General features: G+C 43.0%; 1 protein-coding gene across 1 annotated transcript; it reads right to left on the minus strand.

The window, feature by feature from the left end:
• Positions 1 to 37,011: 37,011 nt before the first annotated feature.
• On the minus strand, positions 37,012 to 86,255 carry LOC138365571 (formin-2-like). Its single transcript, XM_069326045.1, has 3 exons — positions 85,276 to 86,255; positions 84,018 to 84,891; positions 37,012 to 37,155 (listed from the first exon to the last, which is right to left on the minus strand). Exons 1-3 carry the CDS (start codon positions 86,253 to 86,255, stop codon positions 37,012 to 37,014), a joined length of 1,998 nt encoding a protein of 665 aa, XP_069182146.1.
• Positions 86,256 to 144,179: the final 57,924 nt, after the last annotated feature.

Consider the following 144,179-nt stretch of genomic DNA (forward strand, 5'->3'; position numbering starts at 1 on the left):
AGAGAAGGGAGAGGAGGAGGTGGTGTAGCTTTGCTACTAAGAGAAGGTTGGAGTTTCGAAGAGATAGTAATTCAAAACTGTGAAGGTTTCAGTGACTACATATCAGTCATACATATCATATATAATCCCCCACCGAATGTCAGAAGACCCAGACAGGAATATGATAGAAACAACTTGGCCACCATCAATATAATAGAGAGAGCTGCTTCTGTGGCCAGCAGGAACGGATCCAGCCTACTAATCATGGGAGACTTCAATCATGGAAAGATAGATTGGGGGAACAGAGACCCACATGGAGGCCCAGACACATGGAGAGCTAAGCTGCTGGATTTGGCAACAAGAAACTTTCTAAGTCAACACGTCAGGGGACCGACAAGAACGAGAGGAGGGGATGAACCAGCCTTGCTTGATCTGATATTTACCCTAAATGAGTCGGATATAAGGGAAGTTAAGTTGGAAGCCCCCTTGGGAATGAGTGATCATAGTGTATTGAGCTTTGAGTACCTGGTTGAGCTAGGAATTGTCACCCCCAAAAAAGAACTGGGAAACAAAGGGCTGGCGTACCGAAAGGGAAACTATGAGGAGATGAATAAATTCCTATGGGATATACATTGGGACACAGAACTCGGAACCAAGTCTGTACAAGACATGATGGACTATGTCACACAAAAATGTCAGGAGGCTGTAAGTAGGTTTGTCCCAGCCCAACAAGAAAAAACAGAGAAGCAAAGGAAGAATCCGTGGTTTAATAGGGAATGTATGAAAGCAAAGGAGCTGAACAAAAGGGCATGGAGGAACTTCCGTAATAAAAGAACACCAGAAAGTAGAGAGAGATACCAGAGAACCAGGAACGAGTATGTTAGTGTGAGAAGAGCAGCTGAGAAAAGGTATGAAAATGATATAGCTAATAAAGCCAAGACCGAACCAAAGCTACTACACAGTCACATCAGGAGGAAGACAACAGTGAAGGAACAGGTGATGAAACTTAGATTTGGCGAGGACAGGTACACAGAGAATGACAAAGAGGTGTGTGAAGAACTCAACAAAAGGTTCCAGGAGGTCTTTACAATAGAACAGGGAGAAGTCACGGTGCTAGGAGAGGTGGCAGCAAACCAGGTGACCTTGGAAAGGTTCGAAATTACAAGAGATGAGGTGAAGAAGCACCTATTGGAGCTGGATGTGAGAAAAGCTATTGGGCCGGATGGAATCTCACCATGGGTATTGAAAGAGTGTGCAGGAGCACTTAGCTTGCCACTCTCCATAGTGTATAGTAGGTCACTGGAAACGGGAGACCTACCAGAAGTATGGAAGACTGCTAATGTAGTACCAATATTTGAAAAGGGTGACAGACAAGAGGCACTGAACTACAGGCCAGTGTCCTTAACTTGTATACCATGCGAGGTGATGGAGAAGATTGTGAGAAAAAACCTAGTAACACATCTGGAGAGAAGAGACTTCGTGACAACCCATCAACATGGGTTCAGGGAGGGTAAATCTTGCCTTACAGGCTTGATAGAATTCTATGATCAGGTGACAAAGATTAAGCAAGAAAGAGAAGGATGGGCGGACTGCATTTTTTTGGACTGTCGGAAAGCCTTTGACACAGTACCCCATAAAAGGTTGATGCATAGGCTGGAGAAACAGGCAGGAGTAACTAGTAGGGCGCTCCAGTGGATAAGGGAGTACCTAAGCAATAGGAAGCAGAGAGTTATAGTGAGGGGTGAGACCTCAGAATGGCGGGAAGTCACCAGTGGAGTCCCACAGGGCTCTGTGCTTGGACCTATCCTGTTTCTGATATACGTAAATGATCTCCCAGAGGGTATAGACTCATTCCTCTCAATGTTTGCTGACGACGCCAAAATTATGAGAAGGATTAAGACAGAGGAAGACAGCTTGAGGCTTCAAGATGACCTGGACAAGCTGCAGGAATGGTCGAACAAATGGATGTTAGAGTTTAACCCAAGCAAATGTAATGTAATGAAGATAGGAGTAGGAAGCAGGAGACCAGATACAAGGTATCACTTGGGAGATGAAATACTTCAAGAGTCAGAGAGAGAGAAAGACCTGGGGGTTGATATCACGCAGGACCTGTCCCTTGAAGCTCATATCAAGAGGATAACATGAGCAGCATATGCCAGGTTGGCTAACGTAAGAACGGCCTTTAGAAACTTGTGTAAGGAATCTTTCAGAACATCATATACCACATATGTCAGACCAATCCTGGAGTATGCGGCTCCAGCATGGAGTCCATATCTAGTCAAGCATAAGACTAAACTGGAAAAGGTTCAAAGGTTTGCCACCAGACTAGTACCCGAGCTGAGAGGTATGAGCTACGAGGAGAGACTACGGGAATTAAACCTCACTTCGTTGGAAGACAGAAGAGTTAGGGGGGACATGATTACCACAGTCAAGATTCTCAAGGGAATCGACAGGGAGTAGTGAAATATGTGACTAGAACCGCGCGCGCCATCTGCCCAGGTGGCACTCGTGAGTGCTACCTGGGCAGATGGCGCGCAGGCGTCTAGTCACAAAGGGTTTTGGGGGATTTTCTCTGAAGTTTGGCGCGTGTGAGCGTCCGGTGTTAGGGTATGTGGTCAGGAAAGAGGGGAGGTCATGTTGTTGGGTGCCAGATGGCGCGCAGGTGTCTAGTCACAAAGGGTTTGGGGGGAATTTCCTGGAAGTTTGGCGCGTGTCGGAGGTATGTGGTGAGCAGGTGGTGCGCGCGGTTCTAGTCCTCGGGGGTTTGGGTATGTGGTCAGGAAAGATGGGAGTTCATGTTGTTCGGGGTGTAGGAGAGTATGTGGGCTATGTGGTATAGTAAGAAACACAAGGAAAAGCGTTAAATATGTATGTGTGTTTGTCATAGACTTAATCCTGTGTGGCGATAATAGTTTTGATGATCGTAAGTAAGTAGAGGCTGAGTGTAGATGAGAGGAGTCCCAACATAGTCTGTTATGTTGTTTGGGGTGGGGGAGGGGTAGGGGGGAGAGAGTGGAGAGGAGAACCCCCATACCTGAGAGGAAAGCCTGGACGTCCATTAGCTCCCCCCTACAGGAAGCCGTAAGTGTTGAGGGGTAAGAGAGAGAGAGAGAGAGAGAGAGCACCCTCTTGCGGAAGTGGGCCATTGCCTTAAAGGCTTTTCGATGCCTTCAGAGTTGAGTGGAGATGTTCATCCCACCGCGGCTCCCCATACACTGCGATTCCAGTAAGGAGGGGAGCGAGGATCACATTCCGCCAGCAGGAGCCCTCACCGGCAGACCCTCACCTGCCAACCATCAATCACTCCCACCCCTCATCCCCCCCGCTCCCCATACCATCAACCATTGTTCTATGCAAACCCTTTTAGTATTATTTCTGTTAATATGTGTAACTATATCGTAACGTGATCAGCATGGTGAGAGCAATAAACTAGGGAAAAGTAAACACATTATATATAAATTTATTTCTTTATTAAACACTTAAGCGATTTACAACGATAATAATAATAATAATAATAAGACTTCTTGCTGGTTTAGCTAGCAGACAGATTGGGAAAGGCTTTCATTCAGTCAATCGAACCTCCCCACCACGCTAGTCAACCAGTCAATCTGTAGAAAGGGTTTAGGTAGTAGACAGACCGATTGGGAGTCATTCATCCACTCCAACGAACCTTCCCGGCACGCTAGTCAATCAGTCAATCTGTAGAAAGGGGAAAAGGTTATAAGTTTTGTTGTTGTTGTTGTCAATGTTGTAAACATAAATACAGACATTATTATGTTCATCATTCAATCCTAACATAAAGTATTACTCACCGCACTATCATCCTAGCCAACTTCGGCACACAGCGTTTCACACTCAGCATCACTACCGTTTAAGCAGAATGTTTGCTTACACACAGGCATTTTCATCTGAGCATAATTGAATTTCAACACTTTTTCATCATTCTTGCGAAATTGACCATATTTAAATGCTACATCAAAGTGAAGCAGGGCTGCCTCTAAGCCTAGTCTGCAAAAATGATATGCAAAATAAACGGTGTAATTCCCACAGAAGTAACTATTCAAGGATTGAATCCTTTTCTTCATAATATATAGGGTATAGTCTTGGAAGTAAGACATAAACTCTTCGAAATATCTTGAATAAGATCCTATTGCAGGATTGGCATAGCTGTCTAGTATAACTATCTCGCTTCTACCTTCATCCTTATTTACATAGAATGTAATCCAATGCCCCATTTTATTACGAGAACCAGACTCCAGAGTGTTGATTATGAACAACGCGGGTCTTTTTTTATGTATTTTTGTCAGTATTTTCCCTACGTCATCAGCTAGGAAACATCCTAGATAGCCTACCTTATCACCTAAATTACTTCTGATAGCCTCATTTATTTCCAAACAATTCATATTAGTATTTTATCCTCGCGTATCGCAAATAACGCGACGATCCGCGTTAATGCTGATCACACCTGTTGTAGACCCGTAAACTAGAATGACTTTATTTCTAGCCACACCGCGTTTAAATTCCAAAGCGATCCACAGATCCACAGAATAGCACCCAATATTGACAATATTAGTGCTATTCTGTGATATTAATACTTTACTAAGCTCGCAGTTTTCCAAATAAAGCGGGTTGCGATTATATGCACCAGACACCGCCTCCATATCAAGGATGATCATATATAAATGTTCTGGTATAACAGTCCCCCACGGCTGGTCCATTGTTATCGAGCGCTGACCTGTGCGCAATATATACGTTTTGTATAAAGTTTTATTAAAAGTATACGTAATAGGAGAGTTGTTCTGCACCATGGCTTTATTAACAGCTACTAATCCTTCAGGGTATGGCAATACCCGATCCACCCATAGACGTGTAGACTTGATATTGTATTTAAAATTAGTGTGTTCATTATCGCTGAGTATAAGCCACTTATCAGGTTGAAGTTCGAGCCGCACCCTGATGTCCACATTATCCAAAACGTATTCACTAACTGATGTGACATCCAGCATTAGTTTAAAACAAGTATTCACGCCACTCGTTTTTATATCAGTCATCCGTTGCTTCTCACCAAACGAGGCGTTAGTGAAATAACCAGCTTCAATTTTACCAGGATCGACGTGGTTAAAAAACTGTGACAGTTTATCATAGCGGTTAGCCTTACACCCAGAAATCGTAGATAATAACTTTACGTATGACCAGAATGAGAATAATGAGCTGGTTTCAACTATTGTTTCGTTTAAATACACAATAGCGGATTTGAATAGAGTTTGCGATAATCCATTCACCAACGAAACGTTTTTAGCGTCTCCTAAAGGCGTTATTCCATCTTCTTCAGTTAGATCAATAGACAACTCCAAAGCTATAGATGATAAATCCACCAGTTGACCATTCACTCCCTTGATGATGAATTCCAGATAAGTGTCTGTAAACTTATTATTGACCCCAGAATTCACAGGTAATACATCCACCGTTTGTCTGCTGGCAATTGTTGATTCTACCAATCAAGGGGAAAATACTTTAGGAAAGGCTTCACTAACAGCGGCGGTATAGTGTTCTAATGGCACCTGGAGGCCCAGAGCGTTATATCCGGCCATGTTCGCGCTTTAGACAACACCAACCGAGTGAGAAGAAGTTATGACAACACATCATTATATTTCGCTTTAGTAAAACGTTTGATGTTTACTAATTTTTTTGTTTGTTTATTCTTTTTCTGCACTCTTCCGCCTATCATTTGCTTCCCTACTCCTTTCAATGTTTCAATTCCGCGTTTCTTAAGAGATTGTTTGAAAGTTTGTTTGTCATTATTAATATTGTCTAGTACGTTCTGCCCCAAGCTAAGCGCAGCCGGGGCCAGAGTCCTCATGATAAAGGGCGCTGCTCGACGCGCTATCCCGCTTAAAAAGGAAAATATTCCTCCTCCTCGCGTATAACGTCTACTGCTGTTGAAAATCCGTATATCATCAGTCCCACCACCTCTAGGAGGGGTTAACAGAATGTATAATTCCTCAACAGAGGGGGGAATAAAGTGGACACGCATTTCTCCGCTTGTTTGAGACGAATGAGGAGTGGCGGGAAAGCGTTGGTGTTATATACCTCCTGCAACGGGGCGTACATGCAAGACTGCTATGGTGCACCCACGTTCATCAAAATGTATTGGGTTACCATCTTGATCCCTAATAGTGATGCTGATGCTGTCTATCATGTTAGTGTTAAGACGCACATATAGTTTTTTATTGTTGCTGTTATCACTTCCATTTAGGGAGATTACATCCAAAATATTTACAGACTGGTTTCCATATCTAGTAGAAGAGATTCTATCGCAATAAACACACAGAATATCAACTCCTCCTCTAGGCATTGGCGGGAATAGACATGTGTTAACTACACTCGAGGCATACTGACGTTTTGCGAATATGTCATATTCTATTTCTGGAACTATGCCCAACACTTTCCCAAAAGCGGTTCCAAATGATAATGTAACTCTACTGATGTTTTTATGCCCCATTGCAGAGCTAATATTCTCATCACTAATCACAGTAGTGAACTTGTTTCGATTGGAGGAAGAATCATATTTAATAAAATGCGTTCCATATTTAGCTGAAAATTGTTTTAATGACTTTCCTAAAAAACTCAGTTTAGCATTACTTGAAAATATGGCATCTATTTCTGTATTAATCGTGGTATTAATTTCTTTTATAGTTCCGGCTAAAACATCAGATGATAATAAATGCTTTGAATGCATGTATTTCCCCTCGCTCACTTTCTCATACGTAATGCCTACACGTATATATGCCTCAGGATTATCACGCTTAATAACGTAATGGGAAGTGGGGAGGAGTAATTTTTGTAGACACATTTCATAACTCCTCCTGGGATCTAATTCTAGCTGGTTAAACAATCGATTTTGGAAAGATGTGGGGATGTTATTGGGGAATAAATGCGTATCTGATACGCTAGTGGCGTATATCACGTGAGTGTCCATCGCTCTGTCTCCTTAGACTGCTTTTTGCCTAGTAAGGCCAGCTACACATTACACGCACATTTATATACACTCACCTGTTAATATACGATCCAGCTAGCATTCCTTTTACTGTGAGGATCAATCTTGGCAGTTGCCTTTCTCTTAACAGATGGAGGCTCATACACTTGACTGCTTGCCGTAGTATTACGGAATAAATCTCGTGATGTAGATGTTAGTGTGAAAAACGGTTGAGCAATGGGGAGTTTATCCGGTAAAAAAACAGATTTAAGCACAGTCATTTTATGTATAATGTCATTAATTATATGTATGCCAGATACTGGAGCCAATACATTTCCATTCAGATCCCAACGAACGATTCCAGTAGCATCATAATGGTTTAGCAAGGATCTTGCATATTCATGATCTCGCACTTTCAACTTCAAATCTATTAAATGTTTTATGGAAGGGTTGGTATGCAACTGAGGAGGAGGTGGTGGTTTGACAGTAAGATGACGAGCAACAGCTTTCACAGTGGGGTAAGCAGTGCTGTGTGCAGCTTTCCGGTTGTCCACTATTTTACGCGGTACGAGATAAAAGGCTTTCATTTTACTTACTTACTGAACAACCGTGTAATTAAACTAGCTGCAATTGGTAAAATATTGGATAAAATACTGCCTCCTCGTTTGCTGGTTAATATCCGTTTCTTAGTTGACACAGAAGGTTTCTTAAAGGCTAGTGACCGAATAAGCAATTTATATTTTTTCAACTTTTTAACGACCTTGTCAGGCACGGGCAATTTTTTTTTTTAAAAGTTATTAAAAATTTCTGATAAACAATTTATATGTGGTTTCTTCAATTTTTCAATCAACTGCTTTCTCGAGGAATACTGAAGTTTAGATAATAGTTGGATCAATTCCTTGTATTTATAAACTAAGGGCTTCTTCATTATAAATGTAATATCTCAGCAGCATCAATCCATTGATCGAATGATCGATCATAACCTGCGTACCTAACTTTATACTGGAGTTTGCCAGAGACTCTGCGTTGTCCCAATACCTTCTCAATATTAAAGGTTTGAGGCAAATGTGTTGGTGTTAATTCTTGTTTATAGAAGCCACCATCAATTTCTTCCCCATTCAGATCTTTTAGAAAGTATAAAGGGATGTGTTGTCTCCGATCAATACGTGTAACTGTAAAGATCTCTCTGGTGTTCTGCTGCGTAAACCCTTTCTTAAACTTGGAAATGCGATCAGATAGAGTGATGCGTACTGTATCACCAACACTCAATCGAGGAATGACAGTTCTCTTTGATTTGCTTGGGCTTTTATACATTAAATCAAATTGTTTGGCGTGTTCGCTGGGCGAGGATAGAGCGTGCACCTCCGTAGGTGTCTTCCCCTTCAATCCTCTGTGTGGGGTTAAATTATATGTTTTCACAATATCTGGTAGAGCCTGCATGTATTTTAAAGTGCGTATGAACCGCTCAGCGATTGAAGCTTTAGTCTCCTGAGAAAATACACTATATAACTGTACTTTCCTTGCTGCCAGCATTTTTTTCATAGTGGCGTTATAAAATTCTCCACCTCGATCAGAATTAATTTTGCGTACTCCCTGAGAATGCGGTGAATCTAGAATTAAAGCTAGAGCTTTACGGGTACTTTTCCCATCCTTGGCGCGTAGGGGTACTACTTGGGCATACCTGGAGAAAATATCTACACATACGAGAAAATATTTCACTCCGTCATTATGTTTGTCCAATAAACTCATCTCGGCCAAGTCTATAGCTTGAAATAGTCGTGGTTTAGGGCTTAACACCCGACGCCGAGGGAATTTATGTGGTTGTAAATAATGCAACGTATAGGAGTCAGAGCTTTTCAGATAGTCCTTTACATCGGCAAGAGTTATACTAGAGTTAATTAATTTGGCGGCCTTATACAATCTCTGTACCCCTCCAAGCCCCCCGCTAGATGAGAGGTCGTTATATACTCGTTCCAGTACATCTTTCTTGCTCACCATTGGTAAACTATCTCATAGGGTGGTTCGTGAACAATATTACCGCGTAATGTTATCGTAGATGGAGTGTTCGAGCCCAGATCTACTAGCAAATAGCCGTAGGGTTGGCTAATAACTTGCTTATATAACTCTACAAATTTCTTTGAATCCACTTTCCCAAATATTTGTCGTCTGAGTGTTTCAATTTGTGACAGGTCTCGTGATTTAACCAATATGAAATGAGAAGCATTTAAACTAATATTCCTCGAATATTTACCAGGAAAAAATATATTTTGAGTAATCAATATGACGTAAACCATGAAATGTCGGCCCCTAGTAAACATGTCTGATACGATTTTTGAATTCGCAGACTCTGTAAAAAGGTCATCATAGATTACTAAGATATGCGAGTCATTATCTACTCGCTCTTCCACAGGATCAATAATGGTTGAATGCTCGATCAGCTTCCCTTTAATTTGTGGATCTGATCGTAATTCAGAGTAACCTCCTCCGCATATAATTATTGAGGAGAACTTGTGTTGATACTTCCTTACAAGTTTACTGCACAAGTAGGATTTTCCGCTGTTTGAATAACCAGCAATAATAACACGAGATGGTTCTCTGAAAATATCTAGATGTTCCGCATGGATTATATCATAGGAACTGTCCATGATTAATGCTTCGTTAAGACTGCTAAAAACTAAGGAACTGAGGTGGTATTTATACAAACATAGTCATTTACAGGTGTTTATTCACATATTTTATGTACAGCACCAACATTTTTAAAACTAAACATAGTTCTTACAGTTCACAAACAATAATATTAAACATCATATTGTTTAAAACTAATCATAGTTCTTACAGTTCACAAACAATAATATTAAAAATCCTATTCATTTAGTATAAAAAGTTCTAGTCATATGGGGCACCCATCTTAATACTACCTAACAATTGTACAACATAAAATCTAGCGAGGGTTGAATAGTTTGTGAGCTGTAGCATCGCGTTTGCTCCAGGGACGGAATATTGGGTAGAGTCTCTGTGTTTGCTCTACTTCCTCCTCCTCCTTAAACACTTCTTCCATCTCCTCCTCCTCTCTCACTTCTACATCCATCTCATCATCATTGTTATTGGGAATATCAGGATGACCATACGCTAGGGACTGTGTGGGGCTTAAAATGTAGCGTTTATCGTCAAATGCTGACAATCCTCTGCAGGTACTGCGACATGTACAAATCTTTCCTTGCACGTTGCGTATAGATCTCGACACATACCTGATTGAAGTGTTTGTTTCAAGAGTGTGTTGAAATGAGTCATGTGAGAGTTTCTCTTGTAGATGATATGGTACGCCCTTACACTTGCAAGTGTGCTCCCTATCATGAGTGGTGAACGAATATGTTTTAGGTCTGAGAGCAATTAACTGGTTAATAATCTTAGAGCCTATTTCAGACTTGAGCAATCCTAGTTCTCCTTCTCGCGCTTTAGAGTAAGATGGATGTGTGTCATTAAAATTACTAAAATCCATACAGTCGAAGAGAGGAGACTTATTCAACTCTTCAAACACATCCTGACAGTCCAGTTTAATGATGAAAGAGTCTGTGTCTGTATATAACAGACTCGCTTTATCCCCATACGCGGGTTTGACAACATCATACCAGAACTCATAGAGTCGCCTCTTAGCAATTTGAAGTATGTGATAACCCAGATACGTAGGAGTGTTGACTAGGAGAGACTTCTGCTTGATAGTACATATCACACGATCCTTACTTAACAAAAGACTCCGCTTGAAGAACGGGTTTCGAGCATGTTTCAGGAAATGACTACGATCTGTGACCAAATAGTGTTTGTTCCCATATTTAGATACATCTGTGAGACTCTTTCCATATATAGAGTTTGATACGAGTTTGAAAGCTTTTTTTTTATCGCGCATTTGGTACTGGCACGTTCACGAACATTGGTTTCAATGAAGTTTTTAAGGTAACTCTCCTGCTCGAATTCGTAGATGTCATGAACTTTAGCTACTTCTAATCCAATGCGCATGAGCAACTGTAACAAGTCCAGACTAACGAGGTAGTCTTTCTGAGGAAGATGAGAAGCGATTAATTTAGTGTTGTTTTTAGGCAGACCGCGACTTTCTTCTCTAAGAATATTCTTACTGTAGCGTGAAATGTGTTCCTCGGTAATGCAAGTATGGGAAAGAACGAGTGGCAGTTCATCTGTATACCTAGCTATCTCCGGTTGGACCTGCAGTGTATCACACAACACCCAATATCCCTTGGACCCGTCACATGGGATATTCTCCAAACCTTGCTCTAGCAGTACGTCACGCTCATCGTGTGTCAGTTTCCGAATCCCACCACGAGGGAGCAGTTCAGTCATACACGCCCCGTAAAGACTATTAAAATCTAAGTAAATGATGTAGCTACTATCTTCTCCTAGATCTAAGCCTGTGTGCCTGTTCTCCACATTCGTGTACTGTCTCGTCACACTGGTGAACCCACCTCGGAGATTCCGACGAAGTAAATCATATAACAATGGGTCTGACACAACATCAAGTTCAACTTTCGATTTAAGCAAGAACGCATCCCAAGCAAATGAGGGTAAAGAAATGTAGTGTGATATGTCTAATTTGTAGAGAGCAAGCATGGTATCTCGCCAGACTGTGAACACATCAGCTAGCAAACCTGTGTCCACTTTGAGGTAAAGGAGCAGATACTCCCCTATGTTGCGACATTTAGCCAAATCAAAAATTTCTAAGGCTTGTTTATAATCTGTTTCTGACAACTCTTCGTCTTTTAGTGTATTGTAAAACTTATCGCGAGAAGGAAGGTGTGGTTCATCTAACACAGACATAGAGGATAAATAATCATAGCACAATGATTGTTTACCCTTCAACAGTTTTGGGATGGCCGCTTTATTTACCCCTTTTAACATAGCCAAAGTGAATGTGGTAGGTTTCCCACTATCGATATGATCCTTGGCTATTCTTCCAAGCGAGCCGTTGAGAAGGGCTAAACTATCCAAAAATCTTAAGTTGTTCACATCAACTTTCATAAATTTAAATCCATCCTTAGCTAATATATCTATTTCACTCCCTGGTCTATCTCTCATCTCGTTTAGGATTACTCCTAAATCATAGGAAGCGTTGTGTGAAAATGAGTATAGGAACTTGTATGAATTTATACATTGCAAATTACATCTATCACAGTAAGCTGCTTGATAATTGTGGAATCTTACTGTGTGGTCGTGATGACGGACTTTGATTACATCTTCTCCGTTAAAAGTTTCATCACAGAGTTCACAGGCTGTTTTTGTCTCAAATAGTGCCTGTTGTTGCTGAGACATGTGAAGTTCATAGGATGCTAACCCCTTCTTGATTCTAGCCCATGACGCTTCTAGCGTGGTTACAAAGTGATTGACCGCATCTTTACCCAAATAAGTATCTTTCTCAACAATATTCAGCCGTCTGTCAATGATAATGTACGCATACGCCACTGCGTTGTGACGTGTTTCTATCATTCCCTTAGGGTTCGAGCGGTCTAACATGCACTCAAAGTCATAAAAGCACATGTGACTAGGACCATATCCCCGTCCATAGTTATGGAAAGTGATCTTCCTCTCTGGTGGGTAGAATTTGAGAGTCTTATGTACTTTGCATGTACTTTCATGACTCTGCATGCTATCTGCTGGGAGTGATATCAAACAACAATGACAGAAGCTGTGATGACTTGGGATTAGATCTCCATGTCCTCGCATATTACGTACATATTGGTTAAAATCCTTAATTAATACTAAGTGTTGAGCTTCCAACATCAGCAATGGTATGACATCTGTATACCCCTCTCTTCCCTTCCTAGCTAGTGTAATGTAGTGTCGTTGTCGCCGTCTGGCATTTTCATCTCTTTCTAGTGAATAGATGAATATACTGACTTTATTCATTTTCTCTACCTTGGGAATATCCTCGAATGTTACTGCAGAATTGACATCAGCTGGCCAATTAATGTGTCTGAGACACCAACTAGCATTCACAGAACTAGCGCAAATATTATCTAGGTGCATCCCCTTAGCTAAACATTTATAAGCTGCAACACACTGCATAAGGCAAATATCAGCCTCTCCCTCTGGATTGAAAACCAATTTTTTTCCACGCTAGCCTTCAGGATAGTCTACATGCGAGCCTAATCTTATCGGGTGTTCAATCTGACCACAGTTGATGTAAAACCCGGTGAGCCGCTCAACCAAGACATTGGACCCCTCCCTCTCTTCCAGGTACTGATATATTTTCCCCGTCAATTCGTCCGCCCAAAAATCGATAAGAGTTTCTACTTCCTCAAGAGTAATTCTTCGCCCCTCACCTCGTATGGGAAAGCCATCGTTATTTATAGGATCCAATAGATTATCCTCCCCGTCTTGTTGTACATTTAAATTCCGCACAATTAGAGTGATGTCTGGGTAAATTAGGAGGAATGGGTGTTGTGGAGAGAAAAGGGCGCGTATCTCATTAATGAAGAAATCACGGCATGTTCTCGGATAGAGACCTGGGGAGGTGTTAACATGTTCTGGTATGGAGAATGAAAGCCGAACATAACTGCCATTATAGTTATCAATTCGATCCAGTAGTTGAGGTTGAATTTCTAGGGCAGGTGGAGGAGAGGGAGAGAGAGGTGGAGGGGGTGATGGGAGAGGGCTGGGAGGGGTGGGGGGTGGTGATAGCCCCCCTCCAAAATGAATGGGCGAAACTGCACGGTCAGCTATTACGCCAGACGGTGCTAACAAGTCAGAATTGACAGACGCTGGCGAGTCAAAGTCACGCTCTGCTGAGCTGTCGTCTGAGTCACTGTCTGGGATGCTGATGTTAATGGTACTGTTCTCACCACTGCCACTGCTGCTGCTGCTGCTGCTGCTGCTGCTGTCGCTGCTGTTGTTGCTGCTGTTGCTGCTGCTGCTGTCGTAGCTGTCGCTGATTGATTGGGGTATGGGGCTGGGGGAGGAACGGGGGGTTGAGTGAGCGCGTGAACGAGCCCTCCCCTCCCTGTGAGTTGAGGGGTGAGAGCCGGATGTGGGTAATGTCCGCTCTGCTGTGTCACTCTCACAGCCGCTTCTCTCAGCGCTGCTGGATGCCAAATCTATGCGCAGCGGTGTGTCGTCTGTAAAAAAAAGAAAAACATATTATCTCTAGAAAGAATGAAAGCATATATATATATATATATATATATATATATATATATATATATATATATATATATATATATATATATATATATATATATATATATATTATTAAATATGACCGAAAAAGTAAGATTAATAATTCTAACACGAATTTTCTCAATCTTTCGTACATTACGCTTCACTGTTGGAGGTAAATCAAAAATCACTTCTCCAAAATTCATTTTTATTTCTAGTCTGACGCGACACGGGCGCGTTTCGTAAAACTTATTACATTTTCAAAGACTTCACAAATACACAACTGATTACAACTTACGTCTCTCTGATATTATATCTACATTTGAGTGATGTGGGAAAAACCTGCTGGGATTGATATAAGAGGAGACTACCAGGGACTTGTACTGAACTAAATTAAAAATTTACTGTCTGCAAATTAATTCAACTAAAATCTCTAGCTAGGGTTGTAAATCCTAATTCCTCTTTTCCTAATGACAGACTGTGGGCTGTAAGGGACAGGTGGGGTGAATGACTTAGTTGATAGAAGTTCCAATCCACCTGTAGACAGGGATCTCACATCAGCTTGTATTTTATACAAGGATAAGATTTGATAAATTCAGTTGTATGACTGAACACTGGCTCTGTTTAAATCAGGGATTTAAACATACATAGTCTAACCTAGTACCATAACTTAACAGCCAATATGTTCTTATACTATAAACAACAAATTAAATTGTAAAAGTATAATAAATGACCTTAAATGTAGTCTTAATACTATTAAGTAACTACTAGAAATTATATTCAATTAAATGAACTTATATGATAACTTATAAATAACTAAGCAAGCAATTGATAACTTAATTTATATATTCAAATATATATGCAGACATATTCAGTTTATACAGTTAGCTTGACTGAATCTTTTCCAACTATGGACACTTGTGAGGTTTTTACTTATTGAGGCTGAATTCTTTTCTGACAGAATGGACACTCATGAGGTTCAGTGCTTGGATAAGATTCACAGCTACACTACAATTTTAATAAACTTACTGAAATGTGAGGCTTAGCCTCGCTTTTTAACCAACAGACAGATTTATAGGATATTAAAGTTACACAAGCATACAATTGGCCAATCATACACCAAATAACCTTCAATATACTTCTCTGCCAGTCGGGGTGCCTGTCTGACAAGTTTGCCAGACTGATTGACTCTCTTGTCGAGTTTAGGCACGATATTTTGCTACAGCGTTGCTGTATGATGATCTGGTAGCGTTGCTACGTGATTGTCCCTGCTGTTGCAGAAGAATGAGTTGATAAAGATAAAGAATGAAGGTGGAGGAAACCGTGTCACCGTGATCTCCACTATACACTCTTATTTTATGTAATGTTCCAGGATTTTCCTTGTAGATATTGTCCAGGTACTCCCCCAGTTCTAGAGAGTATTCACTGGCGATAAAAAATATTAGATAAGGAGTCCTTGAGCTGGTAATGTTCGCTAAGGATCAGTCACTTGTTCACTCATTTGTAAACAAACGCGGAGTGCCGCTGGGCTTGTTGGTGGGCGCTTCACTCCCCCCATCGCCCTGCCATGCTCTCTGAGCACGGTAGCCTTCAATGAATATTGATTGATTATTTTTACAGTCTAGACTTATGATTAAGATAAGATGTGATTATAATATAATTAGATATAAGATTTAAAGATTATAAGTAGTATTTGAAAGTACCACTGAATCTTATTAAGGATTCGATTTTTAATCCTACCGGATGTTGAATCAATGTTCCAATAGTTTTTTAATTAACAAATCCTTCTAGAAGCTTCTGGATCCTTGAGAAATCATGTACAAAGTCACGTAGGCATCAAAAGGGCCCCTGTTGCGTACGTGTTCATGATGCCATTGTCATCCAGGATCAAGCTATATAATGAATCTATAATGATTCTAATATGATTTTGATACGATTTAGATATGATTTTGATATGATTTAGATATGATATAGAAATTATACATTTCTTAGATGATTATTAGATATGGTGGGTAAAAATTTCCCACATCTTCCAGAGGGAGAGAACTGGCACAGAGTCCAATACTTAGGACAATAGTAACCATATGTATTTATTTACTCTCCATTGTATTGATAATACAAGTGCAAATTTTGCTTGCACTTTTCTGCTGCTGTCCGTTGTGGACGATTGTGTCTGTTAGGAGTCTGTGGGTCTTGTGGAGTTAGAGTGTCTTGAGGTCTCTCAGGATCTAACTGCAGCTGGCTCACTGATTCCATGTGGATGAGTTTGTCCAATGTCTTCAGGGAAGTTGTTCCTTTAGACAGGATTTTGACTATTCTCAAAATCCCCTGACTATCTGGATGGACTGAGACAACTTTACCTAATGGCCAGTCAGCCCTAGGGCCATCACTGTCTACCAAGACAATATCGCCAGGTTGGAGATTAGCTATATTATGTGGGACATTGGCCCCATAGTGATGTTCTCGTAGAGATGTAAGATATTCTTTTGTCCAAACATCATTCCATTTTTGGATTATGCTGGACAGATGCTTATACCCCTGAACCAACTCGCTCTGACCCACATATGAGGGATCTCTGATCTCATCATCCACTAGAGATGGTACTGGAGTCAGAAGTCTTCCATACATTAGGTGGGCAGGACTTAATGGCTCATGTTGAGTAGGATCCTCAGACAAGTAAGTCAACGGCCGGTTATTCACCCTTGATTCTATTTCCGTGATTACTGTCTGGAGCTCTTGAAGATTGATTTTCTGACGGTGTAGAGATTTTCTCAAGGATCTTTTTACAGTTCCTATTAACCGTTCATAAAATCCTCCGTGCCATGGAGCTCTCGGAGGGATAAATTTCCATCTGCAATGACGCTGTTCCAGTGTGGAAGTAACTGCAGGATGGGAACAGATTTCCCGTAGACATGCTTCTCCAGCTACCAAGTTTGCTCCGTTATCTGAAATCATCAGCTTAGGGCATGATCGGCGTGCTGCGAATCTGCGGAAAGCTTGAATAAATGATTGAGCAGTCATATCGGGTGTTACCTCTAGATGTACTGCCCTAGGTGGTAGCACAGGTGAACAGACAGATGTATGCCTTGATAGGTTGCTTATCTGCAGTCCCTGTTAGATATATTGCTCCTGTATAATCTACTCCTGTCGTTTCGAAAGGTTGTAGATGGACCACTCGTTCCTTTGGTAGGGGTGGTGGCCCTGGATAAGAGCAAGTTCTTGCATCGTACCTTCGGCATATCATGCAATTCTTCAAGATTGATTTGACTGACTGTCTTCCCTGAGGAATCCAGTACTGCTGTCTGATTTGTGTGAGTGTGTCTAACACTCCTCCATGTTTGATGATTTGTTGATGTGTATGCAACACAATCAACCTTGTGATCCAATGATTTTTTGGTAAAAGCCATGGATGCACGGTATCTAGATTAATATCTGCGTGTTTAAGTCTCCCTCCACAACGCAGAATGTTGTGATTTTCTTGGTCTATCCACAGACCGAGATTGTGTTTTAACTTATGCGGAAGATTTTCATAGTTATTCCCATAAGTTTCTCTCTGGGCTTGTCTTACCCAATAGATAAGTGCATCTGGAAAAGTGTATTTTATACCTTTTTTCCTGAGATATTGAAACACGTTCTGTGTTACATTGATTAATTTGATGAGCGAGGAGTAACGAGTACAATCCAAGACTGATATTTGAGCTTGCTGCCTGGTGGTAGTTATGGTTTGTGTCGTAATGACGTGTGGCTTTTGTTCAGGCCAACTACCATTCACTAACCATCGAGGCCCTTGAAACCAAATATCTGCCTTTGCAAACTGTTTAAATGTCATACCTCTTGAAAAGAGATCAGCTGGATTATCCTTTGTTGGTACATGCAACAATTGAAAGCCTGCGGAAATTTCTTTAATTTCCGAGACGCGATTTTTTACATATGGAGTTGGACAGTTGTCGTTTCGTACCCATTGTAAGACAGCTTCATTGTCAGACCATATGATGACATCTTTGATGTTCATGGTAGACAAGACTTGTTTGATATGCACAGCTAAGCGTGTTCCAGTTAGCAGTGCTGTTAGTTCCATCTGAGGCAAAGTCCTCTTTTTTAATGGAGCGACTCTGGCCTTAGAGGTGATAAGATATGATTGATTAGAAGTCACTAAGTAAGCACAAGCTCCAAAAGCTTTGGCTGACGAGTCTGCGAATACATGTAGTGATACTTCTTCATTTTCCTCGACTATGTGTCTCGGAAAGATTATCTTTTCAACTAAAGTTTGTTCTTGAGCCACTTCCATCCAAGCTTTTTGTAACTGGATTGGTAGTGGATCATCCCAACCAACCTTAGCTTTCCATGCTTGTTGCACCAATAAACGCCACTTGATAGTCAAAGGATTTAGTAGACCAAGTGGGTCGAATACTTTGCTAACTTGTGAAAGCAAATCCCTTTTTGTAGTGATGTTGTAATTTACTGGCACGGATTTGATCCATATTGTGTCCGAGATTAAATCCCAATCCATACCTAACACCTTTTGTGATTCTGGTACGTGATATTCAGGGTAATCTCTTGCTATTTGATTATTCAATGTTGCATTATTAGAGGCCCAAGATTGTAGTGGCATGTTTGCACCTTGTAGCTCCTTGTTAGCCTCTTGATATAATTGTAACAGTTCAGTAGTACTGTTAACTGTCCCTTGAAAATTATCTACATATAGATTTTGACTGATTTCAGTCTTACAGGGACTTGATGATTTCTTCAGATGAGTATCTAGAGTTGCTTGCAATAGAAATGGACTGCTTGTCGCGCCAAAAAGAACTGATGAGAATCTGAAAGTCACTACAGGACTATTGACATCTTCTGGGTTCTCTACCCATAGAAACTTAGTGAAGTCTCTATCTTCTTCCTGTAAGCCAACTCTTAGAAAGGCCTTACTTATATCTGCTGAATACGCATATTTGTTAAGTCTAAACTTCAACAGTATGTCATACAATTTCTGAGTTAGACTTGGACCTGTTTGCAAACAATCATTTAGACTGGTTCCTTGGGGTCCAGATTTAGAGCTACAATTAAAAACTATCCGTAAAGGAGTCGTTTTTGATTCTCTCATTACAGCCATGTGTGGTAAAAAATGGCCTGTTTGCTTATTGTCATGTTTCACGACTTCGATGAATTTATTCTTTAATTGTTGAGCAATAATCTCATGATAGAGTTTTAAATGCTCAGGCCTTTTTCTTAGCTTTGCTAGTTGAGATTCAAATTGACTGTAAGCCATGTGATAATTGGTAGGTAAGGTTTTATGGTTGATTTTCCATGGTAGCCTTACCCAGTACTGTCCATCATGGTACTGTACAGTTTCTAAGTATTGATTGTATGCACAGACATCATCAGGACTTGGTTGTTCAGGAATTATTCCTATGGCATCATGTTCCCACAATTGAGGTACAGATTCCAATCCATCATCAATCATGTGGGGGATTTTAAGTGGTGACTGTTCTTTGCCTAGTCATGCCACTATTACAGTTTCTGTATGATGTGATTTTTCAGGAGTTGAAGGTTCAAGATCTAGTATAGGTCCTGTCATCAATATGCCTCCTGCTGATTTGAGTATATTCATACCCATAGATTCTTCTGATCCCAGAATGAATCGATGATAGTAGTCAGCTCCAATCAGGATTCCGATATCCCCTATGTAGTCAGAATCAAGTAGAGGATCTGCTAATTGGATTCCTTTTTCTTTTAGGAATTCAATTGTGGCTGTCAGACCAGTCACTTCCATTTCAGTAGGAATTTTATCAACTACTATGGCTTCTACTGTCCTTTGGGATGTACCTAGACAGACATTGAGTTTTACTACTGGAAAGGTTCTACGACCAGAATTAGTAAAAAACCCTGATATAGATGTAGATACTTGCTTTGAAGATTTAAGTTGTAAATCTTCTGCCATCTTTTTACTGATAAAGGTTTTCTGTGACCCTTGATCAAAAAAGCCTCTAGTTGCAATACAAATTCCTTGATTGCATAATTCTAGCTGTGCAGTAGGCAATATGGCTGTTGTAACAATTTCTGTATCTAAGTCGTTGACATTGCTCATTACTGTACAGAATTGTACGGCTGTTGTGGTATTATCATCTTTGGGCTTTGCCTGAGATGCAGGTTGATTATTGGAAGTCTGTGATCTGGATTGAGTGTTAATATCACTACAGAGTGCTGTGTGATGTACACTTTTATGACAATATTGGCAGTTTTGCAATGGAGTGTTACACTCACTTGTATCGTGCTTCCGTAGACAACGGATGCACCTGTTGAGAGATTTCAGTCGATCGATTCGACTGGCACGGCCTACATAAACTGTGCATTGATAAATGGTATGTGCTTCTTGACAGAATAAACATTTTGGGGCACTTGTAGCTCCTTTTGTCTTATCTGTCTTAGGAGCTTGGTTTCCTACAGTTCTGTTAACTGTGGGGGATATAGCATAAGAGCCAACATTATTCTGTTTCCACTTTGCAGAAGAGGAGTTTTGTGGTCTTGATTTTTGACTGCCATTCTGGACATTTTTGCTTTTGTCCGTGGATTCACCTTTGGGGATTTTTTCTTGAGATCTAAGTTTTCCTCGGCTTCGTAATCTTTGTACGTAAGCTCGAAGTCCATCAATGATTTGGCTTTGTGATAAGATGTTGGTGTTATAATGAGTGCATAGGCTGTCTATGACCTCATTTGGAAGTTTCCTTTGAATGATTAACTTTATAAGCCACTCTGCATCACCTACAGGTACTTTTGTACTGAGGGCTTTGATGATTGATTCTATAGACAATCGAAATGATTGTAGTGACTCATAACTTTTATTTGGAGAGGGTAAATCCAATAATTTGTATGAGAGACGTGCAATTGCAGTCTCCTTATCACTATCAATCATCATCTGTTAATGACAAATTAGCAATGACCTGCCTTGCCTCTCCCCGTAACTGGCCTTGCAAATATTGAAACTTTGTCGCCTTTTTGAGAGAGGGCTTGGAGTTTATTATAGAATCAAAGTGTCTCCAGAAGGTATCCCAATCGTCTTCATCCTTGCCCTCAAAATATGGTAATTGTACCTTTGGGAGCTCTGCGGCTATATGTGTGATAGTTGCATTGCTCTGTTGAGTGGATGAGCTCACATTGGATTGGGTTCCTGCTTGAGATATTTGTTTGATTAAAGGATCAAGTTGATCTTGGATTTTATCTTCATACATTGTCATTTCAACGACAATTTCCTGAAGTTCCCTTCGGGTTAAATCTGCATTAGCCATTTCTGTTAGATAAATCTCTGCATGGCGTTTGATTTGTTCATACTTATCCACAGCTGCTTTTACTCTGGTATTCAGAATTATTAAATCAGGAGATGGTTGTCTAGCCAACTTTTGACATTTGTCAATCAGTTGAGTTAGGTGATTTTGCAGACCATTAAGTGTCCTCCTATTTCCTGTTTCAGCTGCTGGTGGAATACTGTTAGCCATTTTGACCTTTTCCGAGTTTTGGAGATTCCGAGATTTTTCTCTTTTTTCTGATAAATATGTATGATGTTAATGTATTTTGATAAATGAGCTTTCCTGTCTACTTAGGTAATGATTCCAAAGATCGTCCTTCATTTCCTCCCTGGAATCTGGTTGTAGCAGGTGTTCATTATCAAAAGTACTGTAATAATTTGATTTGTGACCCGAATGCACGAATGCACCAAGTTGGTAAATCCTGTAATAATTTTTTAAAAATAGTAAATGGCACTATTTTTGCAAAGTTATTACAAAATCTGTTACCATAATAATTGTTAGATAAAATACAGTAGAATGTCTACTGGTTTTACCTGGAATAGGGTATGATATAGTTGATTATGGTTAGATTGTAAGGAATGCTCTTACAGTGATGATAACACTTTTTTAAAGAATATTATGTAATGAGCAGCTCTGAAAATCAGTAGCTTAGAGATAATGCTAGATAATACACTTAAATATATATATAATGTTACCACAAGTGAGGTAGGTAATGGTATTTTATGATTAAGATGTAATTGTGTCTTTGACACTGATATACTTAAGTACTGTGGTTTCTTAACTCAAAACAATATTAGTATGCTATGAATACTATGAATGCTTACTAGTTAATGGATATGGTGGCTTAAGCCACTGCAAACTATTTGTTTACTTAGATATATAGCTATGATAAATATTGGCTGATAGCTAGGTTAGGCTAGAATATGTAAGAATTATTCCAATGCAAAATCAAGAAGTTTCTTATGTATTTGGCATTGAAATATTCGGTAAACGAATGATCATAAATATCTAGGTATAAAGGACCATTATTATCTAGGTTCGAAGGACCATTAATGTGGGAAAAACCTGCTGGGATTGATATAAGAGGAGACTACCAGGGACTTGTACTGAACTAAATTAAAAATTTACTGTCTGCAAATTAATTCAACTAAAATCTCTAGCTAGGGTTGTAAATCCTAATTCCTCTTTTCCTAATGACAGACTGTGGGCTGTAAGGGACAGGTGGGGTGAATGACTTAGTTGATAGAAGTTCCAATCCACCTGTAGACAGGGATCTCACATCAGCTTGTATTTTATACAAGGATAAGATTTGATAAATTCAGTTGTATGACTGAACACTGGCTCTGTTTAAATCAGGGATTTAAACATACATAGTCTAACCTAGTACCATAACTTAACAGCCAATATGTTCTTATACTATAAACAACAAATTAAATTGTAAAAGTATAATAAATGACCTTAAATGTAGTCTTAATACTATTAAGTAACTACTAGAAATTATATTCAATTAAATGAACTTATATGATAACTTATAAATAACTAAGCAAGCAATTGATAACTTAATTTATATATTCAAATATATATGCAGACATATTCAGTTTATACAGTTAGCTTGACTGAATCTTTTCCAACTATGGACACTTGTGAGGTTTTTACTTATTGAGGCTGAATTCTTTTCTGACAGAATGGACACTCATGAGGTTCAGTGCTTGGATAAGATTCACAGCTACACTACAATTTTAATAAACTTACTGAAATGTGAGGCTTAGCCTCGCTTTTTAACCAACTGCAGTGTGGAAACCTCCGCCCTTTTCTAACTAACCTTTTCTAATTAACTACCGTGAGAAAATCTAATCATTTCGTGGTGTTTGGCCGCTCAAAAGTCTCTGAAAGTCTTGTCAAAATGACAAGTCTATGAAATACGATTAAAAAAACAAAGGAAACGTCTGCTGGAAAATTTATATCTAAGTCTATGGGAATTTTTCTTGACAATGAATGGGAATTTCACGCTTAATCTCCCCCACAAAATTATAAAAGGCACCACCATATTCATACTGTCTTGCCTATGTACAGAGATTGTTGGGGCTGCCATTCCCAAAGTGAGCGTGGAAAGACATAGATAACATTCGTCTCATTCAAAACATTTACTTTGGATTTGGAAGAGTTCTTCATGAAAAAAGTTTGCTGAATTCAGTAACATCTACACGAAACGCTGCCATTATATAAAAATTCATGAAAATGTTAAAAAGAAATAATAATATTAATTAAATTAAAAATAAGTGCAATTTAAATAATGATAATAATTAAATTTATAGTAATAATAATTAAATTAATAGTAATAATAATAATTAAAAATATTCAAACTAATTAAAATTAAATAGAAATCATAATATGTAAAACACAATTAATACATATGTAAGCAAATAACATACAACATTACCCAAGATATTTATATAATACTGGTTTTGTTTGTTACCACAGATCGCTACTGCTCCACCAAGGGTACAAACACCTCCTATGGTTACTTGATTGAGTGTAATTGTACCCACGGTGAAGGGTATAAGCTGCACTTAACCAAACAGAATACAAGTAAGTCTGTCTGTCACGGTAGACGGTCTAAGCTGCACCTAACCAAACAGAATACAAGTAAGTCTGTCACGGTAGACGGTTCAAGCTGCATTTAACCAAACAGAATACAAGTAAGTCTGTCTGTCACGGTAGAGGGTCCAAGCTGCACTTACAAACAATACATTAAAAAAATATTGTAAATTAATGTATGTTTAGTACATTTATATAGTTGGTTAGTTTCCATATGTTTACAGTGAACTATTTATCTTAAAGAAAGTGTTAAAAATATAACATGAAAGACTGACAATGAGAATACAGTTTAAAGGATTAATTTAAACTAATCATTCAATGGCTTTATACCATAAAAAATTACACCCTCGGCAGTCTCCATGTATATGATTCTAGGGCAAACCCGGATCAAAATCACTCCCAACATGCAACATAGATCTGACTTCCATAGAACTCAACATTCCTGGCAGTAAAGCGTCTCTTTGTCACAGCAGTTCCTTCAAAATTACAATTATCCAGCTGTGGGTCACTGCTTTCTCTGCTGACAAGTTGTTTTATACTATGCTGTATACCTGCTGCACCATGATATATATGTATCACTCATACCTTAAATTGTATTACCTGACAACTAAGTTTGTTCTTCTGGGATAGTTGGAGTGGCCAGTGATTATAATAAATAAAAAGAAATTGATTGCGTTTCCAATAAAAATGTAATATAAAGGAATTGATTGAGTTTGCTGGATGAGCGATTCCCTTCAGACAAAAGGATACCATTCGTTTGTGAACTATTTCTTCATGTGTGGGTATGGACATAAGGCCCGATATGAGGTTGCAATAAGGGCCTGGATGAACACCCAAGATTTGTCTTGAACATTTTCTCCATTCGCAATTAAAGTTACGAAAATCAACACTTTGAAGATGGCATAGATCACAGTCATGCGGGCATAGTTCACAGTCATGCGGGTATAGATCACAGTCATGCGGCATAGATCACAGTCATGCGGGCATAGATCACAGTCATGCAGTCATAGATTCACAGACATACGGGCATAGATCACAGTCATGCGGCATAGATCACAGTCATGCGGCATAGATCACAGTCATGCGGAGAATCACAGTCATGCGGGCACAGATCACAGTCAGGCGGGCATAGATCACAGTCATGCGGGCATAGATCACAGTCATGCGGGCATAGATCACAGTCATGCGGGCATAGATCACAGTCATGCGGGCATAGTTCAGTCATGCGGGCATAGTTCAAAGTCATGCGGGCATAGATCAGTCATACGGGCATATTTCAGTCATGCGGGCATAGTTCAAAGTCATGCGGGCATAGTTCAGTCATGCGGGAATAGATCACAGTCATGCGGGCATAGATCACAGTCATGCGGGCATAGTTCAGTCATGCGGGCATAGTTCAAAGTCATGCAGGCATAGTTTAGTCATGCGGGCATAGTTCAGTCGTGCGGGCATAGATCACAGTCATGCGGGCATAGTTCAGTCATGCGGGCATAGATCACAGTCATGCGGGCATAGTTCAGTCAAGCGGGCATAGTTCAAAGTCACGCGGGCATAGTTCAGTCATCCGGGCATAGATCACAGTCATGCGGGCATAGTTCAGTCAAGCGGGCATAGTTCATAGTCATGCGGGCATAGTTCAGTCATGCGGGCATAGTTCAAAGTCATGCGGGCATAGTTTATAGTCATGCGGGCATAGTTCAGTCATGCGGGCATAGATCACAGTCATGCGGACATAGATCACAGTCATGCGGGCATCGATCACAGTCATGCGGCATAGATCACAGTCATGCGGCATAGATCACAGCCATGCGGACATAGATCACAGTCATGCGGGCATAGATCACAGTCATGTGGCATAGATCACAGTCAGGTGGCATAGATCACAGTTATGCGGACATAGATCACAGTCATGCGGGCATAGATCACAGTCATGCGGGCATAGATCACAGTCATGCGGGCATAGATCACAGTCATGCGGGCATAGATCACAGTCATGCGGGCATAGTTCAGTCATGCGGGCATAGTTCAAAGTCATGCGGGCATAGGTCAGTCATGCGGGCATAGATCACAGTCATGCGGGCATAGTTAATTCAAGCGGGCATAGATCACAGTCATGCGGGCATAGTTAATTCAAGCGGGCATAGATCATAGTCATGCGGGCATAGTTCAGTCATGTGGGCATAGTTCAAAGTCATGCGGGCATAGTTCATAGTCATGCGGGCATAGTTCAGTCATGCGGGCATAGATCACAGTCATGCGGACATAGATCACAGTCATGCGGGCATAGATCACAGTCATGCGGCATAGATCACAGTCATACGGGCATAGATCACAGTCATGCGGCATAGATCACAGTCATGCGGCATAGATCACAGTCATGCGGCATAGATCACAGTCATGCGGCATAGATCACAGTCATGCGGACATAGATCACAGTCATGCGGACATAGATCACAGTCATGCGGGCATAGATCACAGTCATGCGGCATAGATCACAGTCATACGGGCATAGATCACAGTCATGCGACATAGATCACAGTCATGCGGCATAGATCACAGTCATGCGGCATAGATCACAGTCATGCGGCATAGATCAAAGTCATGCGGCATAGATCACAGTCATGCGGGCATAGATCACAGTCATGCGGGCATATATCACAGTCATGCGGGCATAGATCACAGTCATACGGGCATAGATCACAGTCATGCGGCATAGATCACAGTCATGCGGGCATAGATCACAGTCATGTGGGCATAGATCACAGTCTTGCGGGCATAGATCACAGTCATGCGGGCATAGATCACAGTCATGCGGGCATAGATCACAGTCATGCGGGCATAGTTCAGTCATGCGGGCATAGTTCAAAGTCATGCAGGCATAGATCAGTCATGCGGGCATATTTCAGTCATGCGGGCATATTTCAGTCATGCGGGCATAGTTCAAAGTCATGCGGGCATAGTTCAGTCATGCGGGCATAGATCACAGTCATGCGGGCATAGATCACAGTCATGCGGGCATAGTTCAGTCATGCGGGCATAGTTAAAAGTCATGCGGGCATAGTTCAGTCATGCAGGCATAGTTCAGTCATGCGGGCATAGATCACAGTCATGCGGGCATAGTTCAGTCAAGCGGGCATAGTTCAAAGTCATGCGGGCATTGTTCAGTCATGCGGGAATAGATCACAGTCATGCGGGCATAGTTCAGTCAAGTGGGCATAGTTCATAGTCATGCGGGCATAGTTCAGTCATGCGGGCATAGATCACAGTCATGCGGCATAGATCACAGTCATGCGGCATAGGTCACAGTCATGCAGCATAGTTAACAGTCATGCGTACATAGATCACAGTTATGCGGACATAGATCACAGTCATGCAGCATAGATCACGGTCATGCGGCATAGATCACAGTCATGCGGACATAGATCACAGTCATGCGGGCATAGATCACAGTCATGCGGCATAGATCACAGTCATGCGGGCATAGTTCAGTCATGCGGGCATAGTTCAAAGTCATGCGGGCATAGTTCAGTCATGCAGGCATAGTTCAGTCATGCGGGCATAGATCACAGTCATGCGGGCATAGTTCAGTCAAGCGGGCATAGTTCAAAGTCATGCGGGCATAGTTCAGTCATGCGGGAATAGATCACAGTCATGCAGGCATAGTTCAGTCAAGTGGGCATAGTTCATAGTCATGCGGGCATAGTTCAGTCATGCGAGCATAGAGCACAGTCATGCGGGCATAGTTCAGTCATGCGGGCATAGTTCAAAGTCATGCGGGCATAGTTCATAGTCATGCGGGCATAGATCACAGTTATGCGGACATAGATCACAGTCATGCGGGCATAGATCACAGTCATGCGGCATAGATCACAGTCATGCGGCATAGGTCACAGTCATGCGGCATAGTTCACAGTCATGCGTACATAGATCACAACCATGCGGGCATAGATCACAGTCATGCAGCATAGATCACGGTCATGCAGCATAGATCACGGTCATGCGGCATAGATCACAGTCATGCGGGCATAGATCACAGTCATGCGGCATAGATCACAGTCATGTGGCGTAGATCACAGTCATGCGGGCATAGATCACAGTCATGCGGGCATAGATCACAGTCATACGGGCATAGATCACAGTCATGCGGCATAGATCACAGTCATGCGGGCATAGATCACAGTCATGCGGTCTCAAACATTGACTGTTAATTTCGACAGTGTTTCAAGTTGATCGAATTCACTCATAATGACATAATGACATTCTTAATTTTAGGTCTTTAATAGCATCAGAAAAATTAACGTGGACCCTTTGAGGAGAGGATATGACCCATATGCTTTTCCAAAAACTTTTCAGTAATCTCTCTACATAGTAACTTTAATTTCGGATCAATATAAAACGGATCGTGTGAGTTAATGGGAACTATAGCACATTTGTCTGGATTGGAAGTAAGGTTGTATTCTGCATTATATCTCTCATATATTCCTATCAAGATCTTCAAAGAATCTTATGTGGGTGTGAGCAGAACTAGATCATCAGCGTAGCAGAAAACATTGGCCTTAGTTGTACCTCTGCGTCAGCCAGCTCGACGGGATTTTAACTCCTTCAACAATGGATGAAGATAGAGAGCAAATAGTATAAGACTGAAAACTGTACCTTGTTTGACTCCATTTTAGTGAGAAATCTTCAGAGTGGACATTACTCCTTTTCACAGCGACATTGCATGAATAAGAAAAATATAGAAATCTAGCAATGACAAGACATACTTTTCTGTTAAGCAGTTCTTTAAAAAAGTGTAATGTGTTCAGATTTGTCAAAAGCTTTGGAAGCATCATGGAACAAAGAGAGAACAGAGCTACTGAGTAAGTTGTAGTACTGAATAGTTTCGTTCCAGGACACAATTCACTATTGTACCTGGTTAAGGGTCCAAGCTGCACTATACCGCTCACTATATGTCATCTGTCCTCCAAGGGCAATATTCAATACTGTCCTGTAAGCCCCTGACGCCATACCCAAGTCTATATTACCATTTGAGATGTGTCCAAGATGCACTACACTACCCAGTGTTGAATTAAGTCTAGTATGTCACCCGTGGAGAATGGTACAGACTGTACAATTAGACAGGTAAGTTTCATCTGTCACCCGAGCGGAAGTACACGTCTCTGTCACCCGTTGTGACAAGTCTTAGCAGTAATGAATCGCTTAGTTTGCAAGTCTCTTCTGTGACTCGTATATATGACTTCCAGCTGCACTATACCACCCAGAACTAAATCAAATATATAAGCAACTAGGTTTCTGTCACCAGTGTAAACTCCGTTCAAACTGCACTATACCGTCCAGTAAACAAATACATGTATATAACTCATATTTGAGTCCAAGCTGAACTATAACAAACAGTTTTCAATTCTCTGTCATCCATGGAGAAGGGAACAGGTCACACTATACTCACTAGTTCCCCATTACGACTGGAAGCTAGAGGCTCATGAAGCACGGTACCTCTCAGTGCTCAGCATGTCTCAACCCCTTGTGCCTGAGGGCGCCAAACACTGTTATATATCTGCCTCTGTTATCTGATTGTAGAAAGATAGTAGGCTGTAGAAAGGTCTCACTGTAATTTATGATATAAAAAAAATCAAAGGTTCTTAAAATGTTGATTTTCTAAACCAAATTTTAGCCCTTTTAGCTATACACAGATAACAGTTTTTATAGTCTTTTATGTGTGTTTGTGTGTACTCACCTAGTTGTGTTTGCGGGGGTTGAGCTCTGGCTCTTTGGTCCCGCCTCTCAACCGTCAATCAACTGATGTACAGATTCCTAAGCCTACTGGGCTCTATCATATCTACATTTGAAACTGTGTATGGCGTCAGCCTCCACCACATCACTGCCTAATGCATTCCTCTTGTTAACTACTCTGACACTAAAAAAGTTTTTTCTGAAGTCCCTGAAGCTCATTTGGGTACTCAGTCTCCACCTATGTCCCCTTGTTCGCGTACCACCCGTGTTAACAAGTTTATCCTTATCTACTCTGTCAATTCCTCTGAGAATTTGGTAGGTAGAGTTCATGTCTCCCCCTTACTCTTCTGACTTCAAGTGTCGTGAGGTGCATCTCACGCAGCCTTTCCTCGTAACTCATGTCTCTTAGTTCTGGGATGTTACGAACTCATCACTACCAGTCCGAATGTGCCCTGGTAGTTCCTGCCCCATCTAGGAGTCTGCACTCGAACTCCCCCTGGAATTGGACGCTACTTACACAACGCCATCTAATGGGGGTTGGTGTGATAGTGACGAATGGCTCCAGTTTCTTGCCCTGGCTAGCGAGTGTGGTCAACGTGAATGACGTCTAGTGAGGAGGCGGCTTTAAGGTACTGGACCTAGATTCAGGAAGCTCTGTGTATTTCTTCGTAAGTGGGTTTGCTACGAAGGTTCCTAAGTGCGCCCTAAGAAGATGCTTAGGTGCGATTCAATAAGGTCCACTTAGGAAGAAATTTGTTGGTTCTCCTGCGTGCCGATAGAGGTCACTATTGTGTTTCGTTTAGCCAATCAGAGAGCAGCAACATTCTTCATATTGAAGATTTAGCGCTGGCTTATCGGAGCTCTACTGCCTCCTATTTACGTCGATTTTTTGTATAAAATTAGTATATTTCGAAGCAAAACAATGTTTTTTCAACTTCTACAGGCAACACCGACATTGTAGTAAACAAATATGTTACATTTGTTGTTTACCTACGTAATTCTAAGAGATACTGTGTAGCTGTCCTTGTTGCTCGGAAGATGCGCTGACAATTATTGTATATATTTACTGAATTTACCCAAGGGCCACTAACTATCTAGTGGCCTCGAAGAGGACAGAAAGCCAGTGGCTTGTTAAAGGGCCCGCCAATTGTCTTAATGATATTTTTTAGCTGGAATTTGGCATTTACGGCTTCAGCGGGTAGGCGGTTCCATGGGTTTATAGCCCTCTTGGTGGAAAAAAACATCTGTTTTCAGTCCTACTTGAGAGAACATACTCTCCAACACTATATCAGTGATTGCCCTGTTATCAGTGACTTCATACCAAATGGTATGAGGTATTTTGAGCTCTGTAATTGCTTCATACACTCAGGAATATTGGAAGATATTCTTGTGCTGCACCCAGATTTTGCCAGTAGAGACTAATAGATCAGCATTAAGAATTTTGTTCTCTCCTAATTCCATGTATGACTGGCCATCCTGTGAGGTGAGGATGTTGGATGAGCTTGTAGCTGGTTTTTGATCTACACTGTGTGGTCCTTTATACAGAATAGGGAAGCAGCACATTGCTGTGTATACCTAAACATGTTTAAAAATACATTGTTTGAGAGGAGTCTTGTAGAAACTGGTAAGAGTAATTATAATATAATGTTTCCATGATTCAGCGCTTACCTCTTGTGAAAATCGCGAAGAGTTGTTTAGTCAGAGTTGATTTGTTTTTTGTATTGGGGCTGGTATTTTCTAAATTGATTCCATGTACAGTACTGTATGTCTAACCATCCTGTGAGGTGGGAGTATTAGATAAACTTATAGCTAGTTTTTTATCTACACTGTGTAATATTCCATATAGAATAGGGTAGCAGCACATTGCTGTGTATACCTAATCTTCCTAATAAAAAAATCAGTAATAAAGATTTTAAATTATAGTTTGTATTATTACAAATACAGTACTGTATTATCCTTATTAAATCATGTTGACCATGGATCATTAAGATCTCATGTTGATATGTAATAGTCATATTTCTTTTGAACTGCTAATCCATGCTAATCATTCATTAAATTGTGCATTGTGTCTCAATTTTTCACTTCCTTGGATATACTGTACAGTACAAAAAGATAGGATAAAAATAAACCAGTAATATTTCTTTCATTATATTTTTCATTTAAATAACTGCATCAATATTTTTACAGCTGACAGGATTTGTTTTACCATACAGGTGCATTATTTGTTAAAAAAAATTTGGTTTATTGTTACACACAATGGTGCTACATAGCCTTCCCAGCTTGGTGCCTTCCTTTAATACTTACTGATTAAAAAATAAATAATAAATACATTTTATTCAGGAAAAGTACATACAGTTGATTTACAAACATAATGTTGGATTTATAGAAAGAGCTAGTACATACAATACCTAAAGCCACTAATACTCATAGCATTTCGGGCAAGGTGTGGGGGAAAATAACACACACTAAAACTTAATAGTAATCGGGATTAGGTATAAATTGTGTTGAAAGAAGGAATAAAAAATACAAAAAGGGGGGTTAACATAGCATAAATCAGCAATTGCACATGTTGGTGAACAGCGTTGTTTAAAAAATAGCAAGACATGGGTTGACATTTAGGAGGTAAGTTAGGTTACATGGAGTTAATTAGGCAGTACTTGGTTTACCTCTTAAACTGGTTGGGAGAGGTACAGCCTTTGACATGATTCGGGAGGTCATTCCACATTCTGGGTCCCTTGATTTGTAGAGCACTTCTAGTTTGGTTACACACAGCCAAATTGTGTAACAGGAAGAGGTCTTGGACACAAATTTGTTCCATGCTAAATGTAGAGGAATCAGCTGAGTATTCCTCAAATAAAATAAGTTGCCTCAGCTTATAAGGTAAATAAAATAAGCATTTCTCAAATAAGTAGCTGCCTCACCTCACTGCCTTACTGCTACATAGCCTTCCCGCCATGGTGCCTTCTTTTGATAATTACTTGTTCCACACCCAAATTGTAAAACAGGAAGAGGTCTTGGACCCTTACTTCCCTCTCTCTTTTTTAATAGTCTATATAGTCATAATTATAGCTTTAAGTATTCAATGAATAAAGTTTTTGACATTTTTACCCTTCTTCTTACCTAACATCATTTGTGCAGCATATTTTTATTTTATGTCTCACCCAGATTTAATTTCAAAATAAAAACTAAATAAATTAGAAATGGGTATGTATAGCTAAGGTACACCCTTACTACTAGGTGAACAAGGCCATTTGGTGATAGTAAATGATCCCATCAGGCAGGGCTCATCACCTTCTCTCATATTTCATGTTTACGAGTGTTTATTTACTTAATAACTACGGGTATAATATCTTGCTATTATAAAACTAATTCTACTATCATCAAACACATATTTATTTCAAGTTTCAAGCAGAGAATGCATATATAAGTAACACTAAGGACTCCTCTTCACTAGATTCACCAGCTATAATATTTTGGTCATGTTCCAATATCATAAATCGATCCCAGTGTTATGTAGTAGAGAAAAAATGACTTACATCCAGTTTACGTAAAGCTACGAGTGGTCGAAACCACACTTAACTCCCGGAATAAACTTACGAAGGTTTTTCCACTTAGCGTAGCTACCTGAATACGGACGTAGCCGCCACGAAGGCGCTAAGAAGGAAAACGTTCTTAGCTAAGAGGAAAAACCTTCGTAAGTACCTACCTGAATCCGGTCCCAGATCGGTGTGGAAACATTGGGATTGACGGATTCTGCATTGTGTGTGCGTTTTGAGTGTCCTGTGTCCTGTTCGAAAGCGACACTTGTACATAAGTATAGTAATATTCTATTTTTATATATCTATTTACTAGCACGTACCCAGCCACGCACTGTTGTGGCTCACCAATGCATGTGCGTTGCTGAGGCACAGCAACCTTCCCTGTCACCCAGTCCTCCCCACCATTCCCCCCACACCCATCTCCTCGGCCTCCCAACCCTTCCCCATTCCACCATCCCCTCGGCCTCCCAACCATTCCCCACTCCACCATCCCCTCTTCCTTTCCACCATGCCCCACACCCCTGTCCCTTTGTCCTCTCCACCATTCTCCATTCCCCCATCCCCTCATCCACACCATCCCAAACTCCCCCGTCCCCTCGTCCTTCCCCGCCATTACCCCCTCCCTTGTGCCCTCGTCCTCCCCACCATCTCTCACTTCCGTCCCCTCATCATCCCCACCATTCCCCACTCCCTCGTCCGATGCCTTCCCAAATGGTCTGATGTTCCCATCAGAAAACGAGGAACATCAAGTGATCTGAAGTTCCCATCACTGAAATATTAGAAAAACAGTTAAAAAATGAAATGAAATTATGAAAACAATCTATACTCACGAAATGAACAGTATAGTAAACAGCACAGCTCAATTCCAATGCAATTAACTCAAAATAATTAAATCAAAATGAAAATATATCAAAATTTAGGAAAATTCAATTTATCAATGCAATCACAAACATTGAAATGTAATTGTAACTTATTTAGTATAGCATGTTTGTTGCCCTTACATGCAACAGGTGGCGCTGTTTTTCAAGAAAAAGCATAGATTTACCTGTCACAGGTGTGGTATCTATACTTATGCTTACGAAATAAACGGTATGGTAAGCAACACAGCTAATTCCAACACAATGTCACACAAAAGAACTAAATAAAAACTAAAATAAATCGAAACCTATGAAAATCAAATTTACATATACAATCGGAAACATTGAAATGGAATTCATGACATATTTAGTATTGTGTATATGTTGATATTATGTGCAACAGATGGAGCTGTTTTTCAACAACGCATGTTTTTACCTGTCACAGGTGTGACATCTATATAGTAGGCCTATAAAAAGACGCGCCTATTCGAATGCAACTTTATGTCAAAATTTCAAAGCAATCGGCACTCACCTAGTTGTGTATGCAGAGGTTAAACTCTGGCTCTTTGGTCCCGCCTCTCAACTGTCAATCAACAGATTGCTGAGCCTATTGGGCTCTATCATATCTACATTTGAAACTGTGTATGGAGTCAGCCTCCACCACATCACTACTTAATGCGTTCCATTTATTAACTACTCTGACACTGAAAAAATTCTTTCTAACGTCTCTGTGGCTCATTTGGGTACTAAGTTTCCACTGTGTCCCCTTTTTCGTGTTACACCCACGCTAAAGAGTTTGTCTTTGTCCACCCTGTCAATTCCCCTGAGAATTTTGTAGGTGGTTATCATGTCTTCCCTTACTCTTCTGTTTTCCATGGTTGTGAGTTTCAGCTCCCTTAGCTTTTCCTCGTAACTCATTCCTCTCAGTTCTGGGACGAGTCTGGTGGCATACCGCTGAATCTTCTCTAACTTCGTCTTGTGTTTAACTAGGTATGGACTCCAGGCTGGAGCTGCATACTCCAGGATTGGTCTTACATAAGTGGTATACAGGGTCCTGAACGATTCCTTACACAAGTTTCTAAAGGCAGTTCTTATATTGGCCAGTCTTGCATATGCAGCTGATGATATCCTTTTGATGTGGCCCTCTTGGGACAGGTTCGGTGTGATATCGACCCCCAGATCTTTCTCTCTATTTGACTCTTGTTGGATTTCACCTCCCAGATGGTACCTTGTGTTCAGCCTTCTGCTCCCTTCGCCTAATTTCATTACTTTACACTTTCCTGAGTTGAACTTTAGCAGCCATTTTCTAAACCATTCCTCTAGTTTGTCCAGGTCGTCCTGTAGTCTCTGTCTATCTTCATCTGTTTTGATTCTTCTCATAATTTTTGCATCGTCAGCAAACATTGAGAGAAATGAGTCTATACCCTCTGGAAGGTCGTCTACATATACTAGAAACAGGATGGGTCCGAGTACAGAGCCCTGTGGGACTCCACTGGTGATATCTCGCCACTCTGATGCCTCCCACACACCGTTACTCGCTGTTTCCTATTGCTTAGATACTCCCTTATCCACTGGCGCACCTTACCTTTTACTCCTGCCTGCTGCTCCAACTTTTGTAACAGCCTTTTGTGAGGTACTGTGTCAAAGGCTTTCTGACAGTCCAAGAAAATGCAGTCTGCCCACCCTTCTCTTTCCTGCCAGATTTGTGTTGCTTGGTCATAGAATTCTATTAGGCCTGTGAGGCACGATTTACCGTCTCTGAACTCATGCTGGTGGTGTGTTACAAAGCTCTTTTCCTCCAGATGCTCTACGAGCCTTTTCCTCACAATCATCTCCATCACCTTGCATGGTATACAAGTTAGGGAAACTGGCCTGTAATTCAGTGCCTCTTGCCTGTCACCCTTTTTGTAAATTGAGACTACATTAGCTGTCTTCCAGCTTTCCAGAAGGTCTCCCGTTTCCAGTGACCTGTTATACACCACAGAGAGTGACACACTTAGTGCTTCTGCACCTTCTTTTAGAATCCATGGTGAGATTCTGTCAGGCCCAACAGCCTTTGATACATTCAACTCCAACAGATTCCTTTTGACCTCATCACTGGTGAGGTAAATTTTCTCCAAGGTTGTTCGGTTTGCCTTCTCGTTTAGTGCAGGGACCTTTCCTTATTCTATTGTGAAGACCTCCTGGAATCTCTTGTTGAGTTCTTCACACACCTCTTTATCGTTCTCTGTGTATCTGTTCTCCCCTTTTCTCAGTTTCATCACTTGTTCCTTCACTGCGGTTTTCCTCCTGATGTGACTGTGGAGCAGTTTTGGTTGGGTCTTAGCTTTACTCGCAATGTCATTTTCATACTGCCTCTCTGCTGCTCTCCTCACTCTGATGTACTCATTTCTGGCCCTCTGGTATTTCTCCCTGCTCTCTGGTGTTCTGTTGTTCCTGTTGTTTCGCCATGTTCTTTTACTCAATTGCTTAGCTGTTGCACATTCCTGGTTGAACCACGGATTCTTTTGTTGCTTTTAATTTTTCACTTTTTGGACTGGGATAAACCTGTCTGCAGCCTCCTGACACTTCTGAGTGGCATAATCCATCATATCCTGTACAGTTTTTTCTCTGAGTTCTGTTTCCCATGGTATTCCCATTAGGAAGTTCCTCATCTCGTCATATTTTTCTGAAGAACTTTCGGAGATTACAGCGCGTGTTGCTCTTATGTCCAACAGATTGCGCTGTTTTTTCAAACAAAGCATGTTTTTTCCTGTCACAAGTGAGGCATGTATGTGGTAGATATATAAAAAAGTACTTGACTTATAAAATGACTTGACTTGAACATAAAAAGACTTATGTCCCAAACTCAACAAGGTTGAGTTTGGAACATACTATCGGATTTTAGAGAATATACCGACCGTTTTTGAGACTTTCTTGGTTATGTGTTGTATGTAGGTGCTGAAGTTGAGTCTCTTGTCTATGTATAGGCCAAGGAACTTTCCATCATTTTTACTGCTGATGGTAACATTGTCTATCTGAAGTTAAATTGCATTTGTTGATTTACTTCCAAATAAGATGTAGTAGGACTTTTCTATGTTTAGTGTGAGTTTGTTGGTTGATATCCATAAGTGAACTTTTTTTTAGTTCGTTTTTTACAACATTATTTAGTGTGTGTGTGGGTTGGGGTCTGAGTAGGTGAAGGTAGTATCGTCAGCAAATAAAATAGGAGTAAGAATGTTAAAGACATTAGGCAGATCATTGATGTATATAAGAAATAGGAGAGGTCCTAAGATGCTGCCCTGTGGCACCCCTACGGCTAATGGTAGAGTGGGAGAGGTTATATCATTGATGGCTACATATTTTTGTCTGTCACTAAGATAGGATCAGATATAGTTTAGGGCATGGCCTCGGATTTCATAATTGCGGAGTTTAAGTAAGAAGTAGTTATGGTTAACAGTATCAAAGGCCTTTCTCAGGTCAATGAAGATTCCAAACGGAAACTGATTTTTGTCAAGGGCTGAGTAGATTAAGTCAAGCAGACTAATAATTGCATCATTGATACTCTTTTGGGAGCGGAAGCCAAACTGACAGGGACTCAGTATGTTAAATTTTACGAGATAGGGGTAGAGCTGTTTGCAAATAATTTTTTCAAATATTTTTATAATATAGGTAGATTTGATATTGGTCTGCAATTGTTTATATCTGCCGGATTGTCTTCTTTATGAAATGGCGTTACTCCTGCTTTTTTGAGGATATCAGGTTAGGTATGACACTCGCGAGATTTGTTGAACATCAAAGCTATGTGTGGCGCAAGGGCATGGGAGACACTTTTGTATACAATAGATGGTATTTCACTAATGTTCCCAGCTTTGGTGTTTAGTGAGTGAATGAAGGACTCATCATCATTTACGTGTATTAGAAATATAATTGGTCCCAGCACAGATCGTTAAGGTACTCCACTCGTTACTGTTCGCCAGTCCGACTTCTCGCCCCTTGCCATTACTCTCTGGTTCCTTCATGTTAGGTAGTTCCTTACCTATATTAGGGCCTTTTCGCTGACTCCCGCCTGTCGCTCAAGTTTGAATAGCAGTGTCATGTGCAGTTCTGTCTCATAGGCTTTTGGCAGTATGCAGTCTGCTCATTCTTCTCTGTCCAGCCTTATCCTCGATATTTCATCATTGAATTCCAAAAGGTTTGTAAGGCATTATTTCCTTTTCCAGAACCCATGTTGATGTAACAAACCTCATGTTCTCTAGGTGAGCAACAAGTCTTAGCCTAATTATTCTTTCAAGTATTTTGCAGGGAATGCTTGTCAGTGATACAGGTCTATAGTTAAGTGCCTCCTTCCTATCCCCTTTCTTGAAAATCGGTACATCGTTTGCCTTCTTGCAGCAACTGGGCAATTCTCCCGACATAGGTGACTCATTAAAGATCCGAGCCAGAGGCCCGCTTAGGGCCTCCGCTACCTCTTTTAGTATCCACGGTGATACTTTGTCTGGACTAAGTGCTTTAGTTGCATCTAGTGTTGTCAACTGTTTCATTACTTTCCCTGCTGTCACCTCTATATCTCATAGTCTTTCATCATGGGTACTCTCTTCTAACAATGGGAACTGAGCTGGCTTGGTTGTGAAAACTCCATGGAAACTGGCATTCAGTGCCTTGCAGATTTCCTTGTCACTTTCTGTATTTGCCCCTTCTGTTTTCCTTAGTCTTGTCACTGGGTCGTTCACTGAAATTTTTCTTCTTATATGGCTGCGTAGTAATTTAGGTTGCTTTATCACTTTGATCACAATATCTTTCCCATAATTTATTTCCGATGTTCTTCTTATGTTAATGTAATCGTTCCTAGCTCTGTTACATCTAATCCTGTTGTCCTCTGTCCTTTGTCTTCTGCATTTCCTCCACTCCCTCCTGCTTCTATTTTTTGCTTCCTTACTCTGTTTATTAAACCATGAGTTATTATATTCCCTCCTACTTTTTTTTCCTTTACTGTTGGTTTAAATCTCTCTTCGGCCTCCTTGCATTTCTACTTGACAAGGTTCATCATATCATGTACTGGTTGTCCTCTAATTTCTTCCTCCTCCTCCTGTGTGTGTCTCTCAAACACATGTGCATGCATTTGAGAAATTACCTAAGAGTAGTTACAGGATGAGAGTTATGATCGTGGTGAGTGTGAGTGCTCACTTATTTGTGCCTGCAGGTTCGAGCTCGAGCTCTTGGACCCTCTTTTCTAGCCGTTGGTTGTCTAATGCAATGACTCCTGGCATATTTCCCTATCATACCTTCTTTTAAAGTTATGAATTGAGTTCATAAATGTCTTTCAATTTACTCACTAACTTATGCTAAAATAAATCTTTCTAGCATCTCTATGACACATCTGAGTCTCACAATTCCATCAGTGCCCTCTTGTCCTATAGTTATTTATAGTAAACATTTCCTCTGTTTCCACGTTGTCAATAGTAGTGTGGATGACAACGTACAGGGGATTTTTTTTGGGGGGGAGGGGGGGGGGGGAGGGGGGGGGGGGAAATCCCCTGTGTGAGTCAAGGTTTTCAGGTTCCAAAATCCTCTGTGTGAGTCAGGGTTTTCTGGGGGAAAAAATCCTCTGTGTGAGTCAAGGTTTTCAGGTTCCAAAATCCTCTGTGTGAGTCAAGGTTTTCAGGTTCCAAAATCCTCTGTGTGAGTCAGGGTTTTCTGCGGGAAAAAATCCTCTGTGTGAGTCAAGGTTTTCAGGTTTCAAAATCCTCTGTGTGAGTCAGGGTTTTCAGGTTCCAAAATCCTCTGTGTGAGTCAGGATTTTTCAGGTTCCAATATCCCGCGTGTGAGCCAGGGTTTTTCAGGTAAATTTTGTCAGTCACAGATTTTAGAAGTTGTTAAAAGTTCTTATGATGAAAATAATTTCCGAGACTTTAGAAGTTTGTTAAGAGTTCTTATGGGAGAAATTCAAATTCGTGTTTATGAGCCAGGGTTTTCAGGTAAATTTTGTCAGTCACAGATTTTAGAAGTTGTTAAAGTTCTTATAAGGAAAATAATATCATACGAGTTTGTTAAGATTTCTTATGATGAAAATAATGTCATACGAGTTTGTTAAGAGTTCTTGGGATGAAAATAATGTCTTATGAGTTTTGTTAAGAGTTCATATGGGATTCTTACTTAGAAACTAGTATATTGCTATATATCTGAATCATTTCACTGCCTTCCCCTCCCCCCTGCATCTCCTGCTCGTACATCACACCCCTCCCGCCCCCTTACCTCGCAATCTCTCGCCGCACCTGTGTTTACTTTTAACCGTCTGCCAGACGCCGCATGCAGGTCATCTCTTAATCTTATCTTATCTTATCTTCTCCATAATATCTGGACCGTCCCTCTCTCTCTCTCTCTCTCTCTCTCTCTCATCCTATTTCCTTACAACTATTTTCAGAGTTTCAAATAATCATAGAAATTTATTTATATGTTTATGACCGAATTTGTGAAAAGACCATTTTCAGAGAATATTGTCTTAGATGTTTTGTTAAGGAAAACAGACAACTTAGCCATAACATTTAGTTTTATATCCATTTACGGCTATTTCACCTGTAAAGACCAAAATTGAACAGAGCCCAGTTATAGACAGAATTTCGTCAGAGTCCATTTTATACCTAAAAATGAACAGAGTCCACTTTGTGAGCAAAATTAGTCAGAGACAGTTTTAAGCTCAAATCTCATCAGAGTCCAATTATCAACAGAAATTAGTCAGAGTCCAGTTTTAAGCTCAAATTTCATCAAGGTCCAATTATCAACAGGAATTCGTCAGAGTCCAGTTTTCTAGCAAAATTAGTCAGAAACAGTTTTAAGCTCAAATTTCATCAGAGTCCAATTATCAACAGAAATTCGTCAGAGTCCAATTAACGACAGAAATTTGACAGAGTCCATTTTCTACCCAATTTTCATCAGAGTCCAGTTCATGATCGAAATTAGAGTCCAATTGAAGACCCAAATTTGACAGAGACCACATTTTCGCTACTAGCAGTCCAATCCCCCTGAAATTTTAAACAGTCATATTTCAGTCGTAGTAAATAAGATCAAGTCAGTTACTAAGCTCCAGCTCTTGTCCCCCACCCTAATCCACCCTCAAGTCTTTGTTAATATCCTATCAATTCCCCACAAATTTTTACCCTCTGTATTTCAGGCACCGTAAATAAGATCAAAACAGTTAACGAGCTCCAGCTCTCGTCCCCACCTTAGTTCTCTCTCATATCTTTGTAAATAACCCATCAATTTCCCTGAAATTTTTACCCTCTGTATTTCAGACATAGTAAATATGATGTAAACAATTATAAAACTCTAGTTCTTGTCCTCTGTCCAAGTTCACTCCTGTAAATTCATTACTATCAGTCCAAATCCCCCTGAGATTTAAACACCCAACCACATTTTCAGACATAGTAAATAAAAACCAGTTCAGTTATCAAGTTTCAACTCTTGTTTCCCCAGCTTAGTTCATTTGTACAAGTTCTTTATTATCCAACTAAATCACCTGAGATTTAAGATCACCTTACATCTAACGTAGTAAAATTAATCTGGACATTAGCCAAGCTCCATTTCCTCTGTCTTAGATCATCGAACATAAATATATCCGATCAAGTCCCTCTCCAGCCTAACTCTTTATCAGAGTAGTCACATAACCCCAACCTGTGTAATTATCTTTCATCCCCAACGTATCCAAACCTTCAATAATCATCATACTGTATTTGCATATTTTCTCTATATTCAGCTGTGTTCTTCACATTTTTGTCCATGTTTTCTGTGTTCGCTCCATGTTCTACAAATGTTCACTGCATGCTCAGTTCAAATTTTTTCTACCATTTTCCCTGTATGTTCACTATGTTCTTTGTCATGTTTTCATGTACATCATATGTTCTCTGTATAACTTTTATACTCAATATTCATGTTCTCAATGTTCTTAGCTTGTTCTTCACATGTTCAGTGTTCATTCTTTGTATTCCCTACGTTCCTTATCATGTCTTCATATTCTGTATAAGTTCATATTCCCTTCATGTTCACTCTATTCATCAACTTTTTCTTACATGTTTTCTGTGTTCACTGTGTTCATTCCCTTACTTAACCTTAATTTTTTATGTTCTTTGTTTCTTTAAACCAATTTGTTTCTTCCATTCACTAACTAGTTCTTTGTCAAATAATATTATACTGCAATACTGTTCCCTCAACAATTTTAGTCACCCAGTTTTTATTTGCAAAACTATGTCAAAGTAATTCTCATAGTCAACTTAATAGATCTACATCCCTGTTCTTAAACAAATCTACACTTTATTCAGTTCCAAATTTACAAAGACAAACCTTTCTTGTAACTTCTTAACTAAAAAAATATTTCGCCAATCAACTAAAACATAGTCACTTTCGTCATTTCTCAACTAAACTTATTATCCAATCAACCAAAAATAGTCAGGATTAATCTCATTCAACACCGTTCTTAACTAAAACAACCTTTCTCTTAGCTAAAAATCGTCAAAGGAATCTTACCATCACTGTTCTTAACTAAAATAACCTTTCTCTTAGCAAAAATAGTCAAAGGAAACGTTTCCAATACTGTTCATAACTAACTTTATTCCATCGTCAAGTAATTGAAATAGTCTTGTTCATCATTTCGTAACAGCCATTATGTTTTCGTCAATTAAGAAAAAATAACCAAAGATATCTTTCATCGCTGTTCTTAACTGACATTATACTTTGTGGAGCACAAAAATAGTCTCCTTCATCGTATTTTGTCTTTTTCGTTAACTAAAAGTATTAATCAGTCAACTAAAAAATAGTTACTTCATCATGTTTCCCTGTCATTTCTTAACTGAAATATCACTTCTCTCATCTGAAATAGTCATGTGTAGCCTCTTTCCAACACTGTTCTTAACTAAAGTAACCTTTCACTTCGCTAAAATATTCATATGTAACTTTTTTCAGCACTTTCGTAAAAAATTATATGTCGTTAAGTAAGAAATATAGTCAAAGGTGCTCTTCGAGACAACAAAGACACTCTCAGTGTCACCAAAGTTACTCTTCGAGAAATCAAAGACACTCTTGAGACATCAAGGACTTACTCAAAGACAACAAAGTTGCACTCAAAGACATCCTTTGAGACATCAAAGACATCCTTTGAGACATCAAAGACATCCTTTAAGACTTCAAGGGGAACTCCTCGAGATATCAAAAGACACTCTCAAACACTCAAAAATTTACTCGCATCCTCAAAGTTATTCTCAGAGTCATCAAAAAGTTAATCTCAGTCATCAAAATGTTATTCTCTAAGTAACCTTTCGTTCATAAGAGAAACTTTCCAAGACATCTTCGTTCCTTAAAGTTAATCTCAGAGGCATAAAAGTTCTTTTCAGAGCTATCAAATTATTCCCGATGTCATCAAAAAGGTATTTTCACGTACTCAAAGTTAATCTCGGCCATCAAAGATGTTCTGTAAGATATCTTCATGACATTAAAGTTACTCTTCATTACATCAAAGACGCATTCAAATACTACTCAGGTTCTCAGAAGTCATTCTCAAAGTCATCAAAGTTGTTCTGTAGGATATCTTCAAGACATCAAAGTTACTCTTCAATACATCAAAGACCCATTCAAAATACTACTCAGGTTCTCAGAAGTCATTCTCAAAGTCATCAAAGTTGTTCTGTAAGATATCTTCGAGACATCAAAGTTAATCTTCAATACATCAAAGACGCATTCAAAATACTACTCATGTTCTCAGAAGTCATTCTCAAAGTCACCAAAGGTATTCCAAGAGACGTTAAAATTAATCTCAGTCATCAAACTTGTTCTCAAAGTCATCAAAGATAATCTTAGAGTCGTCAAAGGTATTCTCAGAGAAACATTCCAAAACATCTTTGTTCATCAAACTTGTTCTCAAAGTCAACAAAGTTACTCCAAGAGACATCAAAGTTAATCTAAGACATCATCTTTTCATCAAAGTTATTTTTAGAGACATCTAAAGTTAATCTTGCTCATCAAAGTTGTTCTCTAAGACATAAAAGTTATTCTCAGAGTCATCAAAGTTGTTCTCTAAGACATCTATGTTGTTCTCTAAGACATCAAAGATGTTCTCTAAATCATAAAAGTTAATCTCTAAGTCACCTTCGTTCATTAGAGAAACTTTCCAATCCATCTTCGTTGATCAAAGTTATTCTCAGAGTCATCAAAGTTATCTCTAATTCGCCTTCGTTCTCCAAAAAGTTGTTCTCTAAGACGCCTTCGTTCATCAAAGAAACTCTCCTTCTTCCATCATGTTATTCTTTAAGAGATCTTCAGTCATAAAATTTCTCTCCAAAATGTAACTAGTTCGGCTTTTCATACTAAACCTGCACTTCTGTTAAAATATATTTTCTTAGTCAATTTTCCCTAAAACTATTCTCTGAACTACACTGTTCAAACCTACGTAACCTATCCTCTCCACCCAATGTTACTTAGTTAACGTAACGTTCCTAAACCTAACTTTACCTAACCTAACCTATCCTGCTTAACCTAACTTACCTACATTTACCTAACTTAACCTGCTTAACCTAACTTTACCTAAGCTAACCTAATCTAACCTAACCTTACCTATCTTACCTAAATTACCTAACCTAACCTAACCTCACCTGCTTTATCTAACTTACCTTACCTTACCTATCTTACCTAACTTACCTACATTTACCTAACTTAACCTGCTTAACCTAACTTTACCTAACCTAACCTAACCTTACTTACCTTACCTAACTTAACCTGTGTAACCTAACCTGCATAACCTAACTTTACCTATCCTAACTTAACTTACCTTACCTTACCTATCTTACCGAACTTACCTGACTTAACCTAACTTATCCTGCTTAACCTAACTTATCCTGCTTAACCTAACTTACCTACATTACCTAACTTAACCTGCTTAACGTAACTTTACCTATCCTAACTTAACTTACCTTACATTACCTATCTTACCTAACTTAACCTGCAGAACCTAACTTTACCAATCCTAACTTAACTTACCTTACCTATCTTACCTGACTTAACCTAACTTATCCTGCTTAACCTAACTTACCTACATTACCTAACTTAACCTAACTTTACCTATCCTAACTTAACTTACCTTACATTACCTATCTTACCTAACTTAACCTGCAGAACCTAACTTTACCTATCCTAACTTAACTTACCTTACCTTACCTATCTTACATGACTGACCTAACTTAACCTAACTTATCCTGCTTAACCTAACTTACCTAACCTAACCTAACTTAACCTGCTTAACCTAACTTACCTTACCTTACCTATCTTACCTAACTTAATCTTACATTCCCAAACTGATGTATCCTTACTTATCTAGTCCAACCAGACATGATCTAACTTACATAATTATTCCTGCTTGTCTTTTGTGTTTCGTCAATCATTGTCTCATATTCATTTACTAATTTCAAGGGTTAATTTCTCAAATGGACATTTTTGCATTTCAAGTGTTATTTGTTTAAGATTGGGTGTTTAACCATTTCAAAGGATTTTCGTTATATATGGGAATTTAGTCGTTTCAAGGGCTAATTTCTCAAATGGTCATTTTTGCAGATCAAGGGTTATTTGTTAAAGTTCACCAAGTTGCTCATAAGTTGTATTTATTATGTTTGTTATCATTTATTCTTATTCCCCAACCCCTTAACCTAACCTCTTGTAATCTTAGTGTATTTAGTAGGTTCTATCATATGTTCTTATTCCCCAACCATTTAACTTAACCTTTCAGATGTAGTTTATTGTGTTTTTGACGTATTTGTTAATATATTATCCTTTTCCTAACCTTTCAGATGTAGTTTTGTTTCTCCTTTTTGTATATTTTTACCCAAACCCACCATCCCACTTAACCTTCTTTCCTTCTTTTACTTTGTTTTCACATATAAGTTCATTCTTTATCTTAGTAATAATAAAATTACAATAGTAAAGAATCAGATCTACTAAGACTTGAAATTGAGAAAAACAAGAGAGCAAGTGAGTGAGAGCATGAAAAGAGGAGAAAAGAGTAAGAGAGAGGGGGGAGGAAGAGCATGGGAGCACTAAGATTTTAATTTGAGAAAAATAAAAATTAAGTGAATGAGAGTGAGGGTGAGAGAATGGGAGCATTAAGACTTGAATTTGAGAAACAAGAGAGCATTTGAGCAAATGAGTGAGAGAGGGGAGGAAGAGAGAGAATAAGGGAGAGAGATAGAAAAGGGGGTTAGAAGGAGTAGGAGAAACAAAGTAAATGAAGGAAAGAAGGTTAAGTGGGATGGTGGGTTTGGGTAAAAATATACAAAAAGGAGAACACCCAATCTTAAACAAATAACACTTGAAATGCAAAAATGTCCATTTGAGAAATTAACCCTTGAAATGAGTAAATGAATATGAGACAAAGATTGACGAAACACAAAAGACAAGCAGGAATAATTATATAAGTTAGATCATGTCTGGTTGGACTAGATAAGTTAGGATACATCAGTTTGGGAATGTAAGATTAAGTTAAGTAAGTTAGGTAAGATAGGTAAGGTAAGGTAAGTTAGGTTAATTTAAGCAGGTTAAGTTAGGTAATGTAGGTAAGTTAGGTTAAGCAGGATAAGTTAGGTTAAGTTAGGTAAGATAGGTAATGTAAGGTAAGATAGGTAAGGTAAGGTAAGTTAGGTTAAGCAGGTTAAGTTAGGTAATGTAGGTAAGTTAGGTTAAGTAGGATAAGTTAGGTTAAGTTAGGTAAGATAGGTAATGTAAGGTAAGTTAAGTTAGGATAGGTAAAGTTACGTTAAGCAGGTTAAGTTAGGTAATGTAGGTAAGTTAGGTTAAGCAGGATAAGTTAGGTTAAGTTAGGTAAGATAGGTAAGGTAAGGTAAGTTAAGTTAGGATAGGTAAAGTTAGGTTATGCAGGTTAGGTTATACAGGTTAAGTTAGGTTATGCAGGTTAGGTTATACAGGTTAAGTTAGGTAAGTTAGGTAAGATAGGTAAGGTTAGGTTAGGTTAGGTTAGGTAAAGTTAGGTTAAGCAGGTTAAGTTAGGTAAATGTAGGTAAGTTAGGTAAGATAGGTAAGGTAAGGTAAGTTAGGTTAAGCAGGTTAGGTTAGGTAAGTTATGTAAGATAGGTAAGATTAGGTTAGGTTAGGTAAAGTTAGGTTAAGCAGATTAAGTTAGGTAAATGTAGGTAAGTTAGGTTAAGTAGGATAAGTTAGGTTAAGTTAGGTAAGATAGGTAATGTAAGGTAAGTTAAGTTAGGATAGGTAAAGTTACGTTAAGCAGGTTAAGTTAGGTAATGTAGGTAAGTTAGGTTAAGCAGGATAAGTTAGGTTAAGTTAGGTAAGATAGGTAAGGTAAGGTAAGTTAAGTTAGGATAGGTAAAGTTAGGTTATGCAGGTTAGGTTATACAGGTTAAGTTAGGTAAGTTAGGTAAGATAGGTAAGGTTAGGTTAGGTTAGGTTAGGTAAAGTTAGGTTAAGCAGGTTAAGTTAGGTAAATGTAGGTAAGTTAGGTAAGATAGGTAAGGTAAGGTAAGTTAGGTTAAGCAGGTTAGGTTAGGTAAGTTATGTAAGATAGGTAAGATTAGGTTAGGTTAGGTAAAGTTAGGTTAAGCAGATTAAGTTAGGTAAATGTAGGTAAGTTAGGTTAAGCAGGATAAGTTAGGTAAAGTTTGGTTTAGGAACGTTACGTTAACTAAGTAACGTTGGGTGGAGAGGATAGGTTACGTAGGTTTGAACAGTGTAGTTCAGAGAATAGTTTTAGGGTAAAGTGACTAAGAAAATATATTTTAATAGAAGTCCAGGTTTGGTATGAAAACCGAACGAGTTACATTTTGGAGAGAAATTTTATGACTGAAGATCTCTTAAAGAATAACATGATGGAAGAAGGAGAGTTTCTTTGATGAACGGAGGCGTCTTAGAGAACAACTTTTTGGAGAACGAAGGCGAATTAGAGATAACTTTGATGACTCTGAGAATAACTTTGATCAACGAAGATGGATTGGAAAGTTTCTCTAATGAACGAAGGTGACTTAGAGATTAACTTTTATGATTTAGAGAACATCTTTGATGTCTTAGAGAACAACACTGATGTCTTAGAGAACAACTTTGATGACTCTGAGAATAACTTTCATGTCTTAGAGAACAACTTTGATGAGCAAGATTAACTCTAGATGTCTCTAAAAATAACTTTGATGAAAAGATGATGTCTTAGATTAACTTTGTTGGCTTTGAGAACAAGTTTGATGAACAAAGATGTTTTGGAAAGTTTCTCTGAGAATACCTTTGACGACTCTTTGATGACTTTGAGAACTAGTTTGATGACTGAGATTAATTTTAACGTCTCTTGGAATACCTTTGGTGACTTTGAGAATGACTTCTGAGAACATGAGTAGTATTTTGAATGCGTCTTTGATGTATTGAAGAGTAACTTTGATGTCTCGAAGATATCCTACAGAACAACTTTGATGACTTTGAGAATGACTTCTGAGAACCTGAGTGGTATTTGAATGCATCTTTGATGTAATGAAGAGTAACTTTGATGTCTTGAAGATATCTTACAGAACAACTTTGATGGCTGAGATTAACTTTGAGTACGTGAAAATACCTTTTTGATGACAGGGAGAATAATTTGATAGCTCTGAAAATAACTTTTATGCCTCTGAGATTAACTTTAAGGAACGAAGATGTTTTAGAAAGTTTCTCTGATGAACGAAAGGTTACTTAGAGAATAACATTTTGATGACTGAGATTAACTTTTTGATGACTCTGAGAATAACTTTGAGGATGCGAGTAAATTTTTGAGTGTTTGAGTGTCTTTTGATATCTCGAAGAGTTCCCATTGAAGTCATAAAGGATGTTTTTGATGTCTCGAAGGATGTCTTTGAGTGCAACTTTGTTGTCTTTGAGTAAGTCCTTGATGTCTTGAAGAGTGTCTTTGATTCCTCGAAGAGTAACTTTGGTGACACTGAGAGTGTCTTTGTTGTCTCGAAGAGCACCTTTGACTATATTTCTTACTTAACGACATATAATTTTTTACGAAAGTGCTGAAAAAAGTTTCATATGAATATTTTAGCTAAGTGAAAGGTTACTTTAGTTAAGAACAGTGTTGGAAAGAGGCTACACATGACTATTTCAGATGAGAGAAGTGATATTTCAGTTAAGAAATGACAGGGAAACATGATGAGGTAACTATTTTTTAGTTGACTGATTAATACTTTTAGTTAAGGAAAAAGACAAAATATGATGAGGGAGACTATTTTTGTGTTCCCCAAAGTATAATGTTAGTTAAGAACAGCGATGAAAGATATCTTTGGTTATTTTTTCTTAATTGACGAAAACATAATGGCTGTTACGAAATGATGAACAAGACTATTTCAATTACTTGACGATGGATAAAGTTAGTTATGAACAGTATTGGAAACGTTTCCTTTGACTATTTTTGCTAAGAGAAAGGTTATTTTAGTTAAGAACAGTGATGGTAAGATTCCTTTGACGATTTTTAGCTAAGAGAAAGGTTGTTTTAGTTAAGAACGGTGTTGAATGAGATTAATCCTGACTATTTTCGGTTGATTGGATAATAGGTTTAGTTGAGAAATGACGAAAGTGACTATGTTTTAGTTGATTGGGGAAAGATTTTTTTAGTTAAGAAGTTACAAGAAAGGTTTGTCTTTGTAAATTTGGAACTGAATAAAGTGTAGATTTGTTTAAGAACAGGGATGTAGAACTATTAAGTTGACTACGAGAATTACTTTGACATAGTTTTGCAAATAAAAACTGGGAGACTAAAATTGTTGAGAGAACTGTATTGCAGTATAATATTATTTGAAAAGAACTAGTTAGTGAATGGAAGAAACAAATTGGTTTAAAGAAACAAAGAACATAAAAAATTGAGGTTAATTAAGGGAATGAACACAGTGAACATACGGTGAACACAGAAAACATGTAAGAAAAAGTTGATGAATAGAGTGAACATGCAGGGAATATGAACTTATACAGAATATGAAGACATGATAAGGAACATAGGGAATACAAAGAATGAACACTGAACATGTGAAGAACAAGCTAAGAACATTGAGAACATGAATATTGAGTATAAAAGTTATACAGAGAACATATGATGTACGTGAAAACATGACAAAGAACATAGTGAACATACAGGAAAAATGGTAGAAAAAATTTGAACTGAGCATGCTGTGAACATTTGTAGAACATGGAGCGAACACAGAAAACATGGACAAAAATGTGAAGAACACAGCTGAATATAGAGAAAATATGCAAATACAGTATGATGATTATAGAAGGTTTGGATACGTTGGAGATGAAAGATAATTACACAGGTTGGGGTTATGTGACTACTCTGATAAAGAGTTAGGCTGGAGAGGGACTTGATCGGATATATTTATGTTCGATGATCTAAGACAGAGGAAATGGAGCTTGGCTAATGTCTAGATTAATTTTACTACGTTAGAAGTAAGGTGATCTTAAATCTCAGGTGATTTAGTTGGATAATAAAGAACTTGTACAAATGAACTAAGCTGGGGAACAAGAGTTGAAACTTGATAACTGAACTGGTTTTTATTTACTATGTCTGAAAATGTAGTTGAGTGTTTAAATCTCAGGGGGATTTGGACTGATAGTAATGAATTTACAGGAGTGAACTTGGACAGAGGACAAGAGCTAGAGTTTTATATTTGTTTACATCATATTTACTATGTCTGAAATACAGAGGGTAAAAAATTTTGGGAAATTGATTGGTTATTTACAAAGATACGAGATTGAACTAAGGTGGGGACAAAAGCTGGAGCTCGTTCACTGTTTTGATCTTTTTTACGGTACCTGAAATACAGAGGGTAAAAATTTCATGGGAATTGATAGGATTTTAACAAAGACTTGAGGGTGGAGTAGGGTGGGGGACGAGAGCTGGAGCTTAGTAACTGACTTGATCTTATTTACTACGACTGAAATATGACTGTTTAAAATTTCAGGGGGATTAGACTGCTAGTAGCGAAAATGTGGTCTCTGTCAAATTTGGGTCTTCAATTGGACTCTGATTAATTTCGATCATGAACTGGACTCTGATGAAAATTGGGTAGAAAAGGAACTCTGTCAAATATCTGTCGGTAATTGGACTCTGACGAATTTCTGTTGAAAATTGGACTCTGATGAAATTTGAGCTTAAAACTGTTTCTGACTAATTTTGCTAGAAAACTGGACTCTGACGAATTTCTGTTGATAATTGGACTCTGATGGGATTTGAGCTTAAAACTGTCTCTGACTAATTTTGCTCACAAAGTGGACTCTGTTCATTTTTAGGTATAAAATGGACTCTGACGAAATTCTGTCTATAACTGGGCTCTTTTCAATTTTGGTCTTTACAGGTGAAATAGCCGTAAATGGATATAAAACTAAATGTTATGGCTAAGTTGTCTGTTTTCCTTAACAAAACATCTAAGACAATATTCTCTGAAAATGGTCTTTTTACAAATTCGGTCATAAACATATAAATAAACTTCTATGATTATTTGAAACTCTAAAAATAGCTGTAAAGAAATAGGAAGAGAGAGAGAGGGACAGTCCATATATTATGGAGAAGATAAGATAAGATTAAGAGATGACCTGCATGCGGCGTCTGGCTGACGGTCTAAAGTAAACACAGGTGCGGCGAGAGATTGCGAGGTAAGGGGGCGGGAGGGGTGTGATGTACGAGCAGGAGATGCAGGGGGGAGGGGAAGGCAGTGAAATGATTCATATATATAGCAATATACTAGTTTCTAAGTAAGAATCCCATAAGAACTCTTAACAAAACTCGTAAGACATTATTTTCATCCTAAGAACTCTTAACAAACTCGTATGACATTATTTTCATCATAAGAACTCTTTACAAACTCGTATGATATTATTTTCATTATAAGAACTTTAACAACTTCTAAAATCTGTGACTGACAAAATTTACCTGAAAACCCTGGCTCATAAACACGAATTTGAATTTCTCCCATAAGAACTCTTAACAAACTTCTAAAGTCTCGGAAATTATTTTCATCGTAAGAACTTTTAACAACTTCTAAAATCTTTGACTGACAAAATTTACCTGAAAAACCCTGGCTCACACGCGGGATATTGGAACCTGAAAAATCCTGACTCACACAGAGGATTTTGGAACCTGAAAACTCTGACTCACACAGAGGATTTTGGAACCTGAAAACCTTGACTCACACAGAGGATTTTTTCCCCCAGAAAACCTTGACTCACACAGAGGATTTTGGAAGCTGAAAACCTTGACTCACACAGAGGATTTTGGAACCTGAAAACCTTGACTCACACAGAGGATTTTTCCCCCAGAAAACCCTGACTCACACAGAGGATTTTGGAACCTGAAAACCTTGACTCACACAGGGGATTTACCCCCCCCCCCCACCAAAAAAATCCCCTGTACGTTGTCATCCACACTACTGTCAATCACAAGGAGTGTGGGTTTGCACGCAACATACACGTGTGCACGTGTGTGTGTACTCGCCTACTTAGTTGAACTCACCTAGTTGTGCTTGCGAGGGTTGAGCTTTGGCTCTTTGGTCTTGCCTCTCAACTATCAACCAATAAAATGTTCCAGAGTAATCAGAAAGTAACTCACCTAAGTTCCTTGGGACCGGCAGTGGTATGATAGGTTAGTCAAGATGAGTGGCTGTGCACAAGTATTAAGACAGGATTGTCGACGCATGTTGCAGCATAATTGGGGTCTCTCTGATGAGATATTAGCTTTTGCCAACACCAAACAGTAGAGTAAAGTGGCTCTCTGTATATTACTTCGTAAGTTCTTGAAATAAACGTTTGAAGTTTATGTTAATCCCTTTTTTATCACTTTTATAACCAATTTGATATACTTGCATAATAATTTTTTTATATAAGTTACATAATATTTAGGCCCCTACACACACATACATAATTGATATAGAAAACACTGGAAAACACCCCAATATTTCATTTTTTAGCTTTCAGGGACTTTGACGACCAATGTGACTCGGGACATATTATGACATATAAGGAGTTCCATACAGTTAGACACTTATCAATACTGTGCATCCTCATGGATGCTTTTCCCATATCTTGTATAGGTTGTAGTTGCCTTGTTGAAGCCGTCTGCCATTTCGTTGTGATGCTGCATGTAGTTGCAACCCAGACGAAGTAAAAATCCAGAGTCAACAGCATTTGACACTCGCTAAATACCCGCTTTAAGTCCACAGAGGTTCACCATGTGGGTGTTTACTAACACGGATGCCTATTGCTGAAGAGATAGAATGGTCTAATGATGGGATAGTCAATGGATGGGATAGTCAATGGATGGGATAGTCAATGGATGGGATGGTTAAAGGATATGATGATGAATGAAAGGGATTTTGAATAGATGGGATGGTGAATAACTAGTGCAGTTATGGTAATGAGATAGTGCATGGCTTGGAATGTGAATGGAGGGGATGGTGAATGGATGGGATGGTGAATGGACAGAATTGTTAATGCATGGAATGGAGAATGGATGGGATGGTGAATGGAAAGAATTGTTAATGCATGGAATAGAGAATCGATAGAATGGTGAATAGACAGAATTTTAAATGGATGGGATGGTGAATGGTGGGGATTGTGAATGGACGAGATGGTGGATATATGATGTGATGGATTGATTGAATGGTGAATGGATGGAATGCTGAATTTATGAGATAGTGAATGCAGAGAATTGTAAATGAATCGGATGGTGAATGGAGGAGATGATGAATGGATGGGGTAGTGAACGGACGGCATGGTGGATGGATGACATGGTTAATGGATGGGATTGTGAATGGGTGGGATGGTGAATGGATTGCATGGTAAATGGATTGCATGGTGACTGGATGATATTGTTAATGGATGGGAGAGTTAATGAATGTACTTGTGAATGGCATGACCAATGGCATAATGTTAATGAATGTATTGGTGAGTGGCATGACTATTATCGACGGGAGGAGGGGGGGTGAGGCCGTGGTCGTGCGGCAGACTCACCTGAACCATAGCACATGACGCCCGGAGCGTGCAGATGCACTAGTCCTCCTAAGCATAGACGCCATACTTGTGCTCCAAATAACTCCCAATTGCACCAAACATCATCAGAGCGATAAAATAAGAGGACTTCAGATCAAGGAACAGCGATGGAAGGAAATCATTGAACATCTGGAAGGTGGGAAATACCTTTCGAGAAAATAAAGTTCCTCTTTAAATGAATTTACACTCAAAGAAGTGGTCTTTTTTTGTAGGGACGCGAGTCTTATTTTCCTTTGCGTCACCCCTTATATATAGGATCCATCGTGTTGTACCATGCAAATGCTCAGAAAGACAGGGCGTTTTTTCAGCTAGTTATCCCCAACGCATTAAAGCCTTCAGTATTAAAACTTGCGCATTCGTCAAAGATTGCAGATCACCCGGGAGTATACAAAACATCACAAAGGCTAAGTCATTATTATATTTCCCTAGGTTATTATCGCATGTAATTAGGTATGTGAGGTCATGCGGGAACTGTCAAAGATGCAAAGGTACTCCTAAAGTACAAGCCCCACTCCAGGAGTTCTCAGAGATAGCCGAACCCTTGGATCGGGTGGGGGCTGATTTAATTGATTTACACAGCAACAACTCAGGCAACAGATATGCGCTACTTTTAGTGGGCCATTTGTCCAGGTATACCACTCTGGTAGTCCCTCCTAGGAAAGACCCCCAAACAGTGGCAGATGAATTTCTAGATAGGTTTGATAAGGTGTTTGGACCACCTAAAGTTCTAGTATCTGTCAGGGGACAGGATTTTATTGGAACATTATTTCAGGAAGTATGTAAACTCTTAGAAACAACAACAGCGCTAACAGCAGTATACCATCCCCAAACGAACGGCATGGTGAAACGAACCAATAGAACGGTGAAGGATATGCTTGCCATTTTAGCAGAGAATGACCCAGCCACTTGGGATGAACAGTTGCCTTTGTTCAATTTGCAACAAACACCGCAGTGCACCAGTCAATAAATACTCAACCGTTCTTGCTGTTTACTGGACACTCGTGTAATTTTGTGTCTGGTCTGCTTAACGGATATACTATTATTTATGGAGAGGATTGCCCTTCAGAAATCCTCACCAAGATGAAGAATGCATGGAGGATTGCAGCTGAAGCATCAAAGAAAGCAAGGAGACGGTACGCCCATTATTGTGATAGGCAGGTATAACCATTAACAGTGAAGGAGGGGAGCCTCATGATGCGTTTGAATGAGCCGCGCCCGCCAATGAGAGTAGGAAGTTATCAGTTAGATGGCGAGGCCCTTATAGAGTCATTAAGAAACTAGGGCTGTAACGTACGTTTATGTTACGTTGATGGGTAGATTAGATACACATTGTTTAGTGAGTTTTCATATTTATTTAGTAGTCTTGATTACAGTAGTCGGTTGGTGGCATTGTCGTAAATGTTCAGACGGAGCTTGGAGCAGAGCTGAGAGCTGAGTGAGGCCAGAGTTGCGGAGCTCTATGTGGGAGAGCGTGGCTGCTCTATTGGGAATTGTGAGTGTCTGAACTCAGGGAGCGAGAGCATGGCAGCTCGATTGGGAATTGTGACTATCTGAACTCGGGGGTTGAGAGCGTTGTAGCTCGATGCGGTCGTAGTCTGCTGTCTGCTCTGTGTCGAAGCTGTAGCATCTTGGGTCGATTAGAACTGTACACGCCGAGTTCTACATTGTTGACTGTGGAAATTATACTCTCTGCTATTCCTCATATCGCTTGCTTATATGATGACTACGCCTCAGCTCCCTCCAACAAGATGAGAAGAGTATTACCTGTACTTGGGGAAAGGATTGTAGCTTCTGTAATTAGTGCTAGTTAGTTATGCTATTAAGATAAAGATAATGGAGCGAGTATAAGATTACCTCGCTACAGGCCCAGTAAATTTCGTAATCAAGGGTATATTTGAATACCAGACTGACAGAAGCATCCATCAATAAATTGAAACTTTATGTGGCAGGAGAAGAACTGGAATAACCTTCAGTAATCCCAGCACCCGAGAGAGTTGAGAGAATGGTTATTCCTGATGCTCAATCAGAGGAGGAGGATGACCTTTTGTCATTCTTAAATAGTAGCCAAGTAAGGCCTGGTCACCCTATGGTCACCAGATCTCGCGCGCACGTGAGCGCACAATAACTGTACTAAACTGTCATCTGAGTTAGTAGGTAGAGGCAAAGAATTATAATGTATGTGCATGGTCAAGAGTGACGTACCTTTACCTACCCTGGGGGGAGTTATCTTTCTTAAAACCTCCAGGGCAGATCCAGGTCTCCACCAGACATGAGTTATGAATGTTTCTTTTCCCAAGTCTGCTCACATTACCACACTGTCGGCCATATTCCCTCTCAACTGAGGCCAGCGTAGCATGTCACTGCTATTGTCTGGCGGGAACCAGGTTTAGTTCCCAAGGGACAGGAGGGGTAACATTTCACTCCCCCCCCCCCCCCATCGTCCCCCCAAATCCCATCCCCACCATGGTGGGGAGCGAAAAGCATCGTTATTTTTAAGAGGACGAGTTGAGAACCTGTTTACTGGCTCGTAATGCTGCTGCCACCAGCAAAGGACACTAGGCATCATGTCTTAACATGGACTCACCATCTCTTCCTCTTCCCTCTTCTCTCTTCTTTCTTCTCTCTTCTTTCTTCTCACTTCTGTAGACACGTGACCTAGGGTCCACTAGTGTCCGTCCGTCCTGGGGTCCATCCTGGGCAACCCAATGCTGGTGGGACAGACTGGAGTCGTTGTTCCATCTTTACTGGGTCATCTGCAAGACGACCTGGGGTCCAGTGGGGTCCGTCCGTCCTGGGGTCCATCCTGGGTAGACCAATGAATATGATTGGGTTTGATGATTGGATAATATGATTGGGCCATCAATTGGATGATGAATGAATAGGTTGGTGAATGGATAATTTCATGAATACATGGGTTAGTGGATAGATGGATTGGTGGATAGTGCGGTTGGTGAATAGTTGGGTTTGGTAATTGACGGATTGGTGGATGGATGAATAAACTGGTATATGTAAGAGATGGAATATGTATGGGGCTGGTACATGGATGGGATGATGAATGGATGAGTTGGTGAATGGATGAGATGTTGAATGGAAGGGGTGATGGATGAGGTGTTAAATGGAAGGGGTGATGGATAAGGTGTTAAATGGAAGGGGTGATGGATGAGGTGTTAAATGGAAGGGGTGATGTATGGATAAGATTGTTGATAAATGGGTTGATGAATGAATGGGTCGGTAAATGGATGAGGTGGTGAGTAGTTGAATGGGTTGCTGATTGAATAGAATGTTGAATGGATAAATTGGTGAATAAATATAGTTGTGAATGGAGGGTTGATGGATGGATTGGTTGATAAGTGGGTGGATTGATGAATGAATTGGTTGATAAATGGATGGGGTTGATGAATGGATGGGTTTGTGGATGAATAGGTTGTTGTGAAAGGATATGAATGATCTGGTGAATGAAGATGATGGTGAATGAATGCGTTGGTGAGTGGTTGGATTGTTGACTCGATGGGTCTGCAAATTGACGGATGTCATTATAGGTGGTGATACAATAAGGACATTGGTTGTCACCAGTGTTCTTGGAGTGTCACCAGCTCTAGTGGACTGTTACCAGTGTTCTTGGTGTTTCACCAGCTCTAGTGGACTGTCACCAGTGTTCATGGTGTGTCACCAGCTCTAGTGGACTGTCACCAGTGTTCTTGGTGTGTCACCAGCTCTAGTGGACTGTCACCAGTGTTCTTGGTGTGTCACCAGCTCTAGTGGGCTGTCACCAGTGTTCATGGTGTGTCACCAGCTCTAGTGGACTGTCACCAGTGTTCTTGGTGTGTCACCAGCTCTAGTGGACTGTCACCAGTGTTCATGGTGTGTCACCAGCTCTAGGGGACTGTCACCAGTGTTATTGGTGTGTCACCAGCTCTAGTGGGCTGTCACCAGTGTTCATGGTGTGTCACCAGGTATAGTGGGCTGTCACCAGTGTTCATGGTGTGTCACCAGCTCTAGTGGACTGTCACCAGTGTTCTTGGTGTGTCACCAGCTCTAGTGGACTGTCACCAGTGTTCTTGGTGTGTCACCAGCTCTAGTGGGCTCTCACCAGTGTTCATGGTGTGTCACCAGCTCTAGTGAACTGTCACCAGTGTTATTGGTGTGTCACCAGCTCTAGTGGGCTGTCACCAGTGTTCATGGTGTGTCACCAGCTCTAGTGGACTGTCACCAGCTGTAGTGGGCTGTCACCAGTGTTCTTGGTGTGTCACCAGCTCTAGTGGACTGTCACCAGTGTTATTGGTGTGTCACCAGCTCTAGTGGACTGTCACCAGTGTTATTGGTGTGTCACCAGCTCTAGTGGACTGTCATCAGTGTTCTTGGTGTGTCACCAGCTCTAGTGGACTGTCACCAGTGTTAATGGTGTGTCACCAGCTCTAGTGGGCTGTAACCAGTGTTCTTGGTGTGTCACAAGCTCTAGTGGACTGTCACCAGTGTTAATGGTGTGTCACCAGCTCTAGTGGGCTGTAACCAGTGTTCTTGGTGTGTCACAAGCTCTAGTGGACTGTCACCAGTGTTCTTGGTGTGTCACCAGCTCTAGTGGACTGTCACCAGTGTTATTGGTGTGTCACCAGCTCTAGTGGGCTGTCACCAGCTCTAGTGGACTGTCACCAGTGTTCTTATTGTGTCACCAGCTCTAGTGGACTGTCACCAGCTCTAGGGGACTGTCACCAGTGTTATTGGTGTGTCACCAGCTCTAGTGGGCTGTCACCAGTGTTCATGGTGTGTCACCAGGTATAGTGGGCTGTCACCAGTGTTCATGGTGTGTCACCAGCTCTAGTGGACTGTCACCAGTGTTCTTGGTGTGTCACCAGCTCTAGTGGACTGTCACCAGTGTTCTTGGTGTGTCACCAGCTCTAGTGGGCTCTCACCAGTGTTCATGGTGTGTCACCAGCTCTAGTGAACTGTCACCAGTGTTATTGGTGTGTCACCAGCTCTAGTGGGCTGTCACCAGTGTTCATGGTGTGTCACCAGCTCTAGTGGACTGTCACCAGCTGTAGTGGGCTGTCACCAGTGTTCTTGGTGTGTCACCAGCTCTAGTGGACTGTCACCAGTGTTATTGGTGTGTCACCAGCTCTAGTGGACTGTCACCAGTGTTCTTGGTGTGTCACCAGCTCTAGTGGACTGTCATCAGTGTTCTTGGTGTGTCACCAGCTCTAGTGGACTGTCACCAGTGTTAATGGTGTGTCACCAGCTCTAGTGGGCTGTAACCAGTGTTCTTGGTGTGTCACAAGCTCTAGTGGACTGTCACCAGTGTTCTTGGTGTGTCACCAGCTCTAGTGGACTGTCACCAGTGTTATTGGTGTGTCACCAGCTCTAGTGGGCTGTCACCAGCTCTAGTGGACTGTCACCAGTGTTCTTATTGTGTCACCAGCTCTAGTGGACTGTCACCAGTGTTCTTGGTGTGTCACCAGCTCTAGTGGACTGTCACCAGTGTTCTTGGTGTGTCACCAGCTCTAGTGGGCTGTCACCAGTGTTCATGGTGTGTCACCAGCTCTAGTGGACTGTCACCAGTGTTCTTGGTGTGTCACCAGCTCTAGTGGACTGTCACCAGTGTTCATGGTGTGTCACCAGCTCTAGGGGACTGTCACCAGTGTTATTGGTGTGTCACCAGCTCTAGTGGGCTGTCACCAGTGTTCATGGTGTGTCACCAGGTATAGTGGGCTGTCACCAGTGTTCATGGTGTGTCACCAGCTCTAGTGGACTGTCACCAGTGTTCTTGGTGTGTCACCAGCTCTAGTGGACTGTCACCAGTGTTCTTGGTGTGTCACCAGCTCTAGTGGGCTCTCACCAGTGTTCATGGTGTGTCACCAGCTCTAGTGAACTGTCACCAGTGTTATTGGTGTGTCACCAGCTCTAGTGGGCTGTCACCAGTGTTCATGGTGTGTCACCAGCTCTAGTGGACTGTCACCAGCTGTAGTGGGCTGTCACCAGTGTTCTTGGTGTGTCACCAGCTCTAGTGGACTGTCACCAGTGTTATTGGTGTGTCACCAGCTCTAGTGGACTGTCACCAGTGTTATTGGTGTGTCACCAGCTCTAGTGGACTGTCATCAGTGTTCTTGGTGTGTCACCAGCTCTAGTGGACTGTCACCAGTGTTAATGGTGTGTCACCAGCTCTAGTGGGCTGTAACCAGTGTTCTTGGTGTGTCACAAGCTCTAGTGGACTGTCACCAGTGTTAATGGTGTGTCACCAGCTCTAGTGGGCTGTAACCAGTGTTCTTGGTGTGTCACAAGCTCTAGTGGACTGTCACCAGTGTTCTTGGTGTGTCACCAGCTCTAGTGGACTGTCACCAGTGTTATTGGTGTGTCACCAGCTCTAGTGGGCTGTCACCAGCTCTAGTGGACTGTCACCAGTGTTCTTATTGTGTCACCAGCTCTAGTGGACTGTCACCAGCTCTAGGGGACTGTCACCAGTGTTATTGGTGTGTCACCAGCTCTAGTGGGCTGTCACCAGTGTTCATGGTGTGTCACCAGGTATAGTGGGCTGTCACCAGTGTTCATGGTGTGTCACCAGCTCTAGTGGACTGTCACCAGTGTTCTTGGTGTGTCACCAGCTCTAGTGGACTGTCACCAGTGTTCTTGGTGTGTCACCAGCTCTAGTGGGCTCTCACCAGTGTTCATGGTGTGTCACCAGCTCTAGTGAACTGTCACCAGTGTTATTGGTGTGTCACCAGCTCTAGTGGGCTGTCACCAGTGTTCATGGTGTGTCACCAGCTCTAGTGGACTGTCACCAGCTGTAGTGGGCTGTCACCAGTGTTCTTGGTGTGTCACCAGCTCTAGTGGACTGTCACCAGTGTTATTGGTGTGTCACCAGCTCTAGTGGACTGTCACCAGTGTTCTTGGTGTGTCACCAGCTCTAGTGGACTGTCATCAGTGTTCTTGGTGTGTCACCAGCTCTAGTGGACTGTCACCAGTGTTAATGGTGTGTCACCAGCTCTAGTGGGCTGTAACCAGTGTTCTTGGTGTGTCACAAGCTCTAGTGGACTGTCACCAGTGTTCTTGGTGTGTCACCAGCTCTAGTGGACTGTCACCAGTGTTATTGGTGTGTCACCAGCTCTAGTGGGCTGTCACCAGCTCTAGTGGACTGTCACCAGTGTTCTTATTGTGTCACCAGCTCTAGTGGACTGTCACCAGCTCTAGTGGGCTGTCACCAGTGTTCTTGGTGTGTCACCAGCTCTAGTGGACTGTCACCAGTGTTCTTGGTGTGTCACCAGCTCTAGTGGACTGTCACCAGTGTTATTGGTGTGTCACCAGCTCTAGTGGGCTGTCACCAGTGTTTTTGGTGTGTCACCAGCTCTAGTGGGGTGTCACCAGCACTAGTGGACTGTCACTAGCTCTAGTGGACTGTCACCAGTGTTCTTGGTGTGTCACCAGCTCTAGTGGACTGTCATCAGTGTTATTGGTGTGTCACCAGCTCTAGTGGACTGTCACCAGTGTTATTGGTGTGTCACCAGCTCTAGTGGGCTGTCACCAGCTCTAGTGGACTGTCACCAGCTCTAGTGGACTGTCACCAGTGTTCTTGGTGTGTCACCAGCTCTAGTGGACTGTCACCATGCAGTGTTATTGGTGTGTCACCAGCTCTAGTGGACTGTCATCAGTGTTACTGGTGTGTCACCAGCTCTAGTGGACTGTCACCAGTGTTATTGGTGTGTCACCAGCTCTAGTGGACTGTCACCAGTGTTCTTGGTGTGTCACCAGCTCTAGTGGGCTGTCACCAGCTCTAGTGGACTGTCACCAGTGTTCATAGTGTGTCACCAGCTCTAGTGGACTGTCACCAGTGTTATTGGTGTGTCACCAGCTCTAGTGGACTGTCACCAGTGTTCTTGGTGTGTCACCAGCTCTAGTGGACTGTCACCAGCTCTAGTGGACTGTCACCAGCTCTAGTGGACTGTCACCAGTGTTCTTGGTGTGTCACCAGCTCTAGTGGACTGTCACCAGTGTTATTGGTGTGTCACCAGCTCTAGTGGACTGTCACCAGTGTTCTTGGTGTGTCACCAGCTCTAGTGGGCTGTCACCAGCTCTAGTGGGCTGTCACCAGTGTTCATGGTGTGTCACCAGCTCTAGTGGACTGTCACCAGTGTTCTTGGTGTGTCACCACCTCTAGTGGACTGTCAACAGTGTTCTTGTTGTGTCACCAGCTCTAGTGGACTGTCACCAGTGTTCTTGGTGTGTCACCAGCTCTAGTGGACTGTCACCAGTGTTCTTAGTGTTTGATAACACCTTATCAAACCTATCTAGAAATTCATCTGCCACTGTTTGGGGTGCCTCAGGCTGGCAGGCTGCCGCCCACAGGAGTACCCACGTGGGTGGGAAATCACTAACAACCCCATCAAACCAGAGCCTGCCTTGCTCTACACTGGGGTGACAATGGCCGGCGGCGTCCCCACACTGATGCAGCCTGACGGAACGCAAAGTCCAACATGGGCCTGTAATATCACACTCACTTACACTGCCCAACACCAATTGTCCATTGCCACTAGACAGGATACTCGACCCACCTGTTACACCATGAGGCTCTGCCAGCTGCCTCATGCGTGAACACAGTCAACTGTCTCTTTAGCTTTTTACTGTTCCTTCCGTAAATCCTTGGCCCCAAATCACCTAATTGGGCCTTGACACAACCCCTGATGGCAGGAGTGTCATATTCAAAGAGTAATTTGGATGACAGAAGCGATTAACGGGAGATGGAGGTGGCCAGCCCGCCACCTCCACCAGGCACTTCTTCCTCCGTTCGCCGCCCAATTCGAACTCCCTCCCTGGCGGGCAGGGAAACTCAAATACCCATACCTCCTCCCTACTTTGTCTTGACTAATCAGCTCTCTTCGCGCCAAAACTCGGCTTGGAACACAGGTGCCTAAACCAATCACCTCTCTCCATCACCCTGGGGCGTCCTGTGACGTCACAAGTAGGGGGAGGCCTAAAACAAAGGCGCGATGTCTCCCATGTGGGGGGGAAAGGCAACGTTCACTCCACTCTCCCCCCCACCTCTAACGGTTTTAGTCAAGTACCTCCTCGTCCTATTTCACAGAAACAGGAAAATTTCTGTAATTCTCTCTACAGAGCAATCACAGACCTCTAACTACTCACAAATGATAGTCCATAACATAAGCTTTCATTCAACACCCAACAAGCATATGTTATTTTGAAAGCTTCAGTTTCTAGAGTGACTACCCTAATCTAGAAACTAGGAAAACTAGCTGAGGGATCTAGATCCCTCACACACACACCAAGAACACTGGTGACAGTCCACTAGAGCTGGTGACACACAAAGAACACTGGTGACAGGAGGTATGGGTATTTGAGTTTCCCTGCCCGCCAGGGAGGGAGTTCGAATTGGGCGGCCAACGGAGGAAGAAGTGCCTGGTGGAGGTGGCGGGCTGGCCACCTCTACCTCCCGTTAATCGCTTCTGTCATCCAAATTACTCATTGAATATGACACTCCTGCCATCAGGGGTTGTGTCAAGGCCCAATTAGGTAAATTGGGGCCAAGGATTTACGGAAGGAACAGTAAAAAGCTAAAGAGACAGTTGACTGTGTTCACGCATGAGGCAGCTGGCAGAGCCTCATGGTGTAACAGGTGGGTCGAGTATCCTGTCTAGTGGCAATGGACAATTGGTGTTGGGCAGTGTAAGTGAGTGTGATATTACAGGCCCATGTTGGACTTTGCGTTCCGTCAGGCTGCGTCAGTGTGGGGACGGCGCCGGCCATTGTCACCCCAGTGTAGAGCAAGGCAGGCTCTGGTTTGATGGGGTTGTTAGTGATTACCCACCCGCGTGGGTACTCCTGTGGGCGGCAGCCTGCCAGCCTGAGGCACCCATGTGCGCGCCGCCCACCTTGGCCAGCTGCTTGGGGGGGGGGCCACCCACCAAGGCGACCTGCGCGGCCAAACCCCACCCCACCCCGCGCGCCCGCTCAGCCAGGTGGGGTACTATGACGTCATGCGCTACCCGTGGCCACCCACGCGCCGGCTACCACCACCCCATCCCCCCCCTCTCAGCTCGGGAGGGGCACTGTGGGCCACGCGGTGGCCACATGCCTTGGCCACTTTCCCAGGACAGCCTAGGGCCACATCTTGTCGACGCATGAGGAGCAAGCAAGCTAAGTGTTGACAGCTAGTGTGGTAGTTGTTAAAAAAATAATGGTTGTGATAGGACTATTATCATTGTGTACAGTGTGATGGGTACAGGTGGAAATTCACGGTAAGAGTTGTCTCAGAGCCTCGCCAGGCTAGAGAAGCCGCTTAGGGGTCCTCCCGCCCCCCAGGAGAGACCCACGTAACTAGGCGAGTAGTCCAACAGTGACCCCCCCTATCACAACCCAGTGTGAACACTCTTTGCAACTCCCAATAAGAAGTTGCACTGTTGTAAACAGTAACAAAGACAGGCAAGGCGGGATTCTGGGACACAGCTCCACAGATCCCTAGATGACTCTACTCTCGTCACCAGACGACAACCAAAAGAAATTGACTTAAGTGATTAATTACGTTAATTGACTGATCGCAGCAGTCAGCAACAAAGTACTACGGTAATCACAAACAATTGTCTCACACTAGACAACAACATGATGATACTGTACGTTAATCTTTAACACTTGTCTCTCTTGTTAACAATAACTCAAACTTATATTACATCACACATGACTCCTAGCAAGTATTCAGTGAGTAATTCTCAATTAAGGTCAAACGGACCACTAATTACATCCCCATTGAGTTACGTTAACTAAGCCTACCTAACTTGGTAGCTTCTCAACAGTCTGTGTCAAAAAATTACTAGTGAGTGTTAATTACTCTAATTAATTCCCTAATAAATTCTGAGCAATTCATTAACTGTCACCAGGACCAATAATTAATCATCCATAAACACGTCTCACTCCGCACTGCCTAAGCAGGTCTCATCAAACACCGTGAATTCACGGGAAAGGAGTTAATTACCCTAATTAACAAGATGTGCCACTAATTCACTGTCCTCAGACTGGATATTATTAATACAACGATTTATGCTAGCTCCATGACCTCGCTTTACCGAGTCATCGGAGCTCTCCAATGTTAATTACTCCACTAATTAACCTAAGCCACTAATTGCTTTACCCCAGAAAGGTAATTAGTCTCGAGCAAATTACGTTAACACAAATACTGACAGACTCTGACAGATCCTCTCCCACTACGTGAATTAATGATGAGAAGGCTAATTACATAACTAGCTAGAGTGGTCAATTAGTTGTCACACGGACAATTAATTGCTCCCGAGACGTATCTCACTCAAGCTCAACACTGTTTCTCTCATAACAGCCCTCACTCACTCCCCAATACTAAGTGTGCACCCCTTATCCAGTTAATTACACCTTACTTAATTAACTCACTGAATCCTTAAGTCCTCAATACAACTTAAAGAAACAAAGTAACCCCAGCGTTACATAGGTCACACTACAATGGCATGCAACATCATAAATGCACTGCCCACATATGGTTGCGGCTACTGCAACTCGCTAATTACTGTGCCCACACAATAATGACCCACGGTTGTGCAACACACAAGAGTATACGAATATTACTGCCCCCTCTTATCTTGCACCCGTTGCAAAGGACTACTGTGAACACACACTTACCTCAGCAAGGCAATTAACCCATCAATTGCCTGCTCTCATTAAGCACTGTGAATTCCCCTGAATAATCCTAGAGGTCCCTTAAACCCTCAACACAGTTCCTGGGGCATATTAATGAAATGTTGATGTGATCTTGATAAGGCGGCTGTTCTTGGGAATTCGAATTCCAATTCATAGCGCCACATCAAATATAAATATTTGATTGTGAGAACCCGTCGGTTACCCTTTATTAGTTTTAACGTCCTGTTTAACTAGGAGGAGCCAGCGGCCTATTGTGGACAGGTTTTCACCCCTGGTGGTGGAGGCCTGGCGGTTTGCTCCCGCTTTTCCTTTTTCTATTGGACTCATGCTTAACTGCCGTGAGCAGACTTTAAACTTGTAGTCCACCTCCTAAGGGAGGTAGGCGTAGAGAAAAATCTCACAACTGGCGCCCAACGTGGGGCTATGCAACTTGGGTTCGAGCCCATGAAGAGAAGTCTTATTGATTTTTAAAGTAACATAAGATATCGTTGCAGAATATTGTGGAACAGTATTGTTGGAGGTATGTTTTGTGCACGGTTGTCACACTTAGGTACACACACACCACACACACAGTATGAAAGAGGTACTTCATGGTAGATATGGGGAAATCTGTCTGGCTTTTTGTGGCTGTTGCTAGTGGACATTGACACACTCATTGGTGAGGGGTGTCAGTTCAGCAGCAGGTGTCGTGGACACCAAGCCAGCGTGCAACAGGGGTTGCAAAGGTGCACTCAGGATCTGCCTGAGGTGCAAGACACCACCAACCTTAGGGTAGAAGAAGATCGAGAAGTGACCTCAAGAGTGAGAGGTCTTATTGGACGACACTGTAGTTGTCAAGGGTGTCATAGGGGTGTAGTCGTTATTACACAGTTGGATCTTAGTGGGAGGTCGCGCCACCAGAGTAGGATCCGAGTAGACTTCTTTAGAAAAGGGAGTAATTCATCTGTAGTTAGACAGGTGATGGAATTTCTTGCCAAAGTGGGGACTGTACAACCCCAGGAAGAATTCATGGTAGTCACTAGAGAGGTTGAGCAGAGGCTCCCGTTTGCAGAGGTGACAGCAAGGCCGAGTTCGAGCCTAAAGGTGAGAGCGCAGCAAGTCAGTGCTGGCTCAAGTGCAGATTGCAAGGAGGCAATCTCACACAGGGAAGGGAAGCCAAACCCACCCTTGTGCACTTAACCCGGTGACAAGGTATGAAGGTAAAGATGCCTAGCTTGGCAGTTCTGAGAAAGACGATTCGATGGATGCATACATCGATCGCCTTTTGAAGAAAGGCTGCCAATGCAAGATGGCAAAAGTCATTTTAGGCTGGTGATTTTCCATGGTTCAGATCCCCAGCAGCACAATGATTTTGTTCTTTAAGGATTGCCTTGGTAAAGGATTATAGAAGATCTGCAGAGGGAATGCTGATCACATTCCAAGTTAGATCCAGGGAGAAATAGACAAGAGAGTTTGACAGATGTCAAAATTTTCGCTTGAGTCTTTGTTAGAGTAGCGAGACCTAGGAGAAGCAAGGGAGGGACCCCAAGCTCAGTAGGGGAGTATAGGTACTTGTAGAAGAGGGTTTTCTCCCAGATAGTTCAGTCGGTAGAGCAAGACCGGCTGGTGTTGGGCAGTTGGACAGTGAGAGTGATCCTGTCAACTTGTTGCTAGGTCATGTGGAGAACTGAGAGTAAGTCTTTTGTAGGCTGAGGGGAGTGTAGAAGTGCTTCACCGGTAAGGCCACACCACTGTGTTGCACATGTGTCCAGTATGACACAGACCGCGGATGGAAATGGGAGGTCCAGTGATGGAAATGGATGCGAGGTGTTGAACCGGCCAGCACCAGAGCTGGAGCCGAACATGTGCCACTCCAAGGTCGGGCAGCACCACCAGGGTGATCCGGTGGTAGTGCACAGAGACCCTCAGGCCAGGGATGTATAGGAAACAGAGTTTCACACTCCACACATGTTTAGCTAGTACACCTGTTGGGCAGGTGTGTGCAGAAAAACTAGCTGGTGTTTTGAATGTATTTTCCTTGCAGGAAAATATATTCTTTAGTGGGAGGTTGTGTGAGGGATCTAGATCCCTCAGCTAGTTTTCCTAGTTTCTAGATTAGGCTAGTCACTCTAGAAACTGAAGCTTTCAAAATAACATATGCTTGTTGGGTGTTGAATGAAAGCTTATGTTATGGACTATCACTTGTGAGTAGTTAGAGGTCTGTGATTGCTCTGTAGAGAGAATTACAGAAATTTTCCTGTTTCTGTGAAATAGGACGAGGAGGTACTTGACTAAAACCGTTAGAGGTGGGGGGAGAGTGGAGTGAACGTTGCCTTTCCGCCCCACATCGGAGACATCGCGCCTTTGTTTTAGGCCTCCCCCTACTTGTGACGTCACAGGACGCCCGAGGGTGACTGAGAGAGAGGTGATTGGTTTAGGCACCTGTGTTCCAAGCCGAGTTTTGGCGCGAAGAGAGCTGATTGGTCAAGACAAAGTAGGGAGGAGGTATGGGTATTTGAGTTTCCCTGCCCGCCAGGGAGGGAGTTTGAATTGGGCGACCAACGGAGGAAGAAGTGCCTGGTGGAGGTAGCGGGCTGGCCACCTCCACCTCCCGTTAATCGCTCCTGTCATCCAAATTACTCATCGAATATGGCACTCCTGCCATCAGGGGTTGTGTCAAGGCCCAATTAGGTGAATTGGGGCCAAGGATTTACGGAAGGAACAGTAAAAAGCTAAAGAAACAGTTGACTGTGTTCATGCATGAGGCAGCTGGCAGAGCCTCATGGTGTAACAGGTGGGTCGAGTATCCTGTCTAGTGGCAATGGACAATTGGTGTTGGGCAGTGTAAGTGAGTGTGATATTACAGGCCCATGTTGGAATTTGCGTTCCGCCAGGCTGCGTCAGTGTGGGGACGCCGCCGGCCATTGTCACCCAAGTGTAGAGCAAGGCAGGCTCTGGTTTGATGGAGTTGTTAGTGCTTCCCCAGCCGCGTGGGTACACCTGTGGGCGGCAGCCTGCCAGCCTGAGGCACCCATGTGCGCGCCGCCCACCTTGGACAGCTGCTTGGGGGGGGGGGGCCACCCACCCAGGCCACCCGCGCGGCCAAACCCCACCCCACCCCGCGCGCCCGCTCAGCCGGGTGGGGTGCTGTGACGTCATGCGCTACCCGTGGCCACCCAGCCGCCTGCTCACGCGCCGGCTACCACCACCCCATCCCCCCCTCTCAGCTCGGGAGGGGCGCTGTTGGCCACGCGGTAACCACATGCCTTGGACACTTTCCCGGGACAGCCTAGGGCCACATAATGTCGACGCATGAGGAGCAAGCAAGCTAAGTGTTGACAGCAAGTGTGGTAGTTGTGAAAAAAATAAGGGTTGTGATAGGACTATTATCATTGTGTACAGTGTGATGGGTACCGGTGGAAATTCACGGTAAGAGTTGTCTCAGAGCCTCGCCAGGCTAGAGAAGCAGCTTAGGGGTCCTCCCGCCCCCCAGGAGAGACCCACGTAACTAGGCGAGTAGTCCAACATTGACCCCCCGTATCACAACCCAGTGTGAACACTCTTTGCAACTCCCAACGAGAAGTTGCACTGTTGAAAACAGTAACAAAGACAGGCAAGGCGGGATTCTGGGACACAGCTCCACAGATCCCTAGATGACTCTACTCTCGTCACCAGACGACAACGAAAAGAAATTGCCTTAAGTGATTAATTACGTTAATTGACTGATCGCAGCAGTCAGCAACAAAGTACTATGGTAATCACAAACAATTGTCTCACACTAGACAACAACATGATGATACTGTACGTTAATCTTTAACACTTGTCTCTCTTGTTAACAATAACTCAAACTTATATTACATCACACTTGACTCCTAGCAAGTATTCAGTGAGTAATTCTCAATTAAGGTCAAACGGACCACTAATTACATCCCCATTGAGTTACGTTAACTAAGCCTACCCTAACTTGGTAGCTTCTCAACAGTCTGTGTCAAAAAATTACTAGTGAGTGTTAATTACTCTAATTAATTCCCTAATAAATTCTGAGCAATTAATTAACTGTCACCAGGACCAATAATTAATCATCCATAAACACGTCTCACTCCGCACTGCCTAAGCAGGTCTCATCAAACACCGTGAATTCACGGGAAAGGAGTTAATTACCCTAATTACCAAGATGTGCCACTAATTTACTGTCCTCAGACTGGATATGATTATTACAACGATTTATGCTAGCTCCATGACCTTGCTTTACCGAGTCATCGGAGCTCTCCAATGTTAATTACTCCACTAATTAACCTGAGCCACTAATTGCTATACCCCAGAAAGGTAATTAGTCTCGAGCAAATTACGTTAACACAAATACTGACAGATCCTCTCCCACTACGTGAATTCATGATGAGAAGGCTAATTACATAACTAGCTAGAGTGGTCAATTAGTTGTCACACGGACAATTAATTGCTCCCGAGACGTATCTCACTCAAGCTCAACACTGTTTCTCTCATAACAGCCCTCACTCACTCCCTAATACTAAGTGTGCACCCCTTATCCAGTTAATTACCCCTTACTTAATTAACTCACTGAATCCTTAAGTCCTCAACACAACTTAAAGAAACAAAGTAACCCCAGCGTTACATAGGTCACACTACAATGGCATGCAACATCATAAATGCACTGCCCACATATGGTTGCGGCTACTGCAACTCGCTAATTACTGTGCCCACACAATAATGACCCACGGTTGTGCAACACACAAGAGTATACGAATATTACTGCCCCCTCTTATCTTGCACCCGTTGCAAAGGACTACTATGAACACACACTTACCTCAGCAGGGCAATTAACCCATCAATTGCCTGCTCTCATTAAGCACTGTGAATTCCCCTGAATAATCCTAGAGGTCCCTTAAACCCTCAACACAGTTCCTGGGGCATATTAATTAAATGTTGATGTGATCTTGATAAGGCGGCTGTTCTTGGGAATTCGAATTCCAATTCATAGCGCCACATCAAATATAAATATTTGATTGTGAGAACCCGTCGGTTACCCTTTATTAGTTTTAACGTCCTGTTTAACTAGGAGGAGCCAGCGGCCTATTGTGGACAGGTTTTCACCCCTGGTGGTGGAGGCCTGGCGGTTTGCTCCCGCTTTTCCTTTTTCTATTGGACTCATGCTTAACTGCCGTGAGCAGACTTTAAACTTGTAGTCCACCTCCTAAGGGAGGTAGGCGTAGAGAAAAATCTCACAACTGGCGCCCAACGTGGGGCTATGCAACTTGGGTTCGAGCCCATGAAGAGCAGTCTTATTGATTTTTAAAGTAACATAAAATATCGTTGCAGAATATTGTGGAACAGTATTGTTGGAGGTATGTTTTGTGCACGGTTGTCACACTTAGGTACACACACACCACACACACAGTATGAAAGAGGTACTTCATGGTAGATATGGGGAAATCTTTCTGGCTTTTTGTGGCTGCTAGCTAGTGGACATTGACACACTCATTGCTGAGGGGTGTCAGCTCAGCAGCAGGTGTCGTGGACACCAAGCCAGCGTGCAACAGGGGTTGCAAAGGTGCACTCAGGATCTGCCTGAGGTGCAAGACACCACCAACCTTAGGGTAGAAGAAGATCGAGAAGTGACCTCAAGAGTGAGAGGCCTTATTGGACGACACTGTAGTTGTCAAGGGTGTCATAGGGGTGTAGTTGTTATTACACAGTTGGATCTTAGTGGGAGGTCGTGCCACCAGAGTAGGATCCGAGTAGACTTCTTTAGAAAAGGGAGTAATTCATCTGTAGTTAGACAGGTGATGGAATTTCTTGCCAGAGTGGGGACTGTACAACCCCAGGAAGAATTCATGGTAGTCACTAGAGAGGTTGAGCAGAGGCTCCCGTTTGCAGAGGTGACAGCAAGGCCGAGTTCGAGCCTGAAGGTGAGAGCGCAGCAAGTCAGTGCTGGCTCAAGTGCAGATTGCAAGGAGGCAATCTCACACAGGGAAGGGAAGCCAAACCCACCCTAGTGCACTTAACCCGGTGACAAGGAATGAAGGTAAAGATGCCTAGCTTGGCAGTTCTGAGAAAGACGATTCGATGGATGCCTACATCGATCGCCTTTTGAAGAAAGGCTGCCAATGCAAGATGGCAAAGGTCATTTTAGGCTGGTGATTTTCCATGGTTCAGATCCCCAGCAGCACAATGATTTTGTTCTTTAAGGATTGCCTTGGTAAAGGGTTATAGTAGATCTGCAGAGGGAATGCTGATCACATTCCAAGTTAGATCCAGGGAGAAATAGACAAGAGAGTTTGACAGATGTCAAAAGTTTCGCTTGAGTCTTTGTTAGAGTAGCGAGACCTAGGAGAAGCAAGGGAGGGACCCCAAGCTCAGTAGGGGAGCATAGGTACTTGTAGAAGAGGGTTTTCTCCCAGATAGTTCAGTCGGTAGAGCAAGACCGGCTGGTGTTGGGCAGTTGGACAGTGAGAGTGATCCTGTCAACTTGTTGCTAGGTCAGGTGGAGAACTGAGAGTAAGTCTTTTGTAGGCTGAGGGGAGTGTAGAAGTGCTTCACCGGTAAGGCCACACCACTGTGTTGCACATGTGTCCAGTATGACACAGACCGCGGATGGAAATGGGAGGTTCAGTGATAGAAATGGTTGCGAGGTGTTGAACCGGCCAGGACCAGAGCTGGAGCCGAACATGTGCCACTCCAAGGTCGGGCAGCACCACCAGGGTGATCCGGTGGTAGTGCACAGAGACCCTCAGGCCAGGGATGTATAGGAAACAGAGTTTCAAACTCCACACATGTTTAGCTAGTACACCTGTTGGGCAGGTGTGTGCAGAAAAACTAGCTGGTGTTTTGAATGTATTTTCGTTGCAGGAAAATATATTTTTTAGTGGGAGGTTGTGTGAGGGATCTAGATCCCTCAGCTAGTTTTCCTAGTTTCTAGATTAGGCTAGTCACTCTAGAAACTGAAGCTTTCAAAATAACATATGCTTGTTGGGTGTTGAATGAAAGCTTATGTTATGGACTATCACTTGTGAGTAGTTAGAGGTCTGTGATTGCTCTGTAGAGAGAATTACAGAAATTTTCCTGTTTCTGTGAAATAGGACGAGGAAGTACTTGACTAAAACCGTTAGAGGTGGAGGGAGAGTGGAGTGAACGTTGCCTTTCCCCCCCACATGGGAGACATCGCGCCTTTGTTTTAGGACTCCCCCTACTTGTGACGTCACAGGACGCCCGAGGGTGACTGAGAGAGAGGTGATTGGTTTAGGCACCTGTGTTCCAAGCCGAGTTTTGGCGCGAAGAGAGCTGATTGGTCAAGACAAAGTAGGGAGGAGGTATGGGTATTTGAGTTTCCATGCCTGCCAGGGAGGGAGTTTGAATTGGGCGGCCAACGGAGGAAGAAGTGCCTGGTGGAGGTGGCGGGCTGGCCACCTCCACCTCCCGTTAATCGCTTCTGTCATCCAAATTACTCATCGAATATGGCACTCCTGCCATCAGGGGTTGTGTCAAGGCCCAATTAGGTGAATTAGGGCCAAGGATTTACGGAAGGAACAGTAAAAAGCTAAAGAGACAGTTGACTGTGTTCACGCATGAGGCAGCTGGCAGAGCCTCATGGTGTAACAGGTGGGTCGAGTATCCTGTCTAGTGGCAATGGACAATTGGTGTTGGGCAGTGTAAGTGAGTGTGATATTACAGGCCCATATTGGACTTTGCATTCCGCCAGGCTGCGTCAGTGTGGGGACGCCGCCGGCCATTGTCACCCCAGTGTAGAGCAAGGCAGGCTCTGGTTTGATGGGGTTGTTAGTGATTCCCCAGCCGCGTGGGTACTCCTGTGGGCGGCAGCCTGCCAGCCTGAGGCACCCATGTGCGCGCTGCCCACCTTGGCCAGCTGTTTGGAGGGGGGGGGGGGCCACCCACCCAGGCCACCCGCACGGCCAAACCCCACCCCACCCTGCGCGCCCGCTCAGCCGGGTGGGGTGCTATGACATCATGCGCTACCCGTGGCCACCCCCAGGCCACCCAGCCGCCTGCCCGCGCGCCGGCTACCACCACCCCATCCCCCCCCTCTCAGCTCGGGAGGGGCGCTGTGGGCCACGCGGTGGCCACATGCCTTGGCCACTTTCCCGGGACAGCCTAGGGCCACATAATGTCGACGCATGAGGAGCAAGCAAGCTAAGTGTTGACAGCTAGTGTGGTAGTTGTGAAAAAAAGGGTTGTGATAGGACTATTATCATTGTGTACAGTGTGATGGGTACCGGTGAAAATTCACGGTAAGAGTTGTCTCAGAGCCTCGCCAGGCTAGAGAAGCAGCTGAGTGACAGCTGTCAGTAGGGTCCAGGTGATTAGTAGGGCGGTACCTGGAGATAGATATTATGCACGGGACCACACTGTAGTATCTTAATGTATATATAGTAGTCTGACTAGAGTATGTAACCGATCAGTGTAGAGATTTACCATATAAGTGATCCAGCCTGTCGATTCTATATATTCGTTCAGACTGGATTAATGCCATAGAGTACCGTAAAATTATAATCATTAGAGGTAAGCAGGCCCGATTGCAGGGATGTCAATGGGGGGCCCCTGAGGTCTGTGTAGTTAGTTACATTTACTTGATGATATAATTTTCGTTGATTATGTGAATGCCATTTTTATGTGTTCATTTGCATGTTTATGTACTGTGTTGTGTGGTGAGTCAGTAGATGTGATTGCTGACTGATTGCCTAATGATGTCATTAGCATGTGGGGTATGCTGACAGCATCATTATGTTGCAGGTTTGTGCAGTATTGTTATCAGTTTATACAATATTATTGCCCCAGGAACTGTGTTGAGGGTTTAAGGGACATCTAGGATTATTCAGGGGAATTCACAGTGCTTAATGAGAGCAGGCAATTGATGGGTTAATTGCCTTGCAGAGGTAAGTGTGTGTTCACAGTAGTCCTTTGCAACGGGTGCAAGATAAGAGGGGGGGCAGTAATATTCGTATACTCTTGTGTGTTGCACAACCGTGTGTCATTATTGTGTGGGCACAGTAATTAGTGAGTTGCAGTAGCCGCAACCATATGTGGGCAGTGCATTAATGATGTTGCATGCCATTGTAGTGTGACCTATGTAACGCTGGGGTTACTTTGTTTCTTTAAGTTGTGTTGAGGACTTAAGGATTCAGTGAGTTAATTAAGTAAGGGGTAATTAACTGGATAAGGGGTGCACACTTAGTATTGGGGAGTGAGTGGGGGCTGTTATGAGAGAAACAGTGTTGAGCTCGAGTGAGATACGTCTCGGGAGCAATTAATTGTCCGTGTGACAACAAATTGACCACTCTAGCTTGTTATGTAATTAGCCTTCTCATCATGAATTCACGTAGTGGGAGAGGATCTGTCAGAGTCTGTCAGTATTTGTGTTAACGTAATTTGCTCGAGACTAATTACCTTTCTGGGGTATAGCAATTAGTGGCTCAGGTTAATTAGTAGAGTAATTAACATTGGAGAGCTCCGATGACTCGGTAAAGCGATGTCATGGAGCTAGCATAAATCGTTGTATTTATCATATCCTGTCTGAGGACAGTGGATTAGTGGCACATCTTGTTAATTAGGGTAATTAACTCCTTTCCCGTGAATTCACAGTGTTTGATGAGACCTGCTTAGGCAGTGCGGAGTGAGACGTGTTTATGGATGATTAATTATCGGTCCTGGTGACAGTTAATTAATTGCTCAGAATTTATTAGGGAATTAATTAGGGTAATTAACACTCACTAGTAATTTTTTGACACAGACTGTTGAGAAGCTACCAAGTTAGGGTAGGCTTAGTTAACGTAACTCAATGGGGATGTAATTAGTGGTCCGTTTGACCTTAATTGAGAATTACTCACTGAATACTTGCTAGGAGTCAAGTGTGATGTAATATAAGTTTGAGTTATTGTTAACAAGAAAGACAAGTGTTAAAGATTAACGTAGAGTATCATTATGTTGTTGTCTAGTGTGAGACAATTGTTTGTGATTACCGTAGTACTTTGTTGCTGACTGCTGCGATCAGTCAATTAACGTAATTAATCACTTACGGCAATTTCTTTTGGTTGTCGTCTGGTGACGAGAGTAGCGTCATCTAGGGATCTGTGGAGCTGTGTCCCAGAATCCCGCCTTGCCTGTCTTTGTTACTGTTTACAACAGTGCAACTTCTTGTTGGGAGTTGCAAAGAGTGTTCACACTGGGCTGTGATAGGGGGGGTCACTGTTGGACTACCCGCCTAGTTACGTGGGTCTCTCCTGGGGGGCTGGAGGACCCCTAAGTTTGTGATTATAGTAGCTGTCAGGGAAACCGAGACACAATTGATTGCATGCTTGTGTCTTTGTCTTCAGTGGATATCCTTCATTTGTTCAGTTAGTTCATTTTGTCAGCCCGAAGTGTCAGCAAGATGGAGCCTGCTGTCACTTCTCGAGGGGCTGTGGAATAGCTGTGTTGCAAATGCCACTTGTTGTACAATAACGTAACCATTCGCTGTGGTGTAACTTAGTCTGTGATATTTTTCTTTGATTTGCAATATTGCGTCATCAGTGGGCACACCTGTGTTCAGGTTAGTTTAGTATGCAGCCTCACAGCAAGGGTTGCTATTTAGCTGTTTGTTATCGTGCCACTGGATGGACATTAACGTAACGTAAACTCGGTAATGTAGTAGTTAGTCTCTTGTTATTAATAAATTGTTATGTTATAGAAAACGGTCTTTGATGTCAACCCTTCAACCATATTATTCCACCATATTTCTGCATATTATTAAATGTTGATGTGATCTTGATAAGGCGGCTGTTCTTGTGAATTCGAATTCCAATTCATAGCGCCACATCAAATATAAATATTTGATTGTGAGAACCCGTCGGTTACCCTTTATTAGTTTTAACGTCCTGTTTAACTAGGAGGAGCCAGCGGCCTATTGTGGACAGGTTTTCACCCCTTGTGAGGGAGGCCTGGCGGTTTGCTCCCGCTTTTCCTTTTTCTATTGGACTCATGCTTAACTGCCGTGAGCAGACTTTAAACTTGTAGTCCACCTCCTAAGGGAGGTAGCCGTAGAGAAAAATCTCACAGTGTCACCAGCTCTAGTGGTCTGTCACCAGTGTTCTTGGTGTGTCACTAGCTCTAGTGGGCTGTCACCAGTGTTCTTGGTGTGTCACCAGCTCTAGTGGACTGTCATCAGTGTTCTTGGAGTGTCACCAGCTCTAGTGGTCTGTCACCAGTGTTTTTGGTGTGTCACCAGCTCTAGTGGGCTGTCACCAGCTCTAGTGAGCTGTCACCAGTGTTCTTGGTGTGTCACCAGCTCTAGTGGGCTGTCACCAGTGTTCTTGGTGTGTCACCAGCTCTAGTTGACTGTCACCAGTGTTCATGGTGTGTCACCAGCTCTAGTGGACTGTCACCAGCTCTAGTGGGCTGCCACCAGTGTTCTTGGTGTGTCACCAGCTCTAGTGGGCTGTCACCAATGTTCTTGGAGTGTCAGCAGCTCTAGTGGTCTGTCACCAGTGTTCTTGGTGTGTCACCAGCTCTAGTGGGCTGTCACCAGCTCTAGTGGGCTGTCACCAGTGTTCTTGGTGTGTCACCAGCTCTAGTGGACTGTCACCAGTGTTCTTGGTGAGTCACCAGCTCTAGTGGGCTGCCACCAGCTCGAGTGGGCTGTCACCAGTGTTCATGGTGTGTCACCAGCTCTAGTGGGCTGTCACCAGTGTTCTTGGTGTGTCACCAGCTCTAGTGGGCTGTCACCAGTGTTCTTGGTGTGTGACCAGCTCTAGTGGGCTGTATTATAGTGTGGGTTGGTGGTGATGTAGTGTTGATCCTTCTCTACAGACAACCCAACCCACAACTCGGTAGAGTGTTTATACTTTACCAGGAGATCACCCTGGGCGCTTCTGGCTCTTGGAGAGGGGCTCAACGTCACACGTTTAGGGGATGCGGCTCCAATACTTAGCCTCGTTGTCACGTGCACACACCCACTCCAGCCGCTGTGACTCCCCACTCTCTCCTTAGGTGATATGATCTCCTCAATCCCCTTTTGACTTATTAGTATTACCTTCTACCCTGTCCACAGTGGTGGTTCTTGGTTCTTTCTCTCTCTCTCTCCATCTTCTTCTGTACTATTTCATGGGAAGCCTCACTAGGACAAGGGCAAACACCAGCAAATTGGAATACATTTACTGGACAAAGCACATACACAATACATACACACATATAATAATAATGAATCCTATACTCTATACTATTACAATCAGGTTGCACTCCAACGCAACCAGAACTTTATCATCAGCTTATCAAGTGGTATCCTATCTTCTGATTCCCCACCTGATACTATCTACCTCTTCAAGTAGATCAAGTCTTATACTACACTGTTGCATTATCAAGAAGAGAATATATATATATATATATATATATATATATATATATATATATATATATATATATATATATATATATATGTATATATATATATATATATATATATATATATATATATATATATATATATATTTATATATTATATATATATATATATATTATATATATATATATATATTCTTCTCCGAGGCTATGGGTCCCCACATTGGCATCAGAGGTGGTACCCTCACAAACTTAAAAAAAAAAAAATATATATATATATATATATATATATATATATATATATATATATATATATATATATATATATATATATATATATATATTTATATATATTATTAAATATGACCGAAAAAGTAAGATTAATAATTCAAACACGAATTTTCTCAATCTTTCGTACATTACGCTTCACTGTTGGAGGTAAATCAAAAATCACTTCTCCAAAATTCATTTTTATTTCTAGTCTGACGCGACACGGGCGCGTTTCGTAAAACTTATTACATTTTCAAAGACTTCACAAATACACAACTGATCAGAACTTACGTCTCTCTGATATTATATCTACATTTGAGTGAGGTGGGAAGGGTGATGTGGCATTAACACAAGACAGAACAGGAGGGGATATTAATAGGGTATTAAAAGTATCAACACAAGACAGAACAGAAACAATGGGTATTGAATAGAAGTGTTTGTAGAAAGCCTATTAAGACTTTTTGCTCGATGGTACCCATGTAGAAGTTTGCAAACAGGACACCTAGGGGAGAACCCATGGCGACCCCATCTACTTGCTTATACATGTGCCCATCCGGGCTCAAGAAGGGTGCCTCTTTAGTACAAGCTTGGAGTAGTTTCCTCAGAATACTTTCTGGCATGTCAAGAGGAGTACAGGCTGGATCACGATACACTCTGTCGGCTATCATTCCGATTGTCTCGTCCACAGGTACGTTGGTAAACAGCGATTCTACGTCCAACGATTCTCCCCTAGGTGTCCTGTTTGCAAACTTCTACATGGGTACCATCGAGCAAAAAGTCTTAGTCGACATGAACTTGAAACCGGCCATATACTGCAGGTATGTTGACGACATTTTTACACAGGTACCTGATGTCAGACATCTGCAGGAGCTGAAGGAGGCATTTGAGCAGAGTTCCGTGCTGCGTTTCACTTACGAGACGGAAAAGGATGGGAAGCTGCCTTTTCTAGATGTAACAGTCATGGAAAAGGGCGGAGGTTTCCACACTGCAGTCTACACTAAGGAAACAAACATAGGAATGTGCCTGAATGCCAACAGCGACTGCCCCGACAGGTACAAGAGGAGTGTTGTTAACGCATACGTCGACCGTGCTCTCAGCCACAGCTCAGAATGGAAGCAAGTCGACGAAGAACTCTGTAGGGTAAGGCAGGTCCTAGTCAATAATGGCTTCTCCAATGGTTTCATCGAAGACATCATAAGAAGGAAAGTGAAAAGCCATGCAACCTCTGAAGAGACAACTAACACAACACCTATACCCCCTATTAGACTATTTTACAGGAACTTCTTTTCCACAGCTCATAAAACGGAGGAAAGGGTCCTGAAAGATATTGTTAATAGAAACGTTATCCCTACAGACAAAAATCAGAGGATACAACTGACGATTTACTATAAAACCAGAAAAACGGCCAGCCTACTCATGAGAAACTCTCCAGACACAAAACAGAACGCTTTAAAAGAGACTAACGTCGTCTATGCCTTCAAATGCCCACTTGGGGACTGTAAGCTCCAAAAAACCCAGTATATAGGCAAGACAACAACATCTCTTTCTAGGCGTTTAACGATGCATAAGCAACAGGGCTCCATTAAGGAACATATAATCTCTTCCCATAACCAAACCATCGCCAGAGAAATCCTAGTAAACAACACAGAAATCATCGATAGATACAGCGATAGCAGGCGGCTTGACGTTTGCGAGGCACTACACATCAAGAAGTCAACACCAGCAATCAACAGCCAATTATTGCACAACTATATTCTACCCACCTCAAGACTCCGCTCCAATATAGAAGCATCAAGAAATATGGACCAATAGGCTTTCTACAAACACTTCTATTCAATACCCATTGTTTCTGTTCTGTCTTGTGTTGATACTTTTAATACCCTATTAATATCCCCTCCTGTTCTGTCTTGTGTTAATGCCACATCACCCTTCCCACCTCACTCAAATGTAGATATAATATCAGAGAGACGTAAGTTCTAATCAGTTGTGTATTTGTGAAGTCTTTGAAAATGTAATAAGTTTTACGAAACGCGCACGTGTCGCGTCAGACTAGAAATAAAAATGAATTTTGGAGAAGTGATTTTTTATTTACCTCCAACAGTGAAGCGTAATGTACGAAATATTGAGAAAATTCGTGTTAGAATTATTAATCTTACTTTTTCGGTCATATTTAATAATATATGTCTACAGGAAAGACTGCTACCAAAATATACTAATATATATATATATATATATATATATATATATATATATATATATATATATATATATATATATATATAAACGTGTACAAGGAAAATCAGCATGTGAATGCAATAACATATATCAGTATAAATGTTCCTTGATACACAACAATGATCAATCGATCCCTCTATCAGTCCTAGAACACGTACATCTGTAGGTAATCCAGCCTACGACAGTAACTCTAAACTTCAGTATAAAACACTCCTTACATAAGAATGCAAACAATCACTCACCTCTCACTGCGTCGTGCACGCTAATGACAACCAAACACTATCAACTCCCTACAAGTAATCCACATGAACTTCCCTTCCACCACTGGAAGTTCACCACCCTGATATCTTCAGGTTCATCCAGGTTTAACTACCAGGATCCTCTGCAGTTCGTCCAGGCTGCTACCATGAAGTTTCTTTGAGCAACTACGGTGCTTCACCCTACTGCTAGGGTCCTCCACAGCTCTCCAGGCTGCTACACCATGAAGTTTCCTCGAACAACTATGGTGCTTCACCACCTCTACAAAAGCACGTGACACTCCTCTTCACTGCTTCTCCTCACACCTCGAGGTCCTCTCCTCCACTACCTTGGAGTCTCATCACTACTCCCTCTGTGCTGGCTTCGAAGTTCTCAGCAACTTCTTCCCCAAAGACAAACCTGCAACCCATTGACACTCCAATAAAAATGTTTCCCCTTTAACACATAAACAAAAATAATGACACAATATGTTTGCTTCCAACATCTATCTGTTCTCTACATACTGTGAGAGTGGACTTCCCCGTTGGGCGGGTCCATGCTCCACCTCGCCCGGCGGGCCTCCACTCTCCTCCGCCGCCCCTCAGTCAGTTGGCTCCAAGCAGTCGAAGTGATAGGACGTGCTGCTCGTCCCTCCAGCTGTCTCTCTCATCTCCGTCCTCTTATTTAGGTTTCCTGCCTTACCAAAACATTTCTAACTTATCAATAAACATTGCTACTGTCGATGGGCACACGACCATCTACAAGCAATCACTATGAACTGGCCTAAATCGTGCTTACAACAGATTGTCTCGTCGAGGGCGCTCCTCCCTCTGACGGAGCCTGGTCAGGGCAATTCCACAGCCCCCGAAAATGTCTTTGGGCGGCTTAATACTCTCCTCGTCGACCAGGACTTGAGACCACAACGTTCTCAGCTCAATTCCACAGCTAGCACGTCTGCACACACTTCTCTTCTCTTGGAGATATATCACTAGAGGTTCCTTTCTGACGGGAGCTCAACGGAGCGCGGCTTTCCCCCTGCGATGTCTGGCCTCAAGTGAGGTCAAAGACCTCCAGAAGTGAGCCTCACACCTCCAGCAAATTATCCACATCTTCTTACCAGTCATTTATCTGTTTCCTTATGCACTGCCCATAATCATAAACTCCGTGTAAAATTTACCCAATTATTTTTACATATGAATCTTCATGTCTGTATTTCCGACCTCCTAGTCAGGTCAGGCTTGATGGAATAATTCTCAAAGGGGAGACTCGTTTTTCGGCTACCTGGGATCATAACAGCTGCCACCAGTGTTCTTAGTGTCACCAGCTCTAGTGGGCTGTCACCAGTGTTCTTAGTGTGTCACCAGCTCTAGTGGACTGTCACCAGTGTTCTTGGTGTGTCACCAGCTCTTGTGGGCTGTCACCAGTGTTATTGGTGTGTCACCAGCTCTAGTGGACTGTCACCAGTGTTCTTGGTGTGTCACCAGCTCTTGTGGGCTGTCACCAGTGTTATTGGTGTGTCACCAGCTCTAGTGGACTGTCACCAGTGTTCTTGGTGTGTCACCAGCTCTAGTGTTCTGTCACCAGTGTTCTTGGTGTGTCACCAGCTCTAGTGGGCTGTCACCAGTGTTACTGGTGTGTCACCAGCTCTAGTGGACTGTCACCAGTGTTCTTGGTGTGTCACCAGCTCTAGTGTTCTGTCACCCGTGTTCTTGGTGTGTCACCAGCTCTAGTGGGCTGTCACCAGTGTTCGTGGAGTGTCACCAGTGTCCTTGGTGTGTCACCAGCTCTAGTAGACTGTCACCAGTGTTCTTGGTGTGTCACCAGCTCTAGTGGGCTGTCACCAGTGTTATTGGTGTGTCACCAGCTCTAGTGGGCTGTCACCAGTGTTCTTGGTGTGTCACCAGCTCTAGTGGGCTGTCACCAGTGTTATTGGTGTGTCACCAGCTCTAGTGGACTGTCACCAGTGTTCTTGGTGTGTCACCAGCTCTAGTGGACTGTCACCAGTGTTCATGGTGTGTCACCAGCTCTAGTGGGCTGTCACCAGCTCTAGTGGGCTGTCACCAGTGTTCTTGGTGTGTCACCAGCTCTAGTAGACTGTCACCAGTGTTCTTAGTGTGTCACCAGCTCTAGTGGGCTGTCACCAGTGTTCTTGGTGTGTCACCAGCTCTAGAGGACTGTCACCAGTGTTCCTGGTGTGTCACCAGCTCTAGTGGACTGTCACCAGTGTTCATGGTGTGTCACCACCTCTAGTGGACTGTCACCAGTGTTCTAGGTGTGTCACCAGCTCTAGTAGAGTGTCACCAGTGTTCTTGGTGTGTCACCAGCTCTAGTAGACTGTCACCAGTGTTCCTAGTGTGTCACCAGCTCTAGTAGACTGTCACCAGTTTATTGCCTGTTCCAACTTGGCTTCTCTGAGCCCAGCTGATCATTATCAGCAAGGAGGAGGCAGGCTCCTGGGATCCCATTACAGTAAAACATAAAAACAAAAATAAAGAGATTTTCAGAAGGTTTGTTGGTCTGAGAGACGGCTCCTCTTTATACCTAACTAAAGTCATTTATATATTTATTCTTCCTTTGAAACATTTTGTTAGAGAAATCAATAATCCAGTTCACAAACCAATTGTTACCCAAGTCTAGAGCAAATTTAGAGTTATCCAATTAATATCATGCTGTTCTTTAATGAGGACAGTTGAATGTGAGAAAAAGGTCCCGGGGTATTGATGGTCCTCGGAGGATATTCACGAGAGGTCGGTGGAGCATTATGTCCAGCATCAGGAGCGGTCGGCGGAGCATTATGTCCAGCATCAGTAGTGGTAGGCGGAGCATTATGTCCAGCAGCAGGAGTGGTCGGCGGAGCATTATGTCCAGCATCAGTAGTGGTAGGCGGAGCATTATGTCCAGCATCAGTAGCGGCCGGCGGAGCATTATGTCCAGCGTCAGTAGCTACCGGCGGAGCATTATGTCCAGCATCAGTAGCGGCCGGCGGAGCATTATGTCCAGCAGCAGGAGTGGTCGGCGGAGCAATATGTCCAGCATCAGTAGCGGCCGGCGAAGCATTATGTCCAGCGTCAGTAGCGGTCGGCGGAGCATTATGTCCAGCATGAGTAGCGGCCGGCGGAGCATTATGTCCAGCGTCAGTAGCGGCGGGCGGAGCATTATGTCCAGCATCAATAGCGGCCGGCAGAGCATTATGTCCATCATCAGGAGTGGTCGGCGGAGCGTTATATCCAGCATCAGTAGCGGCTGACGGAGCATTATGTCCATCGTCAGTAGTGGCCGGCGGAGCATTATGTCCAGCATCAGGAGTGGTCGGCGGAGCATTATGTCTAGCATCAGGAGTGGTCGGCGAAGCATTATGTCCAGCATCCGGAGTGGTCGGCGGAGCATTATATCCAGGATCAGGAGTGGTCGGGGGAGCATTATGTTCAGCATTACGAGCGGTCGGTGGAGCATTATGTCCAGCATGATGAGCGGTCGGTGTAGCATTATGTCCAGCATCAATAGCGGTCGGCGGAGCATCATTTCCAGCATTAAGAACGGTCGGTGGAGCATTATGTCCAGCATCAATAGCGGTCGGCGGAGCATTTTGTCTAGCATCAGGAGCGGTCGGTGGAGCATTATGTCCAGCATCAGTAGTGGTCGACGTAGCATTATATCCAGCATCAGTAGCGACCGGCGGCGCATTATGTCCAGCATCAGTAGCGGCCGGCGGAGCATTATGCCCAGCGTCAGTAGCGGCCGGCGGAGCATTATGTCCAGCATCAGTAGCGGCCGGCGGAGCATTATGTCCAGCATCAGTAGCGGCCGGCGGAGCATTATGCCCAGCGTCAGTAGCGGCCGGCGGAGCATTATGTCCAGCATCAATAGTGGTCGGCGGAGCATTATGTCCAGCATCAGGAGCGGTCGGTGGAGCATTATGTCCAGCATGATGAGCGGTCGGTGGAGCATTATGTCTAGCATCAGGAGCGGTCGGCGGAGCATTATGTCTAGCATCAGGAGCGGTCGGTGGAGCATTATGTCCAGACGGTGGAGCATTATGTCCAGCATGATGAGCGGTCGGTGGAGCATTATGTCCAGCATCAGTAGCGACCGGCGGAGCATTATGTCCAGCATCAGTAGCGGCCGGCGGAGCATTATGTCCAGCATCAGTAGCGGCCGGCGGAGCATTATGCCCAGCGTCAGTAGCGGCCGGCGGAGCATTATGTCCAGCATCAATAGCGGTCGGCGGAGCATTATGTCCAGCATCAGGAGCGGTCGGTGGAGCATTATGTCCAGCATCAGTAGCGACCGGCGGAGCATTATGTCCAGCATCAGTAGCGGCCGGCGGAGCATTATGTCCAGCATCAGTAGCGGCCGGCGGAGCATTATGCCCAGCGTCAGTAGCGGCCGGCGGAGCATTATGTCCAGCATCAATAGCGGTCGGCGGAGCATTATGTCCAGCATCAGGAGCGGTCGGTGGAGCATTATGTCCAGCATGATGAGCGGCCGGCGGAGTATTATGTCCAGCATCAGTAGCGGCCGGCGGAGCATTATGCCCAGCGTCAGTAGCGGCCGGCGGAGCATTATGTCCAGCATCAATAGCGGTCGGCGGAGCATTATGTCCAGCATCAGGAGCGGTCGGTGGAGCATTATGTCCAGCATGATGAGCGGCCGGCGGAGCATTATGTCCAGAATCAGTAGTGGTCGACGGAGCATTATGTCCAGCGTCAGTAGCGGCCGGCGGAGCATTATGTCCAGCATCAGTAGCGGCCGGCGGAGCATTATGCCCAGCGTCAGTAGCGGCCGGCGGAGCATTATGTCCAGCGTCAGTAGCGGCCGGCGGAGCATTATGTCCAGCATCAGTAGTGGTAGGCGGAGCAATATGTCCAGCGTTAGTAGCGGCCGGCGGAGCATTATGTCCAGCATCAGTAGTGGTCGGCGGAGCATTATGTCCAGCGTCAGTAGCGGCCGGCGGAGCATTATGCCCAGCATCAGTAGTGATCGGCGGAGTATTATGTCCAGCATCAGTAGTGGTAGGCGAAACATTATGTCCAGCATCAGGAGCAGTCGGCGGAGGATTATGTCCTGCATCAAGAGCGGTCAGCAGAGGATTAAGTCCAACATCAGGAGCGGTCGGCGGAGGATTATGTGCAGCATCAAGAGCGGTCGGCGGAGGATTATGTCCAGCATCAAGAGCGGTCGGCGGAGGAGTATGTCCTGCATCAGTAGCAGTCCGCGGAGCATTATGTCCAGTATCAGGATCGATCGGCGGACCATTATGTCTAGCATCAGGAGCGGTCGGTGGACCATAATGTCCAGCATCAGGAGCGGTCGACGGAGCATTATGTTTGACATATGTGACCAGAGACATTCCTCACGTTAACAGTGACCAGAGACATGACTCACCTTAACAGTGACCAGAGACATGACTCACCTTAACAGTGACCAGAGACATGACTCACCTTAACAGTGACCAGAGACATGACTCACCTTAACAGTGACCAGAGACATGACTCACCTTAACAGTGACCAGAGACATGACTCACGTTAACAGTGACCAGAGACATGACTCACCTTAACAGTGACCAGAGACATGACTCACCTTAATAGTGACCAGAGACATGACTCACCTTAATAGGGAGGAAGTTTGGTGTTGGAGTAAGTGTGATGGACGGGCCGTTGGTGTGTCTGTGGAAGTCAGTCATGGAGGCTCTTCAGTTCTCTGACGGTAATGGGTCTCTAATAACGTGTTCCAGTTAGGTGGGCCAAGGAAGTCACTATAGTTTGCCATACAAGTGATTTCATCTTTTTATAGTTAAATGAGGAGAAATCAAAGTTTCTAAATTTTTTATATGTTGTGAGAGGACAGTGTAGGAGACCTGTTATGCGGTTGTACTCACCTAGGTATGCTTGTGTGGTTTGAGCTTTGACTCTTTGGTCTCGCCTCTCAACTCTCAATCAACTGATGTACAGGTTCCTGAGCCTACTGGGCTCTGTCATATCTACACTTGAAGCTGTGTATGGAGTCAGTATCCACCACATCACTTCCTAATGCATTCAATTTGTTTACTACTCTGACACTGAAAAAGTTCTTTCTAATATCTCTATGGCTCACTTGGGTACTCAATTTCCACTTGTGTCCCCTAGTGCCTGTAACCCTTGTGTTAAATAGCCTGTCTTTATCTACCCTATCAATTCCTTTGAGAATCTTGTATGTTATCTTGAGATGATTTCGGGGCTTTAGTGTCCCCGCGGCCCGGTCCTCGACCAGGCCTCCACCCCCAGGAAGCAGCCCGTGACAGCTGACTAACTCCCAGGTACCTATTTACTGCTAGGTAACAGGGGCATTCAGGGTGAAAGAAACTTTGCCCATTTGTTTCTGCCTCGTGCGGGAATCGAACCCGCGCCACAGAATTACGAGTCCTGCGCGCTATCCACCAGGCTACGAGGCCCCATCACCATGATGTGGTGATCATATTCCCCCAACTCTTCTCTCTTCCAGCGACGCGAGGTTTAATTCCCGTAGTCTCTCCTCGTAGCTCATACCCCTCAGATCGGGTACTAGTCTGGTGGCAAACCTTTGAATATTTTCTTTTTTAGTCTTATGCTTGACTAGATATGGACTCCATGCAGAAGCTGCATATTGCAGGATTGGTCTGACATATGTGGTATACAAAGTTCTGAATGATTCCTTACACAAGTTTCTAAAGGCCGTTCTCATGTTGGCCAGCCTGCCATATGCCGCTATTGTTATCCTCTTGATATGGGCTTCAGGGGACAGGTCTGGTTTGATATCAACCCCCAGGTCTTTATCTCTCTCTGACTCTTGAAGAATTTCATCTCCCAAATGATACCTTGTATCAGGTCTCCTGCTTCCTACACCTATCTTCATTACATTACATTTGCTTCGGATAAACTCTAACAACCATTTGGTTAACTATTCCTTCAGTTTGTCCAGGTCTTCTTGATACCTCAAGCTGTCCTCCTCTGTTTTAGTCCTTCTCATAATTCTGGCATCGTCAGCAAACATTGATGTATCTGTGTCTCTGTCCTCATGTTCTCGGCCTTTATGCTGAGTGTCTGAGTAATGTGGAGAGCGGGTGGCAGCCGAGTGAACATCGTCCCTCACAGTATGGTAAGTAAAAGAGGTTTCAGTTCCCCGGGTGGTCGGGTTGTATGCCAGGGAAGGAGTGGTATGAGTACTATCAGGTCCCCCCAGACCTCATGGCAATTGTCGGCCTTGGTTGATCACCCAGAGATTATGACAAGATCTTTGATCAAGTAAAACCGTTTTCATGAGCGAGTGGACTTAAAGTCTTGGATCTGGAGTGGTGGGACTCAAGGTGCTGGACGAGTTCCTCGAGGATAAAAAGGGTAGATGGAAGCCCAAGATGCCTAGGTTTCAGTTCAGTCCTGTTTAATATTTACTCACCTTAAGTTTTTAAAAAAATCGTTTGTTTCAACTTTGAATAAATATAAGATTTTTAACAAGCAGGGTGACCATCTTCACAAATAATGCAGTGATGTGGCGGGCCGGCAAAGCTAATCAGAAGCAACAAGTGGGGTAAAGTGTATCTGTACTCCGACAAACATCGTCTCCATGATTGAAGGGTTTCATAAATTACACTCGACGAGGAAGTAACCATGAAGGGGATGTGGCCAATTATGTCCAAAGGATTGATTAACACATAAGAACATCAACCACTATTGTGTATTTATATATATAGTCTCTTATTTACTTAGATGGTTTGATAAATGCATTGTAATCAGCTTCTGTTGTATAATTACAGATTATTATTACAGGTCGTTACCCAAGAGGCTTGATGAGGATATTCCTCGTGTCGTATACGGTGGCTGTCGCATTTTTCTTCACACGGTACTTACAGCAGCAGGTAAGTAGTTATAAACTGACACATGTAGCTTCCTTTAATTCAGTGTTTTACACTATTGCATTTGTTTTATTTTTAATTGAACCAACTGGGGAATTCGGCATCCCTACATGAAGTACAGGGCGACATCTTCATTACACACAATTTTCATCTTTATAACATCTTCATGGCCATAACAGACTCTTCCAGTTCTCTTATGAAAACAAAATATGTAGATGAGGTCATCTAGGTTACAAAAATTTCAAAGGTAGCCTATGAAAGAACAACAGAGTTGAATCCCCATTTAACCTAGTTGTACCTACAGAAGGTAGATGATGCATTATTTAATTTAAAAAAAATTATGAACATTTAGGGAAGTTTTAATTGTTGTTTATAACTGAACCAAAGAAACACTTGCTAAATGATTACCACTACCAACACTGCCATTACCAATACACTATTTGCATAACAACCATCACTACCACCATCATCTTGGTTGATGATTTCAACTTACGGCATCTAAAATGGTAAAAATACGGCAAATAAAGTCATTCCAGAAACAATCTTAGGAAGAAGTCTAAATGAACAGTCACACACAAATGAACTCATGCAGATGTATGAGAGTTTTCCTTTAAACAGCAAATAGTAGAACAAACTAGAAAGGAGAACATCGTAGATCTTATTTTCACAAACAATGATGAACTCATTAGGGTCATAACGATTACCAATACATGTTACTCCTATCACAACCTAATGGAAGTCCAGAGAAGCATGGACAATAGACCTGTGCAGCCAGTCTCAATTTCAAGATGAGGAGAATTCAGTATATAAAATTTCAATAATAAACTGATTAATTGGGAACTAATTAACCAGGACAAGGCAGAAATATGCTGGGAAGAACAGCTAGATAATGCAACCTTAAACTAGTGTGTCGAGAACGTAGGCACAATAGTACAAGATATATGTGGAAATCACATACCATTAGGAAAAAAGTGAAAAAGATGCAAATTGGAACGAGAACGGCATTCCCTTTATATACGAAGAAAATAAATCACAGAACATCTCAAATGTGCCACTCTATCCCAACAACGACTAGGTAGAGATATGGAAATGCTCGAGCTTAAGGTGCAGAGAATCATATAATTCAGGAGAGGCGAAGAGTACAAATGGCTATAAGTGCAAAAGAGAGGAATACAAAAAATCTTGTTCTCAAGTTCAAAATTTAGAATAAAATTTACATATAGCATTGAACAAGTGTGATGGAATGTTTACAAATAACAAAGAAATGAATGAAATACATAGGCTACAGAACGACTCAGACTCCTGGAATTCTACATTCATCAAGACGTGCACAACATCACATCACAGGCCCTAAGTATCTGTTGGATAGGAAGCCTAGATACCGATGTTATCCCTGACGTACTCAAAGCAATGGAGATCGCGCCACATCAGAAAGGAAGCAGTAAATCAGATACGAATAATTATAGACCAATGACCCTAACATCATTTGTTATACAAATTTTTCAAAGAGTGCTAAGAAGTAAGATCACTAATCACATGGACTCGCAATATCTATATAACCCTGGACAACTTGGTTTCAAAACAGGGTGCTCTTGCCTCTCACAATTGCTAGATCACTTTGACATGGCAATAAATGCCACAAGAGGAAAGCACAATGCTGACTTATTATACACAGACTTTGTAAAAAGCTTTCGACAAATGTGACCATGGTGCTATTGCACACAAAAGCATTCAAAAGTAATTACTAGCAAAGAAGGGAAGACGGATCCTTAACTTTCAAACGAAGAGAAATCAGAGTGCAATAGTTAACAAAGTAAAATCAGGATCATCCAGAGGGAAAAACTCAGTCCCCATATAGTACCCTGCTTGCTCCTGTATTTTTTTTTCTTCCATTTATCAGACATATACAAGTAAACAATCTATTGTGCTGTGTCATCCCTTTGCATATGGCACTGGGATTTTGATAAGAGTAGACAATATAGAGGACACAGAAAACCTCCAGTCTGATGTTCAGGTCATTCAAAATGCCACAGATAATATGTTTAATGGAGCTCATGCGTTCTGAAAGAAACGAAAATATAAAAACGGAAACTATAAAATCACAGTTAAGGTGCTAGGTGACGATGCACCGAAACTTCCTCAAACACACTAAATTTTTGTTGTGAATAATCTTCATGGTAAATGGTCCAACGTTTTCTAATAGATCAACATCAAACCATGAAAAGAAAAAAGTTAAAAAAATTGAAAAAAAAATCACGATTTCAAATTAGTGATAAAAATCTTAAAATTTCAATAATTGTTATTTTATTAGCAGTTGGAGAACATATCATATATATGCCAGAATGGCATACAATGTTCATGAATCTTTGATCAAATTATTGTTTGAAAGTACAGTATAGTTTACTGTAAAACATTTTTTTCAATGTGGCCATCCAAATATGTGCCAGATTTATAAGTAAAAAAATTATAACTCCAAACGTTATGACTTTATAACTAAACAAAGTTATAGAGACCTTAGATCTAAGAACTTTGCACATAATATGTATAAATGGTGCGAATCGGTCAGAAACTTAATTTTTTATCAGGTCACAAAGTTAAATTCCTATTTTAGAGATAATTGAAGTTGAAATTATTGACTACCCATATTGAAATATGGGTAGTTCTAATTAATGAATTGTCTTTTATGTTTTAATAAGCATTGCTTGGCATTCGTACTCGATCATGTGAAAGTTGTAGGTCAATATTTGTTGAAATGAAGTAAAAAAAAAATAACCCCCCAAAAAACATAATATATGGACTCGTTAGGGATAACTGTAAAACAGACACTGGGCCCCTTAACTATCTAACAGTAGGTTAGACATATATAAATGAGATTGGGTGGATATAAATAGGAGCTGACTGGTAAGGGCCAATTGACCTTCTGCAGTTACATTCATTCTTATATTTTTATGTTCTTATAACGAAACATATATATTGAAGTGACTTTATTGTCCATATATAAGTGATAAGGCCCTCATATGCTCTTTAATCATCAATACAACCAAAATAGTCAAAGATAATAGAGCATGAACTCTGTAAATAAATCGGCCAAAAATAATATAGGCAACAACTTCTGCCACCTGTGGCTGATTAACATGTTGACCAATTTCGTTCCAACTTCACATGCTTAATGCCAGATATACATTCTCCAAGATGTAGAAGTCACAACAAAATCCGCATAGAAACAGAGGAGAGAGAGATAAAAAAAGAGGTTGTCAGCTTGTCGTACAAAGGAACATAAGAAATATCACCATTGGGCAATGTATTTATATGATAAATAATATAATACAGCATAATAACATACTAACTCATTATTATGTGTGAAATTTGGCCCTCCAGGTGGCACCAGGGACATATCCACTTTGTGGAGCCTCCTTACTACTACTTGTATTCTTTGTGCGTCAAACTGGTGCTTGTATCACCTTATCCCTGACTGTCAGTAAATACGTGTTATCGTTATTATCAGTACCGGTTGCCGCTCGTCGCACACGCATTTATTTGCTAAAAGTTCGTAAAAAAATCCATTTCATAACATATTGGGATGAAATTTTCAGGACGCTGATACCAAATAACGTGAGATTTGTTTAAAAGTTTTCACTATATTTCATATTTAGAAAGGTCTCCTCCGTCACCGGGCCCCTAAAGTCATACTGTAGTAGGAAAAAGCTATGTATAGGATATTTGATTTATCATATCAGTAGGATTTATCTTTAAAGAACCCACTTATCTGTTACAACCGAGAAAAAGGCCTGGCTCGATAACATGAACCTCTCAGACCAGGGCTGCTATACCAATAATGATAATTTTTAATATGATAGTGCACTACTCTAGAGTGAAATCTTGTTGCACACTAACAGGCCCTTTCAAAGCTGGAGATATTGCCGACCTAGAGATTGGCATAGATTCTTTACTGCAGGAATCCACTATAAAACTTCAACATTTTTGGGACCGATTAAAATGTTTATATCTGTATTCTCTAAAGCGCAGGCAAGAGAGAGATATATAATAATTTACACCTGAAAAATATTAGAGGGATTGGTTCCAAATCTGCACAAGGAAATAACATCACATGAGACCAGGAGGCATGGCATGATGTGCAAAATAGCCCCCATTGAAATGAAGAGGTGCAGTAGCTACTCTTAAAACGAGCTCTATAAACATCAAAGGCCCAAGACTTTTCAACATTCTTTCTTTACACATAAGGGCCATAACTGACCGGCCTCTCACGTGACAAAGACAGATCTCGATAAACACCTCCAAAGATAATCAACCAGATTGTGTTTCATATGCATTCAACAGCCTGATTAACCAGACCCCCAACCAGGAGGCTTGGTCAGAAACTGGGCTATGGGACGTTAATCCTCAGAATCACCCCCAAGGTAGCCACCACTACGACCACCTCTACCATCAGAACTACTACCACCACCACTACTAATACAACAACTACAACTACCCCACTACTATAACACCACATCTACCCCTACCACTATAACCACCACCACCACCGCTGCCATCACCGTAGCTGCCTGCCACTGCCACCACCACATAACAACAGCTATTTACAATTTATTCACAATACAATAAATTTAATAATACTGGGACTTGGAATACTCTCTAGTTTTCTCTTGAAGATGTTCATGTTTTTTCTGGCAATATTTCTTATACTCGCTAGGAGGAAGTTGACCAACCATGGACCTCTGATGTTTATACAGCGTTCTCTGATTGTGCCTGTGGTACCCATGCTCTTCACTGGTTCTATTCTGCATTTTCTTACATATCGTTCGTTCCAGTATGATGTTATTTTACCGTGTAGATTTGGGACCTCGCTCTCCAGTATTTTCCATGTGTATGTTATTTGATATCTCTCTCGTCTCCTTTCTAATGACTACATTTGGAGAGATTTGAGACGATCTCAATAATTTAGGTGCTCTATTGCATCAATGTTCTCTGTGCTCCCTTAAATTTCAGCAATCTCTCCTAATCTGAAGGGAGAAGTGAGTACTGAGCAGTACACAAGATGGGACAGCACAAGTGATTTGAAGAGTACAACCATTGTGATGGAATATCTGGATTTGAAAGTTCTTGTAATCCATCCTATCTCTTTCTGGCTGATGCAATATTTGGGTTGGTTATGCTCTCTAAACGTAAGGTCGTCAGACATCATTATTCCAAAATCCTTTACATCCTGTTTTCCTACTATGGGTAGATTTGATTGTATTTTGTACCCTTTATTACGTTTAAGGTCCTCATTTTTACCGTATCTGAATACCTGGAATTTATCACTGTTAATTATCATGTTATTTTTTGCTGGCCAGTCGAAAACTTTAATAATATCAGCTAGACGTTTTTCAATGTCTTCAGCAGAGGTAATTTTCATGCTGATATTTATGTCATCTGCAAAGGATGATACTAAGTTGTGCCTAGTATTTGAGTCATTGTCTGACATGAGAATACGGAAAAGCAGAGGTGCAAGGACTGTACCTTGAGGTACAGAGCTTTTTTCTGTGCTTCGACTCGATTTTATATGGTTGACTGTTATTCATTGTGTTCTGTTCTACAGAAAAGAGTATCCAGCGTCCTACTTTACCAGTTTTTCCAATTGACCACGTTTTGTGTGCTTTCACTCCATGGCCACATTTATCGAATGCCTTTGCGAAGTCTGTGTATACCTCATCTGCATTCTGTTTTTCTTCTAATGCCTCAGTGACTTTGTCGTAGTAGTCAAGTAGCCTTTTCTTTTCTACCACAGACGTGGCCACACATTTATAATGTGTGCTAACATTGCTAGCACACTAGCAATATATGATAACCAGCATATATACATTTTCTTCTGTCATTCATGGACAGGGCGAGAGATCTGTTAAACACATAGGTCAGGGGGGGGGGGGTCAAGTTGTCAAGTAGCTGTGAGAGGCATGATCTTCCTGCTCTAAATCCATGTTGGCCTGGGTTGTGGAGATCATTGGATTCGATGAAAGTAGTGATCTGACTACTGATCACTCTCTCAAATACTTTTTATTATGTGGGACATTAGTGCAACTGGTCTATAATTCTTTGCCAATGCTTTGCTCCCTCCCTTGTGAAGAGGAGTTATGTCTGCTGATTTAAGTGCATTTGGTATCTCCACTGTGTCCAAGCTCTTCCACCACACTATACTGAGTGCCTGCTCTACTAGCACTTTGCATTTCTTTATAAATTTTGAATTCCATGAGTCTGGCCCCTAGGGCTGAGTGCATGGGCATGTTGTCAGTTTCTCTTTCAAAATCTTCCATGCTTGTGCTGATGTCAGTTATATTTACAGGGGTTTGAATATCACGCATAAAGGAGTTGTCTGGACCTTTCACTTTCATGTTGTTTATTGGAGTGCTAAACATGTTCTAATACTGTTTTTTTTAGGATTTCACTAATTTCTCTATAATCCTCCGTGTATGAACCTTCACACTACGAATAGGTCCAATACTGGCAGTGGTTTTTGCTTTTGATTTCGTATATGTGAAGAAATATTTAGGGGTTTTCTTTATTTCTTGAATTGCTTTCTGTTCTATTTGCTTTTCTTCAATCTGATATGACTGCTTCGGTCTCTGTTCTATTTCTTCAATCTCCCTTATTATTTAAATTATTCCTTCTTTGTTTAGAAAGTCGTGTATGATTAAGCATTTCCGTTATTTTTTGTCTTCTTTTATATTGTCGTCTTCGTTCTCTTTCTACGTTAGACCTCCTTCTGGCTTTCCTCAAAAGACACACCTAGAGACAGAAAGTGTTTGAGACACACTTCATATGCTTCAGAAGTCAGTTTTTCTATTCCTTGTGTAGAATTTCTATAACTTACAACAGTTTCCCAATGAATATTTGAAAGGTCCCTGTATATTTTCTCCGAGTCTATTATTTTATAATTACAATTGAATTTACTGAATAACCCTTCTCGCTAGTTGTTTCTCTTGGATCTACTACCGTTATTAATGTTAGTTTGCACTTCAATGATCTTGTGGTCCGAGTCTATAGTGTCTGAGATTGTAATGTCTCTGATTAGCTTATCATTGTTTGTGAATATCAGGTCCAGCGTGTTTTCGTTCTTAGTTGGTTCTATAATCTGCAGATTGAGCGAGAATTTTTCACAGAATCACAGTGGTTCTCTGACCTGTGGTTGGTTATTTCTAGGTTGATTTCCTGCTATAAAGAGATTGTTTACTATCCTCCATTACGTGGTGTTAACTTAATTACCAAGTGTTAATTAAACTGAGTAGATTGAAGTCTCCAAGAAATATAATACTTGGTACTGGGTTTGCAGGTTAATAAGAATAGTCTCTATTTTGTGTATCTGCTCAGAAATTCGTAAACTGTTGCCTCTGGCGGTTTGTATATTAGAATAATAATTAGATTTATATTTTCTACCTTGATTGCAAGTACTTCTACCACCTCATTGGACGAGTTTAGAAGCTCTGTGCATTCCTGTTCCTCTTTAATATACAGACCTTCCCCTCCACTTGACCTAATTACTCTGTCACAACTATATAGATTATATAATATGGGATCCATATTTCACTATCCATGTAGTCTTTCGTGTGGGTTTCTGTAAATGCACCAAATATTGAGTTCTATTCTATTAGAAGGCCGTTTATGAACTTTATTTCTTGATTTTTACTTTAGGTGTTGTATGTCTGCAAATATAAATTATTTCCCATATTGCATGTCACTTCTGGTGGGCTTTGGTAGTTCTCCCCCCTCTCCACCCTGGACCTGGGTGTACTGTTTTGGTAGTGATTCGTCCAGTGTTGGTAGTAGTACGAGCGTTGTGTGGTGTAGTACCTGTGTACTTGATGACGACCTGTATTCCAGTCTTGTTGATATCACCCTCTACCTCTGTAATCCTGCAGTGGTTCTATCTGCCTATTCCTCTCTCTCATATGTTCTATACTGTTTCTGTTTCATTTAAAAAAAATATAGTAATAGCATATTGATCTTCCCATCTATAACGCTGTGTACCTTCCATGTGGAATTCCGGCCACTGAAGATTATAACATTTTCTTTCATTAATTGAAAATTTACATAGTTTAGGGTGGAAGTATCTGCACTCTGTTCCAAAATGGCACGAACCCCCTCGCAAAAAACTTCCTGATTTTCGAGGATGCAGAAAAGGGCATTTTGTGCCTTTTCCAATATTTCCTGATGCCTTGTGCAAAATTTTTGCAAATATTCTCAGTTTTATATATTCTATATTTTATATTATATATTTTATATAAAATATTCATATTTTTATTTTCTCCATGTTATTTATGCCTGTGCTTGTCTTGGCCATTTGTTTATTTTCCACCCTCTTTCATCGTCCCAATTCCTACGTTTATATTACCTGGCTCTGCAATATGCCTGTTGTTTTGTACCACAATACCCTCTCCCTCCACACTACTGCTGTTGCTCTCTGAACCACCGGTTCCTGAGCTTTGGTTGATGTTCGTTGGTGTTTTTCACAATCAGCATATATCGCTGGTAGCTTTTCTATGAATGTTAATATGTGTGCCTGAGGCATGACATTCGTCAGTTGGGTTATGTCTTCCCATTTTAACCAGTCATTGTAGCAAATCAAGTATATCCCACGTCTGTTTGTGCATGGTTTAGATAATTCTGCACAGATCAGGTGAAATCTTGTGTTACAGATGCAACAATTGACGCCTACAATACGTCTCCCAAAAGCTTAAGAACACTTGCCACACACCTCCATTATCTTATGTATTGTATTGTATTTGTGCTTCACCGTATGTATCCCTGGCTACCTTTAGTATATTTTACTATTTATAATATTAAATGTATATATTTATGATATTATATATATGGTTATTTGTTCAAAATTTATGGGCAGGTACTTATCATATAGAAGAGGGTGATGGTCACAGTGGGATGTACAGTCGACCGTTGTTGTCCCTGTTCGCGGGATGGATGCCACCAGTTGCCAGTTCCTCAATTAAAACATTGATTTATTGTTTGCCTGTATAACAATATGGAATTTTCTGCCTAATTCCTGGTTTGCATTGGTATTCACTTACTCTATTACTAATTCCTAGATTCGCATTCCCGTTTTACAGTATACCTTCATAGTATATTATCACTGAGGAACGTGCCATACACTGGGTAAGCCTCGTGGCTGGTGTAAACACTGTAACACCACTATATTGTAACCCCACTATATACATAAATCAAGACGCTGCCACCATCTGCCTTTCATTTACTATATCAAGCAACGAGGCAATGAACATTGCTTGACTTGGAGAGTACTCTTTCTTTAACTGTCAATATTTATGAGACGGTTGTTAGCCAATTATATTCAGAAGTTAAGGGGATTCAACAATTGATACAGAGGGGAAGTTCAACATGAGTTTATTGAGAACAAATTATGTAATTCACTACTTATAAAATCTTACTTTAACACTGGCAATACTGGCAAATTGTTATGGGATCCAGACATGGAAACGTATCAAAGATCACACACATTACCTTAAGACCACTCTCTGCCTCTCAGTGGGTGGAGTCACTCTGTCTCCTGAGGCTTGCCTGATGGCCTGCCCCCTCACGGACCTGCAGCCTCACACACACTCCGACCCTCCAGCACTGTCTCTCTCTCTATACTAATTATCATACAGGGGGTATATATCCAACTGCATCGGAAGGGGGGGGGCGTTTTACACTGTTGTGGGAACGTCTGGAGTGGACCTGTTCCTAGCTGATTCAACCAACTTGGTCAGCACATAAGGGCGTAAGCTGCCCATGACGTACGAAAAAGCAATCAAAATGTATCATTAGGTTGTTGTGCTAAATCTTACCAGGGCGTTCCCATGGTGAGTCATGGGTGCCCTCTCCCGGCGTTACAATGCTCCCTCTCCCCGGAATTAAGACAACAATCGGGTGTATCTAAATTAAGCCTGATTTTGTCTTATCCCAACCCATCCCTTATACCCTAAAAGAAAAAAAAATGCCAGTGCCAAAATTGATAAAAGGAAATTAACTAAATTAACATGATACATTATACAGTTACACTTCACATAAATGTACAATGAAAGAAATAAAAAGCAAAAAGAAAAATATTGGTAAAATACAAGTTATGATACTCTTATACTCTATACAATTCAGCGAACACAATATGATAATATGACAATAAAGTATATTAAAGAAAAAAAAAGACAAATCCCGACTGCACCTTAGGCAGCCCAGCAAGGCTTCCCCCGAAGGCTGGAAGACAAAAATAAAATCGCCTTAAAACTAGCATGATACATAAAAAATAAAAAAAAATCCTAATGGAACAGAAAAATTACTAGTAACTAAAAATTAATATAATGTCAACATATAAGGAATGATGCAATCTTACATAATACAACCCTGAGGTACAATACATGACATTAAAGAATACTATGAAATAATGACATATCCTGCCTGCACCCTAGGCAGCCTAGCAAGTCTTCCTCAGAAGGTCTGAAGAACAAAATAAAATGATCAACAACATGAAAAAAAAATATAATATTCCTACTCTAACATTTAATTCTAAGTAATTAAAAAGAACAGGTAACATTATACCTAAGTGGGACATACCCCAAACATCTGCTGGGTACCTCATGACCCACAGCCAATTTAATAAGCTATACAATTATAAAACATGGTTAAAATATAAAAATAATGGACAAAAAAACTCATTAATAGAACCGTAAGTTCACAGAATACTTGTGGCCAATCCATATACCGCCCAAGACAAAAGTGCCAGGGTCACTCTCCATGCACCCTGCACATACTGATAGTAAGACTACCTCTTACCACAACAGAAACATTGCATAACATGACAACATTTTATTGAAATATAAAGCCATGCAAATATTAAAAAAATATGTACCCATACACTGGCACAAAATAGAGATCCTGGACACTCATCACCAGGACAGACTTATGACATAGACACATGAAATAAAAATAAAATTCGAGATAAAGTTTGTGCTAGAGACCCAAGTCATCTAGCTAAGATCACCGTCTAGGACCACTTTTCTAGGTCTAGTTATTTTACCTCATCATAAATGCTCGATTGTTCAACAGATTACATATTCCTGCGACACCTAAATAATAGAGTCATTTCTCTTAACAAGCATTTATGACCTCGTCACTAAATGTTCATTTTGATATACGCGTTTTCAATCGTGCATCCGTTGTACTCTCGCGTGGAGACCTGATGTTGGTGAACTGATGTTGGAGACCTGATGTTGGTCCAGCGTCTGCCCGTCGATGATGGCTGCATATACCCGGAGATCTTCTTGCAACAGCTCTGGGGTACGTCTGGTGACAGAGCGAGTCTACTGGTGACAGACTCCTCGTCAAGCTGCCCAACTGCTGGAAGGTGGTGGTGTGAAGAGCAGCGGCCGGGGACTTGGCCGGTCACAGGTGAACGGTGTTGGGAGAGATGTATACAAGCACATCTCACATCCAGCTGCTTGAAGCTGACGGTCGATGATGAGTGACAGCAGCTACATAGCAGGAGTCGTGACAACAGGGCAGAGTGTGACGTCAACGATGTCTTGCAACAGAAGTAAGCAGGTGCAGGTGTTGGGGCGTGGGTGGCTTGGCGGCAGGCCAGGTGGATCCCGACTTCAGCTCCTGGGACCCATCACTGTACAGGCGTTGCTTGTGTCACATTCTACTGAGCCGGTACGCCTTATCGCGCATGCCCTAATGTGCCTGACCTTGGGCCGATGGTGCGAAACGTGCACCCTATTGGCGAGTCAAGCACACTCAGTAGGGAGGTGCCGTTCGAATGTGACCGCCTCGTTGCACATCTTGGTTGCGTCAGTAATGTTGCATCCCCAAGGATGAGGGGGAACTGGTAGGTGACTGCTGCTGGCATACCCGCTTGGTGACCTCGCGTCTCCACTTCCGGTGTGCCTGCACGGTGTGTCGCAGCAGGCAGGTGGGTGCCTCTGATGATGAACAGCAACACTGGGGCCCACCAAGGTACGTTGACATCTGGACAGCTGTGCTCTGCTGGCTGGGACTCTGGCCTGGACAACCTCGTGTGGTGGGAGGTGTCGACTGGGTGAATGGTGTCATTATCACCCTCCCAAGTAACCGAGTGGTGGGGTTACCGGAAGTGTTGGGAGGGGGGTGGGGTGTAACGTAACCCCCTCTCCACTGGACCAGAGGGGTGACCCCTCTGGCCTCAATGTTGGTTCACGAGTAGCTGGTACCGGGGACAGAGCGGTGTGGACAAGCAGACCTGGGGAAGACAGAATAACACTCCTACTGGCGGAAGCAAGGACTCTCCCCTGGTGAGTCCTTGGTGACAGGGTACAGCCCAAGGGTAGGTAAGGCATGTTCTCTGAATACATTCCATGACAAAATCTCAAAACAATTGCCAGATTAAAAATGAATAAAAACTACTAAGTGACGAGACAGCTTACTGAAACTCTCCCTGCCTCGCCCGTGACCTCGTTAACATAGTGACAAGGCTGACCCTGGGTACCAATGAGAGTTGACAGAAGGTCCTCCTCTCCATCCTGGACACGCCCAGCTGGGTCAGTCAACTCAGAAGGGTCAGGAATGGTAATCGCTGAAGGCAGTTCCAGTTCCTCCCTGGCAACGTAACACTTTAATTTGTTGACATGAACAGTTGTGTCACCCTGGACATCAAAGATTCCCCTGATCAGAAAATTAACTGGTCCAAGCTTCTTAATTACTCTATATGGTCCGCGCCATCTAGGTGCTAGCTTCCTACTTTGATTGGCAGGCGCCTTTTCATTTAACCTCATAACCAATCTTCCCTTTCTAAGTGTCAACGGTTGAACCTTCTTATCACAATTACAAACTAACACCGGGGAAGCCACACTGGGGGGAAGCAGGGTGGGGGTGTTGAATGTGGGAGGGGGGAGGATATGACAGGAGGTATGAGGGAGACGGGGAGAGCTGGTGGGGGTCGAGGGACTGGGCGCAGGGCGGGGAGGATAGAAGTGGAGGGCGTGTGGATGAGCGATCCCGACTCGGGGTGTGGCGGGAGGTTGCAGGGCGGGAGGGGTGGAAACTGAGGGGAAGGAGGAACTGGGTGGAAGACAGAAGAGTTAGGGGGGGCATGATCACCACAATCAAGATTCTCAAAGGAATTGATAGAGTAGATAAAGACAAGCTATTTAACACAAGGGGCACACACACTAGGGGACACAGGTGGAAACTGAGTGCCCAAATGAGCCACAGAGATATTAAAAAAAACTTTTTTAGTGTCAGAGTGGTTGATAAATGGAATGCATTAGGAAGTGATGTGGTAGAGGCTGACTCCATACACAGTTTCAGTGTAGATATGATAGAGCCCAATAGGCTCAGGAACCTGTACACCAGTTGATTGACGGTTGAGAGGCGGGACCAAAGAGCTAAAGCTCAACCCCCGCAAGCACAACTAGGTGAGTACAACTAGGTGAGTACACACACACATATGGGCTCCGGTGGCTGAATGGACATCATGCTAGATACATAATCCTGTAGACCTGGGTTCGATTCCCGGCGCCGGCGAGAAACAAAATGGGCAGAGTTTCTTTCACCCTGATATCCCTGTTACCTAGCAGTAAAAAGGTACCAGGGAGTTAGACTGTTTCGGGCTGCTTCCTGTGTGTGTGTGTGTGTGTACTCATCTAGTTGTACTCACCTAGTTGTGTCTGCAGGATCGAGCATTGACTCTTGGATCCCGCCTTTCGAGCATCGGTTGTTTACAGCAATGACTCTTGTCCCATTTCCCTATCATACCTGGTTTTAAAATTATGAATAGTATTTGCTTCCACAACCTGTTCCTGAAGTGCTTTCCATTTCCCCACTACTCTCACGCTAAAAGAAAACTTCCTAACATCTCTGTGACTCATCTGAGTTTCAAGCTTCCATCCATGTCCTCTCGTTCTGTTACTATTCCGTGTGAACATTTCGTCTATGTCCACTCTGTCAATCCCTCTGAGTATCTTATACGTTCCTATCATGTCCCCCCTCTCCCTTCTTTCTAGTGTCGTAAGGCACAGTTCCCTCAGGCGCTCCTCATACCCCATCCCTCGTAGCTCTGGGACGAGTCTTGTTGCAAACCTCTGAACCTTTTCCAGTTTCATTATATGCTTCTTCAGATGGGGACTCCATGATGAGGCGGCATACTCTAAGACTGGCCTTACGTAGGCAGTGTAAAGCGCCCTAAATGCCTCCTTACTTAGGTTTCTGAATGATGTTCTAACTTTTGCCAGTGTAGAGTACGCTGCTGTCGTTATCCTATTAATATGTGCCTCAGGAGATAGATTAGGTGTTACATCCACCCCCAGGTCTCTTTCACGTGTCGTTACAGGTAGGCTGTTCCCCCTTCATTGTGTACTGTCCCTTTGGTCTCCTATCTCCTAGTCCCATTTCCATAACTTTACATTTGCTCGTGTTGAATTCTAGTAGCCATTTCTCTGACCATCTCTGCAATCTGTTCAGGTCCTCTTGGAGGATCCTGCAATCCTCATCTGTCACAACTCTTCTCATCAACTTTGCATCATCCGCAAACATCGACATGTAGGACTCTACGCCTGTAAACATGTCGTTAACATATACAAGAAATAGAATTGGTCCCAGCACCGATCCTTGTGGTACTCCACTTTTTACTGTTCGCCAGTCCGACTTCTCGCCCCTTACAGTAACTCTTTGGCTCCTTCCTGTTAGGTAGTTCCTTATCCATGCTAGGACCTTTCCCCCCACCCCCGCCTGCCTCTCGAGCTTGAACAGCAGTCTCATGTGCGGTACTGTATCAAAGGCTTTTTGGCAGTCCAGAAATATGCAGTCTGCCCAACCATCTCTGTCCTGTCTTATCCTCGTTATTTTATCATAGAATTCCAAAAGGTTTGTTAGGCACGATTTCCCTGTCCAGAACCCATGTTGATGTTTGTTCACAAACCTAATGTTCTCCAGGTGTGCAACCAGTCGTAGCCTAATTATTCTTTCCAGTATTTTACAGGGGATGCGTGTCAGTGATACAGGTCTATAGTTAAGTGCCTCCTCCCTATCTTCTACGTTCTGGGTGAAAATCAGGTCTAATAGGCTCGGTGCATCTCCTCCTCTGTCCCTTGTGTCTTCCTTCACATGTTGTGTCAGGAAATTCCTGTCTATAACATCTACTAATTTTGCTCCCCACGTTTCGTCCCCTCCATGGGGATTCCTTGATTCCCAATTTATCTCTCCATGATTTAGGTCCCCCATGATCAGCAGCTTCGCTCTCATTCTGTGGGCTAGTGTTGCTGCCTTCTGCAGTTCATCTATCCATGCTTTGTTGTTGTCATCATACTCCTGCCTGGGTCTTCTACTGTTTGGTGGGGGATTGTAGATTACCAAGATCACAATCTTCCTCCCATCTACTGTCAGAGTTCCATGTATGAAGCTTGTGCACTCATTGGTAACTCGATTTCCCAGGTCTTCAAACTTCCATTTCTGCTTTATTAGGAGTGCTACTCCCCCTCCCTGTCTCTGTGTCCTCTTTTTTCGTATCAACTGGTACCCTTCAGGAAAGATTGCATCTGAGATCATGTCATTAATTTTAGTTTCCACAATTGCAACTATGTCAGGATCTGCTTCACTCACTCTTTCTTTTATCTCTTCTGCTTTATTAGATACCCCATCAGCATTGGTGTACCAAACCTTGAGATTCTTCATGGAAACTCTTGTACCAGAGTTCTCCCTTTCTCTGGGGGTCTGGGGGGACCTGGGGGATGTCTGGGGGGTGACTGGGGGCAGGGGGGATCTGGGGGATCTGGGTGGTGTCTGGGGAATGACTGGGGGCGGGGAGGGTCCGGGGGATGTCTGGGGGGATCCGGGGGGTGTCTGGGGGGGTCCGGGGGATGTATGGGGGGTGAAAGAGTTCAGGAGGGGTGCTTGGGGGGCTACTGGGGGCTGGGCTTCTAGGAAGGTAGGTAGGAGGGTCTGGGGTAGGACCTGGGTAGGTAGGTCTGGAGTAGGAAGGGCATACTGGGTCTGAAGATTAGGGAGGATGTGTGTGTGTGTGTGTGTGTGTGTGTGTGTGTGTGTGTGTGTGTGTGTGTGTGTGTGTGTGTGTGTGTGTGTGTGTGTGTGTGTGTGTGTGTGTGTGTGTGTGTGTGTGTGTGTGTGTGTGTGTGTGTGTGTGTGTGTGTGTGATGTGTGTGTGTGTGCGCGTGCGTGTGTGTGTGTGTGTGGACAAGAAAATTAGTTAGTCAGTAGTTAGTAACAGTTGATTGATTGGCAGTTAAGAGGCGGGCCAAAAGAGCAGACCTCAACCCCCGCAAGCACAACTAGGTGAATACACACGCTCACACACATACACACACACACACACACACACACACACACACACACACACACACACACACACACACACACACACACACACACACACACACACACACACACACACACACACACACACACACACACACACACACACACACACACACACACACACACACACACACACACACACACACACACACACACACACAAACACACACACACACACACACACACACACACACACACACACACACACACACACACACACACACACACACACACACACACACATACACACACACACACACAGACGGTGCACCCTAAAGAGGGGTGCAGAAGCACTAAGTGTGTCTCTCTCTGTGGTGTATAACAGGTCACTGGAAACGTGAGATCTACCAGAAAGCTGGAAGAACAGCTAATGTAATCCTAATATACAACATGGTGACAGGCAAAGAGGCACTGAACTACAGGCGTATCTCCCAAACACGTATACCATGCAAGGTGATGGAGAAGATCGTCAGGAAACGGCTCGAAGAACATCTAAAGGAAAAGATTTTTGTAACACACTACCAGCATGGCTAGAGGGATGGTAAATCGTGCCTCACACGCTTAAAAGAATTCGATGACCAGGCGACGAAAATTAGGCAAGAAAGAGATGGGTGGGCAGACTGCATTTTCTTGGATTTTCAAAAAGCCTTTGACAAAGTACCGAATAAAAGGCTCTTGCAAACGTTGGAGAAACAGGCAGGAGTAAAAGGTAAGGGTGCTCCAGTGGATAAGGAAGTATCTAAGCAACAGGAAACAGCGAGTAACGGTGAGGGGGGAGACATCAGAGTGGTGAGATGTCACCAGCGGAGTCCCACAGGGCTCTGTACTTGAACCCATCCTGTTTCTGATATATGTAAACGATCTTCCAGAGGATATAGAAACCTTCCTCTCAATGTTTGCTGATGATGCAAAAATTATGAGAAGAATCAAGACAGATGAAGATAGGCAGAGACTACAGGACGACTTGGATAAACTGGATTAATTCGTCTAGAAAATGCCTACTAAAGTTTAACTAAGGAGAGTGTAAATTAATTATATTAGGCGATGGGAGCAGGAGGCTGAACTCAAGGTACCATCTGGGAGGTGAAATTTTGCAAGAATCAAATAGAGAGAAAGATCTGGGGTTGAACCTGTCACAACGAACCTGTCCCCAGAGGCCCACATCAAAAGGAAATCATCTGAAGCATATGCTAGATTGGCCAACATAAGAACTGCCTTTAGAAACTTGTGAAAATAATCGTTCAGGACCTTGTATACCACTTATGTCAGACCAGTCCTGGAGTATGCAGCTCCAGCCTGGAATCCATACCTAGTTAGTTGCAAGGCAAAGTTAGAGAAGATTTAGAGATATGACACCAGAATAGTCTCAGAACTGAGAGGTATGATCTACGAGGAAAGACTATGCAAGCTAAACATCACGACATCAGAAGACAGAAGAGTAAGGAGAGACACGATCATCACCTACAAAATTCTCAGGTGAATTGACAGGTTGGACAAAGACAAACTATTAATCATGAGTGGAACACAAAGGGACTCAGGTGGAAACTTAATACCCAAAGGAGCCACAGAGACATTAGAAATAATTTGGTCAGAGTCAGAGTAGTTAAAATATGGAATTCATTAGGCAGTGATGAGGTGGAGGCAGACTCCATACACAGTTTCAAATGAAGATTTGATAGTGCCCAATAGGCTTCGGAATCTGTACACCAATTGATTGAAAGTTGAGAGGTAGGACCAAAGAGCCAAAGCTCAACGGCCGAAAGCGCAACTTGGTGGGTTCACACACACACTCACACACAGATTGACGAGACGTCACAAGTGAAGTCCCACAGAGGTCAGTCCTTGGACCTATACTGTTTCTGGTATATGTAAATGATCTCCCAGAGGGTATAGATTCGTTCCTCTCAATGTTTGCCGACGATGCAAAAATTATGAGGAGGATTGAAACAGAGGATGATTGTAGGAGGTTACAAGATGACCTGGATAGATTCAGTGAATGGTCCAACAAATGGCTGTTGAAGTTCAACCCGAGTAAATGCAAAGTAATGAAATTAGGCAGTGGAAACAGGAGGCTAGGCACAGGATACAGAATAGGAGATGAAGTACTTAATGAAACAGACAGAGAGAAAGATCTAGGAGTTGATATCACACCAAACCTGTCTCCTGAAGCCCACATAAAGAGAATAACGTCTGCGGCATATGCTAGGCTGGCTAACATCAGAACGGCGTTCAGGAACCTGTGTAAGGAATCATTCAGAATCTTGTACACCACATATGTAAGACCAATCCTGGAGTATGCGGCCCCAGCATAGAGCCCGTACCTTGTCAAGCACAAGACGAAGCTGGAAAAAGTCCAAAGGTATGCTACTAGACTAGTCCCAGAACTAAGAGGCATGAGTTATGAGGAAAGGCTGCGGGAAATGCACCTTACGACGCTGGAAGACAGAAGAGTAAGAGGGGACATGATCACAACCTACAAAATCCTCAGGGGAATCGACCGGGTAAACAAGAATGAACTATTCAACGTTGGTGGGACGTGAACAAGGGGACACAGGTGGAAGCTGAGTACCCAAATGAGCCACAGAGACGTTAGAAAGAACTTTTTCAGTGTCAGAGTAGTTAGTAAATGGAATGCACTAGGAAGTGATGTGGTGGAGGCTGACTGCATACACAGTTTCAAATGTAGATATGATAGAGCCCAGTAGGCTCATGAATCTGTACACCAGTTGATTGACGGTTTAGAAGCGGGACCAAAGAGCCAAAGCTCAACCCCCGCAAACACAATTAGGTGAGTACAATTAGGTGAGTACAATTAGGTGAGTACACACACACACACACACAGACACACACACACACACACACACACACACACACACACACACACACACACACACACACACACACACACACACACACACACACTCACTCACTCACACACACACACACACACACACACACACACACACACACACACACATACACACACACACACACACACACACATACACTCTCTCTCTCTCTCTCTCTCTCTCTCTCTCTCTCTCTCTCTCTCTCTCTCTCTCTCTCTCTCTCTCTCTCTCTCTCTCTCTCTCTCTCTCTCTCTCTCTCTCTCTCTCTCTCTCTCTCTCTCTCTCTCTCTCTCTCTCTCTCTCTTTCTCTCTCTCTCTCTCTCTCTCTCTCTCTCTCTCTCTTTCTCTCTCTCTCTCTCTCTCTCTCTCTCTCTGACCCTCTAATCTCTCTCTCTCTCTCTCTCTCTCTCTCTCTCTCTCTCTCTCTCTCTCTCTCTCTCTCTCTCTCTCTCTCTCTCTCTCTCTCTCTCTCTCTCTCTCTCTCTCTCTCTCTCTCTCTCTCTCTCTCTCTCTCTCTCTCTCTCTCTCTCTCTCTCTCTCTCTCTCTCTCTCTGTTTCTCTCTCTCCCCCTACACCCCCCTCCACACTCACACCCATTACACACACACTCACTCACTACAAACAAACACACACATACACACCCATAAACACACATACACACCCATAAACACACACACACACAGGTCATGCAGGATGGTAAGACAACAGAACAAAGTTGGAGGAGAGGGACAAGACCAGCCATACATGGAGATGATTGCTCATGCATGGAAGGAAATCAGTGGGGAAATTGAAGGACACGAAGGAAACTATAAGTAGGCTGCAGATAGAACTGAGTGCAGCCCAAGAGAAGATAAAAAGCCTAAAAGCATGCCCCCTTCAGACTCTGGCTTAGGTAAACAACCCGCAGGTAATAGGGGATGTAGCAATAGCAGACACCCCTACAATGGGTGCTACCTTTTCTGAAATACTGAAGAGTCCCGATGCCATGTTCACAGTCAAGGAAGTTGTAATGAAAGCAGTAACTTCACAGGAGGCAGCGAGATGCGCGAGCCAGCTAATGGAAAGGAAAAGAGCTGTAGTAGTGGTAGGTATTAAAGAACAAGAGGGTTCCAATCCAAGAAAGAAGAATGGAGGACTCAGGACAAAGCTGAAGTGGCAGGGATATTAAAGGAGATAGGAATGGAAGGGGCTGAACGAGACATAGAACAGTTTTTCCGGATTGGCCAGTACAATAAAGAAAAAAAAAGAGATTGATCAAGGTAGTATTCAGGAACGAGGCCATTAAAGAGGACATGCTAGTAAATAAGAGCAAACTGAAAAATGCAAGGAATTACAAAGATGTATACCTTCAGAGTGAAATGACCAGAGACGAGATAATAAGGGCAGCAGATGCAAGGAAAAGGCGCAGCGAGAGGGAAGGGAGCCAGGGAACTTCAGCCTCCAACCCATCAATCCCAGGGGGGAGTGGGGGAACCTCAATCCAGCAATTCAGGAACCCCAGAGGGGACTCCAACACCCCAACTCACCACCCCTTAAGGCCCCCTCCTACCCCCAGCACATACCCCTCCTTGGCATTGCACAATGCCCACCATATCACCCAAATCTTCCCTCCCCCCTTACCCCTAGTATCCCCTACCTTCCCATCCCCTGGTCTTCTTCCTGGCCCAAGCAGGCCCAGACGAGACCTAAGCCCTCCATCCCCTCATCGGACCTCCCCCCAAACTCCTGTCAATTACACCACAGGAGGGAGTGCCAGTACCCCGAGCAAATCCTGCCACCGAACCCCCGTGCACTCCCTGCCCCTCCACCCCTAGGAATTCTTCCTGACCCAAGCAGGCCTGGGCAAGACCTAAGCCCTCCATCCCTCGCTCCATCTTCCCCTAAACCCCTGGCCACTACCTCACAAGAGGAGGATGAGCCTACCCAAGTAGCAATGCCCATTCAACAACTTCCTACACTTGTGGGGAAAGAGAGTGAAAATGGATGTAGGAAAGTGAGCTTCAAGGTAATGTATTCAAACATCGGTGGGATTACCAATATAGCAAGTGAACTGGCAGAAAGGGTACAGAAAGAGAACCCAGATGTAATAGGACTCACAGAAACAAAATTGTCAGGAGTCATAACAGATGCTGTGTTTCCAAAGGACTACCAGATAGGGAGGAAAGAGAGGGAAGGGAGAGGAGGTGGAGGAGTGGCCCTGCTGATAATGAAGGACTGGAGTTTTAATAAGTTGGAAATTCCGGGCTGTGATGGGTTCAGAGATTACATAACAGGAACTATGACAATAGGTGGACCTAAGATAATAATTGCGGCCATTTACAACCCTCCCCTAAACGACATAAGACCCAGACAGAAGTTTGATAGAAACAACATGGCAACCAATCATATAATAGAGAGAGCAGCTTCAGTTGCCTTCAGGAGTGGCTCCAGACTCTTAATCATGGGTAATTTCAAGCATGGAAAGATAGACTGGGAGAATGGGGACCCACATGGTGGTGAAGATACATGTAGAGCTAAAATCTTGGAAGTGGCAACAGGGAACATTCTGAGCCAGCACGTCAGAGAACCTACAAGAATGAGAGGCAATGATGAACCAGCTAGACTCGATCTGATATTCACATTGAATGAATCAGAAATAAGGGAAGTCAAATTTGAATCCCCAATAGGAATGAGTGACCTCAGAGAGTTCATATTTGAGTATCTGGTGGAGGAAGGGATAACATATCCAAGGATGGGATCGGAAGGGAAAAGACTAAATTACCGAAGAGGAAAATATGTTGAGATGAGGAACTTCCTCAGGGGAATACCATGGGAAACAGAACTTAGAGACAAGAATGTGCAGGTCATGATGGATTATGTCACCCAGAAGTGCCAGGAAGCTACAGATAAGTTTATCCCAGTCCAAAAGGAGAAAAACGAAAAACAACAGAAGAGTTCATTGTTCAACCAGGAATGTAAAGTAGCGAAGAAATTGAGTAAAAGAACATGGAGAAACTACAGGAATAACAAAACACCAGAGAGCAGGGATAGATACCAGAGGGCAAGGAATGAGTACCTCAGAGTGAGGAGAGAAGCAGAGAGAGATTTTGAAAATGACATTGCGAGTAAAGCTAAGATCCAATCAAAACTGCTCCACAGCCACATCAGGGGGAAAAACAGCAGTGAAGGAACAAGTGATGATGCTGAGAAAAGGGAAGAACAGATACACAGAGAATGACATGGAGGTGTGTGAAGAACTCAATAGGAGATTCCAGGTGGTCTTCACATAAGAACAAGGAGATGCCCCTGCACTAAATGAAGCAAACCAAGCAACCTTGGAGGAATTTGACCTCACCAGTGATGAGGTCAAAAGGAATCTGTTGGAGCAGAATGTGACAAAGCCTGTTGGACCTGACAGAATCTCACCGTGGACACTAAAAGAAGGTGAAGAGACACTAAGAGCCACTCTTTATGGTGTATAACAGGTCACTGGAAACAGGAGACCTACCAGAAAGTTGGAAGATGGCTTATGTAGTCCCATTATACAAAAAGGGTGACAGGCAAGAGGCACTGAACTATAGGCCAGTTCCCTAACTTGTATACCATGCAAGGTGATGGAGAAGATCACGAGGAAAAGGCTCATAGAGCATCTGGAGGAAAATAGTTTTGTGACAAACCACCAACATGAGTTCAGAGATGGTAAATCGTGCCTCACAGGTTTAATAGAATTCTATGACCAAGAAACAAAAATTACGCAAGAAAGAGAAGGGTGGGCAGACTGCATTTTCTTGGACTGTCCGAAAGCCTTTGACACAGTACACCATAAAAGGCTGTTACAAAAGTTGGAGCAACAGGCAGGAGTAAAAGGAAAGGTGCACCAGTGGATAAAGAAGTAACTAAGCAACAGGAAACAGCGAGAAACTGTTAGGGGAGAGACATCAGAGTGGCGAGATGTCACCATCGGAGTCTGAGTTGGAAGATGGAAATCAGCACATCAGCAATCATGTTTGCTGATGATGCAAAAATTATGAGAAGAATCAAAACAGATAAAGATAGACAGAGACTACAGGATGACCTGGACAAACTGGAGGAATGGTCTAGAAAATGGCTGCTAAAGTTCAATTCAGGAAAGTGTAAAGTTATGAAATTAGGCGAAGGGAGCAGAAGGCTGAACACAAGGTACCATCTGGGAGGTGAAATCCTGTAACAGTTAAATAGAGAAAAAGATCTGGGGATTGATATCACACCGAACCTGTCCCCTGAGGCCCACATCAAAAAGATATCATCAGCGGCATATGCTAGGTAGGCCAACATAAGAACTACCTTTAGAAACTTGTGTAAGGAATCGTTCAGGACCCTGTATACCACTGATGTCAGACCATTTCTGGAATATGCAGCTCCTGCCTGGAGTCCATATCTAGGTAAACTCAAGACCAAGTTAGAGAAGATTCAGTGGTATGTCACCAAACTCGTCCCGGAACTGAGAGGTATGCGCTGCGCGGAAAAGCTAAAGGAGCTGAACCTCACGTCCCTGGAAAACTGAAGAGTAAGGGAGGACATTATAATCACCTACAAAATTCTCAGGGGAACTGACAGGGTGGACAAAGACAAACTCTTCAGCACGGGTGGGACACGAACAAGGGGACACAGGTGGAAACTTAGTACCTAAATGAGCCCCAGAGACATTAGAAAGAATTTTTTCAGTGTCAGAGTAGTTAGTAAATGGAATGCACTAGGAAGTGATATGGTGGAGGCTGACTCCATACACAGTTTCATATATAGATATGATAGAGCCAAGTAGGCTCAGGAATCTGTACACCAGTTGATTGACAGTTGAGAGGCGGAACCAAAGAGACACAGCTCAACCCCTGCAAGCACAAATAGGTGAGTACATACACATTCAGATATACACAGACACACACACCTATAGGGCTCTGTACAAGAACCTGTTTCTGATATAGGTGAATGATCTTCAAGAAAGTATAGACTCATTCCTCTCAATGTTTGCTGATGATGCTAAAATTATGAGAAGGATTACGACATATGAGGACAGCAAGAGGCTACAGGATGACCTGGACAGACAGAAGGAATGGTCCATCAAATAGCTACTAGTGTCGGAAAATCCGACACTATTTACTAATATTAAATACAATGAGCAGTTAATATTGCTGCTGTTGTATACACAAGCTAACCCATAGAAAATGTAGCTTGTAGTGGAATTTTCCTTCAATAGAAAATGGGATATCATTACCACATAGTGCTATAAATTCACCAGCTATTCTGTTGGGAATTATTCTTAAATACAGCAGTCTTTGGACTTATTACATCATAAAAACATCTCATTTGAATTAACTTAATTATCAGTATCGAAATAAAGTAAATGTGACCCTACAATCACTTATTGACATCTGGACAAAGAGAGCCAGGCGCGTCAGTGGTGAGGGAGGTCAGGCATTGTTTAAGAACATAGTGGCAGGAGCAAATTTAGCTCCTATAATTCTCCTTTGGACGAAGTGTTATGGAGATCAAATTAGTGCTTCCATCATCAACACGCAGTCAACATCCAAACAAGGGAAGTGTCTTACCGAAACCCGTTTCTTACCACATTTCTGGCCTGTTAATGTTAGGAAGATATAGGGCGAACCGGTTAGCATGCTTAACAAGCCACTAAACCCAGGAACATAGAAGAGGAAACAAGAATTAATCTTGGTACATCAGTTACTTGGGTGTTGGAAGCTAGCCTCGCACGAGGATTATTTGGTGTCTACATCCTAGTTATACCTGGTGGACTAGGCCTGCTGTACAATAAGATAAGGCCTCATAATTGTATTACTAATATATGTAGTTTAATATTGTAGTTTGATTGGCTGCATATATATAAATTTAATATACCCCCCCCCCCCAATGTGTAAGAATCGATTTGTGAGAATATTGCAGAAATACAGTCCGCTAAACATCATACAAATTGGTATCGAAATATATAAATTAATGTAAATATAAATTATATATAAATTCACATAAATTAAATACATATAAATCTCCCGAGTCGGTTCCCACAACTAGAGTTTAACTCGAGCAAGTGCAAGGTCATGAGGATAGGCGTAGGGAGCAAGACGCCAAACACAAAGTCCCAGCTGGGAGAGGAAATCTTTAAGGAGTCAGAATGAGAGAAAGATCTGGGGTTGATAACACACCAGACCTTTCCTCCTGATGCCCACATCAAAAGGATAACATCAGCAGCATAGGCAAGGCTAGCAAACATAAGAACTGCCTTCAGAAACATTTGTAAGGAATCATTCAGAACCTTGAAGACCTCATGTGTCTGACCAATACTGGAATATGTGGCTCCAGTGTGGATTCCACACCTAGCCAAAACAAAACTAAGGTAGAAAAGGTTCTGAGGTATGCCACCAGGCTAGTCTCCGAGCTTAGTGGTATGGGCAACGAGGATTATTGGGTTAATCTCGGGTTCGATTCCCGGCTGAGGTAGAATACAAATGGGCAGAGTTTCTTTTACCCTAATGTCTCTGTTCACATAGCAGTAAATAGGTACCTAGGAGTTATCCAGCTGCTACGCGTTGCTTTATGGGGCTGTGTGTGTGTACTCACCTAGTTGTACTCACCTATTTGTACTTGCGGGGGTTTAGCTCTGGGTCTTTAGTCCCGCCTCTTAACCGTCAATCAACTGGTGTACAGATTCCTGAGCCTTATGGTTTCTATCATATCTACATTTGAAACTATGTATGTAGTCAGCCTCCACGACATCACTGCCTAGAGCATTCCATCTGTTAACTACTCTGACACTGAAAAAGTTCCTTCTAACGTCTCTGTGGCTCATTTGCGTACTCAGTCTCCACATGTGTCCTCTGTTCGCGTACCACCCTTGTTAAACAGTTTATCCATATCTCCCCAGTCCATTCCTCTGAGAATTTTGTAGGTAGTGATCATGTCTCCTCTTACTCCTCTGTCTTCTAGTGTCGTGAGGTGCATTTCACGTAGCGTTTCCTCGTAACTCATGCCTCTTAGTTCTGGGACTAGCTTAGTGGCATACCTCTGAACTTTTTCCAGCTTCGTCTTATGCTTGACAAGGTACGGGCTCCATGCTGTGGCCGCATACTCCAGGATTAGCCTTACATATGCCGTGTACAAGGTTCTGAATGATTCCTTACACAGGTTCCTGAAGGCTGTTCTGATGGTAGCCAGTCCTCGTGTATGCCGCAGATGTAATTCTTTTTATGTGGGTTTCAGGAGACAGGTTTGGTGTGATATCAACTCCTAGATCTTTTTCGCTGTCCGTTTCATGAAGTATTTAATTTCCCATTCGGTATACTGTGTCTGGCCTCTTTTTCCACCGCCTAGTTTCATGAACTTGCATTTACTCGTGTACTTTAGTAGCCATTTGTTGGACCATTCATTCAGTCTGTCTAGGTCATCTTGTAGCCTCCTACTATCCTCCTCTGTTTTAATCCTCCTCATAATTTTTGCATCATCAGCAAACAATGAGAGGAACTATTCTAAACCCTCTGGGAGATCATTTTCATATATCAGAAACAGTATAGGTCCAAGTACTGAACCCTGCGGGACTCCACAGGTGATGTCTCGCCAATCTGAGGCATCACCCCTCATTGTGACTCGCTGTCTTCTGTTGCTTAGGTACTTCCTTATCCAATGGAGTACTTTCCCTTTCACTCTTCAAATTTTCAGCCTGCTTTTTCTCCAGCTTTTTCACTAGCATCTTGTGAGGTACTGTGTCAAAGGCTTTCTGTCAATCCAAAAATATGCAGTCTGTCCACCCCTCTTTTTCTTGCCTGATTTTTGTTGCCTGGTCATAGTATTCAGTTAATTCTATGAGGCAGAACTTGCAATCCCTGAGCCCATGTTGATGCTGTGTTACAAAGTTCTTTCGCTCCAGATGTTCCCACAAGCTTTTTTCGCACAATTTTCTCCACCAGCTTGCATGGTATGCAAGATAGGGACACTGGTCTGTAGCTCAGTGCTTCCTGTCTATCCCCCTTCTTGTATCAGGACTACATTACCAATATTCCAAATTTTTGGCAATTCCCCTGTTACCAGTGATTTGTTATACACTATGGAGAGTGGCAGGCACAGTGCTTCTGCTCCTTCCTTTAGTATCCATGGGGAGATTCCATCCAGGCCTATAGCCTTTGTCACATCCAACTCTAGGAAGAGTTTCCTTTCATCCCCACTGAAAATCTCAAACTCTTTTAGTGGTTCCTGGTTAACTATTCCCTCTCTCATCTCTGGAACTTCCCCTTGCCCTAATGTGAAGACCTCCTGGAACTTCTTATTCAGTTCCTCGCACACTTCCTTGTCGTTTGTAGTGAATCTGTCTGCCCCTATCCTAAATTTCATTACCTGTTCCTTTACTGTTGTTTTTCTCCTGATGTTGTTGGAAATTTCCAACACTGAATACACCACTGTTGTATTCTCATTAATTATTACTAATTCTACTAATTATTGTAGTAAGTAGAATTAACACAACGTAGAATTCACATGTACTAAAAATTTCATCTGTGCAATAGGCTAGAATTCTCACGTCACCCGACGCCAGTATTGGGTCAGATTTCATTACAATAAACACATTATATCCAATGTATCTGAGAATTGAATTCGATTCTCTATAACCAAGGCGTTCTGTGTGATAATTAATTACAGATAAATTGACCTCCCACTAAAAGCCGAATAGAGCGTTAGAGTCATAGCAGTTATCTAGTAATAAAAATTAACGTCACAAGTGAATGCCATGGAGAGACATTAATTCCTCTCCATTATATATTTACTATCACTGAACTGGCAAATAATAATATTTTCCTCTTCTAAATAATAAACCCGTCCTGTCTCGAACATTTCAAGCACAAATGCGAGAAATACTAATATTCATGATAATAATTTGTCTAATGAACGCGAGACGCGGAGCGGGGAAGGAGAGCAAGCCAGTACACGTGTGTGGAAGCTCTCGAGCGGACCTGTCCGCGTCGTGCTCACGAGGAGACGCCATTACCCAGTCATCAGGGTAAACGTTATCCATCCTCCAGAAGAAAGTCGCCACTGTAAGCCGTGAAAGGCCTTGCAGACAATATCTTCGACTGGTGTCAGTGTAATATAGGGAACCTTTTTAATCTGGTTCTTTGACTACACGTGACCGTCCAGTGGAGCGCGTCATTATCCAGGATAGGTGAAGCCAGAGCCTGGGACGCGAATTTCGGCAATCTTAAAACTTACACAGTGCCCATATTAGCTAAGTATCTTATCCTTATTTGATGCATCGTATAGGGTGTAGAATTGTAGCTGGGTGATTTGTAGTGACGACGTATACCAACACCAAACCACAGGTTATTACCCTTTATCTCCTATTAATATTAATTTCTTGAACATAGAGATTCAGTAGTTTAATTAGTTGCTACTGTAAATATTTATTTTGCAGCACGTGAGAAGAATTCTCCAAGCTGTCCTCTCTCATGTTAATTCCATCCCACTCGTCATCCAGCCGAGCCCAGGAGAGTCAGAGGAAGCATCGTGACTTACACAAAGGAATCGTCATTAAGCTAAGATTCCTTTGTATTCCTTTATTAATTATTTGGAATTTTTTACATGCAGAACTCTTTTTGGATTAACATGTGTTTACTGTGATTATCATTATTTTACTCATAATCTATGTTCCCATTAATGGTAATGACATTGGTTTCTCAATAATTCATAGGATTAGATTATTATATCTTGGATTAGTGAACGAACCACACTAGTTCCTGGACGGACTGAGTTCCAGTAATAACCCCCCAATGTAGGTGTTTGAGGGTTTGATTCATTTAATTATACAGCCCATTAATTATTTCTATGATCATATTCTCTAGTATTTTATCCATAGTTACTGGTTCATCTAGGAATTATCTAATGATCATAATTTCTCAGTTTCCCTCTTTACTATAAAAGCGGGTGGTCCTTCGTAATTTAATTTACTACATTAATATTTAAATAATTAGATTCAAGTTCCAAATGTCCCACATTATGGTCCTTATCAAACCGGATAGGCATTAAATTTATAATTAAAATATTAATCATTAATAACTAATCATTGTGTGATAGAAGCTAGACTAACTATTTAATTAATTGTGTCAACTAACAGTGTAACACATCAGTTAGTCTAGATCACACTAACATATTGCTACTTTCACCTCATGTATAAGGTAGCTTTAGTGGGTCATAGCCAATTACCCACAACACTTAGACCTATACCTCACACAGAGGTGAGAATTTTTAGGTCACCAGGAGCAACAGCTCATAACTTTTATAACAACCCCACACTAACACCTGCGTTAGAGTGGCCTCACCATCTAACCATTATATACTTAGGTGGTAATGACATCCATCCCACTCGTCATCCAGCTGAGGTGATCAAACACCTCAAAGCCATAATTTCTTCTTTCAAGCTCATCAGTGAATCAGTAGTATTCACATTAGTGGAACCTCGCCAACCAAGTCAAGATAACCGTTGGGGAGTAACCCCAGAATACTACCAGAGAGCTACTAAGTACATAAATTTCCGGCTGAAAAAGCGAGTGAGATTGGATGCCACATATATCCAATTTACAGCCAGACCTTATAGACAGAACCTGACCAGGGATGGTGTACACTTGTCGGGGGAATCTAGGTTGCATGTTGTTGACAAGTTAATTAACACCATCAACCATCACAAACGGCTGTGGCTAGCAAGCCAAACTTAACTGTACATAATTGTTTCACTTGTGTGTGCAAGAGCACTCTTATAAAACAAAAAAAACAAAAATACAGCACAACTATATTCACCTTACTGCACCACAATAATCTTTACCAATGTTATTAGGTAGAATTTAGGCTGAGATTGTGCTGAATTTGGTACAAGCCCAGACTAAATAACTTTATAGTTCTTAGTTAGGAATTATCACGACTAGTCCTAAGCTAGTCAGTAGTGTATGTATTATACTATTTGTGCTGACCCTAAATAGGGTGGGATTAAATTTTGAGATAACTCTGATTGGAGTGTCTCCATAATATTTCTCTTGTATGCATTATTTTGTGTATCTATTTTGTGTATTGCTGGATAATCTCCATTAACTATGATGGTGATATAGATGAGCTAACCGGACGAGAACTAATGGTGAAGTTCAGACAGTGCACAAAATATCTAGCTATTTGTTGTTAGGTAGGTAGGTACATTCAACCTCAAGTGAGGAAAAATATAAAATAGCCACCTTGAATTAGGCTATATTTAATGTTACTTGTCCACTAATGAACAAGTACCCAAGCTTCATTAGTAATACATATACTAACACTGTGAAGTTTGAACCTAAGCCCAACATGGCTACTCCTGAGAAATTGAGGAGAACCTACATTGGCCTTAAAGGTCATTTGACCAGATTAATTAATAAGGCTGAGGGCTTAACTAAAGATACTCCCATTGACTCTTATCACTTAGAGTGGCTGATCTGAAATTTGATCAAGTCAAATCTGCAGGTCAATCTTACGTTGATCTGCTAAATACTGTAGAAACCGATCCTGATCAAGTAAGTCAAATTGTAGACGACATCTCCCAGTATGAAGATGAGACTCAAGATATAATTATCAGGCTATCTAAATTAGCAAAACAATCTGGATCCAATACCAGTAACACAGGGTCTCACTTCAATAATCAACTACTAGAGGTTCGTTTACCCACTTTAGACTTACCTACATTTTCAGGATTAGATACAGAAAATTGGGACAATTTTTGGACTTCCTTTGAAGTTCACATCCATAAGAAGCCGTCTCTAGACAAGGTTTCTAAATTTTCATACCTACGTAGTCTTCTCCAAGGAGAGGCTAAAAAGGTCATACATAACCTTACTCTTGATGAGAGTAATTATGAGGAAGCTATAAAACTCCTGAAGTTGAAATATTGCAACAAAGAGTTAAGTATAGCCACCCTCTATTATCAATTGCTAGATCTGAATGCACCAAATAGTAGACCAGAGTCACTTCAAAGCTTCAGACTAGAAGTAGATTCTCTAGTAAAGGCCTTAGGTACTAAAGTTAATATACCTGCTTCAGAATGGTCTATCAAGTTACTGTTACAGAGGAAATTACCTCGAAATGTCTTGACAGAGCTCTGCTCACATTATAATACAAGAGTTTCTCACTCTCGACCAAATTTTCGAGGGATTGAGGATCACGATTAACAGGTTGAAGACTCATGATAAAATTAAACCTGAGTCTAAACCAACTAGTACTGATATTTCAGTCAAACCTAAACAGACTCAGAGTAAGTCTAATAAATATAAATCCAAACCTACTCCCTCCACTGGGAAAAGAAGTGGAAATGTAGGTACATATTCGGTGTCTCCTTCTGAGACAACCAATGACTTGTCTACTAAAGAGACTAAGTCTATTAACCAGAGAAAGTGTCTGTTCTGCAATCAGGGACACACCACTTATCAATGCTCTGTTTATCCTACTTATAATGTTAGGGTTAAAAGGATACAAGAATTGCACAAGTGCATGGGCTCTCATGATCCCCAGAAATGTGCAGTGCAGTTACGTTCCTGTAATCGCTGTAACCAAGGTGTACACCACTACGCCTTATGTAGAAAATCTTCTACACCAACCATGACCACTGGAGAGAATTCTACGAATTCTACTGCAGTGCAATATTGCAAGGTGCATCAAGAAGTAAATGTACTTGCTACTGAGTCAGGCAATAATACTACTCTGCCTACAGCTCAACTTAAACTAATAATCCGAAGATCTAGAATTAACACTAGAGGTCTTTTTGACCAAGGTTCACAGAAAACCTTCATTACACAACAGTTGGTAGATGAGTTAAATTTAAAACCTGCCAAAAGTGTGAGGTTAAATATTTCTGGTTTCTTGTCAAATAGTGGACCTCGTGATTACAAGGTAGTCAAAGTATTAGTAAGACTCGGATCTTCTACTAGTCCAATCCAAGCGGTAGTAGTGGATAAACTTCCTACAGACCTGCAGGTCACGGGGTTAGCTCGCACTGCGAGACATCATAAACGAAACCGCATGAGGCTAGCAGATTATAAAATAAATTCTGACTGCCTCACAGATGTTGGAATACTTATAGGCGTGGATCATTATTACAAGTTTATAACTGGATGCACTAGGCAACATGGAATGAATTTGTTGTCGTCCACAGGAGGCAAATTGCTTACGGGACCAGTGCTTTTCCGACAAGGTCCAGCGTCTACAAACCAACAATCCAATAATGTAATCGTGGCGTGACTAGGCTTAGAACAGTCACCCCTACGTTTTAGGGAAATATCTGAGGATATTGAGTCTGACCCACTAATACATCGTTTGTGTGATTTAGACACTCTAGGCATTATCCCTGAGCAACCAAGTCCTGATGATACGTGGACTTACCAGCAATACCTGGATACAGTTGTCTACTCAAATAAACAATACTGGGTAAGACTCCCATGCAAGTTGGATCATCCACAACTTCCAGTAAATTATTTTATGGCAGCCTCACAATTGCAGTCTCAATTAACACGACTACAGAAGCAGCCAGACAAACTGAACATGTATCATCAACTTATCCAACAACAACTTAACAGTAAATTTCTTGAAGTTGATGAACACGATGACCGAAAAATAGGTCATTATTTACCTCATCACGCTGTGGTGAAAGACTCATTGACAACACCTATTCGTATTGTCTTTAACTGCAGTGCTAAAGTAAAGTCAAGCAGTGTGTCTTTAAATGAATGTCTCCAAACGGGACCTAGCCTAACACAAAGGCTACATGATGTGTTGTTGCGATTTCGCACAGGCATTTTAGCCTATACAGCTGATATCAGCAAAGCCTTTCTCCGAGTAGGATTACAGGAGGAAGATCGTGACTACACGAAATTCCTCTGGATTAAGGATCCACTGGATCCTAACAGTGAAGTAATCACCCATTGTTTTGCCTCAGTATTATTTGGAGCTACGTCCTCACCGTTTCTTTTGCAAGCAACATTAGACACGCATTTGAGGAAATCAAACAGCCCTTATAAGGCAACCATTAGCGACAACTTGTATGTCGACAATTTCCAGGGGACAACTAATGATCAAGCTGATCTGGTAGAAATCTACCATGAGGCTAACCGTGAACTATTAGGGGCTAATATGCCACTGCAGTCATGGGCCTCAAATAATAAACTGCTTAACCAGGTAATCGAGAAAGAATTTCCAGATTATCAGGTACCCAGTCAATTAAAGGTTCTAGGCGTGGAATGGAACACCAGTACTGACGAGATGAATGTCAAGTCAGTACAAACTGATAATTCAACCCTTACCATGAGAACACTGCTCTCATTTGTCAGTCAACCATTTGACCCTTTAGGCCTACTTAGTCCTATATTAATAAGGGGCAAACTCCTAATGCAGGAGTGCTGGCAGAAACATATGGGATGGGATGATCCGTTACCAAGTGAGTTACAAGCTAAATGGCAAATACTCTCAACGGATTTTAATCAGTTAGGCGTTTTGAAATTTCCTCGTAATGCTTCAGGACCAAACTTACCCACCAATTTGCACGTTTTTTGCGATGCCTCTGGCAAAGCATATGGCGCAGTAGCCTATTTAGTTAATAGTGCACAATCAATTTTGCTCACATCTAAAGCAAGAGTTGCTCCCATTAAGAAGAGATCTTTACCTCAGATGGAGTTGACTGCATTGCTAGTGGGAGTAAGATTGGCTCATTGCCTGGCAAAGACACTCAATAATATCCACCTTGGTGAGATTGTAGTGCGGTCAGACAACGAGGCAGTCTTACAATGGGTAAGAAACAATAACAACAAAACTCCTTACGTCAGTAATCGCGTCAGAGAGATTCATGATTTATATGCAGGATATAAATTCAGACATGTTCCTACTAAGGACAATCCTGCAGATTATTTATCCCGAGGATTAACATTAAAGCAACTTGTCAAGTCTTCGCTGTGGTTCAATGGACCTTCATGGCTTGTTGGTGGTCAGTGGCCCAAACAAAAGCCACAAGTCATAGTGACCAATATCACCACTCCCATGAAAGAACCAGAACCTCAACGAATATTAGCCATTGATCCTCACCATTATTCTAACTTAAGCAAATTGCTACGAGTGACTGCACATGTGTTTGATTTTCTTGCTAAGGTAGGAATTCGACATAAGTTTCCCAATCCTATCCTCTACTGGATCAAACGTGCACAGCAAGAGACATATGGAAGCGAATATGAAAATCTTCCAGATAAATTAACTAAGTCTCTAGGTATCTGGTATGATGCCAACACTCATAACATACTACGATGTGGAGGACGTTTGCTACATGCAAAAATTGACTTAGACACTAAGAATCCAATTCTTTTACCTCGTCACCACATCATCACTAAACTTCTTGTCTTACATCACCATCAATATGGTACCTTACATGGTGGAGTTTTAGATACTCGCACCGACCTTAGACAAAAGTACTGGCTTCCTCAAGGTCGTCAGACAGTTAAGACAATTATTAAATCTTGTGTAATCTGTAAGAGATACGACGCTAGAGTATGTCCTTACCCAGGACCTCCACCACTCCCAGAAGAGCGAGTGGTTCATCTTCGTCCTTTCGAAACCACTGGCGTTGATTATACAGGAGCCTTACTCCTCACTGGTAATCCAGATAATATACCAGTGAAGGCGTACATTTGTCTCTTTACGTGTGCTACAACCAGAGGCGTACATTTAGAGGTCACTCCAGACATGAGTGCTGAAGCCTTCATCCAAGCTTTCCGCAGATTTGCTGCCCGCCGATCGTGTCCTAAATTAATGATATCGGACAATGGTTCCAATTTTGTGGCAGGAGAAAGTTGTTTACGAGAAGTCTGGAACCACCCAGAAGTACAGTCAGTCCTACAAAGACGACAATGTCACTGGAAATTCATAGCACCGAGAGCCCCTTGGCAAGGTGGGTTCTATGAGCGAATGGTAGGCACAGTCAAGAAGTATCTAAGGAAAACTTTACACCAACAAAAGGTCAGTTACTCAGAACTCCAAACTATTGTTGTGGAAATCGAGGCGCGAGTCAATAACCGCCCAATAACCTACCTGTCTGATGATTTCACCCAGAGAGAACCTCTGAGCCCCTCACACTTGATCCATGGAGGTCTACTGAGCCCTCTCATCCCTTTACCCGAAGAGGACCCTGTAGACCCGTCACATGTGACCAGAGGAGACTTGGTGGGAAGCTACCAGCATCTCTCCAGAGTTATTAACAGGTGGAATGAGGTATGGACTCGTGAGTACCTCACAGCTCTACGAGAGTACCACTATGGAGCTTCGAGTCCTTACAATAAAGTGCAATTAAAACCAGGAGACCTAGTACTAATCGACAGTGATGGACAAAGGTCAGAGTGGCCTATAGGCAAAATTGTTGCCATTCATCCAGATCGTCAAGGTGTCCTGAGAGTAGTTAAAGTTTTATGCCGAGGCAACACTACTCTAAAAACTTTAGAGAAGCTGGTTCCCCTTGAACTGACTGAGCAAGAATATCAGCCAGATCCAGTTTCCCCAGTAATTTCCTAGGGTAATAATTCGGATCCTCCAAGCAACCGCCCCACTAGAGCTGCTGCTCAACAATGTAGGCGGAATTTGCAAGCCTATTACAACTCTGAACCAGAGTAATTTCCTTTCACATCCCACTTAGATAACTGTGATGATGCTGCGATAGGATGTCGAGTAATAAATCATTACAAGTCACTATGACCCAGGGCATTCCCATCATAGTATATTCTGTTGTTTAAATTGTGTGAATTAAAATCTTTAAATATTGAGTAGGCTATAAGTAACATGTTTTATTTGACATGTAAATAGCAAGACTTAAGTTTCTTGTAAGTCCTTGATAAATACGGGACGTTCGTTATGTGTGTACTAACATACTAACATATTAACCTACTAATATACTAATATTAATCTCAACTTCGGGATAGGTCAGTACTCCACAGTACACTACGACCCTAGAATCCTCCCCCCGGAGTTATGTTGGAAATTTCCAACACCGAATACACCACTGTTGTATTCTCATTAATTATTACTAATTCTACTAATTATTGTAGTAAGTAGAATTAACACAACATAGAATTCACATGTACTAATAATTTCATCTGTGCAATAGGCTAGAATTCTCACGTCACCCGACGCCAGTATTGCGTCAGATTTCATTACAATAAACACATTATATCCAATGTATCTGAGAATTGAATTCGATTCTCTATAACCAAGGCGTTCTGTGTGATAATTAATTACAGATAAATTGACCTCCCACTAAAAGCCGAATAGAGTGTTAGAGTCATAGCAGTTATCTAGTAATAAAAATTAACGTCACAAGTGAATGCCATGGAGAGACATTAATTCCTCTCCATTATATATTTACTATCACTGAACTGGCAAATAATAATATTTTCCTCTTCTAAATAATAAACCCGTCCTGTCTCGAACATTTCAAGCACAAATGTGAGAAATACTAATATTCATGACAATAATTTGTCTAATGAACGCGAGACGCGGAGCGGGGAAGGAGAGCAAGCCAGTACACATGTGTGGAAGCTCTCGAGCGGACCTGTTCGCGTCGTGCTCACGAGGAGACGCCATTACCCAGTCATCAGGGTAAACGTTATCCATCCTCCAGAAGAAAGTCGCCACTGTGAGGCATGAAAGGCCTTGCAGACAATATCTTCGACTGGTGTCAGTGTAATATAGGGAACCTTTTTAATCTGGTTCTTTGACTACACGTAACCGTCCAGTGAAGCACGTCATTATCCAGGATAGGTGAAGCCAGAGCCTGGGACGCGAATTTCGGCAATCTTAAAACTTACACAGTGCCCATATTAGCTAAGTATCTTATCCTTATTTGATGCATCGTATAGGGTGTAGAATTGTAGCTGGGTGATTTGTCGTGACGACGTATACCAACACCAAACCACAGGTTATTAATCCCCCTTATCTCCTATTAATATTAATTTCTTGAACATAGAGATTCAGTAGTTTAATTAGTTGCTACTGTAAATATTTATTTTGCAGCACGTGAGAAGAATTCTCCCAGCTGTCCTCTCCCATGTTAATCCATCCCACTCGTCATCCAGCTGAGCCCAGGAGAGCCAGAGGAAGCATCGTGACTTACACAAAGGAATCGTCATTAAGCTAAGATTCCTTTGTATTCCTTTATTAATTATTTGGAATTATTTACATGCAGAACTCTTTTTGGATTAACATGTGTTTACTGTGATTATCATTATTATACTCATAATCTATGTTCCCATTAATGGTAATGACATTGGTTTCTCAATAATTCATAGGATTAGATTATTATATCTTGGATTAGTGAACGAACCACACTAGTTCCTGGACGGACTGAGTTCCAGTAATAACCCCCCAATGTAGGTGTTTGAGGGTTTGATTCATTTAATTATACAGCCCATTAATTATTTCTATGATCATATTCTCTAGTATTTTATCCATAGTTACTGGTTCATCTAGGAATTATCTAATGATCATAATTTCTCAGTTTCCCTCTTTACTATAAAAGTGGGTGGTCCTTCGTAATTTAATTTACTACATTAATATTTAAATAATTAGATTCAAGCCCCAAATGTCCCACAGATGTGACTGTTAAGCAATTTAGGTTGAGTCTTTGCCTTGCTTGTGATGTCATTTTCGTATTGCCTTTCTGCCTCTCTTCTCAACCTGACATATTCATTCCTGGCACTCTTGTATCTTTCTCTGCTCTCGAGTGTCCTGTTGTTTCTATAGTTCCTCCACGCCCTTTTACTTTGGTGATTAGCTAGCTTACATCTGGTTAAACTATGGGTTTCTCATATGCATTTCGTTGTTTTCCTTTTGGACTGGGACAAACTTGTCTGCTGCCTCCTTACACTTCTGTGTGATGTTGTCCATCATGTCTTGGGTCGTCTTTCCTCTGAGCTCAATTTCCCATGCTATGTCTGTTAGGAATTTTCTTATCTTTTCATAGTTTCCCTTTCGAAATGCCAGTCTTTTGTTTTCAGTTCCTCTTCTCGATTTTCTTAACCCTTCTTCAACCAAATACTCAAACGTCAGTACACTGTGGTTGCTCATTCCTACCTGGATCTCGAAACCGATATCCCTTATGTTAGAGTCGTTCAGAGTGAAGACTAGGTCAAGTCTTGCTGGTTCATCGTTTCCTCTCATCCTAGTGGTTTCCCTGACATTCTGGCTTTAGAAGTTTCTTGTCGCCACTTCCAATAGTTTAGCTCTCCATGTATCCTCACCTCCATGCGGTTCCTCATTCTCCAAGTCAATCCTTCCACGATTGAAGTCCCCCATGATGAGCAGATGGGATCTATTTCTAGAAGCCGCAGAGGTTGCCCTATCAATTATAGTGTTAACTGCCATGTTGTTGTTGTCATACTCTGGCCTAGGTCTTCTGTCATTGGGTGGCAGGTTATATATCTCTGCTACTATTATTCTTGGTTCTCCCATTGTCATGGTGCCTTTTATGTAGTCTCTGAACTCCTCACAGCCCAGGATGGCCATCTCCTTAAAACTCCATTCCTTTCTCATGAGTAGGGCCACACCGCCTTCTCCCCTACCTTCCCTCTCTTTCCTTATTACTGTGTACTCCTGGGGAAACACGACATTCGTTATGATTCCAGAGAGTTTTGTTTCAGTGAGTCCGATTACATCTGGGTTTAATTCCTGAGCTCTTTCTATTAGTTCTCTTGCCTTGCTTGTAATCCCATCTATATTCGAGTACATCACCCTGAAACTGACTCTCTTCTGTCCTTCCTCAGTGTCTGATGACCCTTAATCAGGGAAGCAGGGAGGGTTCGGGATGGGAGGGCCTAAGGAGAAGGACCTGGGGGATCTGGGGTTTGTGGGGGCTGAGAGGATCTGGTACGGGTAGGGTGGTGGAGGAGAGAGGGCTTGGGGGGATGAGGGAGAAGAGATGGCATGTGGGGGAGGGTGAGAGGGGGGGGGAGGTTTCGGGGGGGGGTGAGTCGGGAGGTGTGGGGGGGTATGAGAGGAGGGAGGGCCTGAGGGGGTATGAGGGGAGGGAAGGCTTGGGGGGGGGGTGAGGGGAAGGGAGAGCTGAAGGGGGTGAGGAAGAAGGGAGGGCTTAGGGGAGTGGGGGAGATGGGCGGGCTTAGACGGGTGGGAAGAGAATGGAAGGTTTAGGGAGGTGGGGAGGGGAACGGAGGGCTTGGGGGTGGGGGAGACAGAGGGCATGGAGGAGAAGGGAGGGCTTGAGGGGTTGGGGGAGAAGGGAGGTCCTGGGGAGGGGGGTGAGTGGGGGAGGATGCCCTATGTGGGCACTTAATGGGGGGCTGTCAGGGGTTGGGGCAGGTAGGATGTCTATCGGGCAGAAGGCGGGGGTTTGTGGTGCTCCTCTCCCTGTAGCTGTTAAACTTCTTGTGGAGTGTTCCCCATTCTTCTCTGGGATTGTAGGGTTTGGGGTTGTGGTTCCCTGACTTCTTTCTTTCTCCCTGTGCTCCTTCCTCGCATTTGCTGCCCTCATTCTCTCGTCCCTTGTCATATCCCTCTGCAGGAATACTTTTTTAAACATCGGTGCAGTTGCTAGTCTCCTCTTCTTTGCGAACAGGTCCTCTTTTGTGGTCTCGCTCATGAATACCACCTTTATCAATCGGTCTCTGTCCTTGTTGTACTTTCCAAGCCTGAAAACCTTTTTGATATTCTGGTCAGCCCTCTCCATCCTTACTTCGTTAGGGATCTTAGTAACTGCCTTTTTGTCCTTGTTTCTCCTCTCTGCTCGGCTGGTCCCTGATTGCTTCTTAATACCTGCTACTACTACTGCTCTATTTCTTTCTATCAGCCAGCTAGTACATCTAGCTGCTTCCTGAGAAGAGGCCACTTCCATGGCAACTTCCCTTACTGCAGACCTAGCTTCAAGGTTCTTTTAAACAATTCTGCAAATGAGAGTTGTATTGTAGAAGTCCCCTCTACAAGAACATTACCACCTTCCTGAGGTGTGGTTTGTGTCTGCTATTGAGTAGGATTCTCTCGCAGGCTTTTAAGTTCCTCCTTTTCTGCCTTCAGCTCATCCTGCAGGCTGATTACTGTCTCCCTCATTAACCTCATTCCTTCACTGAAATCTTTCCACATTTGTTCGATTATATCCTTAATCCAGACTTCCTGTCTTTCCCCGTCCTCTGGGAATGATCATGTCATATTTGTCCTCCTGCGTTTCTTTCCCCGAGTTAGCCTCTCAGCCATGATTTTCCCTACGAGAGAGAGAGAGAGAGAGAAGTGATATGAGGGAGTGAGAGAGAGAGGAGAGAAGAGATGAGAGGGAGAGAGAGAAGGGAGAAATGAAGAAAAGAGAGAGTAAGAAGGGAGAGAGAAAGAAGGGGTAGAGTGTGAGAGAGAGAGAGAGAGAGAGAGAGAGAGAGAGAGAGAGAGAGAGAGAGAGAGAGAGAGAGAGAGAGAGAGAGAGAGAGAGAGAGAGAGAGAGAGAGAGAGAGAGAGAGAGAGAGAGAGAGAGAGAGAGAGAGAGAGAGAGAGAGAGAGAGAGAAAGAGAATGAGTTATAGTTTGTGTGTTGGTGGTGTTGTCGTGTTGTTCCTCCTTTGCAGACAACCCAACCCACAACTCGGTAGAGTGCTTATACCTCGCTAGGAGATCACCCTAGGCGCTTCTGGCTCTTGGAGAGGGCTCAACGTCACACGTTTAGGGGATGCAGCTCCAACACTTAGCCTCGTTGTCACGTGCACACACCCACTCGAGCCGCTGTGACTCCCCACTCTCTCCTTATGTGATATGATCTCCTCAATCCCCCTTTGACTTATTAGTATTACCTTCTACCCTGTCCACAGCAGTGATTCTTGGTTCTTTCTCTCTCTCTTCTTCTGTTTATTATTTCCTGGGAAGCCTCACTAGGACAAGGGCAAACACCAGCAAATTGGAATACATTTACTGGACAAAGCACATACACAATACATACACACATATAATAATAATGAATCCTATACTCTATACTATTACAATCAGGTTGCACTCCAACACCATCAGAACTCTATCATCAGCTTATCAAGTGGTATCCTATCTCCTGGTTCACCACCTGATACTATCAACCTCCTCAAGTTGATTAAGTCTACATACACTGTTGCACCATCAGCAAGAGAATATATATATGTATCTATAAATGTGTACAAAGAAAGTCAGCATGTGAATGCAATAACATATATCAGTATAAATGTTCATTGATACACAACAATGATCAATCGATCACTCTATCAGTCCTAGAACACATACAACTGTAGGTAATCCAGCCAACGTCTGTAACTCTAAACTTCAGTATAAAACACTCCTTGACATAAGAATGCAAACGATCACCCACCTCTCACTACGTCATGCACGCTAATGAAACCAAACACTATCAACTCCCTACAAGTAATCCACCAGAACTTCCCTTCCACCTCTGGAAGTTCACTACCCTGATATCTTTAGGTTCTTCCGGGCTTAACTACCAGGATCCTCTGCAGCTCCTCTAGGCTGCTATCATGAAGTTTCCTTGAGCAACTACGGTGTTTCACCCTTCTGCTAGGGTCCTCCACAGCTCTCTTGGCTGCTACACCATGAAGTTCCCTCGAGCAACTATGGTGCTTCACCACCTCTACAAAAGCACGTGACACTCCTCTTCACTGCTCCTCACAGCTCGAGGTCCTCTGCTCCACTACCTTGGAGTCTCATCAACTACTTCATCTGTGCTGGCTTCGAAGTTCTCAGCAACTTCTTCCCCAAAGACAAACCTGCAACCCATCGACACTCCAATAAAAATGTTTCCCCTTTAACACATAAACAAAAATAATCACACAATATGTTTGCCTCCAACCTCTATCTGTCCTCTACATACAGTGAGAGTGGACTCCCCCGTTTTGGGCGGGTCCATACTCCACCTCGACCGGTGGGCCTCACTCACTCCGGGAGGGGCCTTGCCGTTGGGAGCTCTCAGTCACCTGCCAGCGCTCAGAGTGGACGGACGTCGCTCCGTGTTCCTCCCTCTCCACTCTCTTATTTTAGGCTTTCTGCCTCACCAAAACATGTCTAACTTATCAATAAACATTGCTACTGTCGCTGGGCACACGACCAACTACAAGCAATCACTATGAACTGGCATATATCGTGCTTACCACAGATTGTCTAGTCGAGGGCGCTCCTCTCTCTGACGAAGCTTGGTCAGGGCGCTTCCACGGCCCACAATAAAGTCTCTGGGCAGCTTAATACTCTTCTCGTCGACCAGGACTTGAGACCACAAAGTTCCCAGCTCGATTCTACTGCTGGCACTTCTCTTCTCTTCGATATATCACTAGGGGTTCCCTTCTGACGGGAGCTCGAACGGAGCGCGGCTTTCCCCTGCGATGTCTGGCACTCAAGTGAGGTCAAAGCCCCTCCAGAAGCGAGCCTCACGCTTCCAGCAAAATGTCCACATCTCCTAACCAGTCATTTATCTGTTTTCTTCTTCATTGCCCATAATCTCAATTGTTATTCATATCCAACCAGCTATTTTACATATGTGTTATCACCTCTATATTTGTTAGACCTTCTAATCAGGTCAGGCTTGATGAATAACTCTCAAGGAGGGAGACTCGTTTCTCCTGCAGGCTGAGATCATAACAGTGAGAGAGGAGGGGCGAGCCGAAGGTCGGCCATCTTGGCGCGCGGATTGAAAGCTCCTGGTTGGACTTTCTTTCCACACCTTACCTGGAACTCATCTTTGAATTCAGCTGGCTTCTTTGGGCCAGTGTGTGCTCACTGCAGCTACTCAGGGGCTCACAGGACCGGGGGAGGCCGGAGCCTCCCTAATGGACGCCTCACTGAGCGGGGGCGCCATGGATGTTGACAGCAAGTCCCAGAGAGGAAAACGTCTGCTGGAAAATGAGTCGGCCGATGCTGCCCCAGAGCGAGAAGCTAAGAGGATATCCTCCCCTTCAGAAGACCTTAGTCTTGTGGTACCCCGTTCCTCGTTTGTGGTAGTCCTAATCCAGTCAGAATCAGGTCAGTGCGTCTTTGCAAATCCTCGTACCTTAGGTGCAGCAATCGAGGCTTCCGTATTGTGGCCACATTGCCTGCCTGAGAGCATACGTACCCTGGGTAGGGGTGCAGCACTGAAGCTACATATCAGAAAGGAGGCTCTATCACACATCTGTGTATCCGACATTATTAAGTTGGGGGACTGGCCTGTCAGGTGCCGACAGGTATTGTCGCAGGAGGAGGAGTCTCGGGCCCGGTATAGGAAGATTGGCCCAATTGACCAGAGTGTAGATGTGGATGACATCCAGGCCGCTCTGCAGGTATTAGGGGTTGCATCAGCGAGATTATTGGAAGTTACCAGGATTCGCGGAGCAGCAGGGCCGACATCCATGGTCCGTGTAAAGTTCGATGGGCACCTCCCTGACCGAGTGTTACTACACAGGACCTCGTATCAGGTTCAGCCCTACAATTTCCCTGTTTTACGATGTTACGCTGGTCATCTATTGGGCCACAGTCGCCTGACCTGCCGTAATACAGCACGTTGTGCAAACTGCGGCAAAACAGGCCATTCAGACAGAGATAACGGTGGGTGCTCTGCTGCACCTCGCTGCTTTTTATGCCATGGCCATCATAAGGTTACGTCTAAGAGTTGCCCTGTATATCTTGAGGCCCTCCAGTTGGACATCGATCATAAAACAGCGGGGACACCTCGACATGAGCTGTTCCAGAAGTTGCGCACCCTCAATCAGCCTATCGCTTCTTCTCGCCTCCAGGTTCCCCCTGGTCGGGCCTCTTCACAAGTAGGAACTAGCAGACGCTCTTGCCTGTCCCAGTCACATGCCACATACGCCCAGGTTGCTAATCGATTTTCCCTCCTGGGTAGCCTTGACATTGACGGAAACTCATCCACAGATACAGACATGGACGCTCAGTCTCGGCCGGAGCCTAGCACTCGTCACCCTCCTGCCTTTCCTCAAAGAAGCCAACAACGGCGTCGTCGACACACCCATCGATCAGGAGGTACTGCTCCAACAGACAGCCCTGATGATCCTCTGGTCCCCCAGGCACTTTTCCAAGGGATTGTGACACCGGGGGAACATGAGGCCCAGAGTGAGGCTCCCACCAGTCGCAGACGCCGTCAAGAGAGTTCGCGAGCCGACCACCGCTTCCGTCAGCCAGAGAGAAGCATAGATCAACATCCTCTTGACTGGAAGTCATTGATACCACACATTTTACTTACTTTGTATGAGGGTTTTATGACTTTTTCTAGTGGTTCCCCCTTTGGAGACGTCTGTGCACTGGTGGTCAAAAAGTTAGCTGTTGTATTTCAGGGATAATGGCGCCCCATCCTGAGAATACTGTGGTGTTTTGGAATGCCCACTCCCTTTTTAAGAAAACGCAATTTTATCGCCAGCGCACCACCGTTGATCGTGGGACTCTGTGAGACTTGGCTTACAGACGATCTTTCCTTCACAGTGCCAGGGTATTCTGTCTATAGACAAGATCGGCCAGTACGGGGTGGAGGGGGACTTGCCCTCTTGGTCAGGGACTCAGTTCCCAGCTCCTTGCTCCGGATTCACTCCTTCCCGGGTGGACATTTAGAATTCATGGCAGTGAAGGTCGCCTTCTCCCATGGGTGGGGCACCTTTGGAGTTCTGTATAACCCCTGTCTACCGTTAACGAAGAATGAACTAGAACACTATTTTGGTCAGATCACAGACACCTGCCTCGTCATGGGTGACTTTAACGCTCGGCACTCATCATGGCAAATCATGCTATCGGGTCGCCACCACAACATGGCTGGCCGCGCCCTATTTCAGTTTCTCCTTGACTCCCCAGACCTCTCCTTACTGACGCCGCCAGGTTTGGGAACTCGGATAGACCCACTAAATGGCCATACTTCAACACTCGATCTTTGCATTGGAAGAGGCCCCTTCACGATGGCGCAGATATGGACCGGGCCGTACCTGGGTAGTGATCACCTGCCCATCGTCATCTCCTTCGGGGGCACTGTTCGTCCTGCTCTGACCTCCCGTAGATCCAAATGGATCTTCTCGGAAGAGGGGTGGCGTGGCTATGAGGCGGATGACTGGTTGACCCTTCCCCCAGTTACTGCAGATCTCCATGGGTCAGCAGATGCTCTCTCCGAGTCCCTCTTCAGTGTAGGCTCTCGGCATTTCAGGAGGACTAGTGGCCAGACAACCAATCCTTCCCACCGTGGGGCACCGTGGTGGACTCCTGAATGTCGGCAGGCAGTACTGGACCGGCGACGTGCGTGGAATTCGGGCGGCGCCACCCTACTCCACTGCAGTGGCAGACCTTCCACAGGGCGGATGCCAGGTGTAGACAAACAGTCCTCCTTGCCAAATGCAAGACCTGGGCTGATTACTGTGCCTCTCTCCGATTCGACTCCTCCTCTGCGGGAGCCTGGGCCTTTGTTCGTAAGATGACAGGTAGGTACTCCCGGCTTACCATCCCACTCAGAGACCCCAGTGGTAATGGGGGCCTAGGGGAAGTACAAATAGCCGAACTCTTGGCTGACCACTTTGAAGATGTTTACCGTTCCCCGCTCCTCTCTGTGAGTTCCATAGGTTGGGGCTCCCGACAGGGTATAGGACTAGCTCAGGACCTGGAACGCCCATTTACATCTGTTGAGCTGAAGGACGCTCTGTCACTCTCTAGGTCGGGCACTATGCCAGGGATAGACAACGTCCCATATGAATTTGTTTGGAGGGCACCCAAGAACTTTCATTCCCACCTCCTTTACTTCTACAACGCCTGCTGGTCATCTGGTGCCTTCCCTGCCCCGTGGAAACACGCCATTCTTCTAGCATTGGCCAAGTCAGGGAAGGATCCGTCTGTCCCGACTTCATATCGGCCCATAAGTTTGCTTCCATATCTCGGTAAACTGATGGAACGTCTTGTTCACACCCGGCTACAATGGGTGGTGGAAACTTCAGGTCTCCTACCTGAAGGTATCAGTGGATTTCGGCCGGGAAGAAGCACGATGGACTGCCTCCTCTCCTTGGAACATCGAATAATGGACACTTATCGCCGGAGAAGAGTGCTCCTTGCAGCATTCTTCGATATCAGGAGTGCATTTGACTCTGCTTCTCATTCTGCTGTCCTTCAGAGTCTGGCTCGACTAGGTCTCTCGGGTCCGGCGTTAAGGTGGTTCCAAAACTATCTACAGGGCCGCTCATTCAAAGTGGCGGTTGGTGGAGTCGTCTCTACGTCCCGCCCTGTCTCGCGTGGTGTCCCTCAGGGAGCGATTCTGAGCCCACTACTATTCTCTATTCTTCTGTCTGATCTCCCTGTATTCCGGGGGTCCAGGTTTTAGCCTATGCCGATGATGTAACCCTCGTGGCGGATGGTGACACTCTCCTAGCGGCACAAGGCTCCCTGCAAAATGCCGTGACTGTGTTCTCAGCAGTTGTGCTGGGGAAGGGGCTCTCCATTAACCCTGTGAAAAGTTGCGTCATGAGCTTCACCTGGACCCGCTTACCAGACCAGCCAGTGGTGACCCTCGGGGGCTGTCGTCTCCCGATCGCTACCGAACACAGGTGGCTGGGGGTCGTTCTAGATAGCCCTCGGCTGACGTGGAGGCACCATGTCGACTACCTTCGGGCCTCATGCCTTCGTCACGTGAACATCATGAAACGGGTTTCTGGTGCGGCTTGGGGGGCTTCACGGGAGTCGCTCCTAGCTCTCTACAAGGCCTTCATTCGTAGCAAGATCATGTATGAGAGTGAAGTCTATGGCTCAGCAGCAGCATCTGTCTTGGCAAGGCTGGATCCCATTCAAAATGGTGCCCTTCGCTCAGCGTTAGGAGCTATGCCCTCCTCGCCAGTTCTTTCTCTCCATGCCGAGTCGGGGCTATGGCCCCTGAGCTTTTAACGTCTTCTCGCCCACTGCCGCCAACTTCAACGGATAGTGCGTCTCCCTGCTACCCATCCACTTACTCGCCTCCAGCTCGAGGCTAACTGGTGGAATGTGCCGGCTGGACACTCCAGACGCCGTCAGTTGCCTTTTGTCGTCCGGGCCTTGGATGCATATTCACAGTTTTCCCTTCCCGCCCCTGTACTCACCCCTGGCCCGATCATCTCACCGGTGGCTCCGTGGGCAGAAGAGATCATTCGAGTTTCTGTCGACTTTTCCAAGCCTCCTCGTCGGAAGAGAGATTTAGAGGGTTTGGCCCCTTTAATTTTTGCAGACGTACGAGCCTCCTTATACTCTGGATACTTAGAGGTTTACACGGATGGGTCCCGCAAAGATCAGCCACCATCTACATCTGCGGCAGCATACTTTGCTCCTTTTTCTTTCTGTCAGACGTGGAAACTCTCCCCTGCTCATTCGTGCCTGGCCGGGGAATTGTTTGCAATCTTACTAGCCTTACGACTCCTTCGACATGTTTCAGGGCCCTCTGCAGTGGTTTTCTACGTGGACTCAATCACAGCCCTACATCTGATATCATCTCGGCGTCCATGAGTCCATCGTCATACTGTGTCACAGATCCATGGAGAACTTCTGTCATACTCTGTTACTCCAGGTTGGTCCATCTATCTCCAATGGGTTCCGTCACATGTCGGTATTAAAGGAAATGAGGTAGCCGACGCAGCAGCAGGGATGGCGCATGCTCTCCATGACTCTACAAATGTGCCTCTAAACCTTTCCGAAATTCTTCCGCAACTCCGGGCGGCTTGCCTCACGAGTTGGGAGGCAATGATGAGTCAGCACTCAGGTCCTCCTCTTTGGCGGGTCTACGGGAGGATTCCTCCCCGCGTCCATGGACTCATCATCATTCTCGACTCCTCGACACTGCCATCACTCGTCTCCGGATTGGGCACACTTGCCTGGCCGCACTTCTCCATCGTCTACGACTGGTAGATTCCCCATATTGCCAGTGGTGTCCGACCCAGGAGGATACAGTGGAGCACCTTCTACTTCACTGCCCTCGATTTCATAGCGCTCGCGTCAGACTACAGAGTTCCGTTCATAGGCTGAATATTCCCCGCCTCACAGTTCCCGTTCTCCTTGACGGGGCAGGTGCGAGAGACAAAGACGTCCGTCATGACATGCTTCGCCATACCTTCCGCTTCATCCGTCATGTCCGCGGCCTGAAGAGACTGTAAAATTTGTCGCCTGAGGAGATTGTAGGGTCTATGGCCTGAAGAGACTATAGGGACCCCATCCCTCCGCTATTTCCCGGTATCGGGCAGCCGGGGCGCATCCGATCCCACGATCGTCGTCGCCCCTAAATCAACACAACAACAACAACATAACAGTGAGAGAGAGAGAGAGAGAGAGAGAGAGAGAGAGAGAGAGAGAGAGAGAGAGAGAGAGAGAGAGAGAGAGAGAGAGAGAGAGAGAGAGAGAGAGAATGAGAGAGAGAAGAGAGAGAGACAGAGAGAGAAGAGAGAGAGACAGAGAGAGAGAGAGAGAGACAGAAAGAGAATTAGAGAGAGAGAGAGAGAGAGAGAGAAAGAGAGAAAGAGAGAGAGAGAGAGAGAGAGAGAGAGAGAGAGAGAGAGAGAGAGAGAGAGAGAGAGAGAGAGAGAGAGAGAGAGAGAGAGAGAGAGAGAGAGAGAGAGAGAGAGAGAGAGAGACAGAGAGAGACAGAGAGAGAGAGAGAGAGAGAGAGAGAGAGAGAGAGAGAGAGAGAGAGAGAGAGAGAGAGAGAGAGAGAGAGAGAGAGAGAGAGAGAGAGAGAGAGAGAGAGAGAGAGAGAGAGAGAGAGAGAGACAGAGAATGAGAGAGAGAAGAAAGAGAGACAGAGAGAGAAGAGAGAGAGACAGAGAGAGAGAGAGAGAGACAGAAAGAGAATTAGAGAGAGAGAGAGAGAGAGAGAGAGAAAGAGAGAAAGAGAGAGAGAGAGAGAGAGAGAGAGAGAGAGAGAGAGAGAGAGAGAGAGAGAGAGAGAGAGAGAGAGAGAGAGAGAGAGAGAGAGAGAGAGAGAGAGAGAGAGAGAGAGAGAGAGAGAGAGAGAGAGAGAGACAGAGAGAGAGAGAGAGAGAGAGAGAGAGAGAGAGAGAGAGAGAGAGAGAGAGAGAGAGAGAGAGAGAGAGAGAGAGAGAGAGAGAGAGAGAGAGAGAGAGAGAGACAGAGACAGAGACAGAGAGAGAGTGTGTGTGAGGGCGAGGGGGGGGGGGTTGTGCATAGTGGAAAAGGGTGGGAGGGGTGGGGGCATGATTTGGGAGAGTGTTAGGCTTGGGAAGTTGGTGGGATAGGGTGAGGTGAGAGGAAGTATTGACGGTCACCAGGACCTGTGTCTCATGGAAGTGTCAAGAACCTGTACCAGGAATGAGCGACCCAGAATTGTAGGTCTAAATATTCCAGATATATTTTGAATTAATTATTTAAAGACACTCTGTACACCTTATTGATGACCTAGAGAGGGGTCCCTACCATCAGCTCACCCCAAGCAAGCACATCTAGGTGAGTTTGAGGAGATGTCCATATGATGGAGTTGGGTCGCCTGTCCTCTCCTGCTTCCCTGACATGCACGTGTTCCTGGCTGTCCCCATGTGTTCCTTGTATACTGTTCAGTCCTATCTTCCTCACTGATCATCAATCAATAAGCACAACATACAATACGTTCCTAAACGGTGCACACACTTTGGGGAATTGATCACTATGAATGCTATAATTCGCTTCACGCATAATACTCGGCAAGGCAGTTCGTAGGTCCTGGCTAAATAATCCCAGGACACGATACACTGATCTTGCCACTCAACCTTATTATTTTGTCTTAATTGATCTACCGTTGTAGGAGTTCACTATATACTTGATCACAGCGTTTGTGTACACTCCTGTGACAAAAACTATTTCTTGTCTCCGTAACACTACAATGTTTCGAGACAATTGATGTTATCTGCGGACTACCACTGACACACGTGTGTCACCCACGGCGGACTGCGACTGACTGCCTGTGTGTGTGTGTTTACTCACCTAGTTGTGCTTGCGGGGGTTGAGCTCTGGCACTTTGGTCCCGCCTCTCAACCGTCAATCAACAGGTGTACAGGTTCCTGAGCCTATTGGGCTCTATCATATCTACATTTGAAACTGTGTATGGAGTCAGCCTCCACCACATTACTTCCTAATGCATTCTATTTTTCAACCACTCTGACACTAAAAAAGTTCTTTCTAATATCTCTGTGGCTCATTTGGGCACTCAGTTTCCACCTGTGTCCCCTAGTGTGTGTGCCCCTTGTGTTAAATAGCTTGTCTTTATCAACCCTGTCGATTCCCTTGAGAATCTTGGATGTGGTGATCATGTCCCCCCTAACTCTTCTGTCTTCCAACGAAGTGAGGTTTAAGTCCCGTAGTCTCTCCTCGTAGCTCATACCTCTCAGCTCGGGTACTAGTCTGGTGGCAAACCTTTGAAGCTTTTCCAGTTTAGTCTTATGCTTGACTAGATATGGACTCCAAGCTGGAGCCGCATACTCCAGGATTGGTCTGACATATGTGGTATATAATGTTCTAAAAGATTCCTTACACAAGTTTCTAAAGGCCGTTCTTATGTTAGCCAACCTGGATAATGCTGCTGATGTTATCCTCTTGATATGAGCTTCAGGGCCAGGTCTGGCGTGATATCAACCCCAGGTCTTTCTCTCTCCCGGACTCTTGAAGTATTTCATCTCCCAAGTGATACTTTGTATCTGGTCTCCTGCTTCCTACCCCTATCTTCATTACATTACATTTTCTTGGGTTAAACTCTAACAGCCATTTGTTCGACCATTCCTGCAGCTTATCCAGGTCTTCTTGAAACCTCAAGCTCTCCTCCTCTGTCTTAATCCTTCTCATAATTTTAGCGTCGTCAGCAAATATTGAGAAGAATGAGTCTATACCCTCTTGGAGATCATTTACGTATATCAAAAACAGGATAGGTCCAAGCACAGTGCCCTGTGGGACTCCACTGGTGACTTCACGCCATTCTGAGATCTCACCCCCTCACTGTAACTCTCTGCTTCCTTTTGCTTAGGTACTCTCTTATCCACTGGAGAGCCCTATCAGTACCAGTTACTCCTGCCTGTTTCTCCAGCTTATGCATCAACCTTTTATGGGGTACTGTGTCAAACGCTTTCCGACAGACCAAAAAAAATGCAGTCCGCCCATCCTTCTCTTTCTTGCTTAATCTTTGTCACCTGATCATAGAATTCTATCAAGCCTGTATGGCAAGATTTACTCTCCCTGAACCCATGTTGATGGGTTGTCACGAAGTATCTTCTCTCCAGATGTGTTACTAGTTTTTTTTTCACAATCTTCTCCATCACTTTGCATGGCATACAAGTTAAGGACACTGACCTGTAGTTCAGTGCCTCTTGTCTGTCAACCTTTTTGCATATTGGTACTACATTAGCAATCTTCCATATTTCTGGTAGGTCTCCCGTTTCCAGTGACCTACTATACACTATGGAGAGTGGCAAGCAAAGTGCTCCTGCACACTCTTTCAATACCCATGATGAGATTCGATCCGGCCCAACAGCTTCTCTCACATCCAGCTCCAATAGGTGCTTCTTGACCTCATCTCTTATAATTTCGAACCTTTCCAAGGTCACCTGGTTTGCTGCCACCTCTCCTACACCGTGACTTCTCCCTGTTCTATTGTAAAGACTTCCTGGAACCTTTTGTTGAGTTCTTCACACACCTCTTTGTCATTCTCTGTGTACCTGTCCTCGCCCACCCTAAGTTTCATCACCTGTTCCTTCACTGTTGTCTTCCTCCTGGTGTGACTGTTTAGTAACTTTGGTTCGGTCTTGGCTTTATTAGCTCTATCATTTTCATACCTTTTCTCAGCTGCTCTTCTCCCACTAACATACTCGTTCCTGGTTCTCTGGTATCTGTCTCTACTTTCTGGTGTTCTGTTATTACGGAAGTTCCTCCATGCCCTTTGTTCAGCTCCTTTGCTTTCATACATTCTCTATTAAACCACGGATTCTTCCTTTGCTTCTCTGTTTCTTCCTGTCGGGCTGGGACAAACCTGCTTACAGCCTCCTGACATTTTTGGGTGACATAGTCCATCATGTCTTGTACGGACTTGGTTCCGAGTTCTGTGTCCCAATGCATATCCCATAGAAATTTATTCATCTCCTCATAGTTTCCCTTTCGGTACGCCAGCCCTTTGGTTCAAAGTTCTTTTTTTGGGGGTGATAATTCCTAGCTCAACCAGGTACTCAAAGCTCAATACACTATGATCACTAATTCCCAATGGGGCTTCCAACTTAACTTCCCTTATATCCGACTCATTTAGGGTTAATATCAGATCAAGCAAGGCTGGTTCATCCCCTCCTCTCATTCTTGTCGGTCCCTTTACGTGTTGACTTAGAAAGTTTCTTGTTGCCACATCCAGCAGCTTAGCTCTCCATGTGTCTGAGCCTCCATGTGGGTCTCTGTTCCCCCAATCTATCTTCCCATGGTTGAAGTCCTCCATGATTAGTAGCCTGGATCCGTTCCTGCTAGCCACAGAAGCTGCTCTCTCTATTATATTGATTGTGGCCAAGTTGTTTCTATCATATTCCTGTCTGGGTATTCTGTCATTCGGTGGGGGGTTATATATGACTACTACTATAATTGTCTGTCCTCCAGTTAGCATGGTGCCTGATATGTAGTCACTGAAACCTTCACAGTTCTGAATTACCATCTCTTCGAAACTTCAACGTTCTCTTAGTAGCAAAGCTACACCACCTCATCCTCTCCCTTCTCTCTCTTTCCTCAAAGACAATGGTGAATGCAAAAAATTTGAATAAAATTGAGAGTGAAGATATTTTGGAGCAAATAAAGAGCAGTGTGGCGAGTCCTGTCATAGATGGAATCAGATGATAATAATGTTCAATGATGACTGCAAGAAACTGATAAAGGATTTAATTGAGAAATTTTGAAGCAAAATGTCAAAACTTTGAGAGGAACTACGGAATTTCAGAATCAGGGAAGCGACAACTGAGTGAGAACAGCGCCATTAGAGATAATGAAACATGACTTGGAAGCTAAAAGCTTTTGGCAGAAGGAAATGGAGAAAATATGAATAACTTGAGAGAAGTTAGATGTAAAACACAGGAGATAGTTGTAAAGTGGGAACATAAATAAAATATGAAAGTTGGCAGATGACATGAACAAACCTCAAATGAAGGAGACAATTGATGTATTGTACCAGGAGAGGCTATCAACCATTAAGACAAAACTCGAAAACCTGAACCCTGTAACAAATTGTCAGTACGAACATTGCAGTGGAAAAAATAGATGATGAATGTTGGTCTCAAATTGCAAATTCACAGACAATAAAACAACAAACTATGAGGATAATACTATAAGAAAGAACGATAATATTTCAGCGTCTGCCTAAGATAAAAAAACAGACACCACAGTGAACCGTATGCAATTAGAAAGAGAATCATTAGTAAAGCTCCTGAGGGGGCTTCGCCTTCCAGATGTTTAAACAGATTTGGTAGAAATGTACAATCTGGGATCATATACTGTCAAGAGAAATGTACGGGTTGGGGTCATATACTTTCACGAGAAATGTACAGGCTGGTGTCACATACTGTCACGAGAAATGTACAGGCTGGGGTCATATACAGTCACGAGAAATGTACATGCTGGGGTCATATACAGTCACGAGAAATGTACATGCTGGGGTCATATACAGTCACGAGAAATGTACGGACTGGGGTCTTATACTGTCACGAGAAATGTACATGCTGGGGTCATGCACTGTCACGAGAAATGTACATGCTGGGGTCATATACAGTCACGAGAAATGTACGGGCTGGGGTCATATACAGTCACGAGAAATGTACAGGCTGGGGTCATGTATTGTCACGAGAAATGCACAGGCTAGTGTCATGTACTTGTCACGAGAAATGTACAGCTAGGGTCATGTACTTGTCACGAGAAATGTACGGACTGGGGTCTTATACTGTCACGAGAAATGTACATGCTGGGGTCATGCACTGTCACGAGAAATGTACATGCTGGGGTCATATACAGTCACGAGAAATGTACGGGCTGGGGTCATATACAGTCACGAGAAATGTACAGGCTGGGGTCATGTATTGTCACGAGAAATGCACAGGCTAGTGTCATGTACTTGTCACGAGAAATGTACAGCTAGGGTCATGTACTTGTCACGAGAAATGTACAGGCTACGGTCATGTACTTGTCACGAGAAATGTACAGGCTGGGGTCATATACAGTCACGAGAAATGTACGGGCTGGGGTCATGTACAGTCACGAGAAATGTACAGGCTAGGGTCATGTACTTGTCACGAGAAATGTACAGGCTACGGTCATGTACTTGTCACGAGAAATGTACAGGCTGGGGTCATATACAGTCACGAGAAATGTACGGGCTGGGGTCATGTACAGTCACGAGAAATGTACAGGCTAGGGTCATGTACTTGTCACGAGAAATGTACAGGCTGGGGTTATGTACTTGTCACTCGTCCCTCACCTTGGCCTTGTGTTACGTGGGTTACAGTTAAACATCGGGGGAATCATGCTACAAATCCTGTAACCCCACACCGCGGGTCTGCTCTCCCTCTACTAGGATACCATGCATCATCCCCAGGGAGCTCTCTAAGTCATGCCTCAAGTCCGGTCACCACTACTGGACCTTGGATCCAAGGGGGAGAGGAGAAGGCCCAGCGCACACTACTTAAGCTCGATCCTGCATTGCGAGACTCCCCAACCAGGTCTACCCACCTGCACATGTAAAGTTTTGCTGGACCACTGACCATAACCTCAGTTCTCACCTTGATTTCCTGGTCGCCAGCTGGGTAATCTTCTCTGCGTCCCAGCTACGCTCTTAAGTTAAATGTAATGTCGTGTTGCCAGCCAAGGGTGTCCCTTCCATATAATGCCAGTTTAAGTGTGATGCAATCAAGTATCATTTATTCTTAATTCTCAATGAGATGGAGGAGACACACAAAAGCACGATAAAAGTTGATTAAATTTACTAAAGAAAGAACTATATAAACATGGGTGAAGTATGCATATAAAGACATGTATTGTAATAATAATAACAGTAGACAGCAGCGCTTCTCTGGTGACCTCCAGCAACTTGCGTCAGCTGGGCGAATTTAAAGGGGGGTCTACAGCCCCCTCCTCCTCCTGGAGCCGCATCGCATCCCGTAGTCACACAGTCCTCTATCGGCTTGGCCACTCACGCTGCTCGCTGTTTTCGCCAGGCAGTAGA

This window comes from Procambarus clarkii, chromosome 17 (genome assembly GCF_040958095.1).
Source record: "Procambarus clarkii isolate CNS0578487 chromosome 17, FALCON_Pclarkii_2.0, whole genome shotgun sequence".
NCBI lineage: Eukaryota > Metazoa > Arthropoda > Malacostraca > Decapoda > Cambaridae > Procambarus > Procambarus clarkii.

What these genes read in the sequence shown, in the direction of transcription:
- LOC138365571 (XM_069326045.1), bottom strand. Translation starts at nt 86,255, where the DNA reads ATGTCTCTGGTCACATATGTCAAACATAATGCTCCGTCGACCGCTCCT. An exon ending in CCGGCCGCTACTGACGCTGG is followed by an intron (nt 84,892 to 85,275) that starts GCATAATGCTCC and finishes TCCTGATGCTAG; the next exon opens with ACATAATGCTCCGCCGACCG. An exon ending in CTGGACATAATGCTCCGCCG is followed by an intron (nt 37,156 to 84,017) that starts GCCGCTACTCAT and finishes ATTTAACTTCAG; the next exon opens with ATAGACAATGTTACCATCAG.